The sequence below is a fragment of the Leiobunum rupestre genome, chromosome 11 (assembly GCF_980474605.1).
Source record: "Leiobunum rupestre chromosome 11, qqLeiRupe1.1.hap1, whole genome shotgun sequence".
Classification (NCBI taxonomy): Eukaryota; Metazoa; Arthropoda; class Arachnida; order Opiliones; family Sclerosomatidae; genus Leiobunum; species Leiobunum rupestre.
Window position 1 is genome coordinate 8,887,090 of NC_143394.1, and position 144,179 is coordinate 9,031,268.

Here is a 144,179-nt window from a genome sequence, read left to right on the forward strand (position 1 = left end):
GCCGAACAAATGAGGGTTCACCGCCGAGCCATTGACTTTAAAAAAGTAAAGGAACCATTATGATAAGGCGGGTTTTTTTTACTAAACGGATGAATACAATATCTGTATATTTTGTTTATTGAACTTTGTTTTTTAATTTTTGTTAACTTGTTAAAGTCTAAATATATTACGTATGAAAATTTAAAGGTCAAATCTTGTTTTAGCGCAGTCAGCAGATAAGATAAAGGGTAGAATCCGTTAGTTTTTTGTAATTTATTTCGTTTTGGCAGTCTTTTTTATGTAGTGTATTTAAACTCGGTCGTCATTACTTCGTAATTCATTTTAAACGTTTTCTCGACTGATTAAAATGTTTAATGCAGTTCATCAATTTGGTTAGTTAGTGTTTATTTATAAAGAGCCCTAACTATTCCGTCATTTATTGATATATCAGCCGTCGTTTAGTCAAGTGGCTTTCTGTGCTTTGTGAATGGTAACTTTTTCGCTTCTTGTTAATTCATTTTTTATTGGTGTGGATATTTGGACATCTACGATTCCTAATGCAGTCATTGATTTCCTGGGTGTGCGAGTCATTATATGATATTGGAAATTGGATGGTATTGGTCTTTTTCATGCGGTATGTGTCACAACGTCAACTGGAAGTCTACGAGTGTTGAAATAAAATGAGCGTTAAAGGTGCGGCAAGTATTTCGTAAGCGAGAAAAATACAAATACCATCTGTAGATATTTCTTTCATTAAAATGCAAATATCGAAATGTTTTGGTGCACATTGATTTTCTTTGTCATTTTGGTGGGAAAATTACCCACGAAAAATTTTACGTAAATTCATTAATATTTAGAACTGCCTCAACGAGCTTAAGTTTTAACATTATAAACAAACCCATTTATAAGCAAAAAATAATTATGTCACTCAAATACTTTACTTGAACGAAAGATTTAAAATTTATTACTTATTTAAGTTTTTACAAGGTTTAATTTTAGAAATAAGTACCGGTACACAATAAAATATTTGGCAGAAAGCCCCACTAAACCATGTCATAACTGCTGAAAATCACAAGTTAGGAACTGGTTTTGTGGGGATTTCTGCCAATTATTTTAATGTGTACCGGTACTTATTACTATAATAAACCCTGTGTAAACTTAAGTAAGTAATAAATATTAAATATTTCGTTCAGTTAAAGTATTTGAGTGACATAATTATTTTTTGCTTATAAATGGGTTTGTTTATAATGGTAAAACTTTAGCTAGTTGAGGCAGTCCTAAATATTAATGAATTTACGTAAAAGTTTTCGTGGGTAATTTTCCCACCAAAATGAAAAAGAAAATCAATGTGCACCAAAACATTTCGATATTTGCATTTTTTTGAAACACTGTTTTTTTGTCCCGAAAAAGTGATTTTTTTTCAAAAACCATGTTTTCTAGAAAGTTGAAATTTGTACCGTACTTATACGTGCCGGGGGACACTTTCTACCAAAATTGCATCTAAATCGAAAAATACTTTAACGTTTTTTGAAAATTTAAATTTTAACCGCTAGGTGCTATACGAAAATTGACAATCTTCTCTTAACCTTTGACTTTCTCCAATGAAAACACTGCAGTTCTCCATTTCCTCGCGGTTCTTTAAATGTGGTCAAGCTATAATTGTGCTCCGTATTTTCTGATTATAGTGATAGAAAAACCACAGTGCGCATTAAATTTTTTATATATTCCGGTTCGTGAACTCTCGCGCTTTCCAGTTTGACCTTACTTTCAACACTTTTTCGCGGCCCCACCACCGTCCAGATTTGAAGATTTAACCGATATTTCATAAATTCACAAAATTTGCAGAATTTCCAAATGATATGTGTGATTTGCAAATTTCAATGAGATTTGATTGGGATTTGAAAATTTTAACGAGATTTGAAAGGAACTTGGAAATTGTAACGAGATTTGATAGGAATTTTGGAAATTTAACGAGATTTGACAAGGATTTGGAAATTTTCATGAGATTCGATCGTGATCGTCATTTTAATATTTCATTAATTTGACTGTTTTTCGACAATCTATAGCTCTTTCGAGCTCGGTTCACATTTCTCTCATTATCTCATATCGACCGTTTTCGTCAAAGTCTCTAGTGTTAACGCGACTCAAGTCGTGTTCACACTAGAGACTTTGAGAACCGTTTTCGATCGTTTTGAGAAATCAAAATTAATTTTAAAAAGCATAATTTCATTTTTCAACGATCACCCTATCGAAATGGCAAAAAATAAAATCAAGTTGACCATTCCAAAACGGTCAAAAACGGTTCTCAAAAGCTAGTGTGAACAGCGTTAATTATCTTGAAACCGTTTCAACGCAACACCGTCCTTCCAAAGTAGTCCAAAACCTTTTCGAAATCGATTCCAACGTGCGACCAAAGCTTATGAGAAACGCAAAATTTTGATTGTAATTAGGAAACTTATTGCAGTTAAATATTTAAATTTGAAATTTTTTTAATTTTAAAGCAACGAAGCCAGAGTATTTCTTTAAGCATCATATGTAACATAATTACTCATAAGTATGCCTCTGTATAACATTGATGACGCGTATTTCGTCACGGAATTATAAGTGACGTAATTTACGTCTTATCCCGTGAATAAGGTTTCATTAACGAAAATACTTTTATGGCATACTTATGAGTGATTATGTTACATACGCTTTAAGGGATATCTAAGCTTTTGAATTTCCAAAGGTGTGTTTATTCATTATCCACAAAATTTCCGATTTATTTAACAAAAGTTGGTAAAAAGAATATAATTTTCACTTATTTAATTATGTTTTTTACGCAACCAAGCATTTATTTGAATTAAAATTTTATTTATTTAAATAATTGTTTGTTTTGTTTAAATAATAGGCTTATCCACTTTCGATTATTTAAATATTTTACAATTATTATTCAAATATTGGTTATTTAAATAAATATTATTTAAATATCACCGAACTTATATTATCCATGGATAAAAGTTAATCGTACGCCGACCTCTAGTGTTAAGAGGCCAATTTTAATCAATCTAAAAGTGTGTATTACTCGGTTTATTATGACTAAAGGGTAGTACATCAACATTTCGATATTACCAACATGTCCGGGATTTTACCGCTTGGATTTTACCGTAATATTCAAGTAGTATTTTTTCGATAGCCAAGAGCGTAACAGTACTTTTAAATTTGTAAATTCGATGAAATCTCTTTAATTCCGAGCGATAAACAACAAGACGTACGACCAGGGCCGGACTGGCTAGTAGTTGGCCCCACCGGCTATGCAATCGTGTTGGCCTCATTTCCCATTAATATCCAATTTTCCCACTTTGGCCCCCAATTTGAGTTGGCCCCGATCTGACCGGCGATCGCCGGTTAGCCGCCCCGGCCAGTCCGGGCCTGCGTACGACGGTCAGAATACTCACAATCCTTCTTATGTGTTAAGTTTGTTTGAGCTATTCACAGCAACCTGCAACGCCGGTATCACAACCAATATATATCCACGGTCCCACATAATTGTATTTACACTTATTTGTTACTCCTAGTCATACTTTGAAAACATCGAAGATTCCTTCGATCAGTGTCACTCTTATTTTTAACTTCTGATCACACTTATTTGTTACTACTAGTCAGCCGTTGAGTGTCACACTTATTTCTTCTTGTTATACGACAAAGATTAGTTCGATCAGTTTCACACTTTTTTTTACTTCTGATCACACTTATTTGTTACGTTGTGTGTCACACTTATTACTTCTGGTCATCAGGGGCGTACCGAAGAGAGTACGTTTGGGGGGGGGGGAGGTAAGTGAAATTTGCCAAGTAAAAACCAAAGTTTGTCAAGTCGTCTAAGTTTGGATTGTTACGGTAGATTTCAATTTAAATGTTTCATTAAAATTATAAACGGTGGCGCCATCCGCTGTTATCGGCGGGAACTATATACTATACAATTGAATTAATGGTACTAATGTACTTTGGAAGTTATAGATGGCGCCACCAGTACAATGATAGAGTTGACGGCTGAGTGCGCCGACTGGCAATTTAAGAATTTGTTTCGCGAAACCACGACTACCGAACGCGCCTATGTCATTCTAGCGGGACTATTCCCAATTCAATGGCGAAAATGGCTCGGCTTCTAGTTATATTGAGTGAAGCGTACTCTCTTTATATATAAAGGAGATACACGAAGAAGAAAACAGAGATTGAACGATGTTACAGCAATTTAAAAATCCCATCAAACCCGCTTACTATTTTCTCGTCGTGTAACCCGCGTTAGTAAAAAATAGATACATTTCATCTTGACGAATACTAGTTGTTGTTTAACTGAACTGCTTTGAATAACTTGAATTATTCATACCGAAATATAACATAAACAATTCAAACACTTATTACTGAAATATTAACGTAAGAACAACCGACACTGTATCACACCATATGATCACACGTTATCTTTATCCAACGCAACTTTAGGAATATTGGCTTGTGAAATTTTCACTTTCCTAAAGAATATCACTATAATATTCACGACTTACCTAATTTTCCCTAAAAAAACTGTAACATCTCCTATAGAAATTAAAACTATTTTTATAAATTTTATACAGATTGCCAAATTTAACGTAGAAAATGAACACTGAAATAATAACGAACAACCGATATTCTCTATCACGCGTCTATCTGCCTTTCCATTTTATAAGGTGCTGTAGGAAAAATGACTATTTAAAAAGGTTTTACCACAAGGCTGAACTAAAGTTCCGACACACTAGCTGCCTAGCGTAGAAATAAGGTCTTGAAAGTTATACATAAGGAGAAGCAACTACATAGAAATCTCAAACATAGTTAATGACTTTAGGGAAGTAAATTGCTGGGAAATTCTAAATGATTTGTTTACTATCGATTTAGGAGTTTTTTTAATTAACTAACATGTTTCATAATTTTCATTTTGTCAAGTCCACCTCGATTTGCCAACTCTACAAAACTTTGGGGGGGGGGAGCCTCCCACCTGTCCCCCCCAATGTTGGAAATTGCGGGGGTCCGTATACGCTTAACAAAAAACCTTACTGAGAATTAAAATTACGGAACGTATTTGCAACTCTAGGTTATATGTAAACTACAGCTATTCAAAAATATCGGACTTAAATTAAGGAACTGTATGTAGATTTTTAGAACAAAATATAAAACCACGAAAATTGGCGTCCAGTAAATTACCCTGAAAACTATACTTAAATTTAATATTTACTGATATAACTGAAGTTTAGGTCCACTGAATCCTAACCTATACAATAATTTTTTAACTTAATCGGACTTAATTTTAAATAAAATATCTACCACATAAAGCGAAACCACCGAAAATAGTAAATTGGGCAAATGCTCAACTTCTAGGGCTCCGTTTTGAAAACTTTATGAAAGGTTATCCATGGCGATGTATGTACATTCGAACGAGATATCATTGACTCTTCTAGCCCTAACACGGCGGCATCGGCTACACTGTACGTGAGGGTAATACACACAAATCCTTAGGGTTGTGTGTAAAAACGAGCGAACAACTGAGACAAAAACCAAAACGGGCCAAAATTCAAGGTAGATGTATAGGTGGGTGACGTAGAACTACGATTTATACAAAAAGAATGCTAGACTAAGTTGAGCGCTTGAAGTTGATGGTAGAAATCCCATTTGTTTTACAAATATATAGTATGTGAACGAACACTAGGCAAACCCTATGGTAGATCCGTGGACCGACCCCATCGACCCACCCTATAAAGCCGAGCTCGGATATTGCCTCGGATATCTTAGCGAGGGCGAAGAGAATTTCGCTGTGATTTTTGTAAAATTAGAAATTTATGAATTTTCTCAAGATTTGCTAAAATTTCAATTCCAATTTACAAAGTTTTGCAAGATTTCATAAAAATTTGCGGAAAACCATAAAATTTCATAAGATTTATTAAATTTGAGAAATTTGTCGGAATCGATAAAAATTTGAAAATTTGCCAAAACATTTGAGAAATCTGAGAAATTTGAAAAGATTTTCTAAAATTTAATCAGAAATTTGAAATTTGGAAATTTTCAAATCACTGGCGTGTACGAAATTTGATAGAGTGTCGGACCCCTCGGTATTTTCGGACCACGACGCGGTTTTCATTCAATTCCATACCACCGCTCGAGTTGGCAAACCTCGCTCCGCATATTGGAAACTAAATGTCTTATCACTCGAGGACGAGGCTTTTATCGTAGACACACGTTCTTTCATTATTGAGCTCATCCGTTCGCTTAAGGCCGGTCCCGAACCACACGCTTGCTGCGCTTGGTGGTTCTCCACTTTTAAACCCAAATTCCGCGTCTTTGCCAAAGAATATTGGACTGCCCGTATTGCTAAAGAGCGAAGTCGTTTTCGCTCTCTCGAAAATGAACTCGCTCTTTTAGCCTACTCCATTCCCACGCGTTCGGCCATTTAACGTCGCGAGCTCGCTGATCTTGTCGATCGCCGTGCGCGCTCGGCACTTCTTAACTCAAGAGTTAAATTTATCCGTCACGTCGATACGCCATCGAAAGAATTCTTCAGCTGGTGTTCCCGTTCCACGCAATCCACGACGATCGACTACCTCTACGACTGTAACGGTGTCGTCGTGACTTCCCCACCAGCCTTACGCGATACAATTGTCTCTTTTTACACGAACCTATTCAGTTCCAATGATCAGTCTTTCAACACCGCACCTCCCGACCTAATCTCCGAATTTTTTGACGATTTACCACACCCATCTGAAACATCGTTCAACTCTCTCGGCCAAAGTCTATCCATGGGCTAAATTTCCCACGCCCTGAGTGTCTTGTCACATGGGCGCGCTCCTGGCATGGACGGAATCCCGACGGAATTTTATTCCAAATTTTGTTACCTTATTGGCCCCGTTTTATTTAAAGTTTATCGCGAATTTATCAATAATAGGGCTAGAGGTTTTCTGATCATTTCGATCGAAAAATTCAGTGAACTATAAATAATCGGACAATTTACAGATAATTTTCCGAATAAATGTCTCGCACGTTTCTCCGATGACATTTTAGTTCAAATAAATTTCATATTGTTTAGCTGATTAAGTTTTTAAGTATAACTGGTTTTTTAAACATAATAAGTTTATCATTTCCTACGTTTTCGAAAATATACTTTACCCGAAAAACCACGAAGAGCTTTAGCTATTTAATTTTGTAACTATTATTTTATTTTTTAGAAATAACCAAACAGATTATAGGTTCGTAATAGAAAGAGATTGAACATATTTTCGAGAAAATAAAACATCGTCTTTTTGAACAAATTTTACCGTCATTAATTAAACAAAAATATTTTTCAAATCAAATAGAAAGAATGCTATTTTAAATGAACAACAAAACATATGTAATTATCCAAATTCTGTATTACTCGACTAAATTTATTTCAAATAAATTGAATAAGTCGGGTAATAATAATCTAAATTCAATATTCTTCGGCTCAAAGCAAATAACATAAATTCCAATTAGAAAGGCTAAAAATGAAATAAGATGTATGTACTTTGACACATTCCCCTTAAATATTGTGTTATGAAAACGAAGTCTTTGTCTTTGGATACATTAGAACTTTCTACAGTTTTAAATACTGAACACCCACCAAATTAATGAAGCAGGTGTCGTGCTAAAGTGGCTGAACTGGTCTGGAAGATCTGCAGACCTGAAAATTAGAGACCCTATCATATCCTAGGGCCTGGATTCAAATATAAATGTATCGAGAGGGTGGGCATCTGTACTTGTACCGGTTGAAGAAACCAGGTGGTACTTGTACCGGTTGAAGAAACCAGGTGGTACTTGTACCGGTTAAAGAAACCAGGTGGTACTTGTACCGGTTAAAGAAACCAGGTGGTACTTGTACCGGTTAAAGAAACCAGGTGGTACTTGTACCGGTTAAAGAAACCAGGTGGTACTTGTACCGGTTAAAGAAACCAGGTGGTACTTGTACCGGTTAAAGAAACCAGGTGGTACTTGTACCGGTTAAAGAAACCAGGTAGTACTTGTACCGGATAAAGAAACCAGGTGGTACTTGTACCGGTTAAAGAAACCAGGTGGTACTTGTACCGGTTAAAGAAACCAGGTGGTACTTGTACCGGTTAAAGAAACCAGGTGGTACTTGTACCGGTTAAAGAAACCAGGTGGTACTTGTACCGGTTAAAGAAACCAGGTGGTACTTGTACCGGTTAAAGAAACCAGGTGGTACTTGTACCGGTTAAAGAAACCAGGTGGTACTTGTACCGGTTAAAGAAACCAGGTGGTACTTGTACCGGTTAAAGAAACCAGGTGGTACTTGTACCGGTTAAAGAAACCAGGTGGTACTTGTACCGGTTAAAGAAACCAGGTGGTACTTGTACCGGTTAAAGAAACCAGGTGGTACTTGTACCGGTTAAAGAAACCAGCTGGTACTTGTACCGGTTAAAGAAACCAGGTGGTACTTGTACCGGTTAAAGAAACCAGGTGGTACTTGTACCGGTTAAAGAAAGCAGGTGGTACTTGTACCGGTTAAAGAAAGCAGGTGGTACTTGTACCGGTTAAAGAAAGCAGGTGGTACTTGTACCGGTTAAAGAAAGCAGGTGGTACTTGTACCGGTTAAAGAAAGCAGGTGGTACTTGTACCGGTTAAAGAAAGCAGGTGGTACTTGTACCGGTTAAAGAAACCGGGTGGTACTTGTACCGGTTAAAGAAACCGGGTGGTACTTGTACCGGTTAAAGAAACCGGGTGGTACTTGTACCGGTTAAAGAAACCGGGTGGTACTTGTACCGGTAAACCGGGTGGTACTTGTACCGGTAAACCGGGTGGTACTTGTACCGGTAAACCGGGTGGTACTTGTACCGGTAAACCGGGTGGTACTTGTAACGGTAAACCGGGTGGTACTTGTACCGGTAAACCGGGTGGTACTTGTACCGGTAAACCGGGTGGTACTTGTACCGGTAAACCGGGTGGTACTTGTACCGGTAAACCGGGTGGTACTTGTACCGGTAAACCGGGTGGTACTTGTACCGGTAAACCGGGTGGTACTTGTACCGGTAAACCGGGTGGTACTTGTACCGGTAAACCGGGTGGTACTTGTACCGGTAAACCGGGTGGTACTTGTACCGGTAAACCGGGTGGTACTTGTACCGGTAAACCGGGTGGTACTTGTACCGGTAAACCGGGTGGTACTTGTACCGGTAAACCGGGTGGTACTTGTACCGGTTAAAGAAACCAGGTGGTACTTGTACCGGTTAAAGAAACCAGGTGGTACTTGTAATGGTTAAAGAAACCAGGTGGTACTTGTAATGGTTAAAGAAACCAGGTGGTACTTGTAATGGTTAAAGAAACCAGGTGGTACTTGTACCGGTTGAAGAAACCATATGGTACTTGTACCGGTTGAAGAAACCAGATGGTACTTGTACCGGTTGAAGAAACCAGGTGGTACTTGTACCGGTTGAAGAAACCAGGTGGTACTTGTACCGGTTGAAGAAACCAGGTAGTACTTGTACCGTTTGAAGAAACCAGGTTGCGGCTTGTTCCTCGGTAGCTTTATCTATATCTTCTACCGAAGCTTCCGCCATCGTAACGCGCAGTTAACTGCCGAGAACTAAATAATTCTAGCGTTTGACAAATGTAGTTATATTGTTCGAATTACGAATTTTCGAAAGGTTATAAGAAACAAAAGTTCAAAAGACCCTTTTCCGACAAAAGCTAATTTATATAATTGTTTTACGATTGCCGTTTCTCTTTATCGAAAAATAGCTATATTATCTAAATAAAGAACTTGACCGAAAATCATAAAACAGTTAATTTAATTAACGAAATAAAATGAGTTTACACATTAGTTTTTATTTGGGTGAAAAATTAACTGTAAAAAATAAGATTGACATAAATAACTTTTGTATATCTAAGGAATTCTATACTCGTAATTAAAAGTGTTAAACGATAAATAAACGGTGATAAAATTAATCAAAATATGAAGTGGTTAATTGTTTGGGATAAAATTAATCGAATAATACGAAGTACATCTTTATTCAAATAATAATTTATCGGATAAACTAGAAAATTTTATTTATGGATAAAAGTTTACCAATCCCCGAGCCCTACCTTAACGTGTACGGTAACCGAAACCTACACGTGTAGACCACGAGTATTTCTGCCCGAATTTCGCTACGTGTACGGTAACCGAAACCTGCACGTGTAGACCACGAGTATTTGTGCCCGAATTTCTTTACGTGTACGGTAACCGAAACCTACACGTGTAGACCACGAGTATTTGTGCACGAATTTCGTTACGTGTACAGTAACCAAAACCTACACGTGTAGACCACGAAGATTTGCGCATGAATTTCGTTACGAGTACGGTAACCGACACCAACACGTGTAGGCCACGAGTATTTGTGGACGAATTTCGTTACGTGTACGGTGACCAAAACCTACACGTGTAGACCACGAGTATTTGTGCACGAATTTCGTTACGTGTACAGTAACCAAAACCTACACGTGTAGACCACGAGTATTTGTGCACGAATTTCTTTACGTAGACGGTAACCGAAATCAACACGTGTAGGCCACGAGTATTTGTGCACGAATTTCTTTACGCGTACGGTAACTGAAACCAACACGTGTAGGGCTGCTAGGGCACGAGTATTTGTGCACGAACTTCATTTGGTGTACAAAAAACCCCAGAAAAACGTCTGTTCCACTATAATAACATAGTATCCACCAAATCTACACGTGCTGTTGCTACCGGGGGGCCTGTTCTCGGGTTCATTATTCGAGTGATTACCCTTCATCCTGGTCTCTGGTACATTATTCGAGTGATTACCCTTCATCCCTTCATCCTGGTCTCTGGTACATTATTCGAGTGATTACCCTTCATCCTGGTCTCTGGTACATTATTCGAGTGATTACCCTTCATCCCTTCATCCTGGTCTCTGGTACATTATTCGAGTGATTACCCTTCATCCTGGTCTCTGGTACATTATTCGAGTGATTACCCTTCATCCCTTCATCCTGGTCTCTGGTACATTATTCGAGTGATTACCCTTCATCCTGGTCTCTGGTACATTATTCGAGTGATTACCCTTCATCCTGGTCTCTGGTACATTATTCGAGTGATTACCCTTCATCCTGGTCTCTGGTACATTATTCGAGTGATTACCCTTCATCCTGGTCTCTGGTACATTATTCGAGTGATTACCCTTCATCCTGGTCTCTGGTACATTATTCGAGTGATTACCCTTCATCCTGGTCTTTGGTACATTATTCAAGTGATTACCCTTCATCCTGGTCTCTGGTTCATTATTCGAGTGATTACCCTTCATCCTGGTCTCTGGTACATTATTTGAGTGATTACCCTTCATCCTGGTCTCTGGTACATTATTCGAGTGATTACCCTTCATCCTGGTCTCTGGTACATTATTCGAGTGATTACCCTTCATCCTGGTCTCTGGTACATTATTCGAGTGATTACCCTTCATCCTGGTCTCTGGTACATTATTCAAGTGATTACCCTTTATCCTGGTCTCTGGTTCATTATTCGAGTGATTTCCCTTCATCCTGGTCTCTGGTACATTATTCGAGTGATTACCCTTCATCCCTTCATCCTGGTCTCTGGTACATTATTCGAGTGATTACCCTTCATCCTGGTTTCTGGTACATTATTCGAGTGATTACCCTTCATCCTGGTCTCTGGTACATTATTCGAGTGATTACCCTTCATCCTGGTCTCTGGTTCATTATTCGAGTGATTACCCTTCATCCTGGTCTCTGGTACATTATTCGAGTGATTACCCTTCATCCCTTCATCCTGGTCTCTGGTACATTATTCAAGTGATTACCCTTCATCCTGGTCTCTGGTACATTATTCGAGTGATTACCCTTCATCCTGGTCTCTGGTACATTATTCGAGTGATTACCCTTCATCCTGGTTTCTGGTACATTATTCGAGTGATTACCCTTCATCCTGGTCTCTGGTACATTATTCGAGTGATTACCCTTCATCCTGGTCTCTGGTTCATTATTCGAGTGATTACCCTTCATCCTGGTCTCTGGTACATTATTCGAGGGATTACCCTTCATCCCTTCATCCTGGTCTCTGGTACATTATTCAAGTGATTACCCTTCATCCTGGTCTCTGGTACATTATTCGAGTGATTACCCTTCATCCTGGTCTCTGGTACATTATTCGAGTGATTACCCTTCATCCTGGTTTCTGGTACATTATTCGAGTGATTACCCTTCATCCTGGTCTCTGGTACATTATTCAAGTGATTACCCTTCATCCTGGTCTCTGGTACATTATTCGAAGGATTACCCTTCATCCCTTCATCCTGGTCTCTGGTACATTATTCGAGTGATTACCCTTCATCCTGGTCTCTGGTACATTATTCGAGTGATTACCCTTCATCCTGGTCTCTGGTACATTATTCGAGTGATTACCCTTCATCCTGGTCTCTGGTACATTATTCGAGTGATTACCTTTCATCCTGGTCTCTGGTACATTATTCGAGTGATTACCCTTCATCCTGGTCTCTGGTACATTATTCGAGTGATTACCCTTCATCCTGGTCTCTGGTACATTATTCGAGTGATTACCCTTCATCCTGGTCTCTGGTACATTATTCGAGTGATTACCCTTCATCCTGGTCTCTGGTACATTATTCGAGTGATTACCCTTCATCCTGGTCTCTGGTACATTATTCGAGTGATTACCCTTCATCCTGGTCTCTGGTACATTATTCAAGTGATTACCCTTCATCCTGGTCTCTGGTACATTATTCGAAGGATTACCCTTCATCCCTTCATCCTGGTCTCTGGTACATTATTCGAGTGATTACCCTTCATCCTGGTCTCTGGTACATTATTCGAGTGATTACCCTTCATCCTGGTCTCTGGTACATTATTCGAGTGATTACCCTTCATCCTGGTCTCTGGTACATTATTCGAGTGATTACCTTTCATCCTGGTCTCTGGTACATTATTCGAGTGATTACCCTTCATCCTGGTCTCTGGTACATTATTCGAGTGATTACCCTTCATCCTGGTCTCTGGTACATTATTCGAGTGATTACCCTTCATCCTGGTCTCTGGTACATTATTCGAGTGATTACCCTTCATCCTGGTCTCTGGTACATTATTCGAGTGATTACCCTTCATCCTGGTCTCTGGTACATTATTCGAGTGATTACCCTTCATCCTGGTCTCTGGTACATTATTCGAGTGATTACCCTTCATCCTGGTCTCTGGTACATTATTCAAGTGATTACCCTTCATCCTGGTCTCTGGTACACTATTTTCACCACGACCTTTTTATTTTTGTCTAAATGGTTTCGACTTGTTAATGGTCGAATGAGGAAGGATCAAAGTTATCCACACTTAAATGTAATGGGGAAACCAACTTCTTAGGCCTCTAATGGTTTTCGAGATAATTTTAAATGACCTTGAAGACATGGTTTAAGTTCCCAAAAATTTTGTTTTCCTAGTAATCCCCCCCAGCACGTTCTATGTGTTCTGAAAATTTTAAATTCCTCGCTTAAACACATTTTGATTTATTGGCTTTGTATAGTTTTTGGTGAAACACACTGTATATATAAAAATGAATATTCGTATGTGTGTATGTTTGTATGTATGTATGTATGGATGTATGTATGGATGGATGTATGTATGAGTTTGATAAACTCCAACATCGTTTGACCGATCACAATTAAAGTTGGCACGTCGTTAAACGCTATATTTGAAACCAGATTGTTTTTCATAATTGACGGGCTGCGCGCTAACAATTTTAACCTGGCGAATATTTCAACCAGTATTTGAGGTTAGTAAAACAACAGGATTTTCATCTCTTCGGTCTGATGAAAGGTATTTAGAGGTACAATGACAGATGATGAATCTGAAGTAAAATCGACGCGAAGAAAAGAAACTTCCGGAGGGTACTATGGGATCATGACGTCATTATTGGCGACAAGTTAAATTGCAAATACCGAGAGAAGTTAGTACGCAGTGATATATTCCTTTGTTGTTTGGTAACAACTAAATTTACTTACTAACGTACAAAGTACTGATTGAAGCCTAACGCGTGTATTTCGAAACTTTCGGTTTCCGGAGGTAATACGTATAGAGGCTGGAGTTTAGGCTATTTAACCCAACACCAAACCTTCGTGGGCTAATAGCAACCAAAGCAATTTACCCCCAATAACCGGGCTAAGCAATTAGTGTTCGGCAGTCGATTAATTTTTATAGATGAATAAAATAAGCTCGGCTATATTTAAATAATATTTATTTAAATAACCAATAGTTGAATAAAAATTGTAAAATAATTAAATAATCGAAGGTGGATAAACCTATTATTTAAATAAAACCAACAATTATTTAAATAAATTCCACTTTTATTCATATTAATGCTTGGTGGCGTAAAACACATAATTAAATAAGTTAAAATGATATTCGTTTTACCAACGTTTTTTAAATAAATCGGAAAATTTGTGGATAATGAATAAACAATTCCGAACACTATAAGCAATTTCGGGGGAAAAGAAATTAACGATCGTTGCTTATTACCCACGATTTTCAAAGATCGTTTATTCTCGGGGGCAAATAGCTTCCACCGCGTGATCGAGACTATTTTTCCCTGACTCAGGGGCGCCGAAAAATATTTTGGGCAGAGCCCCCCCCCCCTAAGAAAATCTCCTATATTTAGGGGCGTCGATTTTTAGTTAGGTCGATTGGGGCAGCAGCCCACGGCTCCAAAATTTTAGGGTCGCAAAATCTAAGATTTTCATTTAAATTAGATATTGAAATATTGAAAATTTTGTACAGAAATTTCTTTCTTGAAAAGCGGATATAACGAATTAGCCTGACGCCATCTGCTACAACCTTCTGGAAATAATTATCCCTATTTCGTAATGTCGGGAATAACGCTTAAGCCGAATATGTCGGGTAAAACGGCCCAATTTAAAGGGAGTAAATGACAATGAGGCCAATGCTTGAAGTGTTGATGTTCCACACACTCGGTTCTATTTCCTTCCAACATACGAATATTCAATAAAATAATGAATAAAATCTAATGGCTTCACTAATGCAACGCTTGAACCTATTTTCGCTCTTTGAAATAGATCATATCGCAGCTTCTAAAATTCTTTTGTATTTGTAACCCATTTAAGCTATGAGTGTTCGCTTTAAACCACATTTCTTAAATTTTAAGAGTTGACTTTAAAAACTTAAAAATTGTCTAAATAAACATTACATTTTTCGACAACACTTTTCGATGCTTTAATTAGCACCAGAGTATTCCATAGTTAATAGTAATAATAATAATAATCTATTCTAATATACATTCAAGCTTGTATTTAGCACCTGATGGCACAACTATTATAACATTATAATTTGTTCTCGCTAGAATAATAACCGAGACTATTTTGAACGTAGTCAGTACAGCTCTTCGAACATTTCGCGTTAGAGGGAATCAACATGGCGAGATTAAAATAAAATGGTGATATTCTGCGTTATTCGATCATCTTTCAAATATGAACATTTCCTTTTGGTGTTTCTTTTATTTTAAGTTTCAACAAGTTTATTTAATCAATAATATTTTTAAATCGTCTTTTAACAACTCTTAAATTTATTAGTCTTTTAACTAGGATCAATTACATTATTTTATTATTCTTAGTACTGATTAGAATAAATAGTTTGTTTAAAGTAAAATTTTAAAAATTTACTAAGTTCTCCTAGTAAAATTTGCAAGATTTTTAACTATTTATATCTAATTACCAAATAAAGTAAATTGTGAGATCACTGTTCAACAAATTTTAAATGGTCCGCTTAGATGGGACTAAGATGTGTCTGACCAAAACAAAATCCCAAAGCCAGTACACTTTTAATAAAATAGCTAGGTACAAATGAACCACCAAATAAAGAGATTAAAGTTAACTTTAGTCTAGGGACAATTTTCGTTATCTACAGTATTTCTGAGTGAAACGAGACTAAAATAAATTTAAGCTTTGGTTGCAACTAAATAAACTTGAACGTTTTCAATTACGTTTTCCGGTGCACTGATTTAATCAAGTGTAGCCCATAGTTTCCACTAAATATTCTAGAGTATTTAGCATATATGATAGCACTACTTAAAAAAATATTTTAATCTAGACGCGGTACTTTTTTTCACATGAAATCAATGTAAACGTCGTCTAGAATTAATTTTTAAGTGTTAAATTATGCGTACTTACCGATTATACAATGCGCTTATTAAGTTTAAATTACATTAAATCATACGGTGTAAAGCTGGTATTTGGCGTGTAGTAACATGGACTAATTAATTAATCCATGGTAGTAAGGAGTTATTTTTCTTGTACTTAGAGGTTAACTTTCATGCTTTAAGAGATTATTTCGAGTGCATTAATTTGTTATTTTTTGTGTGTCAAACGCTTCTTTTCGTGCACTAATTGGTTATTTTCCATGCATTAATAAGTTACTGTCGTGCATTAATTCGTTATTTTGCGTGAACTTTTTGATTATTTTCCTTGTATTAACCTATAAATTCACGGAAAATATCGCTTATTTGTCGTAAACTATGCTGTCAGTTTTCGTGTATTAAGCGGATATTTGACATACAATAAGAGTTTATTTTTCATGTAAAAAGCTCTTATTTTGCTTGCACGAAAATAATATTTCAAATATGATTTGGCATGTATTAAGCTTTTTTATGTGTATAAAGCAGTTTTTAGTTCCTCATCGAGATATATATATATCGAAGTGGGACTATTGCTATGGATGGATTGTCGTTAAGTGTTTGTTGTTGTTGTTTGTTTGTTTGTCGTGGAAAAGCAACGACACGGTAGATAGAGCTGCGAAAAATAGTTTATTATTATTATTTTTTTTATTGACGACAGCGGGATTCGAACCAAGACAGCCGCTGGTAGCGTAATCCATGTTCAACTTTCACCTAATAAAGATCTATCATGGATTAATCAAACGGAAATAGATTCTTCTTAGGTTAAAGTTGAATTTAGTTCTAGCGCGTCGCATCGCGACGGTGGCGCCGCCTGGATTGTGGCAATTTTTCTTATCGAAACCGTGTGTGGTCAGACGTAAAAAATAAGTGTGGCACTTACTTATCGAAACCGTGTATGGTCAGAAGTAATAAATATGGGTGGCACTTTCTAATCGAAACCGTGTGTGGTCAGAAGTAATAAGTGTGGCACCTTCTTATCAAAACCGTGTATGGTCAGAAGTAATAAATACGGGTGGCACTTTCTAATCGAAACCGTGTGTGGTCAGAAGTAATAAGTGTGGCATTTTCTTATCGAAACCGTAAGTGGTCAGAAGTAATAAGTGTGGCACTTTCTTATCGAAACCGTGTGTGGTCAGACGTAAAAAATAAGTGTGCCACTTACTTATCGAAACCGTGTATGGTCAGAAGTAATAAATAAGGGTGGCACTTTCTAATCGAAACCGTGTGTGGTCAGAAGTACGAAGTTTGGCACTTTCTTATCGAAGTCGTTTATGTGTGGCACGAAATAATATTATCGCCTTCTTGGCGAACTTGTATAGTATGTATAGTTGGTCCAGTGATTTTGTCTCATTCGATAGAACTCATTGACGCGCACGCAGTGCCGTTAAATTCCGTCCCCTCCGAATAACCCCCTTAAAGGGAGAGTGACCGAAAAAAATAAGTTGTTATCATTCGATAGAACTCTTTGACGCGCACGCAGTGCCGTTAATTTCCGCCTCCTCCGACCAACCCCCTTAAAGGGAGAGTCACCCAATGGTACGATATCGTACGCCACGAAAATTGTAATGTGCCCTAAAAATTGCGATAAAATCATCGGACTGAGCCACTGACGCGTCTTCAACTGATTTCCTATTTTCCACAAAATTACATTCATGGGTATTTTTTTGATGAATTGGCGAATTAACATGACTTTTGGTGCCTAAACTACCCAAATGTTTGATATAAATTTCCTAAAATTAACACATTTGAATCCCAGTTTAAGAATTTCTTTAAATCATATTTCCATTAATTTCAATAATTTAAAAGAATTATGTTTGTCGTGTTTTGCTTACCTATTTCACCTTTGATATTTTCCGTCTATCTAACGATAGGAAATCAAATGGCATCAAAAGCTTTTGTATTGGTTGGCCCACCCGCGTATCCTGAGGGTGGGCAGTGCGCACTCTCTAACATAGGATGGTGAATTATATATCAAACAATAGGAAATCACATGGGCTCAACAGCTTTTATATTAGTTTGCCGCACTTTGCCCACCCGGGTCTCTTGATGGTGGGCGGCACCCACTCTTTAACTTAAGGTGGCAATTTATATATCAAACGATAGGAAATCACGTAGCCTCAACAGCTTTTGTATTAGTTTGCCTACCTGTGTCTTCTAAGGGTGGATAGGTTTGTCCACTCTAATACACTGATGTGGAACTAATATTACGGCCTGGGTCAACTTGTTTATTTATGGTGTACTGTTTTCCGAAGGATGGTTTGACTTTCAAACGCTGCAATTTATCCGTTTCAAGATTTCAAAAGCGATTTATAAATATATTTTTAAAAACTTATTTTCTGAGGTCTATTCATTAATTTAATGAAATTAACTATAAGTATATCTTAAATTTTAATATACAATTTCGTGGCGTATGTCCTTTACATACATTTTGTTAGATAATTGGGCAGAATTATAGAGAATGGAGATCACTTTTAGTAATACTGCGTTGAAGATGTAGAAATTATTTCTTGAGGCCTCTTCACTCGAGCCTACGTTTTAATCCAACTAGATGAGTCAACTAGTTGATTCGTGTGAATAAAAGTTCGCTGAGTTTATCCACCAAAAAGTGTGCGAGATAAAAATGGAACACTGATCCATTGATATCGAAAAGTTGGCTCGTGTGAAAAGGTCTTTAGTCATATGTTTTTTATATTCAATAAACAATCTATTAACGTCTTATGCATTCTAGTCCTAAAGAAAGTGAAAGTTACGATATGCATACTGAAAAAAATATTTATCAATATAAAAGACAATCAATAAATGTATTGCAACCCAAAAACCTTATTTTATCAAGTATTAGACGAAAAATCATCGTGTTATGTGTACTTTTTCATCACATAATTAAAAAATAAACAATTATTGCACACAAAGTAACCAATAAATGCAAACAAAATAGCCAATTATTGCACCCAAAAGAGCCAACTATTGCATAAAAACTAAATATCCTCGGAAGAATTGTCACTAGTGGTATTAATTTCTCGAGATGACACTTCAAGATTTATCTCCGCAAAAGTTATTTGCTATAAATGTCTTTAAAGTTCTATCCCGCCCGATATAAAATTTTAATTATAATTAAAATAATGGAGACGAAACGACCAATTTAAATTTATTCAGAATATTATAAATTAAGTAGTTACAACAGTGAGTTAGACAATGCACAATTGAATTAAACCCTTTTTACAGTACAAGTTTATCAGTTAAATATAATACGAAGCAAATTTTAATGAAAGAAATATTTCTACAGAGGGTATTTGTATTTTTCTAGCTTACGAAATACTATAGCCACACCTTTACGCTCATTTTATTTCAACACTTGCCCTTGATGAAGATACCGTAGAAAAGCTATTTTCGACATCTAGTAGTGGACGACTCGTAGACTTTCAGTTGAAGTTGTGACAAATAGCGCATGAAAAATACCAATGCCGTTCAATATATAATATCCCCAGGAAACCAATGACTGTATTAGGAATAGTAGATATCCAAATATCCACACCAAATGTATTAACAAGAAGCAAAAACCTTACCATCAACAAAGCACAGAGAGCCACTTGACTAAACGCAAGCTCGAATTTCAATAAACGTTAAATAAACACCTTCGCTGTATTGCAACTATATTTAAGACGATTAGAAAACCCGTAAATAAATAACAAAAATAACAAAGTGGATACCCACAGGTTTTACCCTTTAACCCTCTTATCTCTGCTGACTGCGCTAAAAAAGATTTGACCTTAAAATTTCATACGTTAATAAGTTCACAAGAATAAAATAACAAAGTTCAATAAAAAATATCCACAGATATTGTATTCATCCGTTTAGTAAAAAACCTGCCTTATCATAATGGTTCCTTTACTTTAACATTTTACCTAAGGAAGTCAATGGCTTGGCGGTGAACTATCCGCGTGATAACAATGCAACCCGAGTTCAATTCTTGATCACGATCAACTTTTACATTAAAATACTTAATTATTTAATAAAATATAAGATGAATAAAATTTATAAATATTTAATTAAATATAAGATGAATATAATTTATAAATATTTATTTAAATATAAGATGATTATAATTTATGAATATTTAATTAAATATAAGATGAATATAATTTATAAATATTTAATTAAATATAGGATGAATTATAATTTATAAATATTTAATGAAATATAAGATTAATATAATTTATAAATATTTAATGAAATATAAGATTAATATAGTTTATAAATATTTAATTAAATATAAGATAAATATAATTTATAAATATTTAATGAAATATAAGATTAATATAATTTATAAATATTTAATTAAATATAAGATTAATATAATTTATAAATATTTAATGAAATATAAGATTAATATAATTTATAATATTTAATTAAATATAAGATTAATATAATTTATAAATATTTAATTAAATATAAGATTAATATAATTTATTAATATTTAATTAAATATAAGAATTATATAATTTATAAATTATATTAATATTATATTTAATTAAATATTTATAAATTATATTAATCTTATATTTAATTAAGTATAAGAATAATATAATTTATAAATATTTCATTAAATATAAGATTAATATAATTTATAAATATTTCATTAAATATAAGATTAATATAATTTATAAATATTTCATTAAATATAAGATTAATATAATTTATAAATATTTCATTAAATATAAGATTAATATAATTTATAAATATTTAATTAAATATAAGATTAATATAATTTATAAATATTTAATTAAATATAAGATTAATATAATTTATAAATATTTAATTAAATATAAGATTAATATAATTTATAAATATTTAATTAAATATAAGATTAATATAATTTATAAATATTCAATTAAATATAAGATTAATATAATTTATAAATATTTCATTAAATATAAGATTAATATAATTTATAAATATTTCATAAAATATAAGATTAATATAATTTATAAATATTTCATAAAATATAAGATTAATATAATTTATAAATATTTCATTAAATATAAGATTAATATAATTTATAAATATTTCATTAAATATAAGATTAATATAATTTATAAATATTTCATTAAATATAATGTAAAGGACATGCGAAAAGCTGTTTTTTAGAAAAACACCGTTATGTAACAAGCGTTGGTGGCTGAGTGGTTAGAGTAAATCTCTTACACGAGGCAGACTCGGGTTCGATTCCAGGCCGGCGCCATTAAATCACAAGTTGATACTTAGACGAATACCGTGTACAATTGGTGGAGACCCTGCCATTGGACGTTGTAACCCCTCCTAGGGGACTTTGTTTGAAGTCCCCTCGGAGAGGTAAAAAGGTTGTTTTCCAAATCAATGCGATTTGAACTTGATCATCACCTTTTTAATCTAAATGTACGCTTAATTTAACACTTAAAAACAACGTGGTGAAACACATGCTAACTGGTGACATGATCAACGTTTCCCAAACATGTTTCGTATACGTTTTAGAAACCTCGATAAAAGACGTAATATGTACGTGATGGTGCTACCTGGGAATCAGCTAAGATAATACCTAAGGCACCACCTTAGGCCTAAGTCATCAAGCTACTTTTAAAGCCGTTAATTCAGGTGGCCGGGTTACGATGCGTAGGAGGGTGGTGGCAAGCCCTTCAAGCCACGCGAAGCAAATGCTCCCAGACACTAACTATTAACGTTAACCTCAGCGCCGGCCCCAGGGTAGAGCAAGTGGAGCGGTTGCTCTAGGCGCCAGGACAGCGGTTAGGTGGAAAGGGGCGCCAAAATTCATTTAGAAAGGCGCGGGGCGACGTGGCAACAATCGAAAAACAATCTCGCTCTACCCTGACCAAGGGCTAGGGCCGGCGCTGGTTAACCTCAACAAGTTTTTATGGATGGGAAAACCCAAGAGCTCGGGGGAAAACCCCTTAAATCAGTGGGGAGAGAACTTGCAAACCCAACGCGGAAGGAGTTGTTCCGAGTGTTCACCCAGTGTCACAAGCTGGGAACAAACCCGGCTCCTCTTGCTGCGAGGTGAAAGCGCTAACCACTCCGCCACCCCACTCAGAAAATAAGTTAAATAAATGAATGATTTATTTAAAAATTTTGATATATTACTTTAAATTAAAGTCGAGGCAAAGAAGTTAAATACAGTTTGAGAAAAACCATTTTCTCAATTGTCACTAAATTTTACTAAAGTTTCCAAGTGAACTAATAATTTCTTAACTTGAGAGAGATTTGGCTTAGTGGGAAATTAGCTTCGATCATTCCAGTGAATAGAAACGTTTTGAAATTTTTAGGGTATACGTATGACCATAAGTGTTTTATTATACTGCGCGGCCGCGGAGTATATTTTGAGCTCATCTTTTTCCCCCATTTCCACCTCTGCTGCGGTTTGGTCGTGGAAGACGTCAACTCAGCTTGAGTGACGTTTAGGCCTTTTTTTGGGTCGCGCTCTAACCTCAACCACTTGTCGTATTTTAATTCTGTAACTGGATTTAAAATCAGCGTGTTTCACTTCTTAGGCCTGTCTTTTCACGATTTATAATTTAATCAATAACGCCGAGAAAATATTAGTTTTTGAAGCCAGGAAATAACGGTTTCGAGGCATCCATTTTCCCTCTTAAGTTTCAGATTGGCGCGCATGCGCAACGGGAACGGGTGGAAGTCGGAAAAAAGTTGCCAACTTGCCGACACGGCTTCGTTTTGATGGCGGTTTTAATGTCGCGTGCCCGGCTGCCCGCGTGAAATGTTAATTTTCATATTCACAGTAAAAAAAACCGGTCTAAAAATGGTTTGATAAGGGTGTTAAAAAATGTAAAGTACGGAAAAGGGTATGGGTTAAGACCGTAAATGGTATAAAATGAGATTTTTCAAATAATACACCCTAAACAGTTTAAAAATGCACCATAATTTGTTTTGCCCTAAAATGGTTTATATATACACCGTGTTTTTACTTTTGAGATCAAAAGTTTTAGCGTTGCCAATAATGGCTCGCTGGCTAACTGGCTGGCTGGATGATGGATTGATGGCTGGTTCGTGTCCATAATTTCAAGGTTCATTAAAAAAACCTATCACACGTATTACCAGTTCTCAACAATTCCAACCAAAAGCCTAGACGAGGAAAATAATTGCCATGCCCGGAAGGGACTCGAACACATGAAGTTCCACGCCTCCACCACCGAGCCGAACGCTTTAGCGCTCACGGCCACGGTGATTTACTGCCATTACTATTAAAAGTTTTAGCGGTAATTGCTAGAATAATATCAAAAGCGCTAACTTCGAAGTTAAACTATTGATGATCATATTTGTCGCTATTTAGGTAAGCTAATACAATTTTAAATATAATATTCCTCCATTAAAAACTGAAATTTATATTTTAATTCATCATAAATAGAACAGTATTTTCCCGGCATTATTATAGTGAGGAAAAGCGCGCAATTTTCAAATTTGACTGATTGACGATTGTCGTGACATCTATAGACATTACCTTATGGCGTTTTCCATTGGGACTGCTCCGAGCGTGATCCGGATTTGCCTTCTACGTCATCGCTCTACCACGGAGAACTCCGCTAGGTGCTCGGAGGACTAGACTTCCAGCCCTCCCAATGGAATACGAATTTTTCTCGGAGTCACTTTGCTTAAAAATTGCTCTTTTTTGGTTGCCCCGTCCCTCGAGTTGGGGCAGCTCGGATCAATCCGCGAGGGAGCAACAGTGCCAATGGAAGACGTGCCTCCTTTTTGGAGTTGCCCTTTTTGTCCCAATGGAACACGTTTTATATTTAGGAGCGCTCAGAGGACTCCAATGGAAAACGCCATTACAGTCTACGGGGAGGGTGATGAAAAAACCGGTTTAGGGAGAATGAAATTGCTGTAGTAGAGCGCTTGCTCGTCGGTTGTTTGTACGATAATGGCGGTGCACAGTAAACGTTTCTAAAAAGAGTGTATATTTACAGAAGATTATTAATATTGTTAAAGTTCATAAATTTCACAATTCATATAAAATTATAAATCATATAAATCATAATTCATAACTCATATAAAACATAATTCATAACTCATATAAATCATAAGTCATAACTCATATAAAACATAATTCATAACTCATATAAAACATAATTCATAACTCATATAAATCATAATTTATAACTCATATAAATCATAATTCCAAAGTCATAAACCATAACTCATATAAATCATAATTCATAACTCATATAAAACATAATTCATAACTCATATAAAACATAATTCATAACTCATATAAATCATAATTCATAACTCATATAAATCATAATTCATAACTCATATAAATCATAATTCCAAAGTCATAAACCATAACTCATAAAAATCATAATTCATAACTCATATAAAACATAATTCATAACTCATATAAAACATAATTCATAACTCATATAAATCATAATTCATAACTCATATAAATCATAATTCCAAAGTCATAAACCATAACTCATAAAAATCATAATTCATAACTTATAATTCATATAACTAATATAAAACATAATTAATTTAAAACGTTATTCACTTAATTATATCTCAAAACGCATATAACCCATATAACTCATAATTCATATAACTCATTTAACTCTTAACTCAAGTAATTCAAATAACTGATATTACGCATGTTACTTATATTAGTCATATTATTCATAACTCATGTACCTCATGAATAATATGAGTTATATAACTCATGTAACTCATAAATAGAGTTATATAACTCATGTAACTCATGAGTAATGAGTTATATAACTCATGTAACTCACAGAACTCATAACTCATATTCATATAATTTATATAACTCATTACACATAACACGTGACACAACACAATATAATATTAAGTACTAATGTTTTGAAGTGTTTTGAACTGTTAATTATCTGATGTGTAAACTATTTAAAAGTCTAAAAATTATAAGCTCAAAGTAGTTAAATATCGTCCTTAAAAAAATCTAATTAAAAAAAATTAAAAGCAATATTATAGTAATTATTGATGAAATTCGTTGAATTTATAAGCAGCGGACGCGAACATCCTAAGACGCGCCAAAATCGCCATGTGATCTCCGATATGAGATATTGAACGATACCGTACCTGGCTGCAGTGCGCGCCGCCTACGCGTAAGCAATGTTTCGTATCGTAGTCATTGGGCGTAGGTGCGTTTGTTCGAACTTCATCGGTTATATTATTACCGGCACCAGATAAAAAAAATCAGATAGCCGTAGGTCAGATAAAAAAGGGTATAGGTAACCAGAGAAATCAGGTGGTTTATCGGAAATGTATTTGATATGAGAAGTAACAAGACGTACGACGGTCGGAATACACGCAATCCTTCTAATGTGTTAAGTTTGTTTGAGCTATTCACAGCAACCTGCAACGCCGGTATCGCAACCAAAATATATCCACGGTCACACATATAAACATATTTACACTTATTTGTTACTTCTAGTCATACTTTGAAAGCATCGAAAATATCTTCGATCAGTGTCACTTTTATTATTTACTTCTGATCACACTTATTTGTTACTACTAGTCCGCCGTTGAGTGTCACACTTATTTCTTCTAGTAACTTATTAGTTACTTCTGATCACACTAATTTTTTCTAGTAACTTATTAGTTACTTCTGATCACATTTATTAGTTACTTTTGATCACACTTATTTGTTACTTCTGGTCATACGCCGAAGACTAGGCCGATCAGTGTCATACTTAATTATTACTTCTGCTCAAAGTGCGGCCCACTCTGAACGGCCTTGAAAAACGCCAGAGGGAAACGGGCGCGTAGACCTCTATAAACACGCGGATTTACAATGTTGGAAATTGCGGGGGTCCGTATACGCTACCCAAAAAACCTTACTTAGAATTAAATTTAAGGAACGTATTTGCAATTCTAGGTTAAGTGTAAACCACAGCTATTCAAAAATATAACTTTCACGAAAATCGGACTTAAATTAAGGAACGTTATGTCAACTTTCAGGCGGAAATATAAAACCACGAACATTGGGGTCCGGTAAATAACCCCGAAAACTATACTTAAATTTAATATTTACTGATATAACCGAATTGTAGTTCAACTGAATCCTAACCTACCCAATAATATTTTTTTAACGTTATCGGACTTAATTTTAAAGAAAATATCTACCACATAAAGGAAATCACCGAAAATAGTAAATTGGGCAAATGCCCAACTTCTTGGGCTCCGATTTGAAAACTTTATGAAAGGCTATCAATGGCGATGTTTGTACATTCGAACGAGATATCATTGACTCTTCTAGCCCTAACCGTTGAAGAGGTATGCGTGACACGGCGGCATCGGCGGCATCGGCAACGGCTACACTGTACGTGAGACTAATACACACAAATCCTTAGGATTGTGTGTAAAAACCGGTTGAATTATTCAGATAATCGTTCGAAACAGTATGTCTCACAAGTGTCAGTTTGAAATTCCCTCTTTCTCGCTCATCTTTTGCCTGGTCGCGAATTATGACACTTTTCCCAATTTTGTTTTTGCGACGTTCAGCGAGACTCAGCGGACTTAGCGCTGATCGTTGATTTTACTGTATACATTTATTCACTTCCGGTTTCTAAATTACGTTGTTCAACGAAGTCAGAGGGCGGAAGAGTAGGTTTTTTTCCGTTGAACATCGGTTGCGTGACGTCATTCGACAGTGAAAGGTAGCAGACGCGATTAAGATAAAAAGTCAACGGAAAACGAAAAGCGTTCAACAACGTTGTCAGAAGAACTCAACGATAACTCAACGGATTTCTTTCTGTTGAGTTTCTTTGAACGTAGCCTTTGTATATGTAAAATATTGTAAAAACATATTTTAAAACGTAATCAGCCAGAACCGTGAAAAGCCCAGTTACATTAGTCGAATTTTTCCCATTACTGACCATAGTCTTAAATTTTTATCTACTTCCAAACATTTAAATGTTATGCCTCTTTTGGGAAATAAAACAAAAATCGACTAATTGCACAATGTAAATGGTGTCTGATCTCCAAAGTATAATTTGCCTTGGGGCCAATGTTAATAAATTTTAGACAATAAAAGGTTGCCTCGAAACGCTATGGTTGCTTAAGGCCTGTGGTTGGTAACTTCGTTGCTAACGGAAATCGTGACGTCACTGAGATGAGATAATATTGAAAATCAATGGGATTTCAATTTGGTGACGTCAGTAGCAGACGAATTTTTGAAGCAATCCAAAATTTCTTTCAAACCGTTCCTCGATCGAGACCCCGTTGAATTGGGGCAACTTTTATTTATTGGGATCAGTGGCGTCGACAGAAATTCACCAATTTTGAAGTGGTGCAGGGGCGTAGGAACCAGGGGGGCAAAGGGGGCAATGCCCCTCCCTAGACTTTTGCTGGGAGGAGCAACTAATGTTATTGCCCCCTCCAACATTTTGGTCAGTAGAAATCTTCAAAAGTCTCAAATTCTCATTTTTAAAGCATAAAAAGCTTATAGAACCTCAACTGTGTTTAAATTTCAGTCTTTTCCCGCCAATTTATATAGTAGTAAAAGGTACACATGCATTCGGAGAAGCTACACTCGATTAAAAATTCAAAACAATTCTCCAGACCCCTTTTGGTTTCTCTTTGCCCCCTCCAACATCTAAAACGTTCCTACGCCCCTGAAGTGGTGTCTAAGTATGTGAATGTTAAGAGGGGGGGGGGTGAAACTTAAATACAGTCAAAGGTAGGCTCAAGGAAACCGCTCCCTTGTCGACGCCACTGATTGGGATAATAAAAACTACATTAAATATATTCGATAGTCAAAATTAGTAGCGATAATTAAAAAAATATATATTTCGGTAGAAAAACTAATATGAAATTTAAATGCATTTTCAGATTACTTGATAATTTTACTTAACGTGACAACTAAATTGCGGTAGTTTTTTCCACCATGAGTGGCGCCATCGTCGCCCATCGTGAAACATGAATACGTTTTCGCGATAAGTTTACTCTGGATTCGTCTCGAACGTTTCTCTCGGAATTTTATACTCACAAGCGCGACCAACATTTTTTGTCCAGTTCTATCATTCAATTAGTTCCACCGCTGCCAGACGTAGTACACGTCGATAATTCGTTTCCCATTTATAGGCCATACGATAATTTCAACTGCGTACAATATCGTGCTCTATTTTCGATAATTCAGCCAGAAGTTCCACAACGTTCGATAATTTTCCACTTTATAGGAAAAATGGTGGAAACTAATTTTTTTGAAGACATGTAAACAAGAATAACTTTTAATATTTATTTTCTATATATGTCAAACTTTTTAACAGACTCAATTCGATTGCGAGTTGATGGTTAAAAGTTTTGTTTCCTCATAAATATAACAAACATAAGATATATAATAATAGTAATCGGTCGTTCAATATAACGGCAAAAATTAAATTTAGCTCTAATTTTAAAGCGTTTTATAATTGTTTTATGGAATACATAGTTTTTGGCACGTTGTACGATAATTTTATTTCAACGAAAAGGTAAGGGCATTTAGGAAGAGTACCGTTTTATTACGAAATATTAAAAATCCTTTGAAGATTCGATTTCAAATGTGTCTTTATATAGGTAACGAATTAGTCTATTTATGTAAATTTTGAAGTGGTGTTTACAATTTTACAAAATATACATTCAGATTAGTTCTCAAAACTGACGGGCTTAGATCTTAACGCGATATAAAACTTTTGCTCAATACGATATATATCCAACAATTCGTATTGACTTTCACTTCCGGCTTTTATAATTACCCAATTTTGGGGTTCTTCTATAACTTCATAGGCGTGTAAATGTTTAGAAAAACCTTCAACCACGTATATCGTTCCAGCCAGTATTAGCGACATATTTAGGTAGAAAATGAATTTAATTTTCATGAAAGCTTTAATAGTGTTTCGTTCAGTTTCGTAGACTCTCATACATTCCGTCGAATAATGCACATTTTCAAAAGTAGCCTTTGTAAATGAATAGATTTTTTCTGGAAATTCGTCATTCATAATTTGTTTTAAAGGGGGTGGTAAGTCACGTTTAAATAAAAATTTTCCAGCATTCGTATTTTGCAAACCAAATGTTTGTTCGTCTAACGTGTTGTAACACTGTAAATACTGGTGTCGACTGGCCAACATTTTCGTAATATTTACGCAGTTATTTGAAGATTTTGCAATTTTTTTAAAATAACTGTGTTTACTCTCGAATCGTATGCACGAAATTGTTTTTAGTGGTCCGTACATGAGATACGCTTTCGCATAGTGAATTAAATAATGAAACTTGGGCGTCATAATTTCACTTCCTAAAACGCGAGAGACTGAACCTAAAAAACTTTCGATTAGATTTTGAAGTTTCGGTATGAAAGAGATGTGTAAATGTGTCGCGTATATAAAATCTACAATCTCCCTAATTTTAAGATATACATCCCAATGCAAATCATTTTCTTCTGGTAAGAATTCGAAACAAAGAAAAGGTAGCAGTCGAAATAGACAATAAATCTCACTAGCAGAACCTTTTAAGCTCCCGTCACCCGCTATTGCCGAACGAATTTGGATTTCTGGCCTACTACTCTCGGTTTTACCATATCGGAAGTTTTTTAAAATATTATTCAGTTTTTCGATATTCAAATTTGTGTGAATAAACATATAGTTCAAAATGCGCTTTAAAATACTCGGCATAATTCCTTCTTTTAAGTCGTGCATGGGATCTGGTGGTAATTGTTGGGTAATATCGAAGCCATTTATCTTCATTAGGGGACTTTCGAATCGAACACCATAAATAGATTGGTCACTCGGAACCCTTTCGATGCTCTGTAGATGGTATCCATGTCGAGCTAACGTTCTTAATTGCAGCTCATTTTCCTTGAGTTTACTTGAAATATCGTTCTTGGAAATCATACAGAATCGACATATTTTTCCGGAACTAAAGCACGCGTTGAGCCCGGCTATTTTAGCGAGTCCAAGGTTATCCCCTGTAAATATTGCCGCATTTCCGGTTAAATACATCGCTTGGTTATCAATGGTTACTCCCTCTCGCAACAAACAGTTAAGATCAAAAATAAGGGGTTCTAAGACGTCGTACCAGCCATATTGATCAATGTCTTTTGACTTCGCCAACAAAATTAAATTTATATCACTTAGTCTAGATCGGTATTTCGCCTGCAAGTTGAGCACTGAAAAATAAAAGGCTACTATTTTGTGTTTTCCACGTTTTGACCCAAGAGGGTTTGCAATTTCAAATTCATCGGTATAAATTTGCAATTGCAGCGTGTTTAGGTTGAAACTTGGGTTTTCCGCTATGATTCTTTTAGCGACAGATCCTTGAAGAAAATGTCCAATACACTGATCAGGTATTTTTTTTAAATCTTCGTGTTTACCTAACTGTTGATCCGAAGAATATAGTTTTTGAAGGACTTTAAGTATCGGAACATAATTAAAGTAGCTTTTTTCTATCTTGTCTAAAGATTCCGTAAACGGGCATTGTACTGGCTCTATTAATCCGTAGTTAGATTTGCAAAGTTTGTTAATTTTATAATTGGAATTTAAGCTTTCGAAAGCGGTTCCAACTTCGGTAGTTTTTGAAAATAATTCTTTCTCGTCAATATTTATGGTTTTCGAACGAATAACGCTTAACACATTTTTCTTATTCATTAAAATAATATGTTCGCAAAATAATAATATATCATTGGTTAACGATTCCACAACACTTCGCGGTAGATGATGGGCTTCGCGATACTTCAGAATGATTTTCAGTAAGGTTTCACGAATTTCCGCGGGTTTTAATTGCCTTTCATTCCTAGTTCCCGAATCATCGTCACTCAATTCAGGTTCACTTTCATTTTCTATATCCATAGCGTTCTCTTCTTCGTGCGTAACACCAGGTCGATAGTTAACGTCCGAAAGAAACTGTTTATGTTTATATCTAACGTGTCGTTGATACGAGCTAATCTTTTGATATGACCTACCGCAGTTTTCCAGTCCACAAGTAATATTAAAATGTTTATCGTGAGAATGGCTGTTTTGCATGTGAGTTAACAGTGCCGTAAACCTTTTCGAGTAATACGTACATTTAACACAACTATATAATCCAGATGCTGCCATAATTTATTTCCACTTATTTTCATATAATTTAAATTTCAGTATTCTGACTCGCGCTTACTATCGTAAATTTCGGTACAATCTTAAAATTTTTATGTCTGCCTATTTTTCTTAGATGAAAAAACCTAGTTTTTTTCTTTTAACTACTCTAAAAAGGCAGAGTACGAGAAAGGGGGTGAAGGAGAAACTGTAGAAGCGCCTTGGAAGAAACAGATATGGGAAAAAATGTAAATAAGCGAACTCCCCTCCACCTAAAAAAAACCCCCAGATACATGTACGTCCGACACTTTTTTGCGCTTACGCAAGGTGGCGTGACCCCGTAACTACCACAAGCGGGGGAGCTGTTCTTTTTAGCATTTTTTTCTCCAAGTTACAAAGATCGGAATCAGGCTTGAGTAATAGAGCTCAAAACGACCGTTTATTTTCGATATACTCGACAATAGTTTATTAACAAAGCGAATAGTTCTTAATTCTATTTATTTAAATAACTGAAATATTCAATGGAAGATGAAGGCGTTTGGCTATTGTTGTGTTTGGGTGGAAGAAAAACCAAAGTTCGAGTGAAAGACAACAGCTATGGGGCATTTTTGGAAAAAATCAACACTGATGAATCTTTAATGGATTTTCGGGGGGCAGATTTTATCCATCAGGTAGGTGTTGTTATTTCTCACATATAATATATATTAGTTTTCTATGCCTTGACCATGGCCGCCATTTTGAGGGATAATTTTTAAGCTATGTGGACTAAAACAGTGTTGGGCATTTTCATCAAAGGGCCGCTCATCTCACACACCGCTCGCACTCGCTAGCTTAATATCCGCTCCCGCTCACTAATCTTTGAGCGGTAAAATTGACGCTAATCTTTTTCCGATCTTATTTGAGCGGTAATAAAAGCGCTCCTCTCTTTCCGCTCTTTTTTGAGCGGTAATAAAAGCGCTCCTCTCTTCCCGCTCTTTTTGAGCGGTAATAAAAGCGCTCATCTCTTTCCGCTCTTTTTGAGCGGTAATAAAAGCGCTCGTCTCTTTCCGCTCTTTTTGAGCGGTAATTAAACGCTCCTCACTTTCCGCTCTTTTTTGAGCGGTAATAAAAGCGCTCCTCTCATTTTCTCTGAAAAGGAAATTTAACCGCTCAATTTTGCTCATAATAACAAAACCGCTCACAATGAGACGAGCGGTGCCCATCACTGGATTAAAATATCCCAAAGATTTTGCGGTCACTGTAAATTGATAAAGAAAATAGACCACGATGAAACTCGTATAGATAAAAATAAATACTCGAATTGATTTTTAACAGGTCTTCGATGACGATTTCGATGAATATGTTGATGTCGAAACCGATTGCAAATTCAAAAATAAAACCAAAATAAAGGTAAACGGGTATTATTTTTGTTTCAATTGGCTTAGTTATCATTTGTGAGGTTTTGAACTACACGTGTTATTGATATTTTACTACCCGATATCATTTCATATTTATTTTTTAAGAGTTAAAAAAATATATGATTGAAGATCAGGAAAGCTAGGTTATTTCAAATTGTAAATAATTTTCCGTGATGGAAAAAGACTCAAGTTTTAGGATATGCTCAATATGGAATAAAATATCTTGCCAGTGGAGTAGCCAGAGGGGTTTCGGGTAACGCCCCCCCTCCCTTGAGCGTAGCTTTGACTATACTAAATTATACTTCTACATCACGTAAACCCACCCATTGACAAACTTCTGGCAACGCCACTGTCTCGTGTCAGCGATAATTCAGTCTACCTATTTCAAATGAACGGTTTGATTAACATTTAGTCAATTCTATATCCAGCGCTTAACCGAGATAAGTGAAGTTCCCAAAGGAAAGAGGCAAAAGATTTCAGATACTAATCAAGAAATTGAAGGTGGACCAGACGTTACTTCTACTGCTACATGTAACAACGAATTGAATATTAACTTGAATAATAATGGAAGTATGGAAACTGCTTCTAATAATGATAAAGACCTGGGATTAATAGACTGGTGAGTTGTAAATCATAACATTTCTAAAGAGTAGCTCAGTCCGAGCAGAGAAGAGCAGTTGGAGTTGCTATGAAGCGTTGGTTTCAAATAATTCTGGTTTTCTAATAAATGTAAAGTTTAATGTCAGGAACTTAATTACCTAATTTTGGAGTAAATTCTGGCAGAATGCAAAAACTAAGGAATTTCAATAAGCGAGTTTCGATAATCACAGTCAACATAACTTGGCAGCACAAAATCAAAATAACCCGGGTTTTTTAGGTTAAATTGTGTTTTTTATTTAACACGCGACAAAATTTCCGAAAATTTTTCGTACTAGCGGAACTCTAATAGTTCTCTACATTTACGATAGATGGCTGTGCGACTATTCAAACTTGCAAATTGGAAGTATTAATTGTTTCAAGACCTTTGAATATCCCAATATCTCAAAGTGTTTTTTATTTTATTAATACAGGGTTGCTGAAAATATAGCGCAAGCAGTTGTCACGTGTACTAGAGATGAATTTATAATGAAGTACAAGCTACCTGATGTTCCCGAGATTTTTAAAAATAAAGATGACTACAATGCACTTGATGTCGATGGGAAAAAAGAAATGAACGCTCTATTGATAAACATTTTGTTAAGTGATTGTATTAAAAAATTTGGACTGTGAGTTTGCCATTTGCAATTAACAAAGCAGTTTGGACTCTCCTACTGATGACTTTAATTAACTCTTTGTAGGTATCCGTATCACAAGATCATGGCGGCCAGATTAGTAATGGAATACCCACATTTAAAATCACAGCCTGGAGAAGGACTGGTAAAAATTTAAATTTACAATAATATTAGGCTGTTCTAACAAGGCGTCCGACACTTTAAACAAATCATAATAGTTTTTCTCTACAAGAGTTTCTAGGCAATTTAATTTTAGAGAAAAAAAAAAACCTAGTGTACATAATTTTGAGGAATGTAAAACACTTCAACGTATTTTAGTTCCTCTTAAATCAAATAAGGGTCTTAACCCAGTGTGCAACCCCATTTATTTACTGAAAAATTCAAATGTGTAGTTTTTATTCAAGGTTTTCGAAATTGCTCCGATACGGATTGGAAGAAAAATAATAATAATTTAATTTTCTATTAGGAAATCTGGCACCATAAATTGGTTACCAAGTTTAAAAATTTTCGAAAACCTTTGGGTAAAATAGCTGTCGTAGCAGCGCACAAAAAGAAATTTGGGAAAGATTCCTACAAAGATCCATCTGCAACTGCAGTTGAGAACATATCTATTGTTAATGTTGTGAGAGTTGAGGTATTTTTTGCTATTAAAACTCTTTGTTCGGCAATCATCTAACTAACCATTCCGTTATAGCCTGTAGTGTTTGATGAAGAATTTGAAGATGAAGAAAGTATTCAGATGCACAAATCACAGATGGTCGTGGAGATGAAAAGCTTCGAGATAGATTGGGTACTAATAGACACTAAAATGGATAAGACGATAGCTGACAGGAGAAAAATTATAAAAGATCAAAGCTTAACAGTGGTGTTGAAAGAGTATCCAGCTCTTTCAGATGCGAGACAAGTAGAAAATTTACCTTGACACTTCATAATATTATATAATTAAATATTTATTTCAATAGATGTTTCTTGAATTTGAAAGAATTACAAAAGTAAAAATTGAAGTACAACTAGAAGAGTCATTGCGAAAATGCTCGGCTAAAATCTGGTCATTGGCGAAAAAAAACGTAACCACCTTAAAAGCGAAAATATTAGACGAACTAAAAAATCTTAGTCCAGAAATACGGCAAGGTAGCTGCCAACATTAAACCACTTAATACTATAAATTCTAATTTTAAACGTTTTTAGGTGCCAAGGATTGGTTTTCGCTATTATTATTGCCTGCCCTTTTTAACGAAAACCACGAGAGGTTTTTTTACGCAAAGACCGACCTTTCGAGAGTATCTAAAATGCCTGTAATCGTGTATAGTAGCCCGAAATTTTTTTGTGACGACTATGAGGTATTTGTCGATCAAGTTAAAGTGACCGAAGCGTCAACCTTCCAAATGGCCATGAGCAGCTTGATCGCTGCATACTGGATATTTAATATAGAATATTCCGCGGTTTTGTTTAAAACGTTAAGCCTAATTGAGTCTTGTTTTTTGGGATTAAAACATACTAAATGTGCAGTAAAGGTAAAAAAAATTACCACTGAATTGCAGAAATAAATGTTTTAATATTTGTATTTTGACTCACTTTTTGAATAAGTATTTTTAATTGGTTTCTTTACACTGAAATTCAAACTTTAGACCCTTTACCAGAACTATTTCGAAAAATAACATACCATTAACCGACCCTAAACGGTGTTAAACTAGTCCTTATAGGGTATTGAATTACACCTTAGACGACTGGTCTTTGTACCATTAACCGACCCTAAACGGTGTAAAACTACTAATTATGGGGTGTTGAATTACACCTTAGACGACTGGTCTTTGTACCATTAACCGACCCTAACGGTGTAAACCTACTCTTTATAGGGTGTTGAATTACACCTTAGACGACTGCTGTTTGTACCATTAACCGACCCTAAACGGTGTAAAACTACTCCTTATATGGTGTAGAATGACACCATAGACGACTGGTGTTTGTACCATTAACCGGCCCTAAACGGTGTAAAACTAGTCCTTATAGGGTATTGAATTACACCTTAGACGACTGGTCTTTGTACCATTAACCGACCCTAAACGGTGTAAAACTATTCCTTATAGGGTGTAGAATGACACCATAGATGACTGGTATTTGTACCATTAACCGACCCTAAACGGTGTAAAACTACTCCTTGTAGGGTGTTGAATTACACCTTAGACGACTGGTCTTTGTACCATTAACCGACCCTAAACGGTGTTAAACTAGTCCTTATAGGGTATTGAATTACACCTTAGACGACTGGTCTTTGTACCATTAACCGACCCTAAACGGTGTAAAACTACTAATTATGGGGTGTTGAATTACACCTTAGACGACTGGTCTTTGTACCATTAACCGACCAAAAACGGTGTTAAACTACTCCTTATAGGGTGTTGAATTACACCTTAGACGACTGGTGTTTGTACCATTAACCGGCCCTAAACGGTGTAAAACTACTAATTATGGGGTGTTGAATTACACCTTAGACGACTGGTGTTTGTACCATTAACCGACCATAAACGGTGTAAAACTACTACTTATAGGGTGTTGAATTGCACCTTAGACGACTGGTGTTTATACCATTAACCGGCCCTAAACGGTGTAAAACTACTCCTTATAGGGTGTTGAATTAAACCTTAGACGGTTTACTGTGCGGTGTGTATTTGAACCATTCGCTAACTATGGTTTCTATTAAAACCGTTTAGGGAGTGAATTTCTGACAAAACTGAAATACCCCTAAAGGGTTTATAATCAAACCGTTTTTTTTTTACTGTGTTCTAACATGTTTAAACATAATGATTTAAAACGAACAAATCTTCGATGATAAAAGGTAAATAAGATAGTTGGCTCTCATTTCAACCTAAGTTTTGTACGGTATTTGGAAATTCTAAATCGATTTAATAAAAGTTAGGCTAAAATTTTGGGCAGTGGGTATTATCACTGCCATAATTTAGGAGCCCAACTTTTCGGAATTTCGCCTGGAATTCGGTAACAGCTTCGTGACGTTTAGTCTATGTAAAAGCGGAGTGATATCGAATATAGGGTACGTATTATCTTTGGTGGAACTAAACTATCAGTATTATTTAAAGTTAAATTTTTGACAGCTGTTACGTTTGACAAAGTTCTAATAATTTTCGAGCTTTAAAATTTGAAATGCCAAGGAAACAAAAGAAAAAGGCAAAACGACGGGCTGAGTATTTGCGCAGCAAGGGTAATTATTTTTATGTGGTTGAACTAATAAAACAATATTTTTTGAGTTTTAAATTATTTTTCTATGCAGGCCTTAGTTCGGCACTTTTATTAGAGACACTTCAAACATTTAATTTTTAATTTTAGAAAGCACTAATTTTTAAAAATATATAAAATTGGGATGTAATTCTTGTAGAGCACCACGTCTCATAAATGGGCATATATTATAACAAAAATAGTTCTTCGAACTGAAAAAACATTTTAGAGCTCGTTAAATGTGCAGCCTTAAAGGGACATATATTATTTTTATTGTTGATTAATATGTCAAATTCATTTAAAGTATTAAAGAATATTCCTGTGAACAACAGAATGACGTCATTCCACCTTTCAAATCACAGTCCACTGCTCCAATAATTTTTAACACAAAATCATTGATCCAATTTTGCCCACAAAGGTATCCATATTTATATTTATTTTCTTCCCTACACATTTTACATAAAAATTTTAAAATTTATTATTATTTATCATTATTTTATTTTTTGTTGCACATTATTGCAATAAATAAATAAATAATACATAATTTAACGAGCTCTAAACTGTTTTTTTCAGTTCGAAGAACTGTTTTTGTTATAATATTGTTATATATATCTCCGAACACTTTTTACAAATCGTTTTAATTCAAGGGGATATATTAAGAACCATTCCTACGACACATTCTCCGTCACTTTTAGATCTTTAACTTAAATTAAATTTAAATCAAATCAAGTATTGAAGGCTAACTCCGAACAAATACGGGAGCACTCCCATTCCAACTTTGAACACCATTGGGTAACTCTGAACACCGAAGAACTTGCCCATTTTCGAGGTAAGTTAAGTTTGTGAACTTCTGTATTTTCTATTAGCTTATGAGCTAACCGTGTGCGTATAAATGCTGTATATACCGAACCAGGGCAATTAACTCAAAATAAGTTTTACTCAAGAATTTTTTGGTGTCATAGAGCGTGCAGGGGACAGCCGACAATGAACATTACAAAGACCTTGATCATAAGTATATTGAACATAAGTGTGACACTTCCTATTCTTCACATGCGAAAGTTTTGATGAGAGCTATTGGCAAGACAGACTGCATGACGGGCTTCGTCACCGTTTTGCGTCCGCTTGCTCCCGCGTCACACGTAGCCTTTGACAGCACCTCGCAAGGGGGAGATTTTCTTCTTGTTTTGACGTCACTCCGTTACTAGCTCTCAGTAAAATATTCCCCAAAGTAAAAGTCGAAAGGCTGAAAAATTTGCTAAAACTGCCTAGAAAATTAAGAAAAAAAAACGGCAGTTCGTATTTTTGTATATAATATTACTGTATTCCCTTTTGGCTCTTACTAGAAGAGATGGGGCGAGACTTGGAAATAAAGGGTTACTGGGTGTAATCTACACTCAAAACCAATCCTGGGACACTCCAAATACATCTTTCAAATGGAGACATGAGTGTTATGGGGTAAGTAAGAGTGGGCTTACTTTTTGATGGTGGCATAGATTGGCTATTTCAGACGAATTTCAAATTTATCCACCAATGAAAACGACACGCTCAATAAAAACTCAAAAAACTAATTTTTTAATGAAATAAAAATATTAAGCGACAACAAATACAAAGCAGCAAAGGCGAGGACGAGCTGTACCCCTGAATGCGCGATATCGCCGAAACATGGAACCCTTTTCAGTAGGCAAAGAGCCGAAAAACTCATGGACGGATCATTGTTAAAGAATTATAGGAGAGGTGTGATTATCAGCAGTCGGATATAAAATGTATCTTTAAATATGAAATGAATTGTCCTCCAACTTCGATTGTAGAGTTAGAGATAAGTAAAGTAGAACACTTAAAACTCAAAAAGGCTGCCGTGTGGCGAATTTCACCTATAGTAGGCGCCATTTTTGGACATACACGTGCCTAATAAAGCGACATCGAGCGAATATATATTCGATGTGAAACTAAAAACGCGCTGAAACTTTCGGACAAGAGCGACATCTTTGGACCAACTATACACGAAATAAAAGTGTTCAAGGCTAAAAGTTCAAGCAAGATTTTCGAGGAGGACGGCGTTGCTCACGTGATAAGGCGTCGGTTTTGGAGACTACGCGGTCAGAAAACTAGGTTCCAATCCAGGTGTCGTTTAAATTAGAAATTATTTTTTGCAGCTCCATCTACCGTGTCGTCGCTTTCCACAACAAACAAACAAACTAACATACAACACTTAACGACGTTACATTCGATTTGAAACTACAAATGGTGAATCGTGTGTAGCTCGGGTATTAAAGATGGTAAAGTTATGAATTCAGGTTTTTAGTAGTACTATGACAAGTACAAAGTAGCAGTGAGAGTTTAATTGATTCGCCGTGACGTCAGCGGCTGCGTCCAACCCTGACGCCGATTGAATCCGTCACGTCCCCTACCGGCATTGAGAACTATGGGAGATAACAACATTTCCCTCTGTTCCCGAAATACCCAAGAGGTGGGCAAAAATTGTGAGCGAATTCTGCAATGAACGGTCAGACCTTTTTAATTTGAGTGATCAAGTAAGCTAGTGCTCAATACTGCCCATGCTTTTTTCTCTCTCTTAAACTGAACCAGCTCAGGCCGAGCGCCGTGAAATTATCTCAGTCACTGTTCGTTCACTGTGCGTTGAGCGAAATCGGCTGATCGACACGCTGCCCTGCTCAATTTAAAGTGCCACGTCCTCCAACGGTGGGATAATTCGTTCACTAGAAAGCGCTGACGGCGGGCTGAGTGATATCGCGCCGAGAGAAGCGGTAGTTTTTTAACATTGGAATTTCTGAACGCACTGAGCGACGGGATAGTCTTTTTTCCGGAATTCACGAGAACAATCAAGAGTACCATAGTTTTCGCTCTGGGCGAGCAAAGTAAATTTTTTTTTGAATAAGCGTAATTTAGCTGAGATAATTTCTTTTATTTATTTATAATTAATCACATCATTTTCCCTACTCTGGACTTCATAATGATAATTAGCTAGGCTAATACTCGAAACACCACCTTAGACATCTAGTGACTTTTAAATCCATTTTGTCAGTCGCCCGTGTTACAACGCATAGGAGGGAGGGGACAAGCCCTTGATGCCACGCGAGCCAACAACTCCCTCAACTCATTATTACAACAAGTTGGCCCAGGCCGTAATATTAGTTCCACATCAGTGTATTCGAGTGGGCAAACCCATACACCCTTAGTAGACACAGGTAGGCAAACCAATACAAACGCTGTTGAGGCCATGTGATTTCCTATCATTTGATATATAATTTACCATCCTATGTTAAAGAGTGGCCACCGCCCACCCTCAGGATACCCGGGTGTGCAAACCAATACAAAAGCTGTTGAGGCCATATGATTTCCTAGCGTTTGATATATAATTTACCATCCTATGTTAAAGAGTGGCCACCGCCCACCCTCAGGATACCCGGGTGGGCAAACCAATACAAAAGCTGTTCAGGCCATGTGATTTTATATTATCTCGGTGATTAAATTAGTATTTTCTTAGAGCAGATATTTAATATGGATTATTAACAACTGCATAAATCATATTATTGCAAGAATGTATTTATGTACTAAGAATATGGCAAGACGGAGATTCTGTCCCCATGGTCGCATACTTTTCAGCTTAAGGGCCTGGTGCCAAAGCCCTAGCCAAAGTGCTAGCCCATTGAATTTAACATGTTTGATTCTAGCAAAGCAGACTTTTGTAACACGCCCTAAGTGCGACTGCTTTGGATTTTTCGGTCTCACTCTTTCAAGAAGACGCGAGCATAGACGATTCCAATATTTTACTTTTATTGTTCTATGAGACCAAATTGTTTTTTCTCGATCACTCTCACTTTAAGGGGGCTGGTCGTAGGGGGCGGAAATTAACGGCACTGCGTGCACTTCAAAGAGCTCTATCGAATGAGACACACTTGTTTTTTTCGGTCAGTTTCCCTTTAAAGGGGTTGGTCGGAGGGGGCGGAAATTAACTGCACTGCGTGCGCGTCAAAGAGTTCTATCGAATGAGACCTAATCTCTGGACAAACTATACAAACTATACAAGTTTGCCAAGAAGGCGATAATATTATTTTGTGTCACACATAAACGACTCCGATAAGAAAATGCCACACTTATTTATTACTTCTGACCATACACGGTTTCGATAAGAAAGTGCCTCACTTATTTATTACTCCTGACCATACACGGTTTCGATAAGGGGGGTCGAAATTGTGCCCCCTGTTTACCTGACAGAGCTGAAACTGGCCATCTTGAAAAGTTGTGTAGCCCCACACTGTAATTCAAACATCCCGCCACGCCCGTGTCACCCTTCGTGGGATTCCACTGGGTTGGGGGCGGGTGGAGGCAAAGTTTGAGGTTAACTTGACCCTAAAACGCCGTAAATATACGTAAAATAACTCGGAAAAAGGAACACGACAAATCCACCCGCGTTGCAAAGAAAGACTAGAAGTTCCGAGTAAAATTGTACAGAGCGGTGTGACTGGGTTGGTAAAGGCGTCGCTAATAGAGTTAGCGTGGCCAGCGGCTGCCTGGGTTCGAGTCCCGGCGCCGCCAATAAAATAATGTATATAATTTATTTTTTGCAGCTCCATCTACCGTGTCGTCGCTTTTCCACAACAAACAAACAAAAAACAAACAAACTACAACAACACTTAACGACATTCGGTCCATAGCAATAGTCCCACTTCGATATATAAATCTCGATGTGGAACTTAAAAGAACTGTAAGACGCAAAAGTGTTTCAAAACGGTTTAGTAAGTTTGACGCCAAGTAAAAAAAGAAAACGAAGGGGGGGTCGGAAAATACGTCATCAATTTCGAGGTACTCCCGCGCCGCCGAGTGAGGCGTTTTTGAACGTTTGTCTACGGGCGAGTAAATCGAAGACAGAAAATCGCGCCAGACTATAGACTAAATATAAAGTTGGTAGTACTATTGCAACTAGTAGGTTATGTAGTCTATAGTGCGACTAGGTCTCACTAGAAATATTAGTAGGCGCGAAGGTACAGCTTTTTCTATAACCGTTAGTCTCAATAAGTTTTTATGGAAAGGGGCAAGGGGTGGATTATTCCTCGTTTCGGTTTGTCTCCCCGTCAGAAAATCGAGAGCTCCTCTAGTCGCAGTCGCGTGTGACGTAGTTGGATTCCGGCATGCACGATTTACGAACCTTGCGAAGCGCCTACGATCTATACACAATAATGAGTTGTCTTACAATCTCAAAACCATGTATAAACTATGTCTGTCATTTTAAAAACTTCAATCGTTTTTATAAGAATTTAGGACTATAAAGGATCTTATGACACGCCGTTCAGGACAAAATTCAACCAAATATATTTATATACTTTTTGTAAATATAAAGGTATTTTTTAAAATATAAAAGTGTTTTCCAAATATAAAGGTGTTTTTAAAATATAAAGGTATTTTTAAAATAAAGGTGTTTTCAAAATTTAAAGAAGTTTTTGAAATGTAAAGAGGTTTTTAAAATATAAAGATATTTTTAAAATATAAAGGTATTTTTGAAATATAAAGATATTTTTAAAATATAAAGGTATTTTTGAAATATAAATTTATTTTGAAAATATAAGGCGAATTCGTCTAAGACATTCGAGGCCAGTTTAAGAAATGCACAACCTACCTGGAAGGTGCAAATTGTGGTAGAAACGCACTATAGTAACACATACCTCACAAGCAGTGGCGTAGACAAGGAGGATTTCCGTGTCACCGCCCCCATTAGGCGTACATTTTTCTGTACTAAATTTTCACCCCTCCTCGACCCCCTTTGACGAATTTATGGCTACGCCACTGCTTACAGCCTACAAGGATAGTTCTTTTATGTTTGTTTTCTACAACTATATATTAGGAGACAGCAAATAAACCAAAACTTTCTCCTAAATCATTTCTCCTAAGCATACCAATGAAGAAAGGACAAAACCAGAGACCCTATATTTTAAAAACGAATTTATATTTTAAAAACAGCTTTATATTTAAAAAATACCCCTATACCCCTGAACAGCGTGCCATAGGAACTCTTATTTATTTACATCTAAATAATCCAAACTTATATTTTCATAAAAACATTTTAATATGGACTAAATCCAAAAATTGTTCTCAAGTACAGAAATATTTATCACACAGGCATGTAAAATGATAAAACACCTTTCAATTAAATTATTAATTCTAGTTAAGTGACACATTTCAATATTTTTACGCTTTTAATGTTTCCCCAATCAACACTATACGTTCAGTAACTATATAACGTAATGTGATGCCTTTAGATAGAGTTGCTAACAATAACAATAATTAATCAAATTATAGATTTTTACTTTAAGTGTTCTAAAGTATATTAATTTTACATATTCAAAATTTACATTAACAATCAACTTTAATTACCAATTTTATAATATAACACCTTCCATTTAAAATTTTAACATTAGCAGAACTCTATACATTCCTGTTACTTTAATAAATTTTAAATTTGTACATATTTAAACTTTAAATGACACGCTACTAATACTTTATCACTTTCTTTATCCTTTATTTCATTTCTTGTTCTTTTTTAATATATAAAATTTAAAAAAAAAGTTTTCAATGGGTATTAAGAGCCTCTTTGCTTTTGAGTTCATCAATTCTGCTCTCAGATCTCTTTGATAATCCCCTTCATAGAAATGTTCTGAGCAAATCCTTGCATATTTCACATTTATTTTGTCTTGGAAACGTCCGCAAGCGGTTATCAATTTTTGCCTTATAGTTATTTGAGATGGGAATCGATGATATGACAAATTCTTCTTTCGGGTGCCAATTAAGGAATTATTGCACCCGAGAACCGAGCATTTCAATCAGGGCATTACTGTATTAAGTTGAGTTCATGACAACTTGACTAGCCTTTATTAACACAATTCAAAATAACCGCCTTTAAAAAATTAAAATTTAAGCCTCGGCTATAAAATGCATGGTTTAAAATAGTCAAAAATACTACTATTACAGAACTTTACCATTTAACACTACTAAAAATGTAATACTATTATGGATCTAATTTATGGTTAAACGATTAATGCTTACCTGAATTTTAATCCACAAAGGAATTTTATAAAAAGGCGGACGCGGCCTGCAGGCCGAAGAGGAATGTTTACGGTCAGCTCTCCCGCCTGGCTGTCTTACCACCACGGTGTTATTTTTAGGTTCAACTTCGAGACAAGGATCCGTTCGGTAGAATTGCAGTTGACCAAACGACTGAGAAAACTGTCATATAAAAAAAAAGATGGCGGGTGGAACACGAGGTTTCCGTCTTAGACGGTTTCAAAATATTTCCTACATCCGAACATATAGAGCGTCGTCCTTACGCCAACTACTAGAACAAATTTCTAATCAAAGGGTTATTTTTTCTCAATGTAATATGCAAAACTATGGAATTAAAAGGAACAAAGTGGACGTTGGTTCGATGTAAGAGCTAGGAGATAGTAATTGGACTAATCCATTTGGCCAAGACCCACCCGATATCGTCAATAAATCCACTGGAGCCCAGATCTATCGAACGCTCATCATAAAGGAGAAGCTACTTATAAAAGTTTTCAGGACATTGAATTCAGCACGGAAAGGGTTTCCATGTACCCATTCAAAAACATCAACAAAAACATTTTCGACTACGAAGCCCCGATCAATGAAAGGAAATTATTTGAAAAGCTGATCAAAGGCTCTTCGCCAATATGGTTTTATTAACGGAAATCCGCGAGGTAGATACGCAAGGGGCCCTTTGTCATTTTTCATAATTTCTTGGGCGAGTGACTCCGAACAAAAATCCCCTAGAATGATAGTTCATTCATTTTCCAAAATTTAGATTGATGAATGAATATGATAATTTTTTTCGAAGCAGCGAATGAAAATAATTAAATGTCAAAATAGAGTGATACATTAATTGTCCTTTGTGTCGTTAAAGTGTAATACGTTTGTCATACTCTCATTCTTTTTCGCAATTAAATATAAGGAAAACCTACATACAGGGTGTTTCAGAGAAGTCTGGCACGAATTTACAGGCGTGTTCTTGGGGTAACAAGGAGTCAAAAAGGTCCTAAGCAACGTTTTAATAAATTGAACCGTATCCGAGTAATTGGCCCTCAAAAATAAGCCTCCAAAATGTCGAAAAACGCGCAAATGTGCATTTTCTATTATTCCTTGGACCCAATTGTTTCCTTTCACTAAGCATTGGTTTCTTATATAATGTGATGAAAAGGTACACATTGCACGATGAATTTTTACCTCTCCGAGGGGACAAAGTCCCCTAGGAGGGGTTATACAACGACCGTGTCTGTCTGTGGGTCTGTGGGTCTGTCAGGACTGCGAACGCGTTCGCATTTTCGGTGCAAAGTGTAATCACTGCGTACTTAGTTTCTCAAAGGGTTGGCAAAACCATCGTGTGACGGTGAGCGTTAACGGATGCATTTGCGGTTTGGTTTGGATGGTGTTTTTTCGCTCACCGTCGTGACGGTTTGGTGTATTACGTTTTTGTAATGTTTATGCGTAGGTTGTGAGTGTTGAATTTGTTGTGTTTGTGTTCTGATGGTTGTGCATGTTGAGTCTGTTGTGTTTATATGGGCGTTTTCTCTCCAACTTCTTCTTAATGACTTTGGGACGGACCGAGTGCTGAGTGTAATGCTACCTCTCAACGTCCAATGGCAGGGTTTCCACCAGTTGTACACGGTATTCGTCTTAGTATCAATTTGCGATCGCATCGGGCGGGATTTGAACCCGAGACCTCCTGATTGACAGGCGGACGTTCTACCACAGAACCACCGACACTTGTTACGCCTTATTGAAAATTAGACCTTCAGCTTTATCGGAAGCGTATTTAATAGAGTACGAAATTTTGGTTTAATTGAAATAGAATTGAAATTGAAATTATTGCATCGAAGAAATTCTAATTTAGCGTTTCTCTATTGATTAAAAACAAATGCGCCACCCAGGTTTCGAACCCAGACCATTAGGCTTGGCAGTCGAGCGCTCTACCACAGAACCACCGATAGCTAATTAGATTCACTGAAATTAAGACAGGCATCGTAAGCATAATAGGTAATAAAGTCTTTTTTTATTAATGAATTTATGAAGGCCTAATCTGGTATTTTTTAAAGGTTAAATCTTGTTTTAGCGCAGTCAGCCGAGATTAGAGGGTTAAAGGGTAGACCCTGTGGGTGGTCCACTTTCTTAACGACCTATATATAGTTCTGTTAATTCAAAGGAGATAATTTAACGTTAATTGCTTTAAGAGCTGGCGGTTAGTCAACTGGCTCTCTGTGCTTTGTTGATGGTAAGGTTTTTGCTTCTTGTAAATACATTTGGTGTGGATATTTGGATATCTACGATTTCTAACGCAGTCAATGATTTCTTGGGTGTGCGAGTCATTATATGATATTGGAAATTGGACGGCATTGGTCTTTTTCATGTGGTATGCGTCACAACGTCAACAGGAAGTGAACGAGTCGTCCACTACCAGATATCTACGGTATCTTCATCAAGGGCGAGTGTTGAAATAAAATGAGCGTTAAAGATGCGGCAAGTATTTCGTAAGCGAGTAATTCCAAAAAGCCTCTGTAGATATTTCTTTCATTAAAATTTGCTTCGTATTATATTTAACTGATAAACTTGTTCTGTAAAAGGGTTTAATTCAATTGTGCATTGTTATAGTACGTCTAACTTACTGTTGTAACTACTTAACTTATGATATTCTGAATAAATTAAAATTGGTCGTTTCGTCTCAATTATTTTAATTATAATAAAAATTTTATACCGGGCGGGATAGAAATGTTTTAATATTTTTAACAAATAACTCTAAATTGCGGAGATATATCTTTAAGGGTTATCTCGAGAAATTAATACCACTAGGGACAATTCTTCCGAGGAGAGGTATATTTTGGCTTGCCAACTTGTCGTTTAATACTATATAGGTAAAATAAAGTTTTTGGGATACAATACATTTATTGATTATTAATTATCGTTAGAATGCAAAAGAAAGTTTAATGAACATCAAAAACATATGACAACGAAATCACTTCTACCACTTCAATGCTGTTTTTCTTAAATAGTTCTCCATTTTCTATAATTCTACCCAATTATCTTACAAAATGTATTTAAAGGACACGCCACGAAATTGAATATTAAAATTAATATAATATAATATAATATAGTATAATATAATATAGTATAATATAATATAATATAATATAATATAATATAATATAATATAGTATAATATAATATAGTATAATATAATATAATATAATATAGTATAATATAATATAATATAGTATAGTTCATTTCATTAAATTAATGAATAGACCTCAGAAGTTTTCAAAAATATATTTATAAATCGCTTTGAAATCTTGAAATGGAGACCTTTTCAGCGTTAGAAATTTAAAACAATCCTTCGCAAAACAGTACGCCATAAATAAATAACCGCTTTATACACGATAAAAAGGCTAAATGCCAAATAAAAGTTTTATGTATTCGAAAAAACCTCTTCATCCAAGCAGTGTGTCAGAATTTATAGCTCGGTGTACCTAGTAACAGAGACCATACCACCGGAGGCCTATCATCATAGTTCCCAACGCCAGCGTCCACCTAGCCCAGACAGTTGACAAATCCAGCATGGGTAGCAGTACCCTACTACTGATGGTCGCACCTTTGACGCAAGCCACCAAACCCAGCAGAAGGAGCAGCAATGGGTGGACCAATCCCCACTTTGCAGTGGGATTAAGAGATAAGTGCTTATTACTCGAAAAATAACCTCTAATTTAATGCCAAATATCTGCTTAATACACGAAAACTTGCAGCATAATTTACGCCAAATAACCTATAAATACATGGAAAATATCGCTTAATACAAGCAAAATAAATAAATTAAATAGCTGCCTATACGCTCAAATAATAAAACAGCCGAAAGAAGTATACCGTCGGCAAAAACACCCGTCGGCCAAAAGACCACGGGCATAGAAATATCGGAGAAAAGTCGTCACCGTAAGCACCAGCCGCCGTCACTAAATACCCGTCGGCGCAATGAACAACGACGTATATCGAGCGACGGACAAGACTCTACGGCGTAAACGCGTCGTCGAAAACGCCGTCTTCCTAAAAACCAAAGGCGAACCGACTTGATACCCTTAAACACTCCACAAATGTGACGGCGCGTTGTTTTGTATTTTGATTTATGACAACGAAATTTTTTCAATTAGATTTAATTATGCAGGCTTGTAAGTCATCGGTATCAAGTATAATTTACTTATAAGTTATTGCGTATGTAGCCTGAATGAACCGCGCCTTTGTCAAGATTGTCAGGTTATAGGGAAAAAGGTTTTTTCCGTAGTAAGATTAGTCCAGACGTTTTCCCGAATTAAGCTGTTTGCGCGAACATCGACGCGAACGCCCAGTCTCAATTTCATTCTACGTAAAGTGAACGTTAGTAAAGATCACAAACTCAAACGTTAAACATCTCTCCGAGGTAAAGGAAACTCTGCACGTCAACTACACGATTCACGGCTTTGCGATAAAAAGGCGCGTAGGACACGGTTAGAGAACATTGCTGGTTGGAAAATTGCCAGAGTTTGCTTCTTGGGAAATCCATTATCGTAAGAATTGGCCTAATTATTTTATTAAACGTTTTTGAAAAGATAACCAAACAATCATTTCAGGTTTCCGTTTTAGATTTATTCATAAATATTCGAATTCCTAGGAAATAAATTTTAAATAATATTTATTAATATATAAGTTTAATAAAGACATTTAATACAATACGAAATTAATTAATCACAGAGAAGCTCTTGATGTTACCTTACCAGGTTATTTGATTTTTCCGCGACACTTCGGTTAACAATTCACGGAATGAAATACTAGATAGCGAGATCGAGATCAATATCGTTTGTCGTATATAAATTACTAGTACTTGTAGCCATTCGCTTAAATTTAATCTTGTATAATCTTAATTAAGTGGAATTTTGTTTAGAAACAGCTTTTAGAGAGTTTAAGCAGGACACTCTCGACGTTTGAACGACAGGATTATGAAAATAATTTCTTTAAAATCAGTGAAACGTGTTTTTACATTGACTGCTAAAGAAAACATGTATAATAGTATTTTTAAGTTTTTAAAAATATTTGATAAACCCGGGTACATGACGAAATTTAAAACGTAATTAACAAATACTAGTAAATCCAATTACCAACTAAACCCAGAAGGTGTTGTCCCAAGTTCACCCATTGCCAGAAGCTGGATCGAATCCGGCTCCTCTTGCTGCGAGGCGAGAGTTTTAACCGCACCTCCACCACGCTTTACCCGTCGTGGTAGTTCAAACTTCTAGAGCACTCTGCTTAAACTTCAAAAGTCGAATAAGGGTACAAATAAGTGGCGTCCAGAAAGGTGCGTATGTGACCAATGACGTGGAGAGTTTATATTTTGCTGTCAACAAGATTATATATATGCATAAATTAAACGTATTAGTTAGATAAGTGTTTAGCTAACCGCATCCGGTGTTTTATTTGAGATTATGAATAAGGTGAAATTTCAGATCAAAATGGCCGTTGGAAGCACTAAAATCACCAAATTCTCACTTCGATTTACCCAATTTCGGGCAAAACATTATTTTAGTATTAAAGGTAACTGCGTGAGTGGTAGCTTCCATACCTTCATGGTGCCATCGGCCATTCTTGACAGAAAATCACCAAATCACATATATTGGGAGGACGTGGTTCGAAAAATCTAAAATGGTCAGCTTACTATGAACGAACAAAAACTTCACTAGGCAGCTCACCAAAGTGTCCATGAAGCTTAAATCCAAAAACCAAAAAATTAAATTGTAAAGGTGAGGTCGCGCATTTTCCGATCATACCCCAACGCCTCAAAGTTGTCTAGTCACGAACTTTAATGGTTAATGATTTTCATTGTACCTTATTTGTACCTACGGAAATATGAAATTAAAAATAGAAGCGCTCGTAAAACCTTTTAATTAAAAAAATTATTTGAAAGTAATGAAAGTGGCTGCTCTTAAATGAATTAATAAACAGACACGGTGCTCATAAATGTTTTACGTAAAATAAAGATAATTAATTTAACGAAATGACGCTGCTTAAAAATACAAAGAGCTTAAATTGACAAATTGACATAATAAAATAAAATATATAATAAAACGTTTTGTTTATTTAGGTTACATTCCGGTAAACTAAACGCACTCATAGACTCTAAAACGTTTGGCTGTTTTCGTAGCGTTGATGCTCTGCGCTGTCCTGGAAATTGGCGCAGTCAGAATGGAAGAAAGTAAAAATGGATATAAAGGCGGGTTTATAAGCGAGCGAAAAGCCGAAGCTTTTTGTAGAATCTGAAACTTTATTGTCGGCGCCGGCTCTCGCGTAAGCGTTTACAAAGAAGCGAGAGCCGATTTCCTACTTGCTGCAGCAGACAGCTTACGCCGAATTCCGACGCTGGCGGCATCAAACTCCGTTTGATATTCTCGCGTGTTTTTCAGAGGTCTCGGCTCTCGCTTGAAATCACGTGGTCGTATTTAACCAATAATAAGGCAACCCTTTCTATGACCTACGTGGATTTCTTTAATTTTTTTATTTAATTTATTTATCTTTTTTAAAATTAGCAATTTTCGTTTTTGAAGCCATAATACAAAAATTGCATTCAGCACGACAATATTTTAACTTTCTTTCGTAGCCGCCATTAACACTAAACCAACCACGTGATCACGTCAAGTTGAGCAACGTGCTCAGCACGACAAGCGCTTTTGTAAACAATAGCTTACTGCGCAGAGGCAGATTCCGAAAGCTTTTTCCGATAGCGTCGATCAGCTTTCGGCTTCATGCACAAGCTTCTTTGGATTTTCTCGCTCCTTTATAAACCCGCCTTAACGAATTAGCTGGGCGCAATCGGCTACAACCTTCTGGAAATAATTATCGCTATTTCGTAATGTCGGGAATTACGGTTAAGCTGAATATATCGGGCGAAACAGACCAATTAAAAGGGGGCAAATGACAATGAGAACATTCCTTTTTCTCTTTTGAGTAGTTGCAAATAAAGAGAAAGAAATCAGCTCTCATCTCTCTTGACCTCTTTTATCTCAATTTAGAAATTAATATATCCATGGATTTGCTGTAATTTTTAGTGTATGAAAAAGTAAAGTCCATCTTTTTCGTAAAAGAAACAGCGCTCCTCAATTAACGGTCTCAGTAAATCTATCGAGAAAAGTCGGAAAGTGGGGTTGTATATCTTCGTAAGCCCTTCATATAATTGCAGTTTAAAAAACGATCATTTCGCTCAAAGTTACTTAAGAAAACTCTTTCAATGTACTAAGCTAGTTCATAGCACAGTTGACCTCAATTTCGTTGTAGTCACAATGTTAAACTTAAATAACGTTTTCACTTCTTTTTATCGAATATTTACTTAATATTAAATCGTATAAATAGTCTTATTTATCTAGTTGTCTAGATTTTAAACAAAACCAATTTATTGTACAAATTTTGAAATTTCAACTTGAAACTTCACTTTAGAATGCTGAATAGTTTAATATATCCGGGAATATTTTCCATTTGACTGCTTTTGAGCGCTCTGATCAACATACTGTGTTCCATTTGCGTGCTCCATTTCCGCTCTCGGGTAATCCGAGGTGGCTCGCAACTAATCCTTGAAATTAAACAGAGAGTCATCTGGAAGCAAATCAACGCGGGAACGAAGAGTTTGTTCCTTTTTACACGATCGGGTTCGAGATCAATGACGTCAGAGATTATTTTGTGTAATGTAAAATGTTACGTGGAATCTTGCTTAAGGCGTAGATGAATTATTTAAGAGTCATTTTGAAAGAATAAAACGAGATGGAGTATTTCAGATTGTAAAGGCAAATAAACAATTTGCAAAGATTTGGATTGTAGAGATACAAAAAAAGGAGTCTGTGCAAACTTTTTTATCGTTTTAAAGTGCTATTTCAACTGCAAAACACACGATGATTGCTCAAGATTTAATACTAAAAAAAAAATTACTGCCTAGGCAAAACATTCTGCTTTTAAAGGATATAATATATAATTTAATAAAATAAACTTAATATATCATTTGATTTCACTCTCCAAGTAATAATTAAATATCATCTTTATATCCTATAATGAATAGAATTATAATAAGAAACTAATGAATGCATTTTTTCTTCAAGCTAGGTTTGCGAGAAATACATCTATTATGTTCTTTAAAAACGGTCATACCACAGCTGGAATGTTCTGAATTTTAACCCATTTAAACTATGTTCTAATATAACTAACAACTCAATAGAAACAACTACGATCGGTCAATTTTCGTTAAATACATTCTTTTCAACTTTAATTAGACCAGAAGAAAATTTTATTAGCCCCATTTTAGCCCATAATTTTCACTAAATATTCTAGATTCATATCGCGTATTAAAACACTACTATCTTAATTACGTAGCAATAATTGTACACTGGGTGCGTTACTTTATTTTACACGAAATCAATGTAAACGTCATCAATAAAATATTCGATTTCGTCAATAGAAACAATGTGAATAATTAACACACTGTGAGCTCAAGTGGCCAGTTTCAAGGGATGATAGTGTAAGTTTTGTAAGAGTGAAATTAAGGCGCAAAATTTTAATCTATGTATAAAAAAATGGATGTTTGTATGTTTGTATTTAATAAACTCCAACATCGTTTGACCAATCACCATGAAAGTTGGCAAATCTAAAGTTTTTTTTCAAGGAGAAGGTTTAAATGCTATTCATTTTATTTTTACTCGCCACTAGATGGCGCGGCAGAGTATCAATTTCTATACCGTTCAACCGATCGCCATGGAAATTGGTATTTAAGTAAACCGATACGTTTACTGTTTATTCTTACCCTCGACTCCTGCCTTCTACAAGCTCCCCCGTTCTACACCGCAATCTGTTCCGGATCGCCTGGCTTAGGCCTATGCTGAAACCGTAAGCCCCAAAATTTCGACTGAGAACCTTTTTTAACATGCATTTCTTGTTATTTTTATATCTCTAAGACTATTGGTCATTGGCGAAATCTAAAACCACCACTGGATTCCTGACGCCGGAAACATGTGCCTGTTACATGTTTCGATTTAATGGGTTTTTTTAAGTGCTTAATCATTAGTTTAAAGAAATTCGATTTTTTTCGGCGACGCTCTTAACAAATTCCCGTTTCGCGGTACCGGCTAATTGGGGACCGACAACGGGGGAGACGGTCGATTCTCAGACTAGGGAAAGAGAGAATACGAGACGGGAAAGGCGTCGGGGCATAGGAGAGAACAAGGAAACAAAAATAAAAAGAGTGGAATTTCATATTTTTAACAATATTTTTGGAAATACTACCGAAATTAAATACTATTATAAATAAGTATAAGTTAAAAATACAGCAATTCCGAAATTCTTGGTAATTTTTTTGTAACGAGATGGCGTTGGGAGCCCAAAATGAATTAAAATGACAATGAATTCGAGGAATTTAAGTAATATTATTCGAGGAATTTAAGTAATATAAATTATTTGATATAAAAAGCAGAGAAAATGTTCAAACTGAAAGTAAAATTAAAATTAAAAAAATTAATAAGAGATATATGCGAAAGCGAGATTCTAACTCACGCCTGTTAGCTTTAAGCGTGCGTCCTTAACCATTTACCGACCTCTTCACTGTGAGAATAGTTCAAAAAGCAAAATGCGTATATATACAAAAGCGTCGCAGTCTTAATGATTAATTGAGAACGAAATAGCCAGAAATAACAAAATTACAATTACATACAGGTCAAATCGCTAGCTATTTTATTGCAAAAACTCAATTTGCAACTAGATTTTGTATTATTTATGAATTCTCTTTAAATTTGACTAGAAATTAAACCCGTTTTGGCTGAATGCTCGTTATTTCTCGACGTCGTTCGGCCATATTTTTTTATGCGCGCACTGGTGAAACGAATATACTTTAACCTGTTTTGCCACGTCAATTGTCCGTTGTATAGCGCTCTTGATGATCTACACAACGCAAACTAAGAGGAATTTCCTTCGCTTGGCTACGTTTTTTCGCGTTCCCAATCATACCCGATCACACACACATACCCACCCTCACACATGGCCGACACTAAAGTACACGATTCATAAAAATCTAGTAACGTCGTTTTTTTAGTTTCAGTTTTGTCCGTCCTTGCATATACCCTTAGCTGTCGGTTCATTTTAATGAAATAATTAGTTTTAAATTCAGTAATTCGCTTAACTTTCGTTTAACTTCATTATAAGGATACCCCAGTTCAACTAAACATGGTAATAAAATGTAAGCCTAGTAAAAACACTACGCTTCAAATTCCACACTAAAATACTTTGTTTAGAACAGTCTAAACAGTGTTTCCATATGAATCCAATTTGGTTTCACCTAAATAAATATTATTACGTTCCATTTAATCATTTTCTCCTTCTGAAAAAGGGACATACATTATACAAAAACCAGTTCTACGAACTGAAAAAAACAGTGTTCATTCTTGTATGTGTTACGGCTAAGAAGGGACAGACATTAAAATAAATTTAGAATTAATGTTTTTACGAAACATCATAACAAAAAAATGTCCGCAAAGTTTATCCAGAATAAACTCTACGTACATTTTTTTGTTATGATGTTTCGTAAAAACATTAATTCTAAATTTATTTTAATGTCTGTCCCTTCTTAGCCGTAACACTTACAAGAATGAACACTGTTTTTTCAGTTCGTAGAACTGGTTTTTGTATAATATATAGATATTTGAAAAAGGGAGAATATTTTCGCACCATCCATTTTGATATAACTCAACTATTTATAACAACAAATAGTAATAGCAAAAATTAATAATATATACTGATGGTGACAGTGATTACAACAAATAGCAGGGTTCGAAAAAACCCAGTATTTTTCCAAAAGGCACAACCCACCGGGTTTTTCAATGGGTCTTTTCATTTGGGTGGGTTTTTTATTTAAGAAGAAAATTCCCCTATTTATATTAGACGATATTTAAAAATATACAGATACTGCCAAGCTGAACCGAAGGACTAGTAGAAGTACCAAGTTTCAAGTTAGTAAGCCACTTAACTTGGTAAAGCTTGTATTACATCCACATTACAATTCAGTCTAAGATATTTAAGTCGTTATCGCACATTGAACAAGTTGGTTTATCATTTAAAATCTGAGATTTGAAAGTTGATTTTTACTGAGGTGGGTTTTAAGTGGGTTTTTTGAGGTGGGTGGGTCTGGTTAAATAGTCTCGATGGCTATTTATCCCCGAGGATAAACGATCTTTAGAAGCCGAGGGTAATTATTGTTGAATAACGAATTTGGTCCGAATAATATTTTTCTTCGTTTCAAGAAATTAAGTGGGTATTCGAAAGGACTTAATGTAAGACCATGCGTTTTTTTATACCTTTACCACAAGTCCAATTTAAGTCGTTTTTTTAAATCTTTATTTTTTCACAGTTTTATACTGACTACCCAGCAAACACAAATCGTCCCTGGGACGTCCCAGCATGGTCCATAGAGCCCAGCTTGGTCCCGTCCAAAATTCGTCCTACGGGACGAATAACTGACGTCCCATTTTAGTCCTCGTAGAACCGATTTCGCGACATCCGATATTCAGCCCAATCGACGTCGCATGGATCTCCACTATTCGTCCGAAATGTTTCGTCCATCAATGCTATCTAGAGGTGCGTTTATCAGCAATTAATTTTAATTTTTTCACCTGTATTTCTATTTGTATTGGAGCTGATAATGATTAATGAACCACAAAATATTAATTTTATTAAGAATATTATTATTTAAATTTACGAGTTTTTTAACGTGAATTAATAAAATTACGTGTGAAATCAAAACTACTTAATTATTTAATTAATTTTATCTGTTCTTAATTTTTATATTTTTTTATATTATTATTTTCTTAATTTTTATTTCCATTATTTTCATTTGATGAATTATTTCTGCAATCACAGCCAATTACTGCGAAAAAGCTGATCTAAGTTGGCCGAGCTATAGTCCTTTTAAAATATCTGGTAGCCCAGTTTGTAGTTTCTTTTGTACGACGCCATTACTCGATAGTTTGGAATCGGTCACCATAAAGTCCATAATGCGTTCTACACAAACGTTAAAGATTATAACATAGTAGTATTGCTGATAATATATCATAAGAGTAAGTATTTTATTAAAAAACTGTTGGACTTTTTTAATGATTTTAACTCGATTTTTTCAATGTGTCTTTTACAGAGGTAGGAAGAAAATATGTTTGATCAAAGTCTATTTTGACTCGTTACCTTTATAAAGTATTCATCTTCACTCTCACTGAATGGTGGATTTATAGCTCAAATGTGTTCCGTGAATAGTTTAGTGAATTTGTATTTCCAAAAGTAAAATTTGCAGTGTATTCTCCGAAAGTTAAGGAAGGTTCGCTGTTTTTAAGGTTCATTTTGGACCTGTACATGTTTCAATTTAACTTTTTAAGTTTATTATTCATTACTCTCACTGAGTGGTTCGCCTAAAGCTTTATTTCATTTTATTATATTTTATATATTGGATTTGGAATTCCAAAGGTAAGATTTGCGTTGAATTCTCCGAATGTTAGGGAAGGTTCGCTGTTTTTAAAGTTAATTTTGGACCTGTACATGTTTCAATTTAACATTTTAAGTTTATTATTCATTACTCTCACTGAGTGGTTCGCCTAAAGCTTTATTTCATTTTGTTATATTTTATATATTGGATTTGGAATTCCAAAAGTAAGATTTGAGTTGAATTCTCCGAATGTTAGGGAAGGTTCGCTGTTTTTAAAGTTCATTTTGGACCTGTACATGTTTCAATTTAAAATTTTAAGTTTATTATTCATTGCTGGATTTTTCCATTATCTTGCGTTTTAATGTTTTGAATAAAAGTTTAATATCAAGTTTGGCTTTTTAAATTATTTGTTCAGAATACGATATCCAATGAACGTCCTAGTTTCATCCCTATTGGGCCATGATTGAACCAAATTAAAGGCCTAAAGACATCTCTAGGTTTTATAGGAAGACATCCAGGGGACGACCGACGTAATCGCCGTTGGACGTCCGAAAACTCGTCCCCGGGACGTACTATGGCTATAGACAAACCGGACATTTGGACGTCCTTTAACGTCCAACCGACGTCAACCCCGGATTTTGGGATGTCCTACGGACGAAGGCAAGATCCGAGTGTGACGTCTATCGGATGTCCATAGGACGTGTTTGTGTTTGCTGGGTAGCTAATTAGAAAAAATTATTTCTCTAACTAGGTTCAGTCACTTATCGGGGTCCTAAAACTGGTCACCAGTGGCGTATTTAGACTTTTGGCAGCCCTAGGCGAAAAAAATATTAGCACCCTTTTAAACCAACAATAGTATAAAAATGAACCAGAAGGCATTTCTCAGATACGTATCCATTTTTTTCTCAGCAATCACTTTTAGTTCATTAACGGCTGTCATCGGTGTTGGATTTTGATTTGGCTGTTGATCGCGTTCAACAGTGCATTATCTACTCAAATCACCGTAATTGTCCGGAAAAGCCTGCCAACCGGCCAAGATTAGTGCGTTGGTGGAACAACGAGATTGGCAGGCTGCGCAAAGAAACTGGTAGGCTCTTCAGTAGGGCAAAGTAGGGGGGTGATTGTTATGCCTATAAACGCACCCTCACCACCTACCAAAAGCCTATCCGCGATGTCAAGAAGGCTTCTTGATTTTACTTCTGCGAGAACGTAGTGGATGTTTACGGTACGGCCAAATAATTGAAAATTTTGGCACACGATAATACTAAGCATCTTTACACCATTAGGTTGAAAGATCGTAGTTTGTGCACGTCCGGTAAGGACACTCGGGACACATATTTTAGGTGAACACTTTCCGGACACTAAGGTCACCAACAATGGTGGCACTGGCACTCTCCCTTTGAGGATCAATCGAACCAAAAGGGAAGATTGGGCAGTGGCGAATAATGTCGTCACGCATTCTGGACTTATATGGGCTATAAAGTCATTTCAACCCTATAAGTCCTCGGGACCGGATGGGATTTTTCCTATCGTTTTAGAATCAACAGGGCTTGTATTGCTTTCGCACCTGGAAGCTGTCTCAAGCTATCTTTATTCCCAAGCCTTTTAAATCTGATTACCTGGAAGCTAAGGCATTTACGCCAATTAGTCTTACCTCGTTTTTCGTACAAATTCTGGAGAAAATGGTGGACAACTATATTAGAGAGGAGGTTCTTTGCAACTCTCCTCTGTCGGCTGCTCAGCATGCCTATCAGAAAGGCAGGTCTACTGAAACCGACGGCACGGTATCAGCAGCTGCCTGGAAAAGGCAATTGAGTACAAGGAAATTACGCTTGTGGTTTTTCTTGATATTGAGGGAGCCTTTAATAAGGTCTACAGCGCAGTTATACTGAAGGCTGCGAAAAGATTTGGTATCAATGACACATAGTGCATTTGGATCAAATCTATGTTAACAGACCGGAAAGTGGCATCCTCCTTTTGATGGGTGACTCCCTTAAGGTCTCCACCTCTTCTTTGGTGCCTGGTGGTGGATGAACTTGTTCGGAGGTTGAACAGGGGAGGATGCCGCTGTTTCAGTTACGCTGATGATATTGCTATCATCATTACTGGGAAATTACCAGTAACAGTGAAGGATGTAATGAGGAGGGCTCTAGCATCAGTTGAGAGTTGGTGCAGGGAGGTCAACCTCATGGTTAATCCTAATAAAACTGTCTTGGTTCCTTTTACTCGTAAAGGGATACAAGACATGTTCGAGGGAATTTCCTTATTTGGAAAGGACCTAGTGGAGAGCACCGAGGTGAAGGACCTCGGGGTCATCCTGGATAGTAAACAAACATGGAATCCACACCTTGACTGTATAGTCAAGAAGGGTAAAATGTTATTTTGGTGAACAAGAAGAACAGTTAGCAAGACCTGGGGCCAAAGCCCGAGAGCTGTGTACTGGCTGTACACTATGATCATCAGACCTATCCTGTAATATGCAGTTGTGGTTCGGTGGCCAAGAGTTACTTTAAGGACTGTGCAGTTTGATCTGCGCACTCTACAAAGGCTGGTTTGTGTCGGCATTACAGGAGCCATCAGAACAGCCCCAAGTGCTTCTCTGGAAATTGTCCTGATTATGCTTCCTCTCCACCTCTTTATTGAGGAAGCTGCCTTTTTAGGTGCCTATAGGCTTAACCAAAATGACTGGTGGAAGGCTAATAATTGGGAGCCCAGGCACACTAACCTCTATTGTGATATTTCCAATCAGATGCCTATTCTGACAATGGGTTCTGATATGATGGTTACTAAACTTCACTTTAATACACCTTTTGAGGTCCACTTCCCTAGCCGTGCGGAGTGGAGTAACTTGACCCTTGGTACCAGAGGAGAGATCGTCTGGTTCATTGATGGGTCTGAGGCCCGCTATGGCACTGGTGTGGGGATGTATTGTCTTACTAATAATTTTGGCTTTTATGAAAGCCTAGGGATACACACTAGTGTATTACAGGCGGAAATTTTTGCCATTTGCTCCTGTGTTGCTTACTGTCTACATCATGGGAAGGTTATCCAGATTTATTCGGATAGCCAGGCCTCTCTTAAAGCTCTCAGCCAGTATAGTATTCTTTCTAAACTACTTTTTAGCTGCTTGGATCTCCTCTGTGCTCTTGGGTTGCATAATAAAGTTCAACTTTGTTGGGTGCCTGGGCATAAGGGGCATCTTGGGAACGAAAGGGCCGACGTCTTGGCCAAGGAAGGTGCGAAGGCTGGGTTCATTAGGCCGGAACCGGCTCTCCCCATCTCGTGTGGACTTGTACGCGGCTTGATCTCCAAGTTTATGTCAGATCGTCAACTCAGACAATGTTCTGAAATTGAGGGTCAAAGGCAAGCCAAAGAGTTTACTCTTGGCAATTCTAGGGAGAGATCCAGAGAATTACTCTCGCTCTCTAGGGCTAGTATTAGGATTGTTATTGGCCTACTTACAGGCCACTCCCCTTTAAACAGACATTTAACTCTTATTGAGTTCAGTGATGTTCCAATTTTTAGACCATGTCTAGCTGAGGAGGAAACTGTCACATATCCTCTGAAGCTGTGATTACTATGTAGCCCAGAGGTTTGAGCTTTTGGGTATGCATCGGCTGGAGACGTATGATGTCTCTAACATCACGGCCAGGCGGATTTTAAGCTTTGTGTCAGCAATAGGACTTATTTAAGTCACCCAGTTTGGGGATGAAAAATGGACCCTAGGTCGAAGTGCTTGGCTTTCCACCCCACTCAATAATAATAATAATGTCGGGAATTACGGTTAAGCCGAATATATCGGGCGAAACAAAAGGGAGTAAATGACAATGAGGACATTCCTTTATCTCTTTTGAGAAGTTGCAAATATATAGAGAGAAATTGGCGTTCATCTCTCTTCGTCTCATTGTGTGGCGCTCCACTCATTTTACGCTCATTAAGTGGCTCCATTAATGTTTTAATTTCTATCAGGAGGCCTTAGAAATTAATATATCCTTGGTTTTGCTATAAATTTAAGTGATCGTTTGAAAAAGTTACGTCCATCTTTTTCGTAAACGAAACAGTGCTCCTTTTTTTTTCGCTCTCAGTAAAAAACCATCGAGAAAAGTCGGAAAGTGGGATTCTATATCTTTGTAAACTCTTCATTTAATTGTAGTTTAAAAAACGACCATTTCGCTCAAAGTTATTCAAAGAAACTCTTACAATGAACTAAGCTGGTCCATAGCACAGTTGACACCAATTTTGTTGTAGTCACAATGTTATATTTAAATAACCTTTTTCACTCCTTTTTTTTCAGCTTATTATAAAATCATAAATAGTCTAATTAATATAGTTGTCTAGATTTTAAACAAGAACAATTTATTGTAAAAATTTTTAAATTTGAACTTTAAACTTCACTTTTGAATGCTGAATAGTTTTAATATATGCGGAAAGACTTTCCTATTTACTACTCTTGAGCGCTCTAAATAACATTTTATGTTCCGTTTGCGTGTTCGGATATTCTTCGATCACGTTTTGCATGTTTTATTTACCTCTCAAGGGTGCTCCGAGGTGGCTCGCAACTAATCCTTCAAATTTAACAGAGAGTCATCTAGGAGCAAATCGGCGCGGGAACGAAGAGTTTGTACCTTTTTACACGATCGGGTGGGGAGATCAATGACGTCAGAGTTCATTTTGAGCAGTCTAATGTAAAATGCTACGCGGAATCTTGCTTACGGCGTAGATGAATTATGTAAGAGTAATTTTGAAAGAATAAAACGAGATGGAATATTTTCAGAATGTTAAGGCAACGAAACAATTTGCAATGATTTGGATTGTGGAGATACATTTGATGCAGTTTGTGGTGAGATATTACAATCTAAAGGGTGCTCATGCAGCTGCACAAAAGATGCTGACTGCTCAAAATATAAATTTTTGGGAAGGCCCTCAAAATGCCAGAGCAAAAATGGGACACTTTTTTGCCTTTGAAGGATTTAATGTATAATGTAATAAAAGCTACTTCATATTGGCATTTGATTTTTTTCTCCAAGTTATAATTAAATATCAACTTAATATTCAAAAATAAATAAAATTATAAGAAGAAACTAATGACTCCACTTTTGCTTCAGTCTAGGTTTTCGCGAAATTAATCTATGATCGCTATTGGAAAACGATCATACGACCGCTGGAATGTTTTGAATTTTGAATCCATTTAAACTATGTTCTATTAAAACGAACAACAAAATAGAAACCACGCGTTCGGTCAATTTTCGTTAATTACATTCTTTTCATCTTAAATTAGACCAAAATAAAATTTGATCGACCCCAGTATAGCCCATAATTTCCACTAAATATTTTAGAATCATTTAGAGTATGAAAACACTACTATCTTAATTACGTGTTAATTAATGTACACTGGGCGCTTTTTTTATTTTACACGAAATCAATGTAAACGTCATCAATAACAAATTCGATTCGGTCACTAGAAACAGTGTTAATAATTAATATAGTTGTCTAGATTTTAAACAAGAACAATTTATTGTAAAAATTTTTAAATTTGAACTTTAAACTTCACTTTTGAATGCTGAATAGTTTTAATATATGCGGAAAGACTTTCCTATTTACTACTCTTGAGCGCTCTAAATAACATTTTATGTTCCGTTTGCGTGTTCGGATATTCTTCGATCACGTTTTGCATGTTTTATTTACCTCTCAAGGGTGCTCCGAGGTGGCTCGCAACTAATCCTTCAAATTTAACAGAGAGTCATCTAGGAGCAAATCGGCGCGGGAACGAAGAGTTTGTACCTTTTTACACGATCGGGTGGGGAGATCAATGACGTCAGAGTTCATTTTGAGCAGTCTAATGTAAAATGCTACGCGGAATCTTGCTTACGGCGTAGATGAATTATTTAAGAGTCATTTTGAAAGAATAAAACGAGATGGAGTATTTTCAGATTGTAAAGGTAACAAAACAATTTGCAAGGATTTGGATTGTGATAATACATTTGAAGGAGTCTGTATAAGAAATAACGGCCGTCAATCTTGCGTATGCCTCTGCAAAGAAGATGCTAACTGCTCAAAATTGAAAACTACACAAAGAAGCTTAAAATGCCTTGGCACTCCTCATATACGTTTCTGCGCATTAAAGATGTAATGTATAATGTAATAAAAGTAACGTTATAATAGCATTTGATTTCACTCTCCAAGTTATAATTAAATGTCAACTTAATATTCAATAATACATAAAAGATAAGAAGAAACTAATGACTTCACTTCTGCTTCAAGCTACATATAAAAAAATTTGATTTTTTTATACTAAAAAATGTATTTTTTGCGGCATCTGCACAGCGACCTTAAAAGGTTTTGAAAAATACCAATTTTCAATGGTACAAAAAATACCACACAGGTGAGGTATTTTTCCATACCATCGGGTATTAAACGGAACCTTATGGAGATTTAAAATACACCAACTTAGGAATATTTTAGTACCTTAAAAGCATTTTGTTTTACAATATATGGTATTTTTCAATACCATAAGGTAGTACATGGACACTTTTTAGGAGTCGAAATAAACCTACGTAAGTATTTTTTTAATACTCGAAAAGGTTTTTTGTTATACTTTATATGGAATTTTTAAAATTCATAGGGTAATAAATGGTAAATTTGTTCGAGTGAAAATAAACCTTTAGAACTTGAAAGGTTTTTTGGTTTACCCAATATGGTATTATTTCTTACCATAAGGAATTGAATAGTACCGGATTTGGAGTAAAAAGAAACCTTATCAAATATATTCTAGTACCAGAAAAGGTATTTTGATTACTTCATAAGGTATTTATAAATTTTTAAATGGTTCCGTGTTTTGAATCAAAATAGACCTTTTCAAGAATATTTTAGTACCTAAAAATTTGTTTATATTATATGGTATTTTCTATACCATAGGGTATTAAATGAACCGTTTTAGTTCCATACCTGGTTTTCGGTTACATTATTTAAGGCATTTTTGAGGTAATAAAGAAAACCTGTTATTTTCACAAATGTTTTTATTTCCTATGACATAATACATGGACCCTACTTTGCAAAAAGAATGTTTAAAAACCAACAGTAAAACAATATAAACATTTCAGAAACGATTTAAATTTTAAATGGTTGAAAATCTTAAAAACATCTTAACGAACAACTTGTTAATTGCATTGTTAACTGGTGTTGTAATTTTATTTGGTAGCTTCGGTTCTATTTTAAAAACGAGTTTTTGAATCAAAATTTTGGCGAATAAAATATGACAAACACATAGCAAGAAATAAAAATTAAAACCAATCCATTTAAAATAGTACCGGCATGAAAATCTCACTTTCCAAACGAATTTTAACTGGTATATCTAAAAAATCTTCTGACGTTATATGCATTACTGCATTTATGTGTGAATTAGTTGGTTTCTAAAATGAAAGTTACATTATTTTAAAGTTGCATAAAATATTATTTAAACAACTTACGTCGAATGCAACTAGAAATTTTGTATCTTCTTTGAACACCAGCTCTTACATATTCTAAAAATTATTTTAAACAAAATGAAACATTTACCAGTAAATGTCTCTTCCGAAACAACAACGTCTTCAATGTAAATTTTAGTTATGCAGTTTAGAAATGTAAATTTTAGTTACGTAATTTAGAGTATAAATGTAAATTTTAGTTACGTAATTTAGAGTATAAATGTAAATTTTGATGTTTAGAAAATATGGAAAATTACAACGCCTTTAGACTTCAAGAAACCGAGATAATTACGAATAAAAATATCCAAAATCCCTTAGAAACAAATTTAGCTAAATGAATTAACTGTCAAATTATTTCATATAAAAAATCGTACAATTTCTTTTGACGATGACTATATATTGGATTATTTTTTAACACTTAAACGATCTTTTTACAAATCCGAAACTTTGCCATACACCAGCTGTAGTTTTAAAAATCTTCTTTGTATAAAAATAGAAACACAACGAGTCTGGCAATTAAAATCAATTTTAAATGAGTAAATAAATAAACATCTACTTTTAAGTTGTTGACCTTTGCTCCAGAAAATACAGAAATTTTTATTGCGCACTAGAAAAAGACAACCGTCCGATAACTGTTTTACAACAAGTCGGCCCAGGCCGTAATATTTGTTCCACATCGGCGTATTAGGGTGAGCAAACCCATACACTCTTAGTAGACACAGGTAGACAAACTAATACAAAAGCTGTTGATGCCATGTGATTTCCTATCGTTTGATATATAAATTGTCAACCTAAGTTACAGAGTGGATGCCACCCACCCTCAGGATACGCGGGTGGGGAAACCACTACAAAAGCTGTTGAGGCCATGCGATTTCCTATCGTTAGATAGACCGAAAGTATCAAAGGCGAAATATGTAAGCAAAACACGACGAACATAATTCTTTTAAATTATTGAAATTAGTGGAAATATGATTTAAAGAAATTCTTAAACTGGGATTCAAATGTGTTTATTTTAGGAAATTTATATCAAATATTTAGGTAGTTTAGGCACAAAAAGTCATGTAAATTCGGAAATTCATTAAAAAAACCATTAATGTAATTTTGCAGAACAGAAATTAATAGAATATTTCATTCTCGAATTTTATATTATCTCGGTGATTACATTGATATTTTCTTGGAGCAGATATTTAACATTTATTATTAAAAACTGCATGAATCATGCTATTGCAAGAATGTATTTATGTACTAATAATATGGCAAGACGGAGATTCTGTCCCCATGGTCACATACTTTGCAAAAGCCCTAGCCAAAGTGCGAGCCCATTGAATTTAACATGTATGACTTTTGAAACAGACCCCGAGTTCGACTGCTTTGGATTTTTTGGTATCACTCTTTCACGTAGACGCGAGCGTAGACGATTCCAATCTTTTACTTTTCGAATGAGACCAACATTTTTCCGGGCACTCTCCCTTTAAGGGGGTTTGTCGGAGGGGGCTAAAAGTTCAAGCATGAATTTCGAAGAGAACGGCGTTGCTCGATTGGTAAAGGCGTCGGTTTTGGGTTCGAATCCCGGTGTCGGAGTATTTTTCGCTGCTCTATCTACCGTATAGTTGCTTTCCACGCCGACAAACAACAAACAACACTTAACGACATATCAATAGTGTCACTTCGAATATACAGGGTGTCTCAATTTGCTCGATCAGGCCATTTTTCTCAAAATGTATTTATTCTAGTGTTCTGAAATTTTCAGGGTTTATTTGTTAGGTATGGAAGGCTTTGGTTACTAAATTTCAAAAAAATCGAACGATTTTGTGCCTTTTTATAAAATTTATTTTTTCACCGGTAGGTGTCACGCAAAATGTTTCAATAGAAAAGTTGTAGGGCATAGTCGAAAGTGTGAAAATAATTTTGGTTCGGTTGAAAAAGACCTTTTTTTCACTGAGTTTGGAGGTCGGGGGAAAAACAAGTTGTACTAGCAGGCAATAGCCTTTAACGTAAACAATCATACGTAATCACAACACACATGTACATTTATTTTAGGGAACTTATGCTTTCAGCTATGTAGTTAATAATCAGATCTGCAAAAGTTATTGTGAAAGAAAATTATTACGTTCAACACCTAATTAGACAAAGTAGACAAAGACCGCGTCTTCCATTTCGACGTGGTTACGAGTAAGATCATCAAACAAAGATTTGTAGACCAAAAATTACGCTTATTTTTCTTTTGTTGTTTTTTAACGTGAAGTATCAATTGTCCGAGTAGTATTTAAAGCGTTTACATTTCAAAGCTAAAACATTATTTCAGTTGGCCGATTATTGTCCAGTATGCCTCTTTACACTCGAGATCAGCACGCTCATATGCTAGAATTATTTTACGGAGAAGGTCGTCGTAATGCTACTCTAGTAAGTCAGTTATTTAGATGAAGATTTCCCAATTGCAGACCAAGTAATACGACGGTTCTTAGAGTGGTCCGCGACTTCGACAACTGGGGTAATATCAATCCGAGGTTTCGTGGTCGTAGTCTCCAGGACATCTACATGGAAAACACCATACTGGCCTACTTCGTCGCCTATCCTCGAGCGAGCGTCAGGACTGCCAGCTTTGACTTAGGGTTGGATCGAAACCACGTTTGGAGAACAAAAGACACCATTTTCATCCTTATCAAACGACACTTCACCAAGGACTGCATGACGGTGATAGACAGCACCGATTCGACTTCTGCAATTGGTTTTGCCTCATGGCTGACGCACACCAGGATTTTCACGATCAACTACTGATGTCCGACGAATGTTCATTCGAAAGAGATGGGCCTTTCAACCGTCAAAACCAACATATGTGGGACTACGAGAATCCACACTGGGGATTTTATTACGACGTGCACCACTTTACGAGCAGATCGTGGGCCGAAAAGTGAGAAATCTAGAGGGACGAAAAATAATTCCCCTGCGTCGCAATTTCGAATTAATTTGTTCGGATCCTAGGACCCCATGGGTTACCACAATGTAAGATAATGAAAGAGAGGTTCAAATTCATATAAAAAAATAGTAATAAAGATTTAATATCACACTGATAGTCTTATCACAGTTGTATTATCACAAAATTACGAAGGATATTACCTTGAAGTCTGTTCAACAATAACCGGTTTCTATAATTTATTTAGGAACTGAATGATCCTATTTGGTTTGTATAGACTCAGTTTTCTGGGTTGGCAGGTAAAAGATAATTTTAAGTAGGACGGCACATGGAGGTACTGGATGGTCGCTCCAAGGCCTAACGGTTAGCGATTAGACTTAATGGCACTGGATGGCCGCTATAAGATTAAAACTGGTGTAGTTCACTATGGAGGGCTAAACTACAACCAGAACGGAAGATTATAATAATTATGAGATTAACTTTAAGTTTTTAAGGACGGATTTATAGAATTAATGACTAAATATAAACCAACTCATTAAACCAGAGTCATGCCAACAGATCTTCAAAAGAGAAATAACTAAAACAAAAAGATTCTACGGGGCCAAAAAATGTAAATCTCCACGAACTGCCGGTTTAAGGGGAACAGTTCATAGATGGGCCGGAAAAAGGGTATATCGGTAATTAAGTATCAGAAAAATATAAACTAAAAAATAATAGAAATGTTGAATTTATAAAGTAAAAAAGTACTTAAGTTCGTTTGGATCTGGTTTACTTGACTATTCTTGACACACACGAAAAACTACGATAGCTCTATCACACAAAAAGACTTAAATCGCACTTTAAAGCTGACGGCACGCTCGCATAACTCGCACAAAACACTGAAAACACTTCCTTGGACACGAGGGGCAATTACTTTAGCCGACTCAAAAATACTTCGATATTAACTTTAAACCCTAATTACTTTAACTTTATCCATAACTATTTAACTCTTTCATACTTTTCACCATTAAGACAATTACAATTAACTAACATAAGTTTAACTCTTCATTTCTACTCTACACCAGGAGTCTCCTGCTCCTCTCTTCTCTGAATGATTGATGCCCAATCCTGGATTACCGAGGATTATATATGACATCAAAAAAACCAAATAAACCAAAGCCAACATGTTTGTTTATCGGATTACAACAAAAAACTATATAGAGAAAAAATAGCGAGAGAAAAAAAAACAATAATCCGAAAATTATACCAAAAAAGTCACTAGAGGGCGACATTGTCTCTGCAAAATATTAATTTTTGATAACCATCGTATAGATGTTTTTTTTTCAGAGAATCACGCCCCGAAAAGAGAACGGGGCGTGATAATTTCCTCACCGCCACCAAGTGCAGTTTCGCTTAAATGTGTGGGCTGGTCTGTTAGGTGATAGAATTATTGGCCCGTTCTTCCTGCCAAATCGTCTGAACGGTCAAAACTACTTGGAGTTCCTTCAAAATGAAATATCCAACGTGTTGGACGACATTCCTCTGGCCGAGTACAGATGCATCAGGTTCCAGCAAGATGGGGCGCCACCTCACCAATATCGTGACGTGGTTGCATATCTAAACGACAAGTTTCCTGGAAGATGGATCGGAAGAACTAGTCCTGTTCGTTGGCCTGCAAGATCCCCTGATCTAACACCACTAGACTTTTTTCTTTGGGGATTCGTAAAGGACTACGTATACAAACACCTGTGACGAGCGTTGAAGATTTACGACAAAGAATCATCGAAGCATGTCGCCGGGTGACTCCAGAAATGGTTCGGGGAGCATTTTGAAATATGCAACATCGTGCATATTTGTGCATTATATCAGAAGGTGGCATTTTTGAAAACATTTTGTAGAAGACATTAAAAACATTTGTCACTTGGGCTAACTATTATTTGTTTATTTTTCGAAATCTTATAACTGAAATGCCTGTTACCTACAATTCGTTAAAGGCTATTGCCTGCTAGTACAACTTGTTTTTTCCCCGACCTCCAAACTCAGTGGAAAATAGGTCTTTTTTCACCGAACCAAAATTATTTTTACACTTTCGACTATGCCCTACAACTTTTCTATTGAAACATTTTGCGTGACACCTACCGGTGAAAAAATAAATTTTCCTAGCATAAATACATTTTGAGAAAAATGGCCTAATCAAGCAAATTGAGACACCCTGTGAAACTAAAAATGGCGGATATTTTTCAAAATAAGCAATAAATCTAGCGCATCTAAGACTCTTCCTTCCGAGAAGTTCTTCTGACAATATGACGGGTTTTCTTCGCTCCTCTTTCGGCCAATTGGTGACGCGTGACGCTCGAAATCGAATAGGTTCAAGAATAGCCCGATCGTCCGCGCCAAGCGACCTTGACTCTCTCTCTCATTTGTATCACCCCTCTCGGATTTTTTTCCTCGAACCCCACCTTAAAATCTCCCTACCTTAAAGGGTTTTTACCTCTCCGAGGGGACAAAGTCCCCTAGGAGGGGTTATACAACGACCGTGTCTGTCTGTGGGTCTGTGGGTGGGTCTGTGGGTGGGTCTGTCTGTCTGTCAGGACTGCGAACGCGTTCGCATTTTCGGTGCAAAGTGTAATCACTGCGTACGCAGTTTCTCAAAGGGTTGGCAAAACCACCGTGTGACGGTGAGCGTTAACGGATGCATTTGCGGTTTGGTTTGGATGGTGTTTTTTCGCTCACCGTCGTGACGGTTTGGTGTATTACGTTTTTGTAATGTTTATGCGTAGGCTGTGAGTGTTGAATTTGTTGTGTTTGTGTTCTGATGGTTGTGCATGTTGAGTCTGTTGTGTTTATATGGGCGTTTTCTCTCCAACTTCTTCTTAATGACTTTGGGACGGACCGAATGCTGAGTGTAATGCTACCTCTCAACGTCCAATGGCAGGGTTTCCACCAGTTGTACACGGTATTCGTCTTAGTATCAATTTGCGATCGCATCGGGCGGGATTTGAACCCGAGACCTCCTGATTGACAGGCGGACGTTCTACCACAGAACCACCGACACTTGTTACGCCTTATTGAAAATTAGACCTTCAGCTTTATCGGAAGCGTATTTAATAGAGTACGAAATTTTGGTTTAATTGAAATAGAATTGAAATTGAAATTATTGCATCGAAGAAATTCTAATTTAGCGTTTCTCTATTGATTAAAAACAAATGCGCCACCCAGGTTTCGAACCCAGACCATTCGGCTTGGCAGTTGAGCGCTCTACCACAGAACCACCGATAGCTGCTTAGATTCACTGAAATTAAGACAGGCATCGTAAGCATAATAGGTAATAAAGTCTTTTTTTATTAATGAATTTATGAAGGCCTAATCTGTTATTTTTTAAAGGTTAAATCTTGTTTTAGCGCAGTCAGCCGAGATTAGAGGGTTAAAGGGTAGACCCTGTGGGTGGTCCACTTTCTTAACGACCTATATATAGTTCTGTTAATTCAAAGGAGATAATTTAACGTTAATTGCTTTAAGAGGTGACGGTTAGTCAAGTGGCTCTCTGTGCTTTGTTGATGGTAAGGTTTTTGCTTCTTGTAAATACATTTGGTGTGGATATTTGGATATCTACGATTTCTAACGCAGTCAATGATTTCTTGGGTGTGCGAGTCATTATATGATATTGGAAATTGGACGGCATTGGTCTTTTTCATGTGGTATGCGTCACAACGTCAACAGGAAGTGAACGAGTCGTCCACTACCAGATATCTACGGTATCTTCATCAAGGGTGAGTGTTGAAATAAAATGAGCGTTAAAGATGCGGCAAGTATTTCGTAAGCGAGTAATTCCAAAAAGCCTCTGTAGATATTTCATTAAAATTTGCTTCGTATTATATTTAACTGATAAACTTGTTCTGTAAAAGGGTTTAATTCAATTGTGCATTGTTATAGTACGTCTAACTTACTGTTGTAACTACTTAACTTATGATATTCTGAATAAATTAAAATTGGTCGTTTCGTCTCAATTATTTTAATTATAATAAAAATTTTATACCGGGCGGGATAGAAATGGGTTAATATTTTTAACAAATAACTCTAAATTGCGGAGATATATCTTTAAGGGTTATCTCGAGAAATTAATACCACTAGGGACAATTCTTCCGAGGAGAGGTATATTTTGGCTTGCCAACTTGTTACCTCTCCGAGGGGACAAAGTCCCCTAGGAGGGGTTATACAACCACCGTGTCTGTCTGTGTGTCGGTCTGTCAGGCCTGCGAACACGTTCGCATTTTCGGTGCAAAGTGTAATCACTGCGTACGCAGTTTCTCGAGTTCTCTGCGTTCGCAGTTTCTCGAAGGGTTGGCAAAACCACCGTGTGACGGTGAGCGTTAACGGATTCATTTGCGGTTTGGTTTGGATGGTGTTTTTTCGCTCACCGTCGTGACGGTTTGGTGCATTACGTTATTGTAATGTTTATGCGTAGGTTGTGAGTGTTGAATTTGTTGTGTTTCTGTTCTGATGGTTGTGCATGTTGAGTCTGTTGTGTTTATATGGGCGTTTTCTCTCCAACTTCTTCATAATGACTTTGGGACGGACCGAGTGCTGAGTGTAATGCTACCTCTCAACGTCCAATGGCAGGGTTTCCACCAGTTGTACACGGTATTCGTCTTAGTATCAATTTGCGATCGCATCGGGCGGGATTTGAACCCGAGACCTCCTGCTTGACAGGCGGACGTTCTACCACAGAACCACCGACACTTGTTACGCCCTATTGAAAATTAGACCTTCAGCTTTATCGGAAGCGTATTTAATAGAGTACGAAATTTTGGTTTAATTGAAATAGAATTGAAATTGAAATTATTGCATCGAAGAAATTCTAATTTAGCGTTTCTCTTTTGATTAAAAACAAATGCGCCACCCAGGTTTCGAACCCAGACCATTCGCCTTGGCAGTCGAGCGCTCTACCACAGAACCACCGATAGCTGCTTAGGTTCACTGAAATTAAGACACGCATCGTATGCATAATAGGTAATAAAGTCTTTTTTTATTAATGAATTTATGAAGGCCTAATCTGGTTTTTTTAAAGGTTAAATCTTGTTTTAGCGCAGTCAGCCGAGATTAGAGGGTTAAAGGGTAGACCCTGTTGGTGGTCCACTTTGTTAGTTTTTTTGTTATTTATTTACGGGTATTATTAACGACCTATATATAGTTGTGTTAATTCAAAGGAGATAATTTAACGTTAATTGCTTTAAGAGCTGGCGGTTAGTCAAGTGGCTCTGTGTGCTTTGTTGATGGTAAGGTTTTTGCTTCTTGTAAATATATTTGGTGTGGATATTTGGATATCTACGATTTCTAACGCAGTCAATGATTTCCTGGGTGTGCGAGTCATTATATGATATTCGAAATTGGACGGCATTGGTCTTTTTCATGCGGTATGTGTCACAACGTCAACTGGAAGTCTACGAGCGTTGAAATAAAATGAGCGTTAAAGATGCGGCAAGTATTTCGTAAGCGAGAAAAATACAAATACCATCTGTAGATATTTCTTTCATTAAAATTTGCTTAGTATTATATTCAACCGATAAACATGTACTGTAAAAAGGGTTAAATTCAATTGTGCATTGTTTTAGTAAGTCAAACTCGCTGTTGTAACTACTTAATTTATAATATTCTGAATAAATTAAACTCGATTGTTTCGTCTCAATTATTTAAATTAAAATTAAAATTTTATACCGGGCAGGGTTTGAACCGAGAATACGTTTTTCGTAAATCACTCTGAATTGCGGAGATATCTTTGGGGGTCGCGTCGAGAAATTTATAACACTAGGGACCATTCTTCCGAGGAGAGGTATATTTTGGCTTGCCAACTTGTTATTGGTACTATCTCAACAAATAAATACACAAAATAGTAAAAAAAAATAGCTTAAATGGAAAAAGTACCATATCTGGAGTTTTTGTAAACTCGCTGAAAATTAGTCACGGTGATAACCCAAAAATATAATAAAAAACCCTTAGAGGTATTTTTTTACGTCTTCAATATACCTTTATTTTTTACAGTGTAGGTTTGCGTGAAATAAATCTATTATCGCTAATGCTTTGAATTTTTAACCAATTTATTTTTTGTTCTATTAAAACGAACAACCAAATAGAAACAACTTCGTTCGGTCAGTTTTCGTTAATTACATTATTTTCAACTTAAATTAGACCAGAAGAAAATATTATTATAGTCAGTTGCAGGCTAAGAAAGACAAAATATATAGTACAATCGGCGCAAAGATGCCTCAGATCGTTTCCGGCCATTCCCCCGCCCGAAATTTGTCGTCTTTTAGCGCCATCTAGAAACCAAAATTAGAATATTTATTTTTAAATTTCATAATTGTGCTGACAAGCAAATTTAAAAGATAAGGCGTTCCTATCATTCTAAAATTTCAAATAGTATGTATAATTATTTAATTTTGTACCAGTTAAATTGGCAGTTTCTTTTAAAATAGTTACCATGGTTTCTTGGGGCTTACGTTGTCTTACTGAGCTATATACGTTTAAATTTATGTTTTTCTCTTTACTTGTTAACAATAAACCTTTATCGTGCTTTTCATAGTAACCTCTTGGGCTATTTAAAATATCTGGAGCTTCCATTATCGAACTTTCATTAGCAAAATAATTCGACTGTAATTAAAGGGGAACGGTCAAGCTTTAACCAGTTAGATAGCCCTATAGCCCATTAAAAACTAAAATTTAGGGCGAAAACCGCATAGTGTTAGTATATTGAACGTTTTGTTAATCCTTTGATACGGAAATAAGGCCATATTTGGAAAAGCTTGGCCGTTCCCCTTTAAGCTCATCACAACATGAAATTAAAAAATAGATTCCAATTTCGGTTCCTAGATGGCGCGAAAAGACGATGAAAATCACGAAATTTTAAATTAACCGTAAAGTGGGCAAATTCAAATTTCGCGAGGGTCGACTGGCCGGAAATGGTCTGAGGTATCCTTGCGCCGACTGTACTATATATTTGGTCTTTTTTAACCTGCAACTGACTATAGCCCTAGTATAGCCCATAATTTCCACTAAATATTCTAGTTTTTTTATAGTTAAATTAAGGGACAAAATTTAATTTATACAGGGTGTTAACTTAAAACTGATTCAAGGACAATAACTCCAATGTATTTATGCTAAGAATATGAAACTTTCAGGAAATATAAAACGTTTAAGGGTTAGTTGACAACGGAAATTTCCGGGACATTGCACCATGTCTTAAAGGTCAATTTAAATTTTTATCGAGACCTAGGCTTAGTGAGTCCTCTGTGCAGACAGAGCAGTTAAATATAGGGAATATTAGTAAAGTCAATGTGCTAGTTCAAACAAAAGAAACTAACTTTGTTAAAAGTATAGAGAACTAAGACCGATGAGGATGAAGTTGTCTTTCAAATGTTCCCTCGTGAACTTGGCCCAGCCATCTGCAAACTATTAAGGTAAATAACTGCCTTGTGCGGAGAAGTTTTCATCTGATGATCGGGTTAGCAAACTGGTCTTTATAATTTTTCGGAGTAGTAGTTCACTAATTAATTTCTGATTTTTTAGTCAAATCTGGAAATCACCCGTAAAGGGATGTTTGAACAGTGGTATAATTCTGATACGTGTAAATACGCATTGTCAAACTCTGGAGTACAGAAATTGTTCACTGTCATTAAAGGCATTGTGAGGCAAAAACAAACGTCCTTAAAGATGGAAAATTCCAAATTGATCTAGCGACAGTGCTTATGGAAGATTTTGCAAATGAAAAATTTGTTTTTGTCAGGGTCTCGATAGTAGTGCTAATAATATTTTAGCTGAACTTGCTAGTGCACCGAAACAAACGGCTATTCACAAGTATCCGGTAGATCACCTAATGTCTATGAACTGCCGAAAAGAGCCATATTTGTAAAAACCGCTAGCGGTTTATGAGGTATTTGCGTGTTTGTTCGAAACGCCGAAAATTGGCAATATCATCGCCTGCTAGAAAGAGAAAATCAGACCCAACCTCAACTGTTCGCACACAATATTTGTCTCCTTTTAGTGTGATGAGAAATAAACTTTGGATTCAATACAGATATCAAAATATAAAAAAGAAAGTACGAGTTATTAGTAACTTTTTTAATTTCTTCAAATTTGTTTACAATTTAGATATATTATCCCTTTTAATTATGGACTAATCTACTTTTTCGCGTATTTTATCATCCTTCTCACAGTCCATAGGTGGTCTCTTCTAACTTAACTTATCAATAATTCAAGACCGATTTGCCAAATATATAGACTCTGTTTTGAATACATAGAACCCTGACCAAGACGAAACTTTGAAAGAGAAACGGAAACGTCTGTGAGACATTTGGGAGGCTGACTGTGCTACGTATTTGGAGAATGAGTCAAAAATTTTTGCGAAAGACCAAGCGAATAATAGTTAAAACATTTTTGCAAAATTGAAAAAGGTTTTTTTTGGGGGGAAATTGTAATGATGAATTTTCTTTTTCGATAGCTACTGGACGCCGGAAAAAGCGATGGAGTGTCATAACTCACAGGAAAGGTAATTTAATTACAATAGAAAAAGGGTATATTTTTAAATAATAATAATAGTAATTGATTATCATATTCTCAAGTGTTGTACAACAAACGAAAAAAGGCTAAGTCATGTATGAATTTTAAGCCTCAGCGCTGACAAAAAAAGGATTGTACGTACTACAGTTATACAGGGTGTCCACTAAAAAATGAAGCAGGGCGAATATCTCAAAATCTATTTTAGGTACGATTTTGAAAGTTTCAAGTCGTATACAAAATCTAGGGGGAAACCTACTGCGAAAATATCGATGACCTTGATCTAAGTCTTCAAGGTCATCCAAAAACTAACTCGAGAACCGTAAGTGTTACAAAGTTGGTTCCAACTATAAACGTCCTCCACATGACGTTTTAAGTACAAATAGCTTTGACGTGATCGAATTTGACCAATAGGAAGCCGAGAAATGCTAGATGAAAAACAAGAAGTTCGTTAAGTTGATAACGTGTCGAAAGCGAGGTTCGGGAGCTGATAACTCTAATGATACTTGTGTCAGAGTACTGAAATTTGCTACACATCCTCATCAGGATTAAGGTGCCTTTAGTTTTAAAATGTCAATGACCTTGAAACATGTCTTCAAGGTCATCCAAAAACTAACGCGAGAACCGTAAGTGTTAAAAAGTTGTTTCCAATTTGAAAAGTGTTCCACGTCGCATTGTAGATCTAATTAGCTTTGATTCTATCAAATTTGACATATAGGAAGTCGAGGAACTGTTTTTAAAAATCACAAAGGTCGTTAAAATTAAAATTGAAAGAAAACGCACATAACTCGAAACTAATTCGTGTTACATCGAAATTTCCTAGACAAACTCATTATGGTGGGAGTTCTTCAAGTTTGTAAAATTGGATGACCTTGAAGACGTGGAGTTATTCAATAATCATATAGCCTTTTTTGTGTAAAACCACCAATCTATTAATATTGTATGCGGGCGTATTACCCCAAATAGCAAAACAGTATGATAAATACGTATAAATAAGATTGAAATACAATATTCGCATTATATTACGTTTATACACCTCACTACTTTTCCTCAATAAGTAAATACCAAATGACATATTTTTGGCAAATTAATCAATATGAAATTCAAGGAAATGTATAACATTTGCTTCTCAATGACTAATGTGTTTGCCAAAAAAATCGCATTGTTTGTTTAATCAAGAAATAAAAGTAAAAATAATCCAACTAGTAAAAATGAGTTAAATAATAAGAAGCATAGGAATAAATTCAATAACATAATAAGGAATAATAAGGAATAATTATTAAAAAAAAAACAATAAATAAACACTAATAACGCTAACGATCTGTGGAACACCATTAATAAGTTACTTGGAAAAGAGAAAAACTTTAAAAAAAATCGGTTCCTATCTCTCCGGATGTATTAAATGATTTTGTTTTAGCGCAACTAGACATTCTGCTATAGACAATCTGGCGAATCCCATTTTCTTATTAGAATGGACGCTTCAATAAAAGATACTAGGTTTTTACTCCCCTCTCAAAATTCATCTGGGAAGGAGCTATTTCCGGTCGGTCGGTTAAACTTTTAGAATGGCTAGCCAAAAAGTCATATTTAAGCCAATTGGAGACGCGTTTTTGCCCTCATTAGAATTTTGCGTCAGGTAAGAAACGCGTCGGCTGACGTGAATAAGGAACATACTAATGTTAATTTTCGATAAGATATTTTAAGGTAAAATATATAATGTTACTAAAACTAAGTACAAGAAGATAATATTATTATTATTATCATCGTCTTATGTTATAAATAATTAAAATTATATGTAATATTTTTATAATACCGGGCAATTTTAAAGCTTCCCATGGAGGCAGAGTTAATTCATTTCCTATAAAATTATCTTTTGGAAAAAGATGAAAACTCATTTATTTAGAACTAAACATATTACTTTTGCAGTACGGTATGCAACAAGTGTTTCCTTTTAATCAGGTAACCTTTTTGGTATGTTAAGGCTTAGCAAAAAAAACCGATGTTACGTTCGAGAAAGTTTCCAGCTTTCTAATATTTCAACAAGCACTATATAAATAATATCTTATGAGTCCTGGCTGTCGGAAATATTACTTCTTGGCAATTTCTGGGAAGATGTTTTATTTAAGCGCCTATTTAATAAAACGAGCTGATTTAAATTATTTGAAAGTTTTACCGCCAATTCCGCTCCGGGCTTTGACAATATATCGCCTAGATCTATTATTCAAGTGATAGATAATATCGTTAATCCCTTGATATATTTAATTAAACTATCGCTTAAAAAGGGACAGTATCCTAGTATTCTAAAAAAAACTCGATTATAATACCTATAGATAAAAAAGGAGATCTACGTAATCCTTCAAATTATAGACCAATCTCCCTTTTATCTATTTTTGCAAAAATATTTGATCCGTGTTTGTATCTCCGTCTTTTGGACTTTGTTAAAAAATATAAATTATTGTTGGAAAAATAATTGGGATTTCGTGACCAATGCGGTGTGGACTTTGCGTTAGGATCAGTGTATAAAAAAATTATTGAAGCTCTAGACTCCGGCAAACTGGTATTATCTATATTAATTGACCTCAAAAAGGCTTTTTACTACGTTAACCATGATTTGCTCTTGTATAATTTAAGTCTAATGGGTATACGCGGTACTGCTCTTGATTTGATTAGAAGTTATTTAAGTAACAGGACTGCTCAAACTAAAGTTAATCAAAATCTCTATAAAAAGAATGTTAACCCAATTTTTGGTTACCAATAGCAGCGACCGCGCGGACCAAGCAATTTACTCCCAAGAGCCGGGCTAAGCAATTTTGGGGGTAAATAGTCTGTTCCGCGCGATCGTTGCTAATTACCTTCGACTTTCAAGGATCGTTTATTCTCGAGGGTAAAAAGCGATCGAGACTATTTTACCCTGACTATTTACCCTAACCCTCCCACCGAAAAAAAACCCCACTTAAAACCCACCTCAGAATAAATTAACTTTCAAATCTCAGATTTTATATTAAAAACCAACTTGTTCAATTTGCGATGACCACCTTTATATATATCTTCGACTGAATTGTAATGTGGATGTGATCTAAACCTTACAAAGTTAAGTGGCTTGTTAACTTGAAACTTGTAACTTGGTAGTTCCTTTGGTTCAGCTTTGTAGTGTCTGTATAATTTTAAATATCATCTAATATAAATAGGGAAATTTTAAACTAAAATAAAAACCAAGCCAAAAAAAAGGACCCATTGAAAACCGACTAAAAAATCCGCTGGGTGGGGCTATTTGTTGTAGTCACAGTCACAATCACTATTTGTTAATTTTTGTTGCTATTACTATTTGTTGTAATAAATAGTTGCGTTATATCAAAATGGATGACGCGAAAATATTATCCATGTTCTAAAATCAATGTATACCAATTTCCATGGCGAACGGTTGAACGGTATCGAAATTGATACGCCGCTGCGCCATCTAGTGGGCCAGTGGCGAGTCAAAGTAAAAAGAAAAGGATTTAAACCTTCTCCATTTTTTTATTTAAAGATAAAAATTTAGCGCCTTAATTTCACTATTATTAAATTACACTCCCATCCCTTGAAACTGGCCACTTGACCTCGCAGTGTGATAATTATTAACACTGTTTCTAGTGACCGAATCGAATTTGTTATTGATGACGTTTACATTGATTTCGTGTAAAATAAAAAAAGCGCCCAGTGTACATTAATTAACACGTAATTAAGATAGTAGTGTTTTCATACTCTAAATGATTCTAAAATATTTAGTGGAAATTATGGGCTATACTGGGGTCGATCAAATTTTATTTTGGTCTAATTTAAGATGAAAAGAATGTAATTAACGAAAATTGACCGAACGCGTGGTTTCTATTTTGTTGTTCGTTTTAATAGAACATAGTTTAAATGGATTCAAAATTCAAAACATTCCAGCGGTCGTATGATCGTTTTCCAATAGCGATCATAGATTAATTTCGCGAAAACCTAGACTGAAGCAAAAGTGGAGTCATTAGTTTCTTCTTATAATTTTATTTATTTTTGAATATTAAGTTGATATTTAATTATAACTTGGAGAAAAAAATCAAATGCCAATATGAAGTAGCTTTTATTACATTATACATTAAATCCTTCAAAGGCAAAAAAGTGTCCCATTTTTGCTCTGGCATTTTGAGGGCCTTCCCAAAAATTTATATTTTGAGCAGTCAGCATCTTTTGTGCAGCTGCATGAGCACCCTTTAGATTGTAATATCTCACCACAAACTGCATCAAATGTATCTCCACAATCCAAATCATTGCAAATTGTTTCGTTGCCTTAACATTCTGAAAATATTCCATCTCGTTTTATTCTTTCAAAATTACTCTTACATAATTCATCTACGCCGTAAGCAAGATTCCGCGTAGCATTTTACATTAGACTGCTCAAAATGAACTCTGACGTCATTGATCTCCCCACCCGATCGTGTAAAAAGGTACAAACTCTTCGTTCCCGCGCCGATTTGCTCCTAGATGACTCTCTGTTAAATTTGAAGGATTAGTTGCGAGCCACCTCGGAGCACCCTTGAGAGGTAAATAAAACATGCAAAACGTGATCGAAGAATATCCGAACACGCAAACGGAACATAAAATGTTATTTAGAGCGCTCAAGAGTAGTAAATAGGAAAGTCTTTCCGCATATATTAAAACTATTCAGCATTCAAAAGTGAAGTTTAAAGTTCAAATTTAAAAATTTTTACAATAAATTGTTCTTGTTTAAAATCTAGACAACTATATTAATTAGACTATTTATGATTTTATAATAAGCTGAAAAAAAAGGAGTGAAAAAGGTTATTTAAATATAACATTGTGACTACAACAAAATTGGTGTCAACTGTGCTATGGACCAGCTTAGTTCATTGTAAGAGTTTCTTTGAATAACTTTGAGCGAAATGGTCGTTTTTTAAACTACAATTAAATGAAGAGTTTACAAAGATATAGAATCCCACTTTCCGACTTTTCTCGATGGTTTTTTACTGAGAGCGAAAAAAAAGGAGCACTGTTTCGTTTACGAAAAAGATGGACGTAACTTTTTCAAACGATCACTTAAATTTATAGCAAAACCAAGGATATATTAATTTCTAAGGCCTCCTGATAGAAATTAAAACATTAATGGAGCCACTTAATGAGCGTAAAATGAGTGGAGCGCCACACAATGAGACGAAGAGAGATGAACTCTTTCATACGATCACTTAACATTATAGCAAAACCAAGTGGGTGGGAGCTCCTAATTAGGGACACTTTTTACAATAAGGCATTTTTCTTTTAAACACGTGATGTTTTTGGTAAATTAATAATTCAAATGAGGATCAACGATAAATGTTTCTGGGAGTAATAATGTTTAAATTTCGTAAGAAATAAATGGTGAATTTGGGGTAGGAGTGGTCAAAAATGGTAAAAAAATGGTCAATTTGAGGTAGGAGTGGTCAAGAAGGTCCAAAATGGTCAATTAGTGGTAGGAGTTATCAAGGTGGTCAAAAATGGTCAATTAGGGGTAGGAGCGGTCAAAAATGGTAAATATTGGATAGGAATGGAATTTACCTGATTAAAAAAACGTTTTATTAGTAAATATATTAATACAAGAAGTTAATTTGTCATTTTACTCTGTAAAGCTAAGCTCTTTGTATTTTTAGCGGCATTTAAAGTAAATATAATTTTAATTAACAATTAAGAACCATTTTTTACTTATGAGTACCCCGATTTATAATTATTTCGTTTATGAGCAGCCACTTTTTTTACTTTCAAATCATTTTATTTTGAATTTCATATTCTAAAGGTATAAAGAAAATCATTAACCGTTAAATTTCATGACCTGACAACTTTGACGAGTTGGAGTATGACAGTAAAATACGCGATCTCACCCTTAAAGTTTAATTTGGTTTTTAATAACAGCTTCATAAACACTTCGGTGAGCTGCCCAGTGAAGTTTTTTGCGATCAGAGTAAGCTGACCATTATGGTTTTTCGGAACAAAGTCCTCACAATTTAAGTTATTTGAAGATTTTAGTGCTTCCAACGGCAATTTTGATCGAAAATTTCACCTTTATCATAATCTCAAATAAGACACCGGATGCGGTTAGCTAAACACTTACCTAACTAATACGTTTAATTTTTGTATATCTTGTAAACAGCAAAACACAAACCCTCCACGTCATTGGTTACATACGTTCCCTAACGAATAAATAATATATTTATTACGTAGTAAGAGCAATTGGTTCCAATTTGGCAGATTTAAATTAGAATTTTATCCAAAAATCTTAAAACCATTGATTGTTGGGAAATCAATTTTTCTAAATTGAAAATTGTAGGTTTGCCACAAATATAGCAGGAAGCAAATGGTTTGATCGTTTGGGAAATTGGCCAAGTTTTTAGTTTTACACATTAATAACTTAACCACATGAATAACTAAATATTTAACATTGTCTAAAAATATTTTCTTTACATGTTTAAGCAGCCGCGATATCAGAATAACCAAACCACAGCAAAATATATTTTTAATAACTGTAAAAACCGAAATAATTTTTTAAGAGCAGAATATTTTTTAAATTTAAATAATTTTAGTTTACAAACAATCTTGTCAAAAATAAAAGTAAGCTAATTTACCCACACAAGCTGATATATATCTTTAAGTACTTGCAGACAAGCAAACACGCTATGAATCGCCTACTAATGCCTGAACTCCTTTCATACAATTATACACTAATAATTTACTATTGAAAATCATGAAGAATAAATTATTAAAAATTATTAGTTAATATATATGTATACATATATATATATATACATTTATGAACTAATATTATTTAAAATTTATTTCCTAGGAATTTAAAAATTGATGAATAAATCTAAAACGAACCCTTGAATGATTGTTTGGTTATCTTCTAAAAAACATTAAATAAAATAATTAGACAAATTCTTACTATAATGAATTTTCCAAGAAGCAAACTCCGGCAATTTCCAAACAAGTAATGTTCTCTACCGTGTCCTACGCGCCTTTTTATGGCGAAGCCTCGAATCGTGTAGTTGACACGCAGAGTTCCCTTTACTTCGCAGAGATGCTTCACGTTCGAGTTAAGTGATCTTTACTGACGTTGACTTTACGTAGAATGTGATAGAGACTGGGCGTTCACGTTGATGTTCGCGCAAACAGCTTAATTCAGGCAAATGTCTGGACTACTCATACCTCGAAAGTACCTCTTTCCCCTATAACCGGACATATTTGACAAAGGTGCGGTTCGTACAGGCTACAGACGCAATTACTTCCAAGTAACGTATACTTGATACCGATGGCTTACGCGCCTACCTTATTAAATTAACGCCTAGTTAATGACATTAATCCAATTAGAAAAACATGCGCTGTCATAAATCCAATTACACAACCTGCCTTACATAAATTAAATATTCGTAGACGCTTTCGAGTTACAACACTCAGTTTAAAATATCAGAAATTTAGCAACAGATAATCAAAGATTTAAATTATTGGGAAAAATTCCTTGTTATAAAAATAAAAATGTAATAATATTATTATGATTTCTGTAGAAAATATATGAAAGGCTGGCTTTCTTTGCGAAAATCTACCCTTACAAAGACTAATAAGAGGTGAGCACGAATGAGTCATAGCTTATTGTTTAAAGCAATGACTCTAAAGTTCGGAAAAATTGAAAAGATTCAACCAAACTCTCTTGTAAGTTATGCTTCTAGTACGCCAGTGCGCTGAGACAGAGTGTTGAAACGAAGGGCTTAATGGGGACTTTTGGTAGTTCGTGATCCTGAGACATAGATGACTCGTTACCCTCATCACTTTCAGGGACGTCCCTTTGAGGTGGGATAAGGGAAGCCTCCCTCAATAATTTTGGTCAGTTGGAAAAATTAAGTTTTTTCGTCCTGATTTTAACGAACCATTTTTAAAAAAACAAAACGCCGACACATTTTTAAAAAATATTCAATAAATATACCGTTAACATGGCAGATTAAGCGTCCCTGAAGTCGCGTAACAATGGCGTGTTGCAAAACGTAAAATATCATTTAGGTATCTCGGTATTTCACCGCCCTATTTGGGTAATTTTTGCGTCAGAGTTGTTTACGAGTGGAGTTCAAACTGAACTTGTTGAAAGTGAAAACAATGATGTCTTTAAAAAAAGCAAAGCGTTAAAAGATTTTGATAAGTTAGAGCAGCGGTTCCCAAAAGGTGTTCCGCGGAACCCAGGGTTTCCGTAAAAGGGTCACAAGGGTTCCGAGAATTCACAGCGCGGCCATAGTTGGGGTTCCGCTGGAATTAGGAGGATAGTTTAGAGTTCCATAGCCAGAAAAGGAACCGCTGAGTTACAAAATAAGTCTATAATATTGTTCCATAAAGTTGTCATTTTCGAAAATATTTTACGGAGAGCTAGTAAGGGACTAACGTCATCACAAGAAGAAAATCTCCCGCTAGCGAGGCGCTGTCAGTGGCTACGTGTGACATGTCAGCAAGCGGACTAGAATTTTTCATTATTATAACACAATTTAAACATTGAGTTTTGGTACACACGTGCCCGTGGAGGCTACAAACTTAGCGGCCAACTATTTCGCGGAGAGCGACATTTTTATAACCAGTTTTCGCGTGCAATGACCTAAATTTTTAACGATCCGCGAAGGAGTTCGGCACCACAGAAATGGGATAAAGTAGTTTATCAGATTAGATGGCGCGATTTTTGCCTCCAATGCGAGACTTTCTGTTTATGCCTATTTATTTTTGCCTTTATTCAAAGTTTAAGAACAGTATCTCAAATCCAATAGAAACTACGAAGAAAATTCGCGTACGCTCAATAAGCCTCGACCCGTGTCAAAAGGGTTAAGTATAGCGTCAGACTTCATCTTCTGTACCTGTATTCTAAGTTTGGGTCCCGTATCTCAAATCCAATAGAAACTAATCTATTTAAAACCCATTATCCGGGAGAGTTTTGGGGAACTTTCGTACTCTGCGTAAGGCAAAAACGAACGTCAGAGGTAATGTGGTTTATGCGGCGCCCTAGGACCCCTAATTTTTCTAGGGCACCGAAACCTGACACACCATTAGAGATTAAGTATATACGTATTTTTGAAAAGAAATATAATTTTTAAGCCAGTCAGTTGGGTAATAATTAGACCGCCCACAATAGGAAAAGGGGGATGTTGCACCCATTATTTATCTGACAGAGCTGAAACTTTCATACAATGTCTCTACATTGTGTGACAGTTTCAGCAGTCATAAAGATTAAAAAAGAATAAAAATTAAAAAGTATGACGGATCGAAAATTATAAGACTGCGTACTTACAAAGGATATAAAAATTAGACAAATTGCCTTTAAAACGAACGCGTGCCAATTTTAACCACGCCATTTTTGACCGCGCCAATTTCAAGAAAAGCGCAGGGCGTCAACGCCAAGAGGTTCGGAGCCCAGGAGTGCGTCCAACTCACCAGTATATCACCTTATACAAGAAAACGTTTTGCAAAAACAAAATAATTCCAGTTGGACCTTTACTCCGAAACGTTACGCTTTTGGTATTTAGAATATGATTCAAACGTGCTCTATTAAATTCCAATAGTATTGTGTAACCCGGCCACCTGAATTAAAGGCTTCAAAAGTCGCTTGATGACTTAGGCCTAGGGTGGTGCCTTGGGTATAAGCCTAGCTAGCCTAGCTGATTTGTTGTCGTTCCTAATTTCACCTATAGGGACACTGATCCTACGCGTGCGCGTCGGCTCCTTGAAACCCTTTTTTAATTACCAACTAAAAAAACTCGATATTTCGCTAGTGTGAAGGTCACTGAGAATGTGGCGAGTCATGGGTATCATGCTGCTAAATTGTTCTTTTAATATCGCCTGTTAAACTTTAGTGATAGGAAACAGATTTTTGGATGGTCAATCTTCAGGAAAAAGGTTTTTTTAATTACCACCAAGGTCATATAATTCGAGGTAATGTGTTGTTCAACCCAAAAATTGAATTTTCATTGCCTCCAAGGCAAGCAATATCGAAAACCCTGTTTAAACGAAAGCGTTAAAAGCGATATGACAACATTTATTTCATAGAAGGTCAGATTCACGTTTGAAACTAGTCATTAGGTAAGGATTCAGCAATGTAATTGTTCCATGGGTAAAGACATTGTAAGAGAGCTTTAAACCTGGGATGTTCAACTTCAGTGAGTGGTTGATCTGTTTCAGTTATCCAACGCTGAATAAAAATGGAGTATAAATTACAAGATTTCATAAATATTTTTAATTCCTACTTAATCTTTCCTTTTCAGTACGCAAGAAGCTTACGACTTCAGCGTGTTGTTTTCGATATGATATAAGAGGTGGCCTGTACCTTGACATTTAGATGAAACCTGCATTGCTAACTTCCTATACGGTATTTATAAAATTTCTTGCTCAATTGTCAAAGGTTGTGTGATTTTTCAGCACTTAATACACTACTTTTCACCATAATTATAACCTTTAATCAAGTAGGAAAATCGCAGTTATATCAACCGTTCTTGACTGCTGATCTAATCCATGAAAACTATTTAAAATTAAGACCAGGTCCAATTGGCGACATAAGCTTAAAGCTGCTGCAATTCGTCTTATCAAAACTGCAGAAGCCAAATTTAATCATGGGTGGTTGATTGCGACACGAGGGACGTTACGAGGTTGTTCGCGTAGGAAAATTATTGGAGTAGGTAAATTAGCCTTTTTCGCCTGATACTACTATTTACACCTGATATTCTAGGCTTTTTCAAGAAAGTGCAAAATTGTCTCGATTGCGCAGTTGAAGCTATTTAAATAGCCTAAGATCTATTCTCTACTATTTAGCTCCGAAAACCGGAAGTTTCAAAATAATTAGTAAATAAACTGTTACCAAACATGAAAGGAATTTTAAACTGAGTACTTTTTTCTCACAGTGTGTAATTTTTGACCGGGGATAAACTAGTCCGGTTGGGAACGTGGACAAGTCGAATGACGAGGTTCCCCCTGGGGTGGAAAGGCGGGTACCATGCAATGCGGAGGGGCTGATAATGGGGCGGCATCACAACGAGATAATGCAGGTGTTGGGGCATCCGCGGTGAAATACTTGTAAACCGTCAGAAATGCCATCATTCTTCCATCAAAATTATTTTCTGCTGTTTGGCGTAGAATTTGATACGGCCGGCGTATTGGTGTAACAGCTTCTCAGCGAGGCCAGAAACTCGTCGGGGAATATTTAGGAACACCAAATCGTCCTCCTGATAGTAAGCTTCGTGGTGGTGACTGTCGAAACTTGTCTTTAGATTGCGAAACAGCGTGGCACTCTTTGGCAGGATTGCGGGCCCGTTCAGCGATTAAAATGTTTTCGAAGCCGAAGTGAGTGTTCAGGGTAGACCAAGGTAATTCTAGTTCAGCATCCAATCGTGTATCCGCCTCGTAGCCGTGTAAGAGAAAGAACGGTGTATAGCCGGTTACAGCGTGGAGTGAGGTGTTGTAAGCGAGAACGAGGAATGGGAGAAAACGATCCCAGTCACGGTGGTTGCTTGACACATACTGCGCCAGCATGTCCGCGATGGTTTTGTTAAAACGTTCCACAAGCCCGTTTTCCTTGGGTGTTATACGCGGTAGTCCTTTTGTGCTGAACGTTGAAAAGCGAGAGGCCCTGAAAATGAGATGGTCAAATAACATTAGGCCAGAAAAGCTATATTGGAACGCGCAGCGAATGTAACGTTTTGCGTCAATCTCCGGGACTAAAAAAAAATGTAACACATAGACACCAGTAGAGGAGCCACTTGTTTGGTTTCTGGTTTCCTCCTTCTTTCTGCTGTGGAATACTTGTAACTCCAGGGTTAATGCGGAAGGTGAAATCTTGAATGAATCCATCGCTTCTAACAGAAGGACTCATTTCGAACAGGCGGTGCTCTGGAACCCGCCAGAGACAAATATCTGCTTTACGACAAATTTTGACTTTCTCGTCAACTAGACGTGTGAAACCTTGAGCTAAGTGCCTATACAGTTAAGCCTATTATTTTTCTAAGCTTAGCTTCGGCTAATGAACTAAAAGTGATTGGTGAGCAAAAATGGATACATATCTGACCAATGCCTAATACTGGTTAATTTTTATACTATTGTTGGTTTAAAAGTGGGCTAATATTTTCTTCACCTATGGCCGCCAAAAGTCTAAATACGCCACTGGTCACCATTTTTGACACCCCGATAAGTGCCTGAACTCATTCACAGTGTAAAGCCCGCATTTGCATCCGCAAATGTAGGCTTTGTCCCTAACAGCCTTTCCTTTTACTTCAGAGAGTTATCTCGTTGTTTCGGGCCAACGCTGCTGGGAAAGGTAGGAATGACTCATCCGCACTCGCATCGTCCACCTTTGGAATTCTTCGAAAGTGGCGACCTCTGACCCGATGGGTTAAGACCGGGGTAAAGTTACCGGTGACGCTTACTATTGCACCACAGTGAGTCCGCAAATATTTCTTGGCGAGCTTTCTTCTCCAGCCAATTAGGTTGGAGTCCGCTAGCGTCATCCGAGGGGCCCGCTATATAAGGGACGTCGGGACAATGAACTATCCGGTGGTGTGGTTTAAATCTTACCGGTACACCGGGCTATAAATTCGGACACATATCCCTCTTGGTTACGGACTCCGACCTAACCAGTCAAATCTTTTCTATTATCTCTTCTAGAGAAAGTTTAGTTGCCATGCCTTGTTATCGTTGGTAAATATATATATACATAATATTAATACAGGTTATTTTATAGTTTGACTCTCGTACATGGTTTAAACATAAGCCGACAATTTCCAGTCACTTCTTAAGAGTCTTTTTAAAGGTAGATTTTCGAAAAGGATGCCTGCTGTTCAATCTATTTTCTACAGAAATCTTTATTTCCTAAATTATAATTAAAGGAATATTATGAAAATTCAAATGACGATATTGTATTAAATACTATTATTATTTCATTATATATTTTATTTTAATTACAAGGAATTTTGCACAATAATTTCAATGATTGATTATCTGTTGCTAAATTTCGGTTATTTTAAACTGAGAGCTTGAATTGGAAAGCTTCTACGAATATTTAATTTATGTAAGGCAGGTTGTGTAATTGGATTTATGACAGCGCATGTTTTTTTATATGGATTAATGTCATTAACTAGGCGTAAATTTAATAAGGTAGGCGCGTAAGCCATCGGTATCAAATATACGTTACCTGGAAGTAATTGCGTATGTAGCCTGTATGAACCGCACCTGTGTCAAATATGTCAGGTTAAAGGGAAAACAGGTACTTTCGTACTAAGAGTAGTCCAGACGTTTGCCTGAATTAAGCTGTTTGCGCGAACATCAACGTGAACGCCCAGTCTCTATTACATTCTACGTAAAGTGAACGTCAGTAAAGATCACTAAACTCGAACGTGAAGCATCTCTTCAAGGTAAAGGGAACTCTGCGTGTCAACTACACGATTCACGGCTTCGCGATAAAAAGGAGCGTAGGACACGGTAGAGAACATTACTTGTTTGGAAATTGCTGAAGTGTGCTTCTTGGAAAATTCATTCACGTTAGAATTTGCCTAATTATTTTATTTAACTTTTATGAAAAGATAACCAAACAATCCTTGAAGGGTTCGTTTTAGAATTATTCATTAATATTCGAATTCCTAGAAAATAAATTTCTAATAATATTTTTTAATAAGTAAGTAAGATTAAGAAAGCTTTTAAATACAATACGAAATTCCTTTAAACAAAGAGTACCTCTTGATTTTACCTTACCAGGTTATTGGATTTTTCCGCGACACTTTGGCTAACAATTCACGGAATGGAATAACAGATCGAGATCAATATAATTTGTGGTATATAAATTACTAGTTCTTGTAGCCATTCGCTTAAATTTAATATTGTATACACTTAATTAAGTGGAATGTTGTTGAGAAACAGCTTTTAGAGAGGTTAAGCTCTCGACGTTTGAGCGACAGGAGTATCTAGACGTTCGTGAAATTGATTTCTTTAAAATCAGTGGAGCGTGTTTTAACTTTGACTGCTAAAGAAAACATGTACAGTTACAATTGAATTTTGAAACATTTTAGAAATATTTGATAAACCTGGGTTCATGACGAAATTAAATACGTAATTAACCAATACTAGTGAATCTATTTACCAACTTAACCCAGAAGGATTAGTCCCGAGTTCACCCAGTGCCACAAGTTGGATCAAACCCGGCTCCTCTTACTGCGAGGTCAGAGTTCTAACCGCTCCTTCACCACACTATACTCGTGAAGGATCACGTGACACTAGACGTTGTAGTTCAAACTTCTAAAGCGCGAAATTGTATTTTAATTTTAAAATGTTTTTCTGCTTGAATTTTATTCTTTGTCTGATCTGATTTTTTTATAGTCAATAATTATTATTGAATAATTTATTCTGTTAATCACTATTTATTTATTTATTCAATTGCACTCAATAACCCGAGTTACATTTTTGAGATTTTCCAATATTCATGTTTAGCACTATAGCTAGAATAAAATAGTTTTGTTAAATAACGGAATATTAAAAACTAACTAAATTAAATTAAAATTTTAAAATATTTTTATATTTATAATAATCAGCTATTACGTGTATGTTTCAAGGTATTAACTAATAATTTATTTGTCATGATTTTCAATAATTAATAAATAGTGCACAAATGTATATTGGTCTAGTTTTGAAAGGGGTTCAAGCATTCGTGGGAGGTTCATAGCGTGTTTGCTTGTCTGTGAAGCTTAAAGATATAGTCAGTTTGTGTGGTTAAATTACTTAAGTCTTATTTTTGACAAAATTGCGTGTCAACTAAAGTAGTGTTATAAATGAGAGAACGCTCTATGAGGCACCTAATGAGGCACCGGGACACCGGGCACCGTGGCTCATAGAAATAACAAGGGGCACTATTGGACGTTGTCTAGAAAAAAAAGTACCGGTTCAACATCGACGCGTTTGAGGCAACTAATGAGCCACCGGGACACCGGCACCGTGCCTCATAGAAATAACATGGGGCACTATTTGACGGTGTATAGAATAAAAGGACCGGCTCAACATCGACGCGTTCGCCGACCGTAAATCCCCATAGAACTAACATGAAGTATTTGTTAACGGTATCTCACGAGCACCATGCCGCATAGAATTAACATGGGGAATTATATTGACGGTATTTGATGCGTTCACTGGTCGTAATTGTACTGCGAGAGAACTGTGAGTACCGTATCTCATAGAAAATACATGGAGATGAGGATTTGAATATTGACCGTGAATTGTTTAAACATGTATTGCGTGGATATACCCTTAATTTACAAAGCCTGCTTAATCTGCTGTTTCGAACATGGTGGTATAATCCTAATTATTTACGGCGTGGTACAAAGTTTAACAAAGTTTACCATATAAAAGTGAGTTGTTCCTCCAATATATCATTCGGAATTAGGATCCCTGAGTCTCTTACACCTTAGAATTCGAATACTCAGAAGATGTAAGTATAAACCTTTCCACATTAAATTAATTTAAGTTATTTCTAACGATTTCGATACCCCTTGTAGGAACGTCGGTAAGGTTTTCCATATTTCTACTACGAAAGGGGTATCGGTAATCCCAGACTGTCATATTCACGTCGGTACTTTGGATGGTAGTGTTGGAATTGAGTTGACGGAAAGCCAGTTCAAGCAACTACGGAGAGCGAGCGGTCAAATTACTACGTTCTTGGAAGACGATTCGATCCCAAATTCTACGTGGTTCTTTGAAGGATCAGAAACGAGACGAGTCGAGCTATGCATTTTCCAAACGCGGAAGGTAGTGGACGTGAGAGAAATAATCCTCGGAACTGGGACCAACTACGGAAAGCGCATCTTAACCAAACAGGGCTTTACTTTCACGCATTACCCCTGGAAGACGTTGATGGATAAATACGACGAAGTGATGACGTATCACAATGAAGTAAAACGCGTCTTCAATGATATTAAAGGAGCCGTTCTGACCGCGATTACAGACTACGTGAATAAGCAATGCGAAGGTTGCAAAATTGATCATCCCTCACAAAGGCAGCACGATTGTCTGATGTTTAGATATACATTTGTTTGACGCGATGGATAGAATTAGTTATTCCGAAATCACTTTAAAACTTGACACGTTTTTAAGCGAGGACTTTCGCGATACTATATTGACTTTCATAATGTGCAATGCTAAAAAAATGTTGTATAAAACTGAAGACTTTTGAATTTGTCAATAAAAAACTTGAGTATTAAAAACTGGGCTCTTTATTTTGTAGCTCATTTAGAGACATGGAACCAGTAATGAAACATCCGTTCACCGGGCTCGTCGCTGGGCCCAAGCAATGTGGAAAGTCCCACTTCCTCGCTAAATTAATTAAACATAATGAGTCGTGCATTGCTCCTCCACCTCAAAGAATAGTTTGGTGTTATACTGAGTACCAAGAGAAATTATTTAATTCGGTATTGGAGCATAATCCTACCGTAGAGTTTCACGATCGTTTATTAGACCCAAACAATTTAAATCCGACGATTAGAAATTTTGTAATTCTCGATGATCTCTTATGTGAAATAGCGAATAACAAAGACGTCACAAATTTATTTATACGAGGTTCGCATCATCGTAACACGTCCATACTGATTTTAATGCAAAATTTGTTTTATCACGGGAAAGAAGTTAGAACTCTCATTTTGAATTCACAGTACCTCGTCATTTTCCGTTCGGCTAGAGACGTTTCCGGCGTGCTAAATATCGCTAAACAAATTTAACCGGCTAATACCAAATTCGATGTTGACGCGTTTCATCAAGCCGTGGTGAAACCATACGGTTATTTTTTCATCGACTTGAAAACAAATACCGCAGATGAATATCGGCTGCGAACGGGGATCATACCGGGAGAAGAAGCCACGATTTTCATCCCGAAATAAAATCAAAATGACTAAAACGTGTTTGTAAAAACTTGGATTTTTTAAAATATTGGAGCACGTGTAATGTGAAACAGAGAAAAGCTATTATTAATCTAGCGAATCGCGACGCTATCTTAGCGCTGGTCGAATGTTGTATAAATGTACTACGCGGGGACATTCAGTTAACAGATGGACAAAAGAGTCGATTGAAGAAACATCGTAAAGCCTTACATCATCTTTGCGCAAAAATTCCTCTCGCTAAAAGAAAACGGATTATCTTTCAGAAGGGTGGATTTCTCCCGTTTTTGTTAGCTCCACATCTTTCAATCGTTAGCTCAGTCGCCGGCGCTGCGATAAGCCGCGCCATTAATAAATAAATGGCCCGAAAAATGATTTTAGTGTCTGAAGAAGCTTTACGTCGAATGAAGAATGCTACTCCCGAAGATGTTCCCAGTGAAATACCATCCTTGGATAAAGAAATGAAAACGATCCTCGACGATCCCAATATGACCGAATCCGAAAAATTAACGTTCTATAATCAAACTTTGCAGCGACACATAATATCTAATCGCAAACCAGTTGAAAAACAACAGACTGTTAAAAACAAAACGTGGTACGAAGAAATTGCGACGTCTATTCCGTCAAGTATGCATACCGACGCGATATCGTTGTACAATTGGACATTACGTTTTATTTCGTGGAACGAACTCGGTGAAATGACATTTGGAGGACGAGTCGTTTCTGGATTTAATTTACGACGCGGTTAGAAAAACCAAGTCAAATTCCGACCCTACGGGATTCAAGAACTTCTACGAAGTATTGAAAAACAATAATGTACCAAAAAAATATATCAAGAATCCTACTAGAATAAGTTCTTTAAAATCGTTATCTTTCAACACGTCACCACCTAGACCAAATCAGTGGGTGACGATTTGAATGTATTTACCAATAAAACATTTAACCACCAGTTGCTGTTATTTAGTTCAATCCCATATCTCAGAATGGATGGTTGCACGGAAGTTGTAGCTGAAACTATCGTATCCACATTAACTATATCATTTTCGAAAAATCCAAAACTATTAACCGTCGTTTTAATTATATTAATTTTTGTAATAGTCGAATTATTCGATTTCTTAATATTGTACTACACGACACCCACACATGGAAATTACACTAATTACGGATAAGCTAGAAAAGATCTATTACGACGTAGCGGACTCTGGCGGGTACGTTGGCGTTCGAGGACTATATCGTTCCGCTCGAGAAAAGGGTATCAAAGTTACGTTGAAAAATGTGAGGGAATTTTTACAAAACCAAGATACCTATACTCTACATAAAAATGCAAAGTGGCGATACAAAAGAAATAAAACGATAGTGTACGGCATTGACGATCAATGGCAAGCCGACCTCATTGACCTCCAGAAACTTTCCAGGCTAAACAATGGGTAGCGCTATATTCTCGCGTGGATTGATATTTTTAGTAAGTACGCTTACGTCGAACCGGTGAAAAATAAGAAAGGAGATACTATAGTGAACGCTCTAAAAAAGATATTAGATGGTGAAAGGAAACCAAAGCGAATGCAGAGTGACCGCGTGAATGAGTTTGTTTGTAAAGCCGTTCAATCCGAAATAAATTCCGGCGAAATAGAATTTTTCGCGACGAACTCTGAAGTGAAAGCCACCATCGTTGAGCGGTTTATTCGATCGTTTAAATCGAGAATCAATCGATATTTCACAGGGAAAATACTTATAAGTACGTTGACGCGCTTCAAGAATTAGTTAGTAGAGGTCGGGGATGGTTAACTTTTATTCAATAGATAGAGCTCTCAAAATTATTCGTAAAACGTTTTGATCAAGTAATTTATATTTCTGTATTATACGATTAATTTTTTGATAAATTTGTAAAATTAATCGGAAAAACGACGTTTTTTTCGATAAAAAGCTCAAATTTTCCGAATAATACATGTTGTTTAATCATTTTCCGAAATATTAACCGGTAAATTTCTTTGTTTACATTTTTTTCCCGAAAAAATCAATTTAATCATGGATAATGATTAACCGTTCCAGGACCTCTATTAGTTAGCGCCTATAATAACAGTTATCACCGAGCAATTAAATGTAAATCCCGAAAATTCGAAAATAACTTGGAAAAATTTGTACGGAGATATAGACTTTAGTCCTCCGATAAAGTACGACTTCGAAATTGGAGACATTGTCAGAATAAGCAAAAACAAGGGACTATTCGAAAAAGGATATCTCCCGAATTATTCTGAAGAATTATTTCGAGTGATTAAGCAGATACCGAGACAACCGCCTGTATATAAACTGAAGGCGCTAGATTCGGAGCCCATTTTAGGAATTTTTTAGAAAGAAGAAGTACAAAAGGTGGGGAAAGATCTTGACACTTGCGCGTTCAAAATTGAAGGCGATGGAAATCTGATCATTCAGTCGAGTTACTCGTACGCTGGAAGGGGTACATACCGCAATTTGATAGTTGGGTTCAAGAAGTAGACTTAGAATGAGTTTCTATATCACTCTACCATCCGATTCTTCGCTAAATTACTTTCCGGGTAATACTCTGAGCAAATTCAGAGCTTACCTTCCGGAGAATGTTCAGCTGAATGGACCTTACGAAGTAGGTTTAGCCGAAATAAGTTATCCTAGAACGTGGAATAATATCAAAGAAGAACGGGTAGTGCGAGTTGGTTCGGATGATATCAAACTCGAAGATTTTAGGTATATACCTAGAGCAAATTTCTCTTCTATCGAAGATTTACTTGAAATGTTAAAATTTGAGAATAAAAGGGTCGAGTTCAAATACCATAAAAATCTGAAACGAGTTGAGGTTGATATAACTAAGGGTTTTTACTGTATAATCCCTCCCGATATAGCGATGATGTTGGGATTTTCTCTTAAGCAAGAAGGTGAATTTGAAATTAGAAAATCTTCGTTAGCCCCTTATACCGTAGATATGGACGTAGGATTACATTCATTGTTTTTCTATTCTGACATCGTTGAAAATACAATCGTGGGGGACAGTAACGTCCCTCTTTTAAGAATTATTAACGTGAAAGGAAAAGACGGGGAAACTGTGAATACTGAATTTTCTCGTCCACATTACCTACCCGCCGCTTCTTCCAACATACAAACTATCGAAATTAATCTTATGGACGACTTGCGGAACCCCGTGCAATTTGAACGTGGAAAGGTGCACGTTACTCTACATTTTAGACCACGGAGGGCCAGGCTCACTCTATAATAGCGAGTGTCGGGAACAAGTAGTCCTCAGTTTAATGAAAAGTAACGAATGACGAACATCAAGAGACGTCCGCAATACATTTCCTCCGTAAGCGATTACGAGAGGTACTATTTAAATTAGGCTGGATACGGATAAATCCCCGTGTATCGTGGCGTGGGTGTCCAGAGAGACTATGGTTTGGGTAACACACTCGCTTCGGTATTTCGTCGTGCCATGCCGCTTTTGAAGCGCGGTGCCCAGTTTCTAGGAAGAAAATTTATCGATACTGGAGCGAAAGTCGTGTCTGACGTCGCTAGCGGTATCCCAATTAAATCATCGCTAGCGAAGAGATCTAAGAGCGCTGGTAAAGAGACATTGTTATCAGCCGCGGAAGCCGTTACGCAAATGACGGGATCTGGAATTAAAAAGAGGCGTAGAGCATCGCGCAAAGTCACTCGAGCTAAAACCAAGAAGAAGAAAGCATCGTGCCGTTCTTACTCCGATATATTTGAATAAAGTTTTAGAATGGCGTTGATACATCTGAACTCTAGTGGTTGCGTGAATTCCGAATGGGATCTTTTCGAAGTTCCGTTAACGCAAACGGGAATTATCGGTGGCGAATGGGTCGAATACCACCACATTTCCAGCATTAGCAACAATTCACCGTTAACGTTTTGCATTAGTGGGAATTCCGAAGCGTACATCGACCTATCACAAACTCTCCTTCACGTTCAGGTGGATGTGAAAATGGAAAATGGATCTTACCCTAAAGCCGGCGAATAATGTAGCCCCCATCAATTTGGTTTTGCACAGTCTATTTCCCGAAGTCCACTTATTTGTAAACGAAAAATCAGTTACTCCTTCCGCTCAGAATTACCCGTACAAAAGTATGATTCAAACTATGTTAACTTTTGGAGACTCTGCTAAAACGAGTCATCTTACCAGCGTCCTATTCTATCGCGACACGACGTACGAGTTCAACGATTTCGTGAACAATAAAGGTTTCTTACAAAGAGCCAACTTCGCTCAAAAGGGAACTATAGATATGATCGGCGCTCTTCATTTAGATATTTGTCAACAGCCGCGCTTCCTTTTGAACTTGGTGGATTGAAAATTTGTTTTTGGGAAATCAAATACCGAGTTTTGTTTACACTCTGACGTAAAATGTAAATTGGACATTAAATCAGCTTCGTTGTATTTGAGGAAAGTCAAGTTAATTCCCGAAATCCCACTATCACACGCCAAAGTGTTACAAATGTCGAGAGCGAAGTACCCAATTTCCCGCACGGAAGTGATGTCGTTTTCGATTCCGAGAGGCAACATGAGCGTCGTTCAAGATCATTTATTTACAGGACAAATTCCGAATAAAGTCGTAATCGGGATGGTTGAGCAAAACGCGTTTCTGGGTGAACTTAAATCGTCGCCATATAATTTCCAGCATTTCAATTTAAACCACATTGGTTTGTTCGTCGACGGCAGTAGCGTACCACATAAAGCCCTAACACCTAACTTCGCGGAGCGTAGCTACATCCAAGCGTACACCAATTTATTTCTTAAAACGGGTCAGTGGAACATTGACGAGGGAAACCAAATAAGTCGCGAAGATTACGCCGGTGGAAATAGCCTTTTCGTCTACGATTTGACCGCCTCTCATTTTCATCTTGTTAAAAACGGAAATTTGAGGCTGGAAATGAAATTCGCTTCCGCGTTACCCGAAACGATTGCAGTAATTGTTTACGCGGAATTCCAGAGTTTGATTGAAATTGATAAGAACCGAACGGTAATCTTCGACTAGAATGGACACAATGCAGCTAACGAGAATTTTGGAGAAAGATAATTTCACCAGAGACGTATTTCGAGGTGTATTCGCCGCGGACCAACTACCAAAGTTCGTGACGACGTTTCCATCTCTGTATATCGTGAACACGGATACGTCGAATGACGATGGTCAGCACTGGATAGTTTTGTATTTCTCGAAGATTAATACAAATACCGAGATGTTCGACTCCTACGGTAACCCCCCAGATATGTTTCGCTTTAATGACCTGGTCGAAAGAAATAGTAAAACTGTGACATTTAACTCTTAACAACTTCAAGGGATGTAAAAATGTTCGATATTGTGACTATATTTTCTAAAAATAAAAATGTAAATAATAAAATGATAAAAGAATTTATGTATTCAAGGCATTCAATAAATTTTCAATAACTTAGTAAAACTTCTTTAAGTTACATTTTGTTTCTTTGGTGATCTCCACAGTCTACATTACATCAAAGAAAAAATTTAAAAAGTTAGTTACATTTTTACGTTAAATTAAAAATATCATTTAATAAAGATAGTTTCATTTTATTTACATTACGCTTTAAGTTCAAAATATATTTTTAATAGAAATACAATAGAAGACTGAACTATGAGCCTTTTCGCATAAAGGGGTAAAAAGCGGGGGGCAAGACAGTCGGGCCTGCGCAAATAGCGAGCTGGGGCGGACTTCGTACTCTCAGTTAAGGGTCTGTCATAGTAAACAACTGATTTTCAAAGCGTATGTCCTCTCGATTTGTTTCTAAAGAACATTGAAACATTTTTAAGGTAAGTTTTTAAATATTTTTCATTTTTAAACTGTTGAATAGTTATAAATTTTATAATTACAGGTCTATACAATGCCTAAGTGTTGTGTTGCTGGATGCAAGAATACCAATAGGTCCTTAAACGGTGCTAAAGTTAGTGATGGTATAAAATTTCATAGAATTCCAGTAAAAAGGCGTAAGCTATGGCAAAGAATAATAAACAGAAAAAATGGGAAGGCTTCAAAAGAAGATAAAGTGTGTAGTATAAATTTCTTAAGTGGTTACCCAAGCTGGGAGAAAGATGACGTTGATTTTGTTCCAACGGTACACATGATACCCACTGTACATGTTTCAAAAGATTTGCCAAAAAACTCTGAAGTTTTCAATAATATTCAAGTAGAAGAGGTTGAAAAACCCATTTTTGCAATAGCTCGAGAAGACAGATTTAAGGATAGAAATGCGAAGAAGGTATACTACATGCACAATGTTATTATTACTAGAAATTAATATTGTATGGTTTTTCAGAGAAAAACTGAGGTTGAATTACGTGAAAAAAATTGGCTTTCAGATTCTCTTAAAAATTCTTTAACATTTCATGATTATGATGTTGGTAACGTAAACAGAGCTACTGAAGTACCTTCAACAAAGAAGTCATATAAAAGTAATATTTTTGAGGTTGTTCGTTAAGCTTCTATTTTACTCTAATTTACATAACAATTTTAAGGTATCAGTACTCAAACAATTACTGACCCTCTGCTGTATGAAAACATGTTACTGAAAGAAAAATTAAAGCAATTTGAGGATATTATTGAGCAAAAGACTTGGTCTGTAGAAAAAATCCAACACGATGACAATGTAACCAGATTTTACACTGGGCTACCAACATTTCCAGTTTTTATGTGGTTATTCAAGTAAGAATAGAAAATAATTACAATTTTTATGGTTGTGCTTCTAATTTTTTTTGGTATTTAGTTATCTTAAGGATAAAGCAAGCCGTATGACCTATTATCGAGCTTCAAATAGCCAGAGTGAAAGAAAAAATGTGAGATTTAGAAAGCTCACACTGATCAACGAGTTCTTTGCAGTTTTAATGCGATTGAAACTAGGTTTGTTAGTTCCGGATGTTGCAGATCGGTTTGATTTTACCATTTCCATGTTTTCCGAAATATTCACAACCTGGATATGTTTACTGGATAAAGAACTTTCAGTTTTGTGTCCTTTCCCAAATAAGGAACTTGTGCAAATGTATATGCCTGAAAAGATCAAGAAATACCCTGATACGAGAATTTTATTGGACTGCACAGAGGTCTTTATAGAGAGGTCATCTAATATGTTAACCCAAAATATAACATTTTCTTCGTGCAAACATCACAATACCGCGAAGATTCTTATTGGTATAACTCCCGGTGGCGTGATATCGTTTATTTCTGAACCATGGGGTGGTCGTGCATCAGACAAGTTTATTTTTGATAAAAGTGGTATTTTGGACTTGTTGAATGAAAATGATAATATTATGGCGGACAAAGGTTTTCTAATAGAAAAAAAGGTTGAAGAAAAAGGCCTTAAATTAAACATACCCCCAGTGAAAAAGGTAAACCGAGAGCAATTTACAGAAGAAGAGGTCATAGAAAATAGAAGAATCGCAGAGCTTCGAATTCATATTGAAAGATCTATAGGACGAATTAGAAACGTTCACATTTTAGATGGAGTTTTCCCTATAACTCAAATTAAACTAATAGGACAAATTTTCAACGTATGTGCTCTCCTGACAAATATAAACAAACCTATGATACCTAATAAAAAATGATTTGCTTTTAAAAGTAAAAACTTGTGTGAATTTTAATTTTCAAATTATTTAGCACCATGTTATAGTATTCGTAAATTTAATGTTATTCACGTACCACTTAAGTTCATTTAAAACAAATTTGTATAAAAGTATTAATTTTTCATCACAGTTAGCCTTTTGTTTATATAGAGCCTCAAATTGCTGGGTTTTCGTCCGCTAAACAAACTTTTCGATTTTCTTAACAAATCAATTCGTCTGCTTAGCAAACCAAAATCCATCAGTTTGAGCTTCTCGCTTTGGCCGTTAAGTGACTAATTGTTTCACAAGTGTTATTGAAATATATGTAACATACCTTTTTACCATTAGAAAAATTAAAAAATTGTACTAGTTTCAAAAATAGGAACTTCATTTTTCACATTAAGCTTATTTTAAAATATGAGGAACTATGTACTTCTTATAAAAAGTGACTAATTTTTCTTCTAACTCTAACCATTTCTGCTGGTCAAATCGTATTCTCTCAATGTACACCATACTACGCTCTTTGGTACCAGTGAAAATGACAAAATCTGCCCAAGGCAAATTTTTGATAGCCATTTCACCTAATACTTGATAGTAGTATGTAGAATTGCGATTTAATTGCAGTATATCAATTTTGTTTTCTACATAAAATCCTTTATATTTGGTCTAAATTTCTGTGACATCCATATTGCTAATGTCATTTCCATTTAATGATGATGGTACTTTGACTTCGAGTACACCTTTGCAAAATTCAGATGGATCAGTTATTAATCCATCGGAGGAAGATCCAAGGAAACTGTACTTAGTGTGTAAGGATAGACCTGCCTTCTTTACTGTAAATCCTGTGACATCAATGTATCGTTCAATAGCCAGTGGTTCGAGATCTCCCCCTCTTTGAATAGCCTTGGGTAAATTTGCATAGTTTTCCAGTTTGGATGGGTATATTACTTTTTCACTAATTGATTTAGGAGCATTTTTGCATTGAGATTTAGCAATTAATCCAAAATAGGAGCTGGTTAATCTGCCTCTCCTCATATTAACCCACATTTCGCACTTAGATTGCCTTCTAGTTTTCTCTTCAATAAATTTGGCCAACTTCATAGAAATTTTCTGTTTTTCAACATACTCATATGACTCCTCTTGTGAAATATTTCTTGGCTCTGCACAAATTAATTTAATTAGTTTCTTGGCTTCTTCGTGTAATTCCTCTTTTATAGATGTAATTAAAGGTTAATTCATTTCGTCAACAGGATTGCGCATCTCTACTGGTTGCTTGATTGTGAAATTTAGATTTAAATCTTGAGAAATTTCAACTTCTATAGGGACTTCAGGGACAGCATTAAAATCAGATATATTCCAAAACCGTCTTAATCCAGTCTCGGAAAATAATTTAACCAACTCTTCTACCGCCTTTGCTTGCCGAATAGGGCAGTCAATTCTATCAGAAATACTTCTCGGATCATATTGAAACCTCATATTTTCAGCCTCGTGAATAACAACTTCATCTAACACGTTTTTAGGGATGGAATATTCAAATCACAAAGAACATTTACAAATGTACAATTTTACCCTTTTCCATGGGCGCCCACAGGGGGGTGTAAAGGGGCAACTGCCCCACGTTATACAGTCTTGCCCCCTTTGCCCCCTAAGATCGGAGTTTGCCCCCTCTTAATTTTTGGTTTGCTTTTTAGTTAAGTTTAAAATTTATTTAAAATATGTCATACTCATGATACTAATTACTGTAGAGAAAGACTTAAATTTTTGTTAGTAACACCTCACTCAAAATGGACGATAAAAACACAATGATAAAGTGCCACATCATTGTAAAAATAATTTTAGAAAATGCCATAAGAAAATGGTCTGTGGGCGCACCTGCCCTTTTCACTCAGACTTATATTACTTAAGTCAGTGGCGGACTGCCCATAAAATGAACCTGCCCGATGGCAGGTGGGCCCCATGAACCTTTCATGAAGTGGGCCCCATAAACATAATAGTGTTATAGCTCTTAAGGCTGAGACACTTTGTCTCCTGGTAACCAATAATATTAGACCCAGTCCACCACTGACTTAAGTTTTAATTGCCTCAAGTGAAGGGGGTACAACAATATAACAACAGTCATTATCATAAATCATTTACCTTCAATCTTAGGTCTCTTGAACATACTCGGTAACAAGACACTGGGTTGAATATCTTGTGCTCGAGGCCTATTTTAAAGACATGGTTTGGAGGTACAAGCGTCATCTCCACTAATATTACGTTCTCGACCAAAAGCTTCTATGCATACTAGTAGCGCCCCTATATGGCTACACGATCCTGATAAACTAAAAAAAATAGTAAAAATCAATTTATAAAGTGAAAATTTTCATTAGATTAATAAAATAATTAAAAACTCACCCACGAGCGCATTCACAACCACCACTACACACCTTTCCATCCCTTTTTAAACAGAAAATTACATTATAGTCCAGACGCTTTTGAGAAGCGAAACATTTTGACTTCACGTAATACAAAGTGTCTGTAATCTATATAAAAAATACACCTTTATATCAGCAACACTACTTAATTATGAAATATAGTTGAACTTACTTCAGCAGCAAGAAGTTTAGAATGAATATCACCAGCTTGTTTGTGGGCGATAGCACGTTCCATACCGCGATAATCTTTTCTTTGTCCACCATCGTTAATTTTATCATGTACAAAATATTTAAATATATGTGAAAAGTTAACTTCGGGAATTATGGATAGATTAGACATTCAGGCAGTAGGTGGTATTTCATTAAGGTCAGGCAAAAAATTAGGCACTTTATAGAAAGGCAATGTGTTGGTTTTTTTCTTATGCCAAATTCATGATGCAAAGATGTTGACGCACTAAAAGTTAGTTTTCTTTCTAAGTAAACCTCGTTACTAGTTTTGAAAGTTAAAGGTACGTTATTATCTATATTTTCTAAACAACTGTTGCTAGTTTTGACAGGAGATCGGGGAAGTCCCACAGTGCCTTGGTCGCCATTTGAAGTGTTTTCAATATTGTAGGTTTCAATTGCATTTATATATTGTAGTTTTTTCCAGTTAGATTTAAACACTATACCTCTATCTTTGAAAATAATTTTCAATTCTTTAATGGTTAAAGATGGTTTTAATTGCCAAACCATAGTGACCTATACTACGACTTCCCCTACATAAACTATGTTTTTAGAGCAGACGACAGAACAATTTACGCCCCAATGGTGCTTATGCGCATGCGTGCATAAATTAGAGAAAAGGCTCATTGGCGATTTAAAATATCGATACAGTAATGACCATGCGATAGGGTTCAAATGCCGTCCCCCAAAATATACCTTTTATTATCGCATGGATTAAGAGACATTTTGTTTTGGGAGACGGTAAATAGCTGATTGACGATCCGCTTCATAGAATTGCTCATAATTCGAGTAGCCATGAGGCAGTCGCGGTAATTCGAGTGTCGGATATCCTTTTCCACTACTCGCTTACAGACGCCTTTCGCGGTTTTTTTCTCCCCCCTTTCCGAAAGGATGGAATACATTTTGGTGCAGAGCCCAATGAACTCCCGTATAGGGATCCCATCCATTTCATCTTTCCAATGACTTTTTTGTTTACGTCATTGAAAAGAGGATGATTCGTGGGAAAAATCGAAGAGGTGGGAGGAATTTCCGAAGTCCGTGTAAACGTCCTCCGTTTGTATATTGTACGCGAGGCTGTCCGTGTCCGTGAAAAGTAATCGGACCTTGTCACCGTAGGTCTTGCGCATGTACTCGTAATGAAACTCGTACATGGTTAGTTTCGAAAGATCCAAAACGGTGAAACCGGTGTAAATTGGTCTATTCAAAGTAAGTGACTTCTTCTTCATATGAATACCCACGAGTTCGTTGTGGAAAATCGTGAATTTTTCAAATGCCGGAGAAGACGCTTTCTTAATAGCCCGCTCAGGTGTTTGTACGAGATGGAAATCTATCCGATTTCTCAAAATCTCCATTGTTTTACCTATTATTGAAACGAAATGAGATTAGTACTTATTATTCCAATAATTTGTATACGTGGCTACTTGCGTATAAACTAAATTACATTTATTAAACCAAAAGAATTTATTTCTCACAATAAATACTGTTGGTAAAAAAAATAATCTACTTTTTTCATTTACTTTGATTAATAACGTACCAAAACAGGAGTTGTTTAAAAGTTTGAAAAAATCTTTTTCAAAACTTTTTTTGGCAAGTTTCCTCTTTTCGGTATTGAAATTTATGATTGGGCGAAGCCAGGGAGATTGATCTGTGAAGTTTCGTGAGAAGTCCCTTCGATACGTAGTATTTTAAATTACGATAGTGAACTACGTATCGCTCTTTGTTATTGAGATTAGGGACGAGCTTAGGCGGAGTGTCTTTTACGGGGAGGTTTAATCTTTGAAGCATCAGTTTGTAATAGGAAAAAAATTGATTCACAGTTATTCTTTGAGATTCGGGTGCGAGGGGGTAGCGGTTGTGTTCATGATGCAACTCAACGGGGAATTCCAAGTCGACTTCCAAAATGAAGTCGTAGGGAGACTCGTGCGATAAAGTAAGCACATGTTTATGGGTGTAGTCGAGGACAGGAACCCAAGCGAACCTACTCGTGGGTAAGTAACGACCATGGCGAACCCGTAGAGATTATTTTTGTCGAGGTACATGATGTAATTACACTCTTTATTGAGGTCGTAGCTTTCGGGGATGTACGGGTTATTGGCTTCGGCGTAGCGGTCACTAATCATTGAAACTCCTCCCCGAATGCCACGTTCAATAAACAAGTGCATGTCAATATCGAGTAGTAGCTCCATCTTCACTTTGGTCGTGTGGAGGGCTGACTCCCAGGCAAACCCAGGTCCCGTGTAAGCGTGCGCGCAATCTAGGCCGTAGTATTCTACACACATAGCGCGGAAACTCTCGAAAACGTCAGCGAGTTGGAGGGTATCCGCCTGCACGTACAAATCGTGTAGTTCAACTGTTGAAGAATTTTATCACTACCACTATTACATTTAGTAATAATAGAATAGGGCTATAAATAATAACTAGATTTTGTATGTTAAAAATGTTCCACACTTGGCGGACATTTTCGTAACTCTCATCCGTTAAATGTTCGCCAGTGAGGGTGTTGAAAAATGTCTCTTTGGGTGGTAGTGCTGTCTCTTCAAACTTGTCTACGTCACTCATTAGTTAGATAAGTGTTTAGCTAACCGCATCCGGTGTTTTATTTGAGGTTTTGATTTAATTGAAATTTCAAAATGGCCGTTGGAAGCACTAAAATCACCAAATCTAAGCTTCAATTTACCCAAAGTTTTTCAAGTATTATATGTAACTGCGTGCCATCTTCCATTCTTAACAGAAAATCACCAAATTAATTAAATTGTTGGGACTTTGTTCGAAAAAAATAAAATGGTCCGCTTACTCTGAACGTACAAAAACTTCATTAGTTTGAGTCCGCTCACCAAAGGATTTATGATGGTAAAATACTCGAAAAAGTAGATTAGTCCATAATTAAAAGGGATAATATAGCTAAACCCTAAACATATTTGAAGAAATTAAAAAAACTTACTAATAACTCGTACCAATAGGTCTTCGAGCAAACAAAAAGACGCGAATCTCGGATCAAATAGATCTTCGAGTAATAAACGACATAAAAACTAAATAAAATAGCCAGAAATTCCAACGGTAGACCGGTTTCGTTCTATTGGGAACTCATCAGTACTGGCGTGAAATCTGGCTGGCGACTGTTATAGGATTTCTGAAGCTGTTATTAAAAAAATTAAATTGTAAGGGTGAGGTCACGTACTTTCCAATCATACTCCAACGCCTCAAAGTTGTCTAGTCATGAAATTTAATGGTTTCTGATTTTCTTTGTACATTTTGAAATATGAAATTCAAAATAGAAGCGCTCTTAAAACCTTTTCATTAAAAAAATTGATTTGATAGTAATAAAAGTGGCTGCTCATAAATAAAATAATAAACACTCGGGGTGCTCATAAGTAGAAATAAATAAAAAAATGTTCAATTGTTTATTAAAATTATATCTTGTTTTATCAAATGACGCCGCTTAAAAATACAAAGAGTTAAATGACGAATTGACATTATTCTTGGATTAATATATTGACTAATAAAACGGTTTGGTTTATTAAGTTAAAATCCCGGTGAACTGTACGACATCATGGGCTCGAAACTTTTTGCGCTGTCCTTGAAATTGGAGCAGTCGAAATGCAAGCAAGTAAGAAGGGAAATAAACGAGTATTTACGGCTATTTGTCGATTTTTTAGTTTTCTACAGAAATTTATTTGATTAAAAGCTGATATAATGAATAAGGCTGGTGCCATCTGCTGCCCCCTTCTTGAAATAATTATCGCTATTTGGTAATTTCGGGAATTACGGTTAAGCCGAATATATCGGGCGAAACGGACCAATGAAAAGGGAGTAAATGACAGTGAGGACTTTCATTTTTCTCTTTTGAGTAGTTGCAAATAAAGATAAATAACTAGGCGCTCATCGCTCTTCGCCTCATTCAGAGGCGCCCATTAAGTGGCTCCAATAATGTATTAATTTCTATCAGGAGGCATTAGAAATTCATTTATCCTTGGTTTTGCTATGATGTTTCGTGATCTTATGAAAAAGTTTCGTCCATCTTTTTCGTAAAAGAAACAGTGCTTCTCAATTTACGCTCTCAGTAAAAAAACCATCGATAAAAGTCTGAAAGCGGGGTTCTATATCTTCGTAAGCTCTTCATTTAATTGCAGTTTCAAAAACGATCATTTCGCTCAAAGTTACTCATAGAAACTCTTACACTGAACAAAGATGGTCCATAGCACAGTTGACACCAATTCCGTGGTAGTCACAATGTTATATTTAAATAACCTTTTTAGTAGATGTAGAGTACTTTTTAACGAGTTCAAAGGTCACAAGATAGAGGCCTGTATCTTTAACCCACCCTCCTTGCTGTAACTGCTTTGGAGTGTTGACCTTGTGGTTACACCCTTGTATGGAATGTCCCCCTTTGTGGTTACACCCTTGTATGGAATGTCCCCCTTTGTGGTTACACCCTTGTATGGAATGTCCCCCTTTGTGGTTACACCCTTGTACGGAATGTCCCCCTTTGTGGTTACACCCTTGTACGGAATGTCCCCCTTTGTGGTTACACCCTTTTTTGGAATGTGCTTTCCCCCATCCGAGGATTGGTCGATTGAGAAACCACACCCCTTCTATACTACACAAGCTACTTAGGATCACCGCTGGTTAACTTTGTGTTTAGGTGGCTCCACCTCTTGCATAACGTCACAAACTTGTATAACTATTATAACATTACCAACTTGAAGATCTGATTTTAAGACCCACACCTTAATTATAGTCACGTGTAGAATTTACCAATACACTACAAACTTGTAAAACTAGTTTACATTGTGTTTTTCACCAATTTGCTAATAATGTTACACTTACCAACGCATAAATTTCAATGCGATGTTACCAGATGTTAATAAACATTTATGCGTTTGAAAGTGTAACATTATAAGTAAATTGGTGAAAACACAATGTAAACTAGTTTTACAAGGTTGTAGTGTATGGGATAAATTCTACACGTGACGATAATTAAAGGGTGAGTCATAAAATCAGTTCTACAAGGTGGTAATGTTCAGATATTTATACAACTTTGTGACGTAATCCAAGAGGTGGAGCCACCTAAACACAAGGTTAACCAGTAGTGATCCTAAAAATCTTGTGGAGTATAGAAGGGTTGCGGGGTCTTAATTGACCAATTCTCGAAAGGCGGAAAGCACATTCCAAACAAGGGTGTAACCTTAAGGTCAACACTCCAAACCAGTTAAAAAATAATCTACATCTAACCTTATGAAATATTTTATCGGTTTTTTTTCCAACTTAATATTTAATCGTAAGTAGACTAATTTATCTAGTTGTCTAGATTTTAAACAAAAACCATTTAATGTACCAACTTTTAAATTTTTACTTTAAACTTCACTTTTGAATGTTGAATTGTTTTAATATATCCATAAATATTTTCATTTGACTGCTCTTGAGCGCTCTAGATCACTCTGATAAACATTTTGTGTTCCATTTGCGTGCTCGGATCCACTCTGATCACTTTTCTCGTGTTCCATTTCATGCTCTCGGGTTCTCCAAGAGGGCTCGTAACGAATCCTTCAAATTGAAAAAAGAGTGATTTTGGAGCAAATCAACGCAGGAAGCTAGATTTTTTACCAATAACACGATCGGGTTTGAGACCAAAGGCGTCAGAGCGAATTTTGAGCAGCCTTATGTAAAACGCTATACGCTGAATCTTGCTTACGGCGTAGATGAATTATTTAAGAGACATTTTGAAAGAAGAAAACGAGTATTTTCAGATTGTAAAGGCAACGAAACAATTTGCAATGACTTGGATTGTGGAGATACATATAAAGGTGTCTGTGTAACATTTTTATAAAAGAAGATATGCTGATGCAGCTGCAAAAAGGATGCTGACTGCTCAAAATATAAAATTAACAAAGAAACCGCAAAATGCTGTCTCAAAAATAAGAACCTTGTCTGCATTGCACTTTATTATTTGGTTTAATTTCACTCTCCAATTAATAATTAAATATCAAATAAAGAATAAAATGATAAGTAGAAACTAATGACTCCACTTTTGCTTCAAGCTAGGTTTGCGCGATACAAATTTATAATGCGCTTTAAAAACGATCTTACCACAGCTGGAATGTTTTGAATTATTAACCCGTTTAAACTTTGTTCTAATAAAACGAACAAAATAGTCAATTTTCGTTAATAACATTCTTTTCAACTGAAATTAGACCAGAAGAAAATTTTATCAGCCCCAGTGTAGCCCATATTTGCCACTTAATATTCTAGATTCATTTATCGTATAAAATAATAAAGAGACCACTATCTTAATTACGTAGCAATTAATGTAAACTGGGAGCGATACTTTATTTTACACGAAATCCATGTAAAAGTCATCAAGAACCAATTTGATACAGTCACTAGAAACAGTGTGAATAAATAACACACTGCGACCTCAAGAAGCCAGTTTCAAGGGATGAGAGTGTAAGTTTAATAACCCCTGTAGCACAAAGAGTCGATTTAGGGTCGGGCTTTAGTCGAATAGTCGCTTTTCGGTCCTGGTCCAAATGCCGACTCTAAAAGTCTTAAACCTTTTTGAGATAATTTCGCGTAAGTACGCTTTTGATCCCTTTTAAGGTCGGTATGGTGACCTAATATTTTGGACTACTTGCCGACTCAAAAACGACCTTACTAAGTTTAGTATTAATTTATAAGAGTAACGAAATTCGGATAGTAAATAAGAAACAAACTTTCTTATTATGCCCTGTAGCACATTTAATTCGGGCCGACGTCGGACAAAGCCCTCAAATGGCTAGGCTGGCCGACGGTCGGCCGACCTTTGGTCTTTCAGTCGAAATGCCCTAGGGAGTTATGGTCGGCCGGCCTTTAAAGCATGACTCTGTGCCGATTAAAAATGTACCTGTTTCTTACTACAAAACGACGTTGGGCCACAGTCGGCCCAATTTCAAACCGTGACTCTATAACGACTATTAATGTGATGGTTAACCGACTCCAAAGCTTCGTCGGGCCGACTGCCTAAAATTGCGAATTTATATTGCGTATCGATTCTGATGCTAGAGGGTTTATACGAAAAACCAAGACACCGGAATCAAATCTAGTAGGATTGTCCGCCATCTTGGAAAATAGCCGCCAATGTTTAAAAGATTGTTACTCGAACCCAACCAACACTTAGAATAAAATATGAGTAGTCGCTTTTATTCCACGTGTTTTGACAATCTTTGGTAAGTCTGTTAACCCTGTAACGCCGCGCCTTAATTACAGAGAGTTTATTTAGGCTCGTGCTTTGGTCGTAAAGTCGCTTTTCGTCCTATTCCAGATGCCGACTCTAAAAGTCGTTAACGTTTTAGCGATAATTGCAGGTAAGTACGTTTTTTATCCATTTTAAAGTCGGTATGGTGACCTAATAGATTGGACCACTTACCGACCCAATAAGTCTTATCTATGCAACTATTAATTAGAGTCCGAACGTGGACCTTAAATTGTAATAGCTGTGGTGACTTGAAAAAGCCATTGCACATTTATACCACGACTAATGGTCGACTTATATCCAACAGTTTATTTTTAAATTAATCGCGCAACACTGTGAACATTAGCGATTTAATAAAACAAATTAAAACAGTTTTTTAAATAATTTCTTTTCTTTACTCTATTTTGTCGAAAAAGATCATATATTCAGCGTGAAAATGTTTGCTTTTTCAAAAATCTCGTAACTCAAGTAGGTCATATTCGTGTAATTAAATATTTTAGGGAAATATATTGTTAATTCAAATCGAGTGAATGTTTTGTGAGCACTACTTAAACATTCACTCGATTTGAACTGATTGTATTAAATCTGAAATTACGATAAATCGTTGATTCATGTTTACAAACTTATAAAAAATGTTACCAATACAAACACAGCTAAATATCTTTTAGGAAATCAAATTGGTATATTTTTTGGGCCGAGTCGGAAATACGTTTAAATTGGTCGTCGGCCCAACGTCGTTTCGGAGTCGCTAAACTGTCTACTTGAAGTCGGCTCAGAGTTATTTCAGATTCGGCCAGAAGTCATTTAATAATCAGTTATATATCCAGATTAAGTAAAATTTTCTAGTCGATCGACGGTCGGCCGACCATTATTCTACTAGGACAATATTTGTCGGCCCCATATGCGGCTAGACATTTCGCTAAAAAAAAGGAAGGTCGGCCAACTGTCGGCCGACCATGCTGATCGACCTTTTTTGTCGACGTCGGCCCGCCCTCTAATTGCTACAGGGGATTACTTTTTTAAGTTGGCATAAAGTCAAACGTTTAAGGTAGGCCGACTGTCGGACGACCCTTTTTCGGGTAAGACAGTTCGACTCAAAATAGTATGGTCGGCCGACCACAGATTTTTAATAATTCGTCGACGTCGGCCCGACTCTGAAACAATTCATTTGTGCTGCAGGGGAATAGTGATATTAAGGCGTAAAATTGTAATCTATATGTATAAAAATGGATTTTGGTATGTATTGGGAGATTGATAAACTCCAACATCGTTTGATCAATTACCATGAAAGTTGGCTAATCTAAGTGTTTCTTCATTGAGAAGGTTTCAATGGTATCCATTATACTTTAACTCGCCACTAGATGAAGCTGCAGCGCAACAATTTCTATACCGTTCAACCGATCGCCATGGAAATTGGTATACATAGATATTAGAAAGCGGGGAATATCTTCGCTCCATCCATTTTCTATAGCTCACCACTAGATGGAGCTGCGAAGCATCATTTTGTATACTATTCAACTGATCGCCATGAAAATTGGTACGCGAAGTTAATGGGACCCGGATAATATTTACGCGATATCTATTTTGCTAAAACTAAACTATTTCTTACAAAAAATAGTAATAGCAAAAAAATAATAAATACTGATGGTGACTGTTGTTACAACAAATTGCACGGTTTGAAAAAACCCAGTATTTTTCATAACAGCCTAACCCAGCGTATTTTTAGTGGGTTTTCAATGGGTCTTTTCCTTTGGGTGGTTTTTTTATTTTAGTCTACCAATCGAACAGATTTCAACAGGGATATATCACTTGATGGAATCTAGTAAGCGTGAAAACAGCAAGCTACCCGCACCGTACAAGATTACGACAATCATGTACAATCAAGAATTCGATACGGAAGTTGACACAGGGTCAGCGTATTCTCTTGTTCCAAGCAGCGAAGTCAGAGACCTCTGGAAAATATATGACCTCGAGCGCTTCAGCACGACTAACATCCTTCTCTGGTCACGAAGTCGACGTTGCCGGATAAATATATCCACAAGTCACATACAAGAACGTACAAGTCGAATTGCCATTAGTCATGCGGTCATGGTCCAATTCTCTGTGGGCGAACATGGACGTCATCAAAACTACCAATACTACAGACTGGAGTCGTACCACAAGCCACGAACTAGATCCCGTATATAGCACAGAAAACACCGTTGGACAATATTGTCGTTTTCTTCGTGATTTGGAAAGGACCTCTATAACGCGGTAAAAACTTAGCAGTGCGACCCCTTTTTTAGCGAAGTTTCGGATTAACACTAAATCTCCGATATTGAATGTAGGATTGTGCGGCCTCGCACCGTCGTATCGTTTTTTCTGCTTAACTTGACTCGCTATGATTCGCTCCCTTGTCTCTTGAGCTTTTTGAACGTGGTCCTCAGCGGCGATCGGTTCCTCTTTCGGCCAAATGACATTTCCCATTGGCGGAAGAACCGGGACTCTGCCGTATATCAATTCGTAAGGCGTCTTCTTCGTTGTCGCCTGCACGGAGGAGTTTTTCGCGAAAACTGACGCTTGTAGATGATTGTCCCAATCGGTATGCACGGTGTTTACGTAATTGTAGAGCACGTCGGCCATGGTGTGATTAGCACGTTCCACGAGTCCATTGGTTCGTGGGTGATAACTGGAACTTGGCGCGGCTTTGATGCCCCAAAGTTTCAATTCGACTTCGGTTTCACGGGAGAGAAAAGAGGTGCCACGATCGCTTATCAATAGACGAGGGCTTCCATGGCGAAGGACGATGCAATTTTTAATGAAATTGGTGACGTATGTCGATTCTGTACTCGGTACGGCGATGGCTTCAATCCATTTCGTCAAATAGTCGATAGCGATGAGAATGGAGTTTGATTTCAGGAGAGGGCCAAAGTGGTCGATTCCGCCAACCTCGAAAGGTTGTGTTGGTGGCGGTATGGGTTGTAGGAGCGCTTTCGATTGTCCTGGCGGCACCTAACGGAACTGACAGTGGGCGCACGATGCGACCTAGCGATGAATCATTTTCCGTTGCTTTGGCCACCCGTAACGTTGTCGTACTTTGTCGAGCGTTTTATCGCAGCCGAAGTGTCCGCTGGAGTCGTGAGTGAGCTCCAAAATCGTTCGGCGAAGCGAAGGAGGAACTACCAATAGTCGTTTTCTTCCCTGGCCGTATGGATTATCCCGGTAGAGAACACCGTTCGTAGTCATGTATTCATTGATCCTGGGCTCCTTGTCGCCCGCCTCTTCTCGTTGACTAAGTTTCAGCATCAGGTCTTGGAGTTTAGGTAGACTTTGTTGGCTCAACGCTAACTCTTCAATAGGGATGGTTTCAAAATGCACGGCGCAAGTCGGAATTTTACCAGCGGTGCTTTCGGGGTCGAAAGGGAAAACCGGGCTCTAGATAAGGCGTCGGCGTTCAGATGCGTCTTCCCACTGCGATGAATCGGGGTGTAGTCGTACTCTTCTAAGCAGACCACCCAACATGCGAATTTGGAGCTGTTGTTCTTGTTTCGCTGAAGCCACAGAAGAGCGCTGTTGTCCGTTATTACCTCGAAAAGACGACCGTGTAAATATGGGCGAAAGTATTCGATCGCGTGAACGACGGCCATAACTTCCAATTCACTTGAGTGTAACTTCTCTTCGGCTTCGCTAAGCCTCTTGCTATAGAATGCGATGACGCGCTCGGTATCCTGGGAGTGATATTGGGTCAAAACCGCGCCCAAACCGTGGCCGGAAGCGTCCGTATGAAGAGCCGTTCGATCACCCTCCGTGAAATGTCCGAGAATTGGTGACTTCTAAAGCACGTCTTTTAAGTCCTCGAACGATCGTTGTTGAGCGACGCCCCAGCACCACGGGCAATCTTTTTTAAGCAAGTTCGTGAGTGGATGAGACCGTTCAGCGTAGCCGTGAATGAGCCGCTTGTAGTACCACGTGAGTCCCAAGAAACCTCGAACGTCCCGTACGGTTTTGGGAACGGGGAAATCTCGTACGGCGCGAATTTTATCGGGGTTAGGAAAAATTTATCCCGCGCTAATGATGTGGCCTAAGTAGGTAATCGTCTCTGACGCAAAAACGCACTTGGTTGGTTGAAGCGTGAGTCCTGCCGATCTGATCGCCGTAAGTACTTGCTTTAGATGATCCAGATGTTCTCCGAAGGTTTTCGAAAAAAACGATGATGTCATCTAAATAAACTAATGCCATAGTCCATTTCAGTCTGCCGAAAACGCGATCCATTAGGCGCTGCAAGCTGGCCGGCACATTACATAAGCCGAAAGGAAGCCGGGTAAATTCATAAAGTCCTTCGTGGGACGCGAACGCGGTTTTTTCGATGTCAGCAGGAGCGACGCCCATATCCCAGTATCCAACGAGCTGAAGTATTTACATCCGCCAAACCGATCGAGGGTGTCGTCGATACGCGGCAAAGGGTAGACGTCCTTTTTGGTTATATTGTTCAAAAGACGAAAGTCTACACAAAAACTCCACAAATTGTCTTTCTTTTTCACGAGGATCACTGGACTTGACCACGGGCTAAACGATTCTCGGATAATTCCCGCCTCCAACATTTCGTTGATCTGCTCGGTGATGATTTTCGTTTCAGCCGGTGATACGCGTCGAGGATATTGCTTGATCGGTGGATGGTTTCCCGTGTCGATTTCGTGTTCCGCTAGATCCATTTTTCTTAATTCTTTATGAGTGAAGGCAAAGCAATCGCGAAAACGATTGAGACACGAGCGAACGGACCACGATTCCGTTTCGGTTAAATTGGAGCCCAATTCGATGCTGTTGATTTCGTCAGAAACCACGTCGGTCTTTGCCGAGTCTGTCGCCTTTCTTGAACGAAATTGCGTGATCGTTAGGATTGACGATAAATACGCTGGTCTGACCATCTTTAAAGTGCGCCAAACTAGCCGGGAGGTTGAACGACCGTAATGCGTGGAAATGTTGAGTGTGGTGAATGAAATTGTCTCTCTGACCCAAGTCCATACCTTGTATAAAGGCGCTCACAAAAGCACCCGAAAGTGGGGCCACGGTGACAGGAATCTGGCTGACGACGCTGAGCAGTTGTTCTTTCACCGCTACAGTTGGGGTGGGCTTAGGTGGCACGGGCACCCACGAAGATCCAAAGTGGTGGGTATTCTCGGTCTCAGAAAAAGGTGGCCCTTCTGCAGGAATTTCAGTGACGTCGCTTCCAGGGTGGAGGTAGTGGAGGTCGTTACGATTGTCCCGATAGAGGAGATGATGCCGGCTTGTTTTGAAGAAAACTAGTCCACCCCCAAAACTAAGGGTAGAATGGAGTTGGGAACGACGAAGCATTCCACCTGAACCGCGTCAAATCCGCCAACCTCGACCGTAATGTCTATCACTCCTTTCGGCATGGCAAGGCGTTTGTCGAAACCAAGGACCGGTGGTCCGTTCCACGGCCGCATGGCTCCCAATAACTGGTTGTGGAGAACGCACGATTCATCGATCACCGATTTTCGAGCGCCGGTATCCAAAAGAGCCCAAATAGTTCCAATGTTCGCGATGGAAACGTCCATTACCGGTACCGCAAAACGATCATTTCGAATGTCCGGTGAAGGGTCTTGTAAGTTCGTTGGTGACAGCTCCGCACCCCTCTCTACGAAGCTGGGTTCCCGTTTCCCGAATTAGCACCACCGTTCACGCCGTTGTTTGATCGAAGAGGTCGCACTGGGTTGTCGCGCGGCAAGGTAAAATCGCGTGAGAGGTGTCCTATACGGCCGCAGTTGTAACAGTCCCGACCACGAGGAAAAAGATTTTGACGAAAATGTTCGAGTTTTGGAAATTTCGTCGATGGATCGCGTTATCAATATCAATTATTGTTGGTTACGTCATTAAATGCTAGTCCAAACAAGATGATTTTTCACAATTGACGGACTGCGCGTTAACAATTTTAACCTGTCAAATATCTCAACCAGTATCCGAGGTTAGTAAAACAACAGCATTTTCGTCTCTTCGGTTTGATGAAAGGTATTTAGAGGTACAATTACAGATGATGCATCTGAAAAATTGGTATTAAGTCAAATCGACGCGAAGAAAAGAAACCTCCGGATGGTAGTATGGGATCATTACGAAATTATTGGCGTCAATTTAAATTGCAAACACTGTGAGAAGGAAGTACTCATTTCTTTTTTCCTTTCATGTAACAGTTTATTTACTAATTAACGTACAATGTAGTGAATGAAGCTTAAGGCGTATATTTCGAAACTTCCGGCTTAGGCTATTTAAATAGCTTCAACCGCGCAATCGAGACAACTTTACACTGACTTGAAAAAGCCTAGAATATCAGGGGGAAATAGTAGTATCAGGCGAAAAAGGCTAATTTACCTACTCCAATAATTTTCCTACGCGAACAACTTCGTAACGTCCCTCGTGTCGCAACCAACCACCCATGATTAAATTTGGCTTCTGCATTTTTGATAAGACGAATTGCAGCAGCTTTAAGCTTATGTCGCCAATTGGACCTGGTCTTAATTTTAAATAGTTTTCATGGATTAGATCAGCAGTCAAGAACGGTTGATATAACTGCGATTAATGGGCTTGATATTTTCCCTACTTGATTAAAGGTAATATTTATGGTTAGGAGTAGTGTATTAAGTGCTGACAAATCACACAACCTTTGAAAATTGAGCAAGATATTTTATAAAAACCTTATAGGAAGTTAAAAATGCAGGGTTCACCCAAAGAATTTAGACCCCAGGAATGGAAACTGCAGCTCTATCTAGTATAATTTGCTTGTCTCTAGCCTCCAAAGGCAAACCTAGGTTGACGGGCTTATTTCCGGTTCTATTGACTCGCCTAGCCGGAAGGTCACCCGTCAACTCGATAGCCGAGACATTAACGGTTTTTCTTTCCATTCCTGGGGTCTAAATTCTTTGGTTCACCTAAATGTCAAGGTACAAGCCACCTCTGATATCATATCAAAAACAACACGCGGAAGTCGTAGGGTTCTTGCGTACTGAAGAGGCAAGATTAAGTAGGAATTAAAAATATTTTTGTAATCTTATAATTTTAACTTTATTTTTATTCAGCTGAAACAGATCAACCACTCACTGAAGTTGAACAACCCAGGTTTAAAGCTCTCTTACAATGTCTTAACCCATAGAACAATTACACTACTGAATCCTTTCCTCAATCTGCCCGAGTTTTGTAAAAAAAACCTAATGACTAATTTCAAACGTGAATCTGACCTTCTATTAAGTAAATGTTGTCATATCGCTTTTAACGCTTTCATGTAAACAGGGTTTTAGATGTTGCTTGCTTTGGAGGCAATGAAAACCCAATTAAATTTGTGAGCAATACAAAACCTCGAATTATATGACCTTGCTGGTAATTAATAAAATATTTTCATTAAAGATTGTTCATTCCAAAATCTGTAACAGGCGATATTAGTGGGGTGGTTGAGTTTTTAGCACTTTAGCCTCGCAGCAAGAGGAGCCGGGTTCGATCCCAGCTAGTGGCACTGGGTGAAAATCCGGAACCACTCCTTCTGCGTAGAGTTTGTAAGTTCTCTCCCCACTGGTTAAAAGGGTTTTCCACCGAGATCTTCGGTTTCCCTTCCCATAAAAACTTGCTGAGGTTAACGGTAATAAATAGTGTAGGGAGCTGTTGGCTCGCGTGGAATGAAGGGCTTGCCACCACCCTCCTACGCATTGTAACCCGGCCACCTGTTACTTGATCACGCACAAGCAAAATTGCTTATGTGGTCGAAGGTGGTGCCTTGGGTATTAGCTCTATTTAAAAAAAAATTAAGCGGAATGTCAGCCATGACTCATCACATTCTCAATGACCTTCACACTAGCGAAATATTGAGTTTTTTGGAGTTTACAATAAACAAGTCGGCCCAGGCCGTAATATTAGTTCCACATCGGTGTATTCGGGTGCGCAAACCCATACACCCTAAGTAGGCACAGGTAGACAAACTAATACAAAAGCTGTTGAGGTTAACGGATTTCTTATCGTTTGATACATAAATTGCCATCCTAAACTAAAGAGTGGATGCCGCCCACCATCAGGAGACCCGGGTGGGCAAACAGATGTAAAAGCTGTTGAGCCCATGTGATTTCAATTTCAATACAATTCAATTTCAATTCAATTTTATTACTGGATATATAAAGTAGATACAATAATGAGGGTTTCTATCGTTTGATATATAATTTACTATCCTATGTTAAAGAGTGGGCACCGCCCTCCCTCTGGATACGCGGGTGGGCAAACCAATACCAAAGATGTTGAGGCCATGAGATTTCCTATCGTTTGATATATAATTTACCATCCTATGTTAACGAGTGGCCACCGCCCACCCTAGGATACACGGGTTGGCCAACCAATACAAAAACTGTTGAAGCCATGTGATTTCCTATCGTCAGATAGAAGGAAAATATCAAAGGTGAAATAGGTAAGCAAAACACGACGAACATAATTCGATTAAATTATGGAAATTAGTGGAAATATGATTTAAAGAAATTCTTAAACTGGGATTAAAAAGGGTTTATTTTATGAAATTTATAACACACATTTGGGTAGTTTAGGTTAGGTTAGGTTAGGTTAAGTTGGGTAGTTTAGGCACCAAAAGTCATGTAAAAAAATACCCATTAATGTAATATTGCAGAACAGAAATTAATAAAATATGTCTCGAATCAGTTGAAGACGCGTCAGTGCGATGCTTTTATTGCAAATGTCCGAATGAGCATTTGTCCGAATGAGCATTTGTCCGAATGAGCATTTGTCCGAATGCCGGAAAACAGGATCGTATGTCCGAAAACGTATTTCATTTGCTTGAAAAATGTATCACAACTTTTGTTGGTGATTTAGTCGTTCAATTTATGTTAATTTTACTGGCGAATTTCATTTTTTCGAATAATCGTTTGTCCGTTTTTCGAACATTAGGAATTGGTTGTTTTTTTTTAAATATTGTTAACATAAGAAAATAGTAACATTAACGTGAACCTAACCAAACCTAACCTAACCTAAAATATCCACAACATTCAACGCAATTCCCACTTACTATAGCAGCAATAAGAAATACTAATTTAGTGACAGAATTTTAACAAGTGATGCTACCGATACGGACGAATGAAACAAACAAATTGTACGTTCGTTAAAATTTTCAACTTTTTCCGCTAAGCCTATAGCTTCAATTCCCACGACAGCAGCAATAACTGTCATTGCAGTTTCGGCAAAATTAACTTTACAAATGATATTTAAAATGTCGGAAAATTTTAACCGGCAATTGGGAATTCAAAACCAATGATACGCCACACTAAAGCAGCCCTTCAATTGGCCAAGCAAGAGGGGAAGAAGAGGGAAATAAATGAGCTCTCGTCGAATGGTAGGGCCGAAGCAAGATAGGCGTTCCCTTCTTACTTGCGGGGTCATGCAGAATACGGCCGGTTATTAAATCAAGGTTTGAGCTTGTTTTCGTGATCGGGCTCGAGATAAATGGCGGCCTATTCCGCGCCACCCATTGTTATTTTAAAATGGTCTTTACCGCTCGCATTGCTCTTATTTCAAAAATACCTTTTCCGCGCACATTGTTCGAACTATGATTTATTGATTTTAAATATTTATTAGATACATACTTAATTCTTAAATTGCGTCAGACGTTAACCACGTTGCGAAATGGAATTTGGAGCTCTGAATAGTATTTTAACGAAAATTCTTAAGAATTTCTAAATTGTCATTGCGTCTAACTTGACCAATGTTCTAAGTTGTCTTTCCGTCTAATTTGACTAACGGAAGCTCATTTTTATTTGGTCGTACGAAGAAACTTTAAAAAGAACAACTATGAGATTACAGAAGGGCATTCCAGCTCTAAGATATTTCCTACCCGCTCTATAAAAAAAACGCATAACACTGTCCAACAAAGAGTTCGAAAACTGATTTCCTGAACTTACGAAAGATTGCTTGGAAGGAAATTGAACACGAAAAATCTGAATTTCTGCGAATAACTGGACATTTTTAGAACTTTCGAAATTTTGGCTCGGTAAATCTGTATCAAAATTATGCTATAAATTAGCATTGGCTGAATTCATGTATTAAACATTACTTAAAATTATTGTCTTATAAATGAAGTGACTCTTTTTAATTCAATGTATCAGAAAAAAAACATGGTTTACGTTTATTTCAATAGTTAATCTTTTCACTTATAACAAAAATAAATAAAATAAATCCTTATCATTAAGCGCGCTGTAAAGACTTATTTGCGTTTTGATCATGCGGTAAAGACTCGGATTATTTCCGCGTGGTATCGACCCGCAATCGAGATCAATGACGTTCGAATAGAATTCAAACAGTCAAATAGGGCAACGCTACCTGGAATCTTGCGATTTATGAAAAAATCGCAAAAAAATAATTGAATAACAGAAATTGAATATTTTCAGAATGTAGCGGCAAAGAAACCATTTGCAATGACTTGAAATGTGCGGATAAACTAAATGCATTTAGCTTTAAAGTTTATAGCGAGGCTTATAATGACTCTGCTTGCGTTCGCAGCCTCGTCACAAACGAGGACTGCACGACATTTAAGAATAAATGTGAAGGAGCTCCTAAATGCAGGAGCTTAAATGGAAAACAAATCTGCCTTTGAATGTAAGAAGAAAGTATACTATAATGAAATTTGCGTTATAATAGAATGTGAAAGCACTCTCCGAGTAATTATTAAATCTACACTCATTATAAAATACATATTTCACATTTCAAATTTCTTTGAAAGGGAATATAACCTTAACGCCATCTTTAATGGTGACCCCGTCACAATTTGAACAAGAGCTTATAACTAGCGCTATAAATATATAAAGCCATATAATGGAGAGAGCAATACTTGAAGTGTTGGTGTTCCATTTAAGCAATAAGTGTTCGCTTATTATTAGATTTTTAAATTATTAAATATTATTTATTCAACTATTTATATATTTGTCTAATTATCGAAAAAAATATAAACGTTTGGCTAAGATATGCCTCTGAAACGTATGAAATTTTAACTAGTTTGAGGCTTCCACAAAAGGGTTTATGTATTTGACATTAAAAAAACCCAAAAGCCTGTACACTTTTCATTTAACTATTTTTTTTCAAATCAAGGTTCTTAAAAATGCATGCCGCACTATAAGGTCGGGCACCACTTTTCGGGGGAAAACTTACACTTTTCATCTATTTGAAATTAAAAATAATAATTGAAATACATAAATATTTATAAATTAATTTAATAATTTACTAAATAAAAGTAAAAGACAACGAAGATTAATAGTACACAAAAAATTATAAAATTAAACCCGAATAATTTGGGTTGCGTTATTGGACCATCATTAGGGAAATAGCCCCTTTACAGTCGTAAATCATTTATTTATAACCTCGTTTTTTAGTTTTAAAGATAAACTTGATGAATGGAAAAAATTGTTTTCAATTCCAGGACCATAATCACGATTTAAACATTTATCTTCGTTCATAGATTTTTAATAAAATACGCTTCCAAGAAGCCTAATTCTATTGGGTTTTGACACTTTTTTTAAGTAAGACGCATTCTTATTTAATGGCGTAGTTAGTTGGCGATACATGAGCAGCGAATCTTCGTTGTCTTTTACTCTTAATTAGTTTATCTTGCACAAGTAGCTAGAAATATTTTAAATTATAATTTATATTTAATAAAATATATTAATAAATATCTTTATATTTAATAAAATATATTAATAAATATCTTTATATTTAATAAAATATATTAATAAATATCTTTATATTTATTAAAATATATTAATAAATATCTTTATATTTAATTAAATCTAAACCTTTATATTATGGTTCGAAAAAATGCTTTCCGCATTTATATGCTGGTCTAAAAAAATAAGGCGTTAGACAGACAAACTTAAATATCCTATGAGCTCTGACGTTAAATTAGATCGTCCGAGTACTCGAGAACTTGTGCAGGGCCCCCACTCAAATCTTCAATTTTTTTATAGGAAAAATAGGATTATTTTTCTAAAAATATAGGACTTTATAGGACTATTTTTACAAAATTATAGGATTTTATAGGACTATATATGCTATTTAATTAACTAACTTAATGCATTTAAAAACCAAATCTATATTTAGAGAAATAAGTCTTTGATTTTCACTTAAAAAATTTAACCATTTTATCACAAAAATTTACTAGGGTCATTCCATTTAGAATCAGGTAACGCGACCACCATGAGTCAACGGATTTTCATCAAATTTGGAACACATATTTCTGTTGCCGAAAGATGAAAGAATTCCAAATATTTTTCTAAAATAATAAGCGGTTTTTGATTTATATCAAAATGGCCGCCACCCCTGAAAAACCGGCTCTTTGAAAACTCAAATCCGCACCCTTTTATATAATTCACTGTAAAATCCTATTGTTACATACAATCTCTACGAAATTGACGTAGTTTGTGTACACCAAAGCGATAAAACCGAATACGAAATCAAACATGACGCATCTTTTATATTTTCTGCGTTATCATGTCTTTTTATAAGAAAAAGTAGATTCGGGGGGTGTTTTTATTGAGATAATAACGCAAGACGCCCAACTTGAAAATAATTATAAATTTTTTGACATTATAGAGCGTAAAGAGACCTTTCTAACCATATATTAGTATATTTGAGTATTTGTGTGTTTAACGGCAATAACTGTTCTTGAAAAACTCCAAGAAATACGGTTTTAGCGTTTAATCAAATCCGTACCCTTTTATATAATTCACTGTAAAAACTTATTTTTACCTTCAGTCTGAACGAAATTGACGTAGTTTATGTAAAACAAAGCGTTATAACCGAAAACGAAATCAAACATGACATATCTGTTATATTTTCGGCGTTATCAAGTCTTTTTTTAAGAAAAGGTCGATTAGGGGGGTGTTTGTTTTGAGACAATAACGCAGGACGCCCAACTCGAAAATAAATACGTCATATATGCCGTTATAGAGCGTAAAGAGACCTTTCTAACCATATATTAGTATATTTGAGTATTTGTGTGTATAACGGCAATAACTGTATTTGACAAACTGCAAGAAATACGGGTTTTAACGTTTAATTAAATCCGTACTTTTTAGATAGTATCTTATGAAAACCTTTTATTTTCTAGAAATTCAAATATTATAATATTTTTTACGTAACAAAATTTGACTAAACGAGAAACATACAGAAAATTTCGTATTTATTTCATATTTTTTGGTCGTGCATTCGATCTGGTTTAGGAATTTTTTTTAAATACTGAATTTTTCGTTTAAAATATTTCTTGAGCTCGTTTAAGGAAATCACTGTTAAACATGAAACACCTGCCAGAAGTTGTCGTTGGCTCTGGATCAGGTAATTGGCAAAGTATATATTTAAGGGGAACAAAGCATTCGTCTGTTCATCTAGGCCAACTAAAGACATTCGTAAGTCGATCTCTAAACATGAACTTTAAACGATAATCGTTGTTTTCTTTGTGAGTGGCAAGTACGGTGGCTACTAGGGATGCAACGGTTCCACTTTTTTGGACTATCTCGGTTCCGGATCCGGATCCTAAATTTTTGCTCTATCGGTTCCGGTTACGGTTCCGGTTCTTAAAATTTTAATTTATCGGTTCCGGTTTCGATTACGGTTCTCAAAATTTAGAACCGATCGGTTCCGGTTCCTATAAGGTTCCAGTGTGTTTAGTATTAATTGAAGTTAAATACACAAGCAATTCAAATGAAGTTAAAGAGAAATAAAATCCACCACATTTATTTATTTAGAATAAATACAGTTATTGCCGTTATACACACAAATACTCAAATATACTAATATATGGTTAGAAAGGTCTCTTTACGCTGTATAACGTCAAATATTTTATAATTATTTTCGAGTTGGGCGTCTTGCGTTATTGTCTCAATAAAAACACCCCCCGAATCTACTTTTTCTTATAAAAAGACATGATAACGCAAAAAATATAAAAGATACGTCATGTTTGAATTCGTATTCGGTTTTATCGCTTTGGTGTACACAAACTACGTCAATTTCGTTGAGATTGTATGTAAAAATAGGATTTTACAGTGAATTATATAAAAGGGTGCGGATTTGAGTTTTCAAAGAGCCGGTTTTTCAGGGGTGGCGGCCATTTTGATATAAATCAAAAACCGCTTATTATTTTAGAAAAATATTTGGAAATCTTTCATCTTTGGGCAACAGAAATATGTGTTCCAAATTTGATGAAAATCTGTTGACTCATGGTGGTCGCGTTACCTGATTCTAAATGGAATGACTCACGTAGTTAGTAGCTATCAATGTTAACAATAACAAAAGTATAGACTAGAATGACTTGGTATAGGAATTTATCCTATAGCTAAATTTAGCAATTTCACTGAGTGGCTGGATTTGAAATTGGCAAAATATCCAAATTATAGGATTTTATAGGACTTTTTGGGGATTTTGCTAAAAATATAGGATGTTATAGGACATTTTTGAAAATATAGGATTTTATAGGAATTATAGGACCTCTGGCGGCCCTGCTTGTGACGTGATACGCTCCTCCGCGCGTCACGTTTTTTCTCACTTGGTCGAAATAAGAGAGGCGATCGCAACGAACCGCTGAATGCACCCCTCATGGATTCAAATGAACCACGAAATATAGATATATAAATTAACTTTAGTCTAAGGCCAATTTTCGTTATTTACAGTATATCTGAGTGAAACTAGAGTAAAATTACATGGCAACTATCGAAGTAAACTTGAAAATTTTCAATAACACTGATTAGCAGTTGATATTTTGTCTTGAAACGGCTACTAGTTTCAGGCTTCCCCAAAAGTATTTATGTATCTGACATTAAAAGATCCAAAAGCCTGTACACTTTTCAATAAAATTGCTAGATTCAAATGAACCACGAAATAAAGATATATTAATTATTTGTATTTATTAATATTAGTTCAATAAAACGAGATAAAAATTGTTTCTTCAATCTGTTAGAGCCTATTGTGGCCGGAAGGAAAGGAAATTGGGACAAGAGAGCGCGGGGTCGAGCGGTTGCCAGATAATGAAGGAGTTCATGTTCGGGTTCAAGATACGGGCAAGAAATAATTTATTTATGCTTAGGGATTGTAGTTATGGTCGAGTTTCCCAGCAGCCGCATGGAGCTAAAATTTGTCTCAACATAGTCATCCTCAGGAAGAATAAAAATATGAATTATGGATACGGGATAGTATTGGGTATGTAATAAATACACTGTATGGTAATCAATTGGGTTAAAAACCAATATACTTATGAAGACAGGGATTGCTATTTGTTACAACGGGTCGTCGCTTACGCCAGTTGGCTGCTGAATTCAGCCGAACGGAATTACAGTCCGACCGAACGATAATGTTTGTCTATTGTTTTCGGGTTCGGAAAATATCAACCCTATATTTATGGACGCCCAGTTACCGTCATCACTGACAAGCATGGGCTTTGCTGGCTCACGTCGGTAAAGAAACCCAACAGACGATTAACACGCTGGTCTCTTACGCTGTAGGAATATGACTTAACGATCCGCTATAAAAGCGGATGGAAGCAAATAGACGCCGACGCTCTATCTCGAGAACCATTTGAAGCTGCTCCAGCGGCTCACGACCTCCTACTCACCACCACTATGGAGAACACTCTGGACCTCACTCAATCCGACATTCCCTCCTTACAACGGCTTCGCTCATTAATTTCCTGGAGGCCAAACCACTGAAGATGTTAGCTCAAGTAACAAACTACGTTTAATCTTGCGCACCTTGCCAGCGGCCAAAAACTTTCCCAGGCAAACCAGCTGGTCTCCTCCAACCCATCCCACCAACGACGAAAACTTTTGCCCAGGTCGGCTTAGACAAGTTGGGCCCGTTTCCTCAGGAGTAAAAACGCGAACAAGTAAAAAGACCAAGAAGTGGGGGAGAAAACTAAGCTTTATTGGGGAAAAATATGGGGTACTTCGGCCGATAGGCCTACAAGGCGAAAAACTTTATAACGACTAACCGACAATTTGAAAATGTTTTTGCTCTACCCGTTTCCTCAAACTTACGACGGGAACGTGCACATCGTGGTGTGTACGGATTATTGCACGCGAATGGTCATTGCCAAAGTCATTTCCAGAGGCACAGCCGAGGAGATTGAAAAGTTCTTCATGAAAGATGTGATGTTGCAGTATGGAGCCCCAAAAGTCTTAACTACAGACCAAGGTATGGAAAATGTCAACAACCTGATGTTAGAAATCAATAAGATTTTCACCGTACCAGCACTAGAAGACTACCGCGTAAACCACCCAAGGACAAACGGGCTTGTGGAACGTTTTAACAAAACCATCGGGGTCATGCTGGCGCTGTATGTGTCAAGCAACCACCGTGACTGGGATCGTTTTCTCCCATTCCTCGTTTTCGCTTACAACACCTCGCTCCACGCTGTAGCCGGCTATACACCGTTTTTTCTCTTACACGGCTACGAGGTGGATCTACGATGCTGCCCTAGAATTACCTTGGTCTACCCTGAACACTCACTTCGTCTTCGAAAACATTAGCGCTACGCTGTTGCGCAATCTAAAGACTAGCCGCAATTTCGACAGCCACCGCCGCGAAGCTCACTTCAAGGAGGACGATCTGGTGTTCCTAAATATTCCCCGACGAGTTCCCGGCCTCGCTGAGAAGCTCTTACAAAAATACGCCAGGCCGTATCAAATTCTACGCCAAACAGCAGAAAATAATTTTGAAGTCCGCTCTTCAACCGTAAACATTTTTGGGACGACATTCGGCACGTTCGATTCCCTGAATTTCCGACGGTTTACAAGTATTTGACCACGGATGCCCCAACACCTGCATTATCTCGTTGCGATTCCGCTCCATTATCAGCGCCTCCTCATTGCATGGAACACCCCTTTCCACCCAGGGGTGCACCTCGTCATTCGACTCGCCGCCTTTACCAACCTGACTGGTTTATCACCGGTCAACAATAACGTATTTTTGCGATATTTTTCGATTTTCAGCAGCCGGTAGTCAACTTATTTTTACTCCCCATTTGTCGAGATCGCCTCATCCAGTCCACTTCCTCAACATGAAGCCTGCTGCTCAACGTTGGTGTCAACGCTACAATACGCCTAACAAGCAACTTCGCTCGAGGGCCGGGCCGTTTTGAAAAACAACTACGTCGGGATCTGCGTCGAGAACAACGCCGCTTCAATGCACGGTCCTGGCCGCCCTGTGACGATCAACTTAAGACGGCTGCTCTACTTTCCGCATCCTGTACATCCACACCAGAGGATTCCATGTATGTATGGGCGCTTATCTGTGATACATTTATCTTTATTCTAACCACTCAATAGAGAAAACTGATATTTATAATTATCATTATCCCTTTGTTAAATTTGGCTCACAGCGAGGGGCCTGGCTTGAACGATAATTCCTTAAATCTCTCAAAAAGCGAAATATTCCTATTTCCAGAAATAACGTCATTACGATGATTAGTTTAAGAGGGTGGTAATAGATGGCGCTCAGCCAAATCTGTTTTTACAAAGGATATAAAAATTAGACAGATCTCCGTTAAAATGTACGCGTGTCATTTTTACCTGCGCCAACTTCAAGAACAGCTCCGAACGCCAGCGCCAAGAGGTTTCGAACCACTGAGTGCGTCCAGTTCACCAGAATATTGCCATATTCAAGAAAACGTTTTGCAAACACAAAACATTTAACGCAAGAACGCTTCGAAATAATTTCAGTTAGGCATTATACTCTGAAACCCTAAGCTTTTCGTATTAAGAATATGCTTCAAACGTGCTCTATTAAATACCAATTTTTTTTATGTTACACAAAAACCTTTTTGAACAACAATTATTATTACTTTTATAATATAATCTGGCATCCACGAATCATGGCTAAACGACCTCATTCCCGTAAAAGCATAAGTCAATTCAACCAGTTAAACTTTAAGGGCTGATTTGGTTCCAGGAAATTTCACTGCCTAGAGATATTCGACAAAATGTTACGTTATTTTCGGGGTGTGTCGCATTACGTTTAAACATTTCGTCGATAGATGGGACACAAGACAATTACTGTATTCCTAACAGAATAACAGAGAGTAGATAGTGAAAATAAGGAGAAAAAAATCCAAACTTTTATCAATGGGTTGTAATATCGCATATTGTCTCTAATTATTCTGAAGTTCATTTTATAAGACGGGTATTTGATCCTTCTTATTTGTAATGCTGACCCAGAAGTACTAAATATTCAGACTTTGAGAAAGACTTCTTTACTTCGAATGTTTGTTCAAAAACATCTGCTCTACCACTCTAAACCAAAATTCAACGTGGAAGAGAAACGCGTGGGCCCCTTGAAACCTCTTTTTAAATATAAACTCCAAAAACTCGATATCGATATTTCGCTAGTGTGAAGGTCACTGAGAATGTGACGAGTCCTGGGTATCATGCCGCAAAATTGTTCTTATAATATCGCCTGTTAAACTTTGGTGATACGAAACAGATTTTTGGATGGACAATCTTCAAGAAAATATTTTTTAATTACCACCAAGGTCTTATAATTCGAGGTTTTATGTTATTAAACCCAAACTTTAAATTGTGTTTTCATTGCCTCCAAGGCAAGCAATATCGAAAACCCTGTAAAAGTGACATGACAACATACCCCACATTTATTTAATAGAAGGTCAGATTCACGTTTGAAACTTGTCATTGGGTTTTTTTTTACAAACCTCTGGCAGATTGAGATAAGGATTCAGTAGTTGAATTGTAAAGGCATTGTAAGAGAGCTTTAAACCTGGGATGTTCAACTACAGTGAACGGTTGATCTGTTACAGCTAAATAAAAATGGAGTAAAAATTCTGAGATTACAAAAATATTTTTAATTCGTTATTAATCTTGCCCTTTCACTACATAAGAACCCTACGAATTCAGCGTGTTGTTTTCGATAAGATATCTGAGGTGGCTTGTTCCTTGACATTTGGATGAACACTGAATTTTATGAAATTTCTTGCTCATTTTTGACCCTTAATATTACCATTCATCGAGTAGGAAAAAACCTTTTCCAATATTTCAGTTAACTAACATTGAACTGTGTTACCATTTTCCTGATGATGTACATAGACGAGAACCTTTCATACATTTCGACTTCAAATGAGAGTAGAACTTCTCGAATGCCTTTAATTTTATGCTAAATTGAACGTTATAAATCAAGCCCATCATTTGCAGTTAGATCATTCGTTCTTGACTGCTGATCTACTCGATGAAACCTATTTAAAAATTGAGACCAGGTCCGATTGGCGACATACGCTTGAAGCTGCTGTAATTCGTCTTTCAAAACTGCCGAAATAAAATTTTGCCAAGGCAGTTCATTGCGACACGTGCTACGTTACGAAGTTCTTCGCGTAGGAAAATAAGTGGAGTAGGTAAAATAGCCTTTTACGCCTGAAACTACTATTTGTCCCCGAGGGTCCCGATTGGTTTTTTTCCCAGGGGGGCCGGGGATCACGGTTAGCTCGCGTGGTATGACTGGGGTATTACCCTAGCTGATTATTATTATATCTCATTGGCTCCTAGTAAAGGTGAAAAGATTAGTTACATTAGTTTTTTTAGTAGGTGTTTTCGCTTTTAATTATTTATTACTTATACTCTCTGGCTCTATCAAAAACATAAATTTTATTTATTTTATTTATAGAAAGTATTTTTCATCATTTTTATCGATAAATGAATTTACTATATCATCTAAGACGATATGGTCATTAAGGTTAAGATATACATAGAAATTTCGATTTTCCGTATTTTCAAGTAAATTTATTAAATATAAAATATAAAATATAAATCGTTTGCGTTGGTATTTTTACCACATTAACTTTGAAATATATTCTTATAAATGAAGCAATTAGATTTTTATTTTAAATTTTAGTTTCATCAATATAAATAAACTAAAAACTCCTAATTTGGTCACGAATTCACGTATAACTCGTTAACAGCATATTTAATTTATTTTAAACTTACCCAAAATGTGTATTTTGTGGTACTCTAGAGATATAACAAAACAATTTTTAAAACAAATCGGAATTTTTTGAATTATCGCATTTTATTCAACTTAGCATATTTTATTTTTAAATTTGTAATCGATCTGAAACCTTTAATTGAAAATAGTCTCGTTAAATTACTGTAGTCTACAAAGGTCTATTTTTTGGTGTATTTAGAATAATTTTAAGACAATTAGTTATTAAGTTATCTATGAATTCAATTATTTTCCATTATATTTTCAATATTCTATTTTAATCGAAGTTCACGAATATTCGTATAGATGGCGAAACGAACGAACCTACAATTTAGGGGGGGGGGCGAAGGGTAGAAAAAAGTGGTCCGAATTGAACGGCATCATGCTGGGCGCGACTCCAGACTCGGGGTTGCTTTTATTGGCGTCTCATTGTCAAGAACACTTTTTGGGAGGAGATAGTAAAATCAATATATGGCCTAAAACGGGAGGATAGCATCTTCCTTATAATATCGAAAGCCAAATTAGAGGAAAGATTTCGCTCTCATACGTATAATCTACTCTACTCTACCGTACCTAACTCTTCCCCCCCCTCCCCCTCTTTTCTTTCGTCCTAAGTAATTTCACGTGGCGATTCCGAGATCTTTTTGTATATTATCACAGATACACACTTTCTCGTTTCAAGCTTACGGTTGCCATAAACCTTTTTGAACCAAAGAAAATGACGTGGGGCATATAGTTTTTCGACAGAAAGTGGCTCGCACAGAGTCGCCTTGTTTTCTCTTTACACCTTGACAGCAACGATTTCGCCCGTCGTAGCGATAGGCATTTCATTTTCTTTTCCATACAGTCTGAGCTGCAACACGAATAGTGTCGTTTCGTACGGATTTTCGCGTATCTTTAGTATTTTAATTTTACTATGGCAAAGTTTAGCACTAAGCCTGCAAGTCGTAAATTGCAAAAGGGAAAGAGAGGACCCAATTTTCGGATATCAAACTTGGCTACCGTTATCGCGACGGCGTCGAGTGATCATGTATCCGAGATTAATGATAGTGGTATTAGTTTGAACGACTCAACGACAACTACAGTCAGTTCTCCTTTGTTGAAAGACGGAAGCGATCGTAACGCCCAGCCTTTACCGATTACTCCTTCGTCTCATTACACCAACGACTTGGCTATAATATTACGGGGATTCCACGAGTAAGTAATATTCATTTATAAACCTATAAAGTGGCGTAAATAGCGCCCCCGCAGACTAAGGGCCCCCAAACGTTTATGATTAAAATCGGTGCTATTTAAAAGGGTCTCGAGTCGTTTTTCGTGGGGAGGAGGGGGTGGAGTTCCTAGTTACGCCACTGTACTCATAATTGATCTATAAAACCTTATATATTCTAAGATATATTATTAAAAAAGTTTATACTTGTAACGTTTAGAGATTATGTACCTGTCGCAAAATTAACTGCCAGCGAGTGCTATTTGGAGGAGCGATGCGCTTTCTCAAAGTACCATGCTAAAATAAGCCGCATCAATGGACGCAGAAGGGTTGTTGATATCGAACACTATACCTCTGAAATTTGGAAAGTAGCTGCCCATTGAAATGAATGCAAATACAGAGGCATGATGGTTTTTGATAAAGAAGCGAGGTAGATCGATCTATTTACTGAGTTATGTACGGGCATTCACCTCTCGAGTAAGAAGTGTAAATTAATTCTAAAAATGTTTCGTTTCTAGATACGGTTTACTAAGTAAATTCTGGTTCAAGTGCGACAAATGCTCCGATACAATAAAGGGAGATGCGCCATCGATCAATAAATCAGTGGTTAAGGGTTTCACTTGTGTTGGAGCCGGACATGCTCAACAAGATGAAATTTTTAGTGTCTTGGCAATACCATCGCTGAGCCTTAAATCCTTTATTAGGTGTGAATTGAAAGTGGGAAAGGTAGTGATTTGGTTCGATTGAAAAAGCTAGGAGTCATCTATAGTTTCTGTTTTAAAAATGTTGTCAAGAAATTCCAAAAGAATTGTGTAATTTGATAACAGCTCTTTCAAAGACGCGACTTTCCTTTCCGTATCGAGATTATCTTCGTTCGCTTGAAGATTCTTGAACAGTGAAATTCATTTAGCTGGTCCTTTTGCAACACGTAGGAAATTTCGTACAAATGGAATTTTTTCGAGTGTCTTGCACCACTAAATTCTGATTATGAGCGCAATAATGGACCTAAATAGCTCTGTTTTCAACTTCTAACAAGCGAGCGCGCAGCCCTGTTAAATAGCCGATGAAATTGCTAGCGCCATCATACATTGGCCGCGACAGTTTGTAATGTCGATAGCACAACGTACCAATTTAATATCGAAAACAGGGTTTGAGCAGATGTTGATGGTGTGTCTTAAAACCCAACGAAATACTCTTAAATGTCGCAATTGTCATCAACAATATGAAAAAAGAAAGCCACTTGCTCTTTTACTGATAAATCAGTTGTTTCATCGATTGAAATACTGTAATTTTAACTTTTTTTTATTGCGTTGATTATTTGATGGACAATCGACTTCCCCAATAAAGACAACATCTCATTTAGTACATCGTATATGATTTCCAAAATTCACAGAAGACTTTATCAACGTCTTTATCATAATTGATCCACCCAAAAGAATTAATCCATTGAGTTTGAAACTTTCGATTAGGGGAACTTTTACTTACACTATGTGTGTTTGTTTAAGAAATTCATGTAGTGCATTAATAATCAGCTAGGCTAATCACCGAAGTCACCACTTTAGGCCTAAGTCATCAAGCGACCTTTAAAGCCATTAATTTAGGTGGTCGGGTTACAGAAGTTCCTCGTCAAAAGTTGTTACATTTTTATTTAAATTAAATCCATCAATCTGATTCTTATTAGTCTCGTTCACATTCGATCTTCATTCAGAATGTTCAACTTTGGTTTTAAAACGTTTTCTGGAATTCTACTATGTAAATTGTATTTTCTCTAAAAAAATATTTAAAATGATTTGGCTTAAAAACAGTCCTTTTTTATCTTTACAAACATACGATTATTTCAAATTAGATAGGTTACTCTTTCTTTTTCATGAGACGTAAAACTTTTTGGGTAGTACCAATTTGTTTTTCTTCATGATGTATTATTTCAATGAAAAATTGTCCGTGTTTGACCAAACCAATTTCATTAAATTTTTCGAGTACGCTCTACAACTTGTTGATTGAAAATTTCTGTCTACCACCTATCGTTCAAAAATTAAAATTTCAAAACGGTGAAACATTTCATGATTTTTCTGAAAATTCCAAAAGAAAAGGCTCCTCTCCGAGAGAGTTAATCCTGATAATTTCACATTTCTAGCGACTATAGTTTTTGTGAAAATCGCCTGGGCCTATCAAAGTAAGACACCCTGTATATCTGCCCATAGTATTTGCTACCTACTCAATAAGTCGATGTCTTATTGATAGTCGTACAGCACATGTTGTAGATCTTCAGATTTCGCGCTTCACAGTCGCTTGAAACAAAAGATGGCTTCCATGGTCGTTGCCGTAAAACTTCTCCATCGAAGGAAGTTCTTTTTTGACATAAATCGCCATACTCTAGTGTTTCGCTACCTCATCGTTCCAGTAGCCAGTTGCCGAGTCCCTTACTGAGCGGCGGACTACCGCGTTCCATTCACGAAGATTAGTGACGTTCTGTCTACGGTATTGTTGACTTTACTTTCTATCCAAAAAAGTCAATCGATTTATCCATTTCGTCCTCTGGCCGGTTATTCGTAGGTATTGATAAACATTTTTGGCTACACGGGTTTCGGACACAAACCTAAGTCGACCCAAGTACAGTAGTTTTCCCGCAGCTTCACGTTTTACAAAAAGGGACCAACCAAGTTCACCCTTGATCGCCATGTGGGATGTGAGGTAGTTTCCACCCACAGCTGTTTTTCCAACCGAGAACTCTGTCTGATCTAGCTTACGGTTTACATCGGCAGAGTAACCAAGCACCTCGTTCGAATATGTCAGACCAGGAACTGCAACAGCTTTACATTTGGTATGTGTATCTGTGTAACGATTGTAGGAGTGCAGGCCCTTATGTTTTACAGCGCCCATCAGTTTTCCCACTTTACGGCAAACTTTGTCTTCTTGAATTATTAAGTAATCGGACCTTGTAGAGAACAAAATGCCAAGATATTGAAACAAATCTGTTCGCACGATTTCCCCGTTCTGGATTGTGAACTCCACTTGGACGTCACCGTCATCTTCGCCCTAGACCATTATCTTACATTTGGAGGCGCTAAACTCAATTCCGTTATCAATCGCGAATTTCCCACGCACATTGAGGAGTTTCTGGAAGTCCGTGGGTCTCGCTGCCATATTAAAAATATCGTCCACGAAGAAAAGATCGGCAATTTGAAAATCAATTTCCTTGTAGTTCGGGTGCTCAAATGCAATCCAGCGGCCGTTTCCTTTAACTTTCGCTCCAATGGCACGAGAAAAAGAGCAAATAGTAGAGGAGATAACGGACAACCTTGCTTTAGACCAGTGTTACTTCGGATGTAGTCCGTAGCTGTATTACCGAGGAAGTATTTGTATTGAGTATTTTCATAAATGACCGCGAAGCTCTTTACAAAGATACCCGGAATTCCAAGTTCAATGAGAGTCTCTCAAAGTGTCAATCTATTAACCGAATCTTAGGCTTTCTTCAGGTCGAGAAACGTGACATATAGGGGTCGACTTTCAATGCGAGCGATTTCAATGAGTTACGATAAAAAGAACAGATTATCAGTTCCCCTTCGATCTCGTCGAAAAGCGTTCTGCATCATGCTTAATAATCTACGAGTTTTCACGAAAGATTCGAGTCTTTATTTAACAATCGACGCGTATAATTTCGACAAACACTGGGAAAGCGAAATTGGGCGATACGAGTCCAGTTCTAGGGGATCCTTACCTTTAAATAGTAGACGAATTATTGTATGCGACCAATCGTGAGGGATCCGATTCGTGTGGAGAATTTCATAAAAGAGCTTGCAAATAGTTTTCCGGGTCAACGGACCAAGGTTTCGATTCAATTCATTCGTTATGTTGTCGTCACCTGCCGCTTTTCCACATGGGAGACGTTTGATAGCCGCATCAAGTTCATACGACGTGATAACATCCATAAAAGAAACGTCATCATTGTTTCCTAAATCGATATTATTGTTAACATTTGGGGCTAGTAGTCGAGCGCTAAGCTTATTTTCCTCCTCGCGAACATATTCTTCAAATCGGGTCTTCATATCCATTTAAGACTCAAGTACGGTACCGTCTGTGGCTTTAATAGACTGAACTGGAACCGCAGAAATGTTTGGACGAAAGAGACTAAAAATTTCTTGCTAGCAAGATTACCAGCAGCTTTGATATCTGCTTTAGTTTCAGCGTCAATTACTTTGATTTTCTGAGCGACTAAACTCGCAACTCGCTTCTTCCTCTCCAGAAATATACACCAAGGAAATTGAACGACGTCTTCACCATGTAAATCCTCATTCATCGCAACATGTCGGTGGATGCGATTGGCTTTCTTTCTTTCTTGAATCGCCGACTTAACCTCTTTGTCGAACCATTGTTTCTGCACTCGAATTTTCGTGTCTGTGGATGTTTTGCCTAACAGCAAAGAAGCTATATCTCGAATAGACAAACTAAATTCTTCGTACGACAGCTTATTACTCTCAGTACATTTATTATTGACTGCCTCTCCATAACGCTTCAAAAGTTTTGAATCAGTAGTTCGCCATCAAACCTGGCATTGAGTTCCAGGCACTCCCGTCTTTCGCGACATCGTTAGTCGAAATTCAGGTATCAGTGCATTATGATCACTGCCAAAATTGTATACATCAGACTCATATATTGTGAACTTCACCAAATGTCTTTTCAAGTAAACGTTACACAACCCATAATCGATACACGAGGTAATAATACGCGCAGACCATGTTATCTTTCCAACGCACTGATTCGGTGCCAGTTTTAGGATCTCCAATTCATTTGTTAACGACCATCCAAAATATTACTTTCCATTCGCATCTTCATAATTGTCGAGTTCAATCAAGTTACTATTGAAATCTCCCACTAGATAGACCAGACTATCGCCTTCGGGGTTCAAGGTAGCAAGGTCAATAGTCATACAGTCGAAAATGTTACTATTCCACTCTCGGATCACCTCTCCACAAACACTAGCCAAGTACACAACTCCCACCAAGATAGTTATTGCCATCGTTTCCACTTCTATCCACATGTGTTCTCTGCACCGAGATAGTAAGGCACGTTTAACATCATCTTTAACGAGCACACCTATTCCTCCACCTCCTTTCTCCCTGCCACTACGACTTACACCAAACCACGTAAAACTTGACTGACGTTCGGGGGTTTCTTCATCTCTCAGAAAGGTTTCGGCCAATCCAAAAAACGAAGTTTCAGTTTAAATCATCAGCGACTGTAATATGGACCACAGTTCACGTTTACGGCCTTGTTTTTCAACATTTACAAATCTGATTTTCAGAGGATTCAGTAACTTCTTTCTTGACCTCGATGACCTTTCCTCTTCTTTAGCGACAGGGAACTCCTTTCAAATCATTGTTCCGCAGACTTCGAGGGCTTAGGTGTCACTTCATTGGCAAGACCCCCATTGTTCCTTGATTTTCGGTTTCGGAACGTTTTACACTCTTAGAAAAAAGGATCCAATGTTTGTCCAAAATTGTACAAAATAGTCCAACTTTGGATCATACGAGTAAATGAAATCCAAGTTTGCCCTCTTAAAGCCAAATATGGACTTTTTGAAAACTTAATCCAATGTTTGTCCAAAATTGTACGAAATATTCCAACTTTGGATCATACGAGTAAATGAACTCCCTGTTTGCCCTCTTAAAGCCAAATGTGGATCCTTTAAAAAAACGTGTCAACTTCAAACATTATGAATTTTATTTCAAAAACCAGATCGTTTTTGAGCAGCGGCAGGGGGCAGTCACCGCATACTCTCTCTCTCTCTCTCTCTCTCTCTCTCTCTCTGATCTTATTCGAGAGATAGCGCGTTCAACCAGCACTTTTTTGGAAACGAGCGTCCGCGTGGCTAGATATCGGCGTTTGAATAAGAAATTATTATTCAAAAAATATACGAAAAAACCGATTATTTTTGCATGTTAAATCGTTGTTTATTCGTATAAAATGTTCATATAAAACAATTATCCCAACTTTTTATGGTTAATCGAAATTTTGCCGGTTAATTTATTCGTTCCGCCGACCTCTACGCGTGGCTTTGTTCGAAATTGTGTTTCGGAACTTGGAAAAATCACTACGACCTATATCTTTAAGGTAAGTGTTTATATACTTAAACTTAAGAATTCTGGGTTACAGCGCAGTATTAATTTTAAGTTGAAAACTATGTTACTGACAAAAAAAATGAAAATGCTTCCATTTAGTAACAATATTCATCAAAGACAGGTCCAAGAAACCTGTTAAATTTATGATGGACATAGCGAGAAAGTTTGTTCGTGGGGGTCAAGTTCCCCCTTTTTCGTGAAGGTTGTGTAGGGGGACATTCCATTGGTCATTGTACAGGTAGTCTGCACGCGGAAGCCTTCGCGTCGAGAACATATTATCCCCTAATTGAGAGCGTGGCGCGCTGCTAGTTGCGCGCATACCGTCATATCTGACTGAAAACTAAATGCTCCTAGAGCTACGTAAACGGAAAACGTCAATGCGCGTCGTACACACCAGGAATGAGCAGTTATATCATGGCGCTATTTGTACTAGAACTTATATTCTTCCAAGGCTGCAACTAAGTATAGAATGGCTAAAGAACCATAATCTCATATATGAAACATTTATTTTATCGAATTAATTTATAAATTTTTATTATTTTTATTTAGAGTCCAAAAACTTTAACTCCAAATCTGTTTAGGAAATGAAGAATTCACCACATGTAAAGGCGGCGTCGAAATTGAAAAAGAAAGTTTTTAAGTTTCTATAATCGAGCGGCTCTATTTGCGGGTGTTTACCCTTTCCAAATGGAACTTTAAAAGACTCGTCGCGGAACATTAGAATATTTTCAAAAAACTAGGTTTAAAATTAGTTTAGATAAAGTAGCCCCATCCATAATTTCTTTTGAAAATCAAATGTCTAAAAAAAAAAGTATTTTGTAAAATTATTGCAGTTTTATTTCAACAATTTATATATTTAAGACACTAAAATTTTTGGAATTCCGAAGAGTTTTTTTTATTCGAATCCTACAATGCCAAAGGGCGACTCTTGCCCGTCCAAAAGGGAATATTGCCCGTCCATTGTTAACTCTTTAAATTTTGATAGCTAGATCCACATTCAGACTCTAATATATCCATCCAAATTTGGACGTCAATTTTCTTATCCAAATTTAGACCGAAATGTGTGCTCTCACAGAGTCAGTCATTTGGATCCTGGGAGGCTATTCTGTAAACAATCCAAATCGTTTAGACAATTCCAAATCTAAATGATTTGGATCGGCTTCATTTGGATAGGGCGTAAAAAACCGTATTCTCTAATCCAAATCCAAATCGTCATTTGGATCGCTCGAATTCCCCTTCCAAATCTAAATGAACGTCATTTCCTCTCGCACTACGTCATGTTTTTTTTTGAAACGTTCTTTTTTATTGGTTATTTCATTTGGCGGGTTTTCAAATGTGTTTTTCCACACTGTCAAAGAATTTATTTCCAAAAATTTATTTTTATTTCTCAACAATACTCATCTTAAAAGAAAATTCTATTCTTAGGCTTTTGCTCTTCAAAGACAGTGGCATTTTTTAAAGGTCTTGAGAAAATTTTGGTTTTACAATCTTTTAATTTACTTAACTGAATAGTACAATGATGTGTTAAGGTACATTCAAAGCAACTTATTTACATTGAGTTTTTAGAAGCAACTACTAATTTTGTGCACATAAAAAATGAAGACCTTGTTGGGAACATTTTGGAGAAAGTTGTTGAATCTGCAAAAGTAATTTTTCATTAATAATTTGAAGTTGCAATTTATTCTCTTAAATAGACAAATATCGTTGAACATGTGCGGAGTATCTTGCCTTCTCGTGGCAAGTGTTGAAAACTTGCTTGTGAAAGGTCAAAACATACACGCTTTCCTACAATATATAAATTATTACTCATATAATTTAATAGCAAAATTAATCATGTAAATCTTTTTTATTTAATGTATATAAACTGCTATATAAGCCGCAAGTGGGCTCCTATTAGTGCATCAGTACAATACGCTTATAAAATAGTAACAAGGTATGACATTAAAAATATGGTAAGTAAGCACTTAAAGCAACTAACAATAGTATACGTGGAAATCTCAAAATTAGTGTATGAAATGAATTTGGGGAGAGAGATGATTAATATTTATATTGCACAGGGTTAAAACTCTAAACTACTCCTTCACCCTTGAGTTTGGTAGTTATCTCCCCACTAGGATTTTCCCTCGAGTTCTTTGGTTTCCCTTTTCCAAGCGTGGCACGAAGGGCTTGCCACCACCCTCCTACACATGGAACCCAGCCGCCTACGATAAAGGCACTAAAAGTCGCTAAATTACTTAGGCCTAGGATGGTGTCTTGGGTAAAAGCCTAGCTGATTATTATTATACATAAACCTTGAAATTCTTGTAAAAAATTATTTATTTTAAACCCTTGAATGGGTTGAATCTACGATATTTTAAAAAATTAAAAATTTTAAATTTAAATTTTATCTCAGAGGAGTTTTAAAAAAGGTACCAATTTAAATTCACTAATAAAAAGGTACTAAATAAGGTCCCAAAAATATTAAAAGTTCATCTTCGAGGTTAATAAAAGCGTGCATGTTTTGGCCTTGCAAAAGCAAGATTTCAACACTTGCCACGAGAAGGCAACATACTCCGCACATGTTCAACGATATTTGTCTATTTAAGAGAATAAATCACAACTTCAAGTGTCATTAGACAGTAAATACCTCCAAAATAGAGTTTCCCAATTTTAAATAAGCTCGTTGCCACAGGGTATCCGACTATGAAATCTACAAGCGTGACGATTCTCCGGAAAGTCTGGGACGATTGCTACATGTGTGAGATCTATCGCTCCAATTGTTCCGGGAAAGTTGCAGTCTTCTTGGTACCTCAATTAAACACCAGCTTTGTGCACTTCAGTCACAGAAACGTAATGTACAATAGTACTAGATGCTGGTTGATAGCCTTTGTAACGTCACTAAGACAACGGCTTACACTAAGTTGGCTGACACTAAGTTAGACTACATCCAGTTGATATGACCCTTTCAAATAAAATCTCAAAGCGATAAGTACCTTAAAAGAGAACGTTTAATTTTATTAGTATTCATAGTTAAAAATTGTTAGAATTGTGAGATTTCTTACCTTCAAATCTACTGGCAAAGCGGTGGTTCTAGAGATTTCTTCGGAAACGAAGGTCATCTAACTGCCACACTTGATTCATATCTCTATAAACTCTTTGAATTCATAGATCGAGACGTTCAACGCGATTACGATATTCTTACAACAAACGAAAACTAATTAATAATAGACCGATTATTTATCCGAGGTCGGAAAAACAAAGCTGTCATTTAAAACGAAAAAGCAAAGGCTTAGTATATCCCACCACCAATAAATGGATGCCAGAAGAAGTTTAAGATTCATAAAATATAAATTAGCATCGCAATTAAGCTTTAAACTGACTGGGAGCAACATCAAAAAATCAGTTGTAAAATACCACGAAAAATATCAAGATGGCAGCGAAAAAGAGCGCACTCTACAGAGTTTACTATAGAGAAGCAATGGCGACCAAAAAGTAAGGAAACGTGAGAGAGAATCAGGGGGGATAAACTACCTAAATGAAAAATCACCCCCATTTGGCGGGCTACTTGTATGGCCAAATCAATTGACTTGCTTCGAGCCAAATGTTTTGGGATTTAGACTTACAGAATAAGCATTTTTGTCATTTGGGGTACCAACTGTCCAAATTCCAAATGATTTGGACAGACTCGATCTAAATGACAATAACAGAATAGCCTTCCTGTTTCATCCAAAATTGGACACCATTTTTTAAGAGTGTACGAGCCCATTGCTCGCGACGAGTTAAATCTTGCCGGACATAAACTTTCTCAAATCCCGCTTTATCCATCAATGTCTTAGCGGCATCGAGGATAGGTTTCTTCAATTAGATATTTTCCAAAGTTAGGCGACTAGGTCCAGATCTAGCGTTTGCTCCATGTAGATGAACATATTCCGATACGACAATGGAATTATCCTCCAAAGATAAGGTATTCTCAAGCCTTCGAGCCACTGTGACACAATTAGAAAAGTCTTTCTCTTCCCTTCCGAAGACCATGACATTTTGAGCCCTTACGTACTTCCTGGTCTTTCACTTTCTGAGCGACCCGTCTTGCCTCTTTGTTAAGGATCGTGCCCTTTAAATTGGGAATCTCCGCTCTGCCAACCACCTCATCGAGCCTTTGAATGGCCTTCCTTATTTTGTCCAATTCTGTTTCAGTGTCGGTCACAAACGTTTTAAGCTTCATATTTGTCGCTTCCCACTCGTTCGACACGAGTTCAAAATTATCATTTATCAAGATAACTTCCTTTCTTAACTCGGTAGTTACAACCTTTCGGCGGGGAATTTCCATATCAAGTAGAAACTCAGAAAGTTTGAACATCATTTCGTCCATCATTCTTCAAGTTTTCAAATTAATCTTCAAAAGTAGTGGCCATTAATTATTTCATGGACTTAAGTAGTCGCTCTCCGATGTAGTCGTTATTGTCTTTTTTGAACGTGTAGGTTTCGTTGAAAATGGCCCATTATTTTTGCTAGTTGCAGGTTGTTTCGGAGAAGCAGAGTAAGGTCGACTACCGCCTGGAAGTGTAATGTTTTGGGAAGCCAACGAAGCTTCATTGTCCGCGTGACTTCTTAGACGAGACCGCAACAATGATACCACGAGTGTTGGCGACATTTGAAGAGTCTCGTGATAAAACGCGTGATTCAACAATGACAATATTGTAAGTTCCACGCGCGATGATATTCACAATTTTAAAACGTTTAAACCCTAATTAAACTACGTAACTGAAAATCGAAAGACGAATACCGCGATACCGATGGAACAAGCGCCAAAGCCAAAATTAAGAAGAAATACTTGCGAAAACGACTTTTTGGCACGTTCAAATATAAGAAAAAATCAATTGCGAAAGGTAAAACATCAAAAATTCACCAAAATCTTTTAAAGAAAATGCACATTATACAGCGCGTACTTTCACTTTCTACCGTTAAGAAGGGGGTCGAGAAGGGGGTGGAAATTTAGAACAGTCAAAGGTAGGCCCAGGGGGGAGGTCTGGACAAGGAAATCCAACCCCCATTGTCTACGCCACTGGTTCGTGTAATCCGTTAATCCGTTTTGTTTTATTATTTGGTAGTTTTAGTAAAATATTTTCAATATCTAAATTAAATGAAAATCTTTGATTTTGCGAACCTAAAATTTTGGAGCTTTAGCTGGGCCGCTGCCCCGCTCGACGTATTCGAAAACCGACGCCCCTTAACATACGATATTTTCTCAGGGAGGCTCTGCACCGTATATTTTTACCTATGGAGAGGGGTAAAGCTTGGTCCTCTGCCCCCCAGGATCGGCGCCCCTTAGTCTATTGGGGGTAATTTGCTTGGTTACTATTTTCGAAATACAATCGTTAAGTTTCAATCACTTATTTGTACATTAGTAAGAAAATTTAACTGTTACCAAACATCAAAGGAATTATTCACTGCGAGAAGCCAGTACTATATTCTTTAAGAATATAACACTGGCTTCCCGCAGTGAAAATGGGGGCGTTACATTCTCAAACAAAATCTCGCGTCGAACTAATCGAATAGAAAACAGGGTGGCTCATTTTATTTGATACTATATATCACCTTTCTGTCCCGGGTAATTAAAATCTCGTTATCAAATTCAAAGTACATTATACACACGACATTAGTCGGTAGGGGGTCTTTCAATTGAACATCTAAACGTAGATACCCCTGTCGAGGAATACTCGTATGATCAGCCGAGGCGTTCTGGTCCGCCGACATATCGAAACTAAAGACCGTGTACCCCTCCTTAAAATTCGCAAAATTTAGATAATTACCCCTATCTTCGGAAGCTATGCCCATTGACTCGAATAAATCCTGATAAGGTAAACAGTAAATTGAATTTGCATAATCCATTTGAAAGCCGTCATGAGGGTATCTATCCGGTCCGACTGACAAAGATAAGTCGGTGATATTTAAATGTTCAAATTGCAAGCTATTCGTGGTCAATGACCCGTTGAAAGCTTCTTCTTTGACAAAAACTACAACTGCCCTTTTTGGTATTCTCCCGAGTATTACGTTATCGCGATTTATGTTTTTCAGACCCTGAGCGATAGAAAAACTTTTCATAATTGTTTGCGTAATGGGATAAATCGCTGGTATTCCGCTTTCTAACATCCTAGCGTGGGCTAAACTTATCTGCGAAGCCACCTTGACTTTAGTAACATATAAATACGCCGGTTCTAAAATTAGCTTATAATCTTTTCCCTGCTCTAAAGCTATTATACAAGTTAAACGAGGGCTTCTTACTAAGCGGAATCTTACGGGTAGTTGATTGACAATAAACTTATTCATGTGGCAAATATCGAGGGGTAAATGGCCCATTAACTCAAACGTGGTGGATTCTTTCGTTCGCGCGCATCTCTTCAGCATTCCGTTACGATCATTGTTAAAAGCAGGTTCCCACATGTCTTGCGGTTACAGGTCAAGTTCATATAATACATTCCATTCTCCTGTTGCGTTTTCTTAGCGTCTTCTCCAAAATTCAGCAATTTCGCCAAGTACGCGTTATACGCCGAAAGATTATTTGTAGATTGCACAGACGTGACACCCAGATAAGCGTCGATTTGCGAAAAAAGAGTTCCAATAAGATTATTCGTGACCCCGACTTTCACTTCAGTGGCTGGTACGTCTGTACCATCGAAATGCACGAGTTTCATTTTTAGTTTGAGCATAGTTTTGGATAAATCAATATAAGTCATCAGATGCCGGTCAAGTTATTCGTGGGTAGATATCGTATTTCGGTTGTAGCTAATATGTTGGTATTTAACACGGGTCGTTCAAACAAGTCTAACGAATTTAGCATGCCTTCTCGAAGCGCCATTGTTTCTTAT

General features: G+C 36.7%; 4 protein-coding genes across 4 annotated transcripts; 3 read left to right on the forward strand and 1 right to left on the reverse strand.

The window, feature by feature from the left end:
* Positions 1-28,884: 28,884 nt before the first annotated feature.
* On the reverse strand, positions 28,885-31,329 carry LOC149921275 (uncharacterized). The gene has a single exon (XM_090162142.1). It carries the CDS (start codon positions 31,327-31,329, stop codon positions 28,885-28,887), a length of 2,445 nt encoding a protein of 814 aa, XP_090018268.1.
* Positions 31,330-31,748: 419 nt separating this feature from the next.
* Positions 31,749-91,730, forward strand: LOC149921276 (sterile alpha motif domain-containing protein 3-like). Its single transcript, XM_090162143.1, has 11 exons — positions 31,749-31,976; positions 32,620-32,694; positions 33,131-33,321; positions 33,773-33,967; positions 34,040-34,118; positions 34,440-34,607; positions 34,668-34,877; positions 34,936-35,104; positions 35,162-35,487; positions 91,106-91,125; positions 91,193-91,730. The coding sequence occupies exons 1-11, from the start codon at positions 31,827-31,829 to the stop codon at positions 91,728-91,730; spliced, it is 2,121 nt and encodes a 706-aa protein (XP_090018269.1). The 5' UTR covers positions 31,749-31,826.
* Positions 91,731-96,308: 4,578 nt separating this feature from the next.
* LOC149921277 (uncharacterized) lies at positions 96,309-96,894 on the forward strand. Its single transcript, XM_090162144.1, has 2 exons — positions 96,309-96,558; positions 96,638-96,894. The coding sequence occupies exons 1-2, from the start codon at positions 96,309-96,311 to the stop codon at positions 96,892-96,894; spliced, it is 507 nt and encodes a 168-aa protein (XP_090018270.1).
* Positions 96,895-97,104: 210 nt separating this feature from the next.
* On the forward strand, positions 97,105-100,152 carry LOC149921278 (uncharacterized). Its single transcript, XM_090162145.1, has 5 exons — positions 97,105-97,563; positions 98,430-98,813; positions 98,871-99,006; positions 99,070-99,256; positions 99,318-100,152. Exons 1-5 carry the CDS (start codon positions 97,105-97,107, stop codon positions 100,150-100,152), a joined length of 2,001 nt encoding a protein of 666 aa, XP_090018271.1.
* The last annotated feature ends 44,027 nt before the right edge of the window (positions 100,153-144,179 follow it).

What these genes read in the sequence shown, in the direction of transcription:
- LOC149921275 (XM_090162142.1), bottom strand. Translation starts at nt 31,329, where the DNA reads ATGGCAGCATCTGGATTATATAGTTGTGTTAAATGTACGTATTACTCG.
- LOC149921276 (XM_090162143.1), top strand. Translation starts at nt 31,827, where the DNA reads ATGGAAGATGAAGGCGTTTGGCTATTGTTGTGTTTGGGTGGAAGAAAA. An exon ending in AAAATAAAACCAAAATAAAG is followed by an intron (nt 32,695 to 33,130) that starts GTAAACGGGTAT and finishes TTCTATATCCAG; the next exon opens with CGCTTAACCGAGATAAGTGA. An exon ending in TTAATGTTGTGAGAGTTGAG is followed by an intron (nt 34,608 to 34,667) that starts GTATTTTTTGCT and finishes ATTCCGTTATAG; the next exon opens with CCTGTAGTGTTTGATGAAGA.
- LOC149921277 (XM_090162144.1), top strand. Translation starts at nt 96,309, where the DNA reads ATGGCGTTGATACATCTGAACTCTAGTGGTTGCGTGAATTCCGAATGG. An exon ending in TGGATCTTACCCTAAAGCCG is followed by an intron (nt 96,559 to 96,637) that starts GCGAATAATGTA and finishes ACGAAAAATCAG; the next exon opens with TTACTCCTTCCGCTCAGAAT.
- LOC149921278 (XM_090162145.1), top strand. Translation starts at nt 97,105, where the DNA reads ATGAGCGTCGTTCAAGATCATTTATTTACAGGACAAATTCCGAATAAA. An exon ending in AAATTGATAAGAACCGAACG is followed by an intron (nt 97,564 to 98,429) that starts GTAATCTTCGAC and finishes TTATAATTACAG; the next exon opens with GTCTATACAATGCCTAAGTG. An exon ending in AACAAAGAAGTCATATAAAA is followed by an intron (nt 99,007 to 99,069) that starts GTAATATTTTTG and finishes AACAATTTTAAG; the next exon opens with GTATCAGTACTCAAACAATT.